A 129,705-nucleotide genomic window follows, 5' to 3' on the forward strand; every position below is an offset into this window, starting at 1 on the left:
GAAAACTATCAATAAACGCCGTAGAAAACAAGACCCCTATAAAATCAAGAGATTCATCTCCGGGATTTACTTCATCAAGTACAAATAGTAGAGGAGGATGTTTACAAAACTGCGTTTTCTACAACAGAATGTGGCTCTTATGAATATTTAAAAGTACGGTTTGGACTAAAATCTAGTTCAAGTGCATTGTTTAGACCCCTGCTTCATTTATTAAGAGGTCTAAATAACATAATTCATTTTGTTGACGACGTCATAGCAATGGACAAAGACACAGAAGACCATTTAGTAACCCTAGCAAAAGTATTTGAGAAATTCAGAGAAGGTAATTTAAAATCTAGACCAGAAAAAGTAAATGCTTTTCAAACAAAACTAAAATTTTTAGGAGTAGTTTTAACACAAGGACAAATTTCGCCAGACCCTGAAAAGATAAAATCCGTTGATAATATAACCCCCCCCCCCCAAACTATTAAACAATTACGAGGAATCTTAGGTTTAATGAGTTATTTTCGAAAATTTATCTGGAATGACGCACAGGTAGCGAAACCTCTAACGGACCTCACTAGAGGGAACCCACAAAAAATTACTTGGTCTAAAATAGCTCAGGATTCATTAGATCATTTAAAAAAGGCTTTAACCTCTTAACCTATTCTATCACTACCCGATTTCTAAACAGAACAATTCGTTGTTACAACGGATGCCTAAACCAAGGGAATTGGGGCGATTCTATCCCAAATAATAAATGGGGAAGAAAGAGTAATAGCGTACGCTTCTCGTACCCTCACACCCGGAGAAAGTAATTATTCTGCTACACAGCTTGAATTATTATCGATTATCCACCATTTGGACAAATTCAGACACTATTTGGTTGGCAGAAAACTTAAACTGCGTTCGGATCAAAAACCTCTGCAATACTTGCAAACTTTCAAAAAGCCAACGGGTGTACTCGCAAGGTGGATACTAAAAATCCAAGATTTGGATTATGAATTTGAACATGTTAAGGGAAAACAAAACGCCCATTGCGATTATCTTATTAGGTTTCCAGATATTACTCCCGCTGAAGATGAAAGCGAAGAAGTAAACACAATAAAAGCAAAATATGCTCCAAAGAATAAAAGTTTAAAAATAAAAACCAATAATTCGGTTGAGGAAGAATATAAAGACAGACCGCTTTCCTTAAATAATATAAAAACATATCAAAAGAAAGACAATACTTCCGCTGCTCTAATAAAATATTTCTTATATAATAAAGAGCTACCTGACAAAATGAAATCTTTCAAAAAAGAAATTGATAATTATTATTATGATTTTAATGAAAAATATTCTGTAGAATAATGACCGATAATAATAACAGAAATCAAATTTCCGTTGTACCAGTTTAACCCCAAATTTTAGAAAAACCCGCTTTTGAATTTTTTTATTCTGATGTGGGAGGTCACTTGGGATTAGATAAGACTTTCCATGGATTAAAATAATACTTTTTCGTCACTTCTGCCTTAACAAAGTTGAAGAATTATGTCAATACTTGTGAAACATGTAATTTAAGAAAGAATCCCCAAATCTACCCTAATCCTCCTACAGCCAGGTTTCCATTTGATATAGTTTCTTTTGATTTATATGGTACTAGCGGAGGATTACCCATATCTAACATAGGACACACCTGCGTATTTTCAGTAAATCGATCATTCTTCTGGTTTCACTTTTGCTAAACCTTTGAAAAACCAAAGTGCTTATACTGCCTCAAAAGCCCTTGCTAAAATATTCCTTAATTTCGGTATTCCTAATACATTATTAAGTAACGATGGTCCTAATTTTGTATCAAAAGTGACCAAGGATTTAATGTCTTTTCTTCAAATAAATAAATTGGTAACGACACCCTATCACCCCCAGGCCAATGGAAATATCGAGAACAGACACAAGCTATTCTCTAATATTTTAAGAATTTATACAATGGAAAATGGGAGGGATTGGCACGAAACCGTACCTTATTTAACAAATGTGATCAATACAGCTTACTCCCCAGTTATATGAGATAACCCGTTTTATATATTATTCGGACGAGATTTTCAAATCCCCCGTATAATGAAATTATAGAATCAAGGCAATACTATAATGACTCTGAAGATTATAAGCAAGAATTTATTAATAGAATGAGAAAAACATTTAATGCACCGCCTAAAAATGCGCCATATTGCGCTATGCTATGTCCCGTAAAAGGGAAAACTTAACTAAAACTAAAATGCGCCGATACGCGCTGCGCTATGTTTTGCATAAGACTATAATAGATGCGCTGCATTAAAAAGAAAAAAAAAAGATTTTTTAATAAATTTGTGTTTACCAAACTACACTATTCGCTGAATAATTGTGCATATAGTAATAAAGTAATTTCATTTCCTTTTAACCTAAACAAATTAATACCATTATGTTTCTCAATAATCTTCGACGGAGTAGATATTACCCCGTGATAGCAGACCTCATTAGCGAAAGTATTATTGAAGGAGACATGACTTGTAATTAGAAGTTAAACCGACGTGCAAATTTTTATGTGCCATAATTTAGCATAATTTATATGCTATTTCAAAAAATACATTTTTATCATTTAAAAATAAATAGCCGAAAGAACTTAATTCATGGTCAAGTAAATATTTCCCTCAATATTGTTAAATCAACACCAGTTTCCTGAGTCCCTAAAACAAAATTCTCCTTAAGTTTATAGGCCAAAATTGTTCATAGGAATCCAATTAATTATGGAATTTTTTTTCTTCAAAAAAATTCATTGATATAAAAACCATCCCCTTGGTATTAATGTTAATCCCTAAACCGACTCATTCTTAAAAAAGAAATTTAAACATAAATGCTATTATTTTTAAACTGTAAGCTATATATGCTTATTTATCTATATAAAATTTTTCTTCGCTTACAGAATTTTAGAAGCCAGGGTAGTTTAAATAGCTCTTTGTCTAAAACTTGGCATGGAAAGTGTAATTCATAACAAATATTTTTTTTAAAGCAAAAAGAAAAAAAAAGAAAAATTTCGAAATTTTTTATCTAATGCTTTAACTTTTCTTAAAAGATTATGATACAATCTCTTCTTAATTATGAGACAATATAAGCTTATATATACAAAGAGACTAATAACCTACGACTTATCATTTAAATTAGGCTAAAATTCGACTAAATTTAAATTATAGGTCAAAAGTTTTTTTTAGTTTTTTTTTATATTTTTTTTTTACCAATTAGGCTACTTAATTTTGAGCTGGAAGGAGTTCAAGCACAAAAGAACGCTAACTTGTCGGAAGTCAAACCCTTATACCTCAATATGACACCCTTAGCCAATTTGTGCCAATTTTGGCTTAGCTATAATTATTTCCCAAAGTGCATACCAAGAAAGCTGTGATCTTTGAGATATAGTTACTAGGCCTTATAATCTTATTATTTAATAACAATCCCTCTTCTTAAGCTCCAGACTATATTAACCAATCTATAACTGGATTTTAACCAAATTCAAATTTGAACCATAAATCAAAAATCTGATAATAAAATAGGTCAACCGTTCTATTACACTACATAATCAGTAATACAAGCCTTAGGCCATTACAAACAAATAAACTATTTCATAATTTTATAGATATGTGGTGTTAGAGGAATTTCCTCTTAATGTACAATATTTTAGTTAGTTTTCTTTCTTAATTGTTTAAAATGATGAATAAATTTAATGGCGATTCTCTCAGGATGCAAGTGCTATGATTTTTCTTCAATATCCAGGTATTTTTTATAAACAATACAATAACTTTAACGTAAATGTTGCAAATGTCTATCCATCTTCCCCTAAGCTCTCTTTTAGTAAAGCGTAATGAACACATAATAGGTCTTGAGTTAACCCCATCCTGGGCCTAAAACAAAAAATTTCAAGAAAGTCACCAATAAATCATTAGTAAACTCAAGTTGGTTCTTTAATTTGGTGACACTATACATATTAAAATACCTAGTACTACACCCTTAAAGTATTATTGTTTTATTTTATAAAACACGCACACGTGATTAGTCATCTGACAAAAAAAATTATGAAACTCCACATTTTTGTAGATAGGAGCTTGAAACTTTTGCTTTAAGGTTCTCTGATACGCCGAATGCCATGATGTGATTTTCGTTAAGATTCTATGACTTTTAGGGAATGTTTTCCCCTATTTTCCAAAATGAGCCACATTTGCTCAGACTAGTAACTTTTGATGACAAAGACTAAATTTAATGAAACTCATATATTTAGAATTAGCATGAAAATTCAATTCTTTTAATGTATCTTTTAGCTTCAAAATTCTGTTTTTTAGAGTTTCGTTACTATTGAACCGGGTCACTCATTATTACAGTTCATTACCGCGAACTGTTTGTTTTTTGATTGATTTTATGAAAAAATGATCACTTCCGTTATCAGCTCTAATTGATATTTGTTTGTTGATATTTTTAAATTAACTATTTTTACATTATTTGTTGGTAATTAAACTATAAGGTTATTAGCCCTTTAGATTAATCTATGCTCAGTAACGCAAATACTATTTAATCAATCTCATTTTCACGCAATTCATTTTTTTTTCTACCATATTTATTCAAAAAATAATTTATTAAACATTATTTACAGATAAGAAATGATGATCTTAACATTTTTTATGACCATGTGTATAAGTGCCCATACACAAGATGTTGTAAAACATGGGATAAAATTCAAATACGAAAATTCACTTATAACTAGTAACAACGCTTGGAAAATATTTATGAAGCTAGACCCTCAACCATTTGAAACGTTGTTCCAACAAGTTATAAGACTGGAAAAACTACATATGACCTGAAAGAATCAATTTTTCAATTCTTAAGATCAGACAAGGGACTACAAACAAGCAAAAGCAACCCAAAAGAAAAAAATATATACCGTCCCCTACCTATCCCAAAATCAAAACAAAGAAAATAGTTTCTGATTTCGATGCAAAAATGGCGGAAATCGATAAAGCTTTAGGACTTGGAAAAGCCATTGAAAAGAGAAAAAAAGATCAGTTCATGAAAACAACAACCCAGATACGAATAAAGAGACCCAAAATGTACTTAAACCAATTAAGACCCAACTTAGACAAAGAAAATTTTATGATGGACAATATGCATTGTCAAACGAATTGCCCACAGTGTGGAATTTCTTCAAAGAACTATGGAATAGACCAAAATCAGCTGACACGGCTGAGAAGAAACCAATACAAGAAAAGATGAATCTCTCTTAGATAAAGCCAACCGAAGTTGAAACGAAAGATGTAACAGAAATTTCCCCAAACACACAAGAAACCGCTCAAATTGAAGCCCAAACAACAAAGATTGTATCTGACCTTGTAACACGAACAAATAAAATACCAGAAACAATAAAGGGTACAGAAAACATTGAAGTAGCATCAAATTCCACTCATGATACCAGCAAACTGAATTACAAGTTTAAATGCCAATGCTTCTGTAGAATAATAAACGTTACAACGGAAGCTACCAAAATCAACACGACCTCCCATATTCCACATCTTACTACCAATACCGAAGAAAGCACATACAAATTAACGGAAACCTCAAAAAGCACCTCAAAGTAATATGAAACGACTACCTTCTGGAAATACAATGCTCAGAACGAGGAAACTATATCAGAAACTGAATTCACCCCAACAACAATCGAAACTGAATATACCCCAATTACAGAAGTGGAAGAAGCATTCCCCACGACTACTGACCCACAGCCGATTGAGTTAGACACCTTAATGTCAGAAATTACTACAGAAACTATCCCTAGTGTATTAATACCAAATAACAACGATGACATTTTAATAACAGTAAGGCAACCATTCGGATCCACTAGCTGGATATGGACTTCTACGAAGAAAGGAAGAATACAAGTCAGATGGGAAATCCCTTTTATCGACACCGACTATGGTAGAACACAATGTATGGATGGAGACAAAAATGGCAAGATGAAAATCAATGGAGAGAATGTTGGACTACAGACGGTAAAAGAATTTGCGCACGACTGTTCATGGCTGACAAGCCAGCAAAGAATGAACTAGAACCTCTCCCGGAATTAACCATGGAAAATGCTCATAAAATATCAACTCATCAGGCATTCCTCAAATTACATAGACAAAGGTTGGAAGCGTTATTTGAACTATTCAATACAGAAACACAAAAACTTAAACAAAGACCAACGCTTATATTTGAAGTATTTTGCCGAAGGAGTAAATATAAAAGATCAACAAGTTTAATCCCAATAGTAGGGGAGCTTGCTTCTCGTCTATTCGGTTTGTCCACCGAAGAATATTTAAATATATTAAGAGATAATGTTAAAAGGCTCGACACTGCCATGAATACAACACTACATGTACAAAAAATACAAGCAAGTATCGCCAACTATCACAAAGATAAAATTGAGGCCATATCCAAAAGAATCTCAAGAACAGTCAACACAAAAATCTATTAAAAAATGAAGTAGATAGAGTAATCTCTGATTCCAGCCTAACAATGGTGTCACTCGACATCGTTATTATATCTTTGTTGAACTTAGCTACTGATGTCAGTAAATTTGAATTCGCATTATTTGAATTAACACTTCGTCGTTGCCAAAAAATTATAACCGGTTAAAAAAGTTAGAAAATTCTTTTTTGGATTTAGAGAAAATTTTTGATGAAAAAATAAGTAATGAAGATGATTTGCCGTTATTTAGTGAAAGTAATTATCCTAGAAGTAAATATATTGATTTAATAGATTTAACCAAGCGGCACTCTGAATCTCAGTTCTCTGTGCTTCAACTTAACTGTCAAGGATTATGTTCGTCGTTTATGGAAATAACTTCAATGTGCCACCAACTGCAACCCAACATAATTGGATTATGTGAGACATTCCTTACAGGACAAACGGATAGCCTCCTAGATATCCCAAGCTATAAGTCAAATTTTCTACAGAAAAGAGGCTTGCAGAGGAGGATTGGCTATTTATGCGAGGAATGAGTATGCTGTGCATATTAACAATCAACTGAGCCGGAATGTTGAAGGCATTTTTGAATCACTTTTCCTTAAGCTATGTGGGCCTTCTAAGAAAAAGATATTGATTGGAGAAATATATCGCTCACCCTCTGGTTCTGTTTCTGCTTTTATGGATATACTAACTCAGATTTTACAGCTGATAGGAAACCAGAACCAAGATGTGGTCATCACGGGGGATTTTAACATTAATCTAGCCTTTCCTCTAAGAAATAGCTCAGTGGATCTTCTCACTATTATGTCTAATCTTTACCCTTCAATAACAATTCCAAACAGAGTAACAGAAAGTACACACTCACTGATTGACAACATTTTTTCTACATTATGTCCGGCGAAGTTATCAGTCATCACCAGCGACACATCTGATCATTTTCCTATACACACTGTCTTCAACACGGCGAGTATGCCAACTCCACTCGTAAGAACTAACCAGGGTCTACAAGTAATTAATCTTAAAGAGAAGAATCTTAAACTGTCAAACAATGAGTTAAAAAAGTTTCTTGGGACAGTGTCCTAGCAAATGAAGATGTGAACGAAGTTTTTGAAATTTTCCACGGTGCGTTTGTAGCTGCATATAAAGCATGCTGTTTTAAAGAGAAACCGAGAAACCGTGGAAGAAAAAATACCACAATATGTCCACGGGTTACCGAAAGCTTACTCATATGCATGAATAAGAAAAATAAGTTATGGGCAAATTACAGAAACCACCCAAACCGAGAAAACCTAGAGAGATATGAGACGTATAAGAAATGCCTTCATTCAGTTCTGGGGAAAGGAAAAAGAATTTATGTGAATAATAAAATATCTGAAAGTGGGAAGGATGGATGAAAAGTCTGGAAGGTCATTAATTCGGTTTTGCAACCAAGTGATAAGAAAGCAGAATTGCCTTCCAGACTTTTTGTCAACGGGAAGGCTGTTACGGAACCCACTCAGGTTGTAAATGAACTCAGTACATTCTTTGCAAGGATAGGAGGAATTACATCTAATTCTGCGAAAAGTCCCCACAAACCCTACAAGCATTACCTTGGCTCAGCATGCACCAAATCAATGGCTATAATTCCTGTGACATCAACTGAAGTAGAGCTAATTGTGAAGACCTTGAAAGTCACATCAGCGTCTGGATTTGACCGGATACACACGAAAACCCTGAAAGCAGTCCTCCCTTCTATCCTAGAGCCATTAACTTATTTGATAAACCTGTCTCTAAGAAGTGGTGTTTTTCCTTCGATATTAAAAAAAGCAAGAATAATCCCTCTGCATAAAGGTGGCTCTCAAGACGATCCATCAAACTTCCGACCCATATCCATATTATCTGTTTTTTCAAAAGTTTTTGAAAGACCCTTACAAAGACTACTTCACCAGTTTCTCGAAAAAAAAGGATTTTTTAATAGTCGTCAGTTTGGCTTCAGACCTGGTCATTCAACAGAAGATGCTCTGGCATCTTTAAGCTTATTCATCAACAGAGAACTTGACTCAGGTCTTCTGCCAGCTGCTATATTGATTGACATCACGAAAGCATTTGACAGCATGGATCATACAATCTTACCGGGAAAGCTACAACATATTGGAGTGAGAGGGATAGCCCTTCAATGGTTTGAATCTTACCTTCAAAATAGGTGCATCTACATTGGTTACGACCCAAGAAACGACACTACTGTGAAATTTGGTGTGCCCCAAGGATCAATCCTCGGTCCTCTTTTGTTTTTAATCCATGTAAATGACCTAACTCGTATCCTTAATCCGAATCATGACGACCAAAAATGCTGTAACCTATGCTTTGCTCAAACATCTGAGGACATTACTAACGAGCAAGATGAACTTATAGCATTCGCTGACGACACTACAATTACCTGCTGCGGACTTGATATGCCTTCACTCCAGCGGAAGCTTGAAAACATCATAGAAGAGACCTATCTGTGGATGGATGCCAACAAACTTGTCATCAATGTAGAAAAATCTTGCATCCTACTATTTTCTAGGGTAGGAACCCTTCACCCAGAAATAACAGGAATTGTGACGTCTCGTGGAAAGGTTCAACAACCAGTAAATAGATGTGCAAAATATTTAGGAGTAATAGTAGATGAAAACCTTTCTTTCCTTCCTCACATCCATGCTATAGAATTAAGGCTTTCATGGAATCTGGGTATCATGAAGAAACTGAAGCAAACATTCCCATTTAAAACCCTTACCCTTCTCTACAATGCACTCATTAGACCCCACTTACAATATTGCGCAATGGTATGGCAATCAACATTCCAATCCCATCTGAAAAAACTGGATTCCATCCACAAGAATGCTTTGAAGATCATCAAACACACAGAAGATTATCTCTCGCTGAAATTGCTGTTTGAGCTTTCCTGCTTGGTTTTTGCTTTCAGACTCCTCTCCGGCTTGCTTCCACCGCCTTTTAGGAATCTATTCAGTTTGGTATCTGAACAGCGTCTTCCAATTACAAGACTATCTGCACAGATCCATATTCGAAATACGCCAACAGTGAGGTCGGATTTTTCGCCTGACATCGTCTGTGCTAAGGCTTACAATACCCTACCGCTTGAACTGAGAGATAGGAGCTCCCTTGGTTCTTTCAAAAAGAGCGTAAAAAATTATTTTGTTTTGAATTAGTTTAATTTGAATAAAGAATCTAATTAGAAAAGTGATTTTTAGCTACTATTGAGTTTTTTCGTGGGGGTTTGAGTGGTTTGCTCCTGGATGAAGAGGTGGGGACTTGTAAGGATATTTTTTGGTAGGGGCCATGGTTGTATCGAGAAGTGGGGGGAGAGCCATAGTGCGTATTTATTTGTGAGGTGATGTTGGTGAGATGAGAGATTAAGTATGTTATGCCTGTTATAAATTTTTTTAATAAACCCGAATGAACTGAACTGAACTGAACTGAAGTAGATCCCTCGGACCTAAAGAACATTTTAAACGAGATAAAAACTCACTTAACATTTGGTCTCCACTTATCAGTAGAACCAGAAGTAGCAAACTTGTTCTTAAATTATACCAAACTAAAGGTGCATATCACCGAAATTGACGAACAACTCTTTGCGGTAGTCACAATTCCATTAATTAATCAACAATCCATATTTGATCTGTACAAAATATCTACTTCCCAATTAACATAGAAGGGACAAACTCCTTTATGAGCATCATCCCAGAAGCGGAATATATGGTAATAGATCAAGACAGGAGAAAATACGCACTATCAAATGCCCAAGAATTAAAGGAATGCGTGTCATTTTAAAATTTGGTCTTCCAACTAACACTACTTATATATAACGTAAAAATAGGATCATGCATGCTGGATCTGTTCCTAAAAGAATCACAGCAGCAAAATATTCCCGACTCTTGGGAAGCTCTAATAGTAAGTACCAAAAGAGAAACTTTCATTAATTTGCGGAACGATTTATGGTTATTTACAGTACCTAAAAAGACGGTAGGAACATTATCCTGCTGCAACAATACAGAAAAAAATTGATCCCAGTTATCCAACCGAAATATTGTTACAGGACGTTGGAACTATTACAATCAAACAGGGTTGCAGACTTGTAACTAAAGAAACAACTCTGCAAACACCTCTAGTCACAACCAGAACTAACGTCATGAGCCCAAAAATAATAAACTTTCAAGGAAGAAACTTGTTCACAATTCTGAATTTAAACAATGAGGAATCTAAAACATCCATATGACCAAAAATAGAAAGGATTAAAGGTACAATGCAATTAACAAAACTAAAGGAAGCATTAGATTTAGAAATACCCTTGTTCACTGACGAAGACCAAAGGTTGAAATACGTGGACAGTCAATACGGATTATTCTCACAAAACTCATGGTATAATATTATAATCACTATATTTATGGTATTTCTTATTTCACTAACAATAAGAGCGCTACTAACAATTAACTATGGAACACTCTTGAAGCGAAGAAGGATAAATAATGATATAATTGAGGCACAAGAGATGCATCAATTAAACCCTGCTGCTCCTGCTGATATTTAAGCCATTTTAACTGGGAGGATGTGAGGATACAGGAAAATTGAGAGGTCTTTTTCCGTACGCTCATATATCCTTTCCCTACTGTAGGAAATATTGTTGGCGAATAACAGCTAAAAGGCTATGATGCAATATACTGTATTTCGTTTTGGCGTATAAAAATACTCTTGGCAGAAAATTTTATGTAAATATAAATCTCCAACAAGTACGGAAAATTCATTTCTTTCTTTTCTTATGTGCAAGAGAATTAAGAGGTCGTCTCTTGTAATTTTTCTACTCTATTTCCAAATTAAGAATATTCCAAGGCATGGTGATTGAAAGGCTATGATGCAAAATTGTTTTACTCTCCAGGATGTCATGCATTGGAAGTTTAAAAAATTGAATAAAAGTATGATCCAGAGTAAGTTAAGACCTCTATGTAATCTTATATTTAACCACCCCCTTTTGTTCAGTGTTTTTATATTTACATGTCACCATAATGATATAGTATTAGTGTAATACACATTAGAATATTCTTAATTACTATATAACCTCATATACCTCATTTTACTTCAAATGTACCTCAAAATTATTATACATTCAATTTCCTTTTGAATTTTTAAATAATATCACTATTATGCAATTTTATGTTATAATAATGATTCTTAGTTACATATAGTTAGTATCATTTTATGAGTTATCAACATGATTCTGCTTGGAAATTTTTATTACAGAATTTGGCATACACTTGACATTGGCCGACGATACATCATGGTCAAAACTGAAAAACACCTATCATGATTTATCAATCGCCGAAAAATGCCCGAAAAACACATCTGGTTCAACCAGACAGCTATCACCCAAGTGACACCTCAAATAGTGCCATCTATCGTACTACAATCATTTTCATCTTTCTAACTGAACGCCGTAGACTAGAGAAGACGTAACATCCAGCCGGCGGGTACAAACCACCACATACCCACGAAGACACCATAGATGATAACCTATTTCAATATGGTAACCCAGCATCAGCAACGTCACAGACCTCGATGAAGATTTAGAACAGGACATCCTAAATCCTAATTTTATAAACTTATGAGTCAATTACCACGTAAGGCCTTAAATACTACCTCAGTCAATTGACTTATAAGACAATAAAAAATAACGCTTAAAACAATACAAATGCAGAAGAGAGCGGAAACGGGACGGAAGAGCCGTAGTACTGGCGGTATTTTTGTACTTAAACTGCTGGGGATAGGTGTTCCGGGTCCCGTGCTTTCCATTTTGTAGAAGCGTAAAAACAAAACAGACCTTACAATTGCTAAATTTTCAAGCAACAAAAACACTTAGAGGTGATAGATTAGAAAATGGCATTATATTAGTTCAATCAGTAAATAGGGCAAAGACACGAAAATTGTGAATGGTGTGAAAATAATATACCAAAATAATAAGTGATGAACAATTAAAGTGCCAAACAGTGAATTAGAAGTTTAAATTAAATAAAAGTACCAGTGGTGATTTTTATATAATTTTGTATATTTTTTCACTTTATTGTAAAATACCTGGGATCAATTGAGAATTCAATATAATAGGTAAAATTGTTTATAATTTAAATAAAATCGAACAATTGGAACCAGGTATTGATTTGTAAACACAGTTAATGTCAAGTGCTATCGTTATGTAATTTTATATAATTTTTATAAGTGTAAGGTGCAGGATAAATACAAGGTGTAGGAAAATATATCTATAAAATTTTGAGTTATCATTTTATGGTTATGGAATTATAATAAAATTCTTTTTTAGACAATAAGAATTAAAAGATGTATCATTTAAGGATAGGGATTAATCTAATTGATGAGGGCATCAATTTACAACGGATAAGGGGATATGTAACATATAGGCCAGCCCCCCTCCTCTATAGAATTCAAACCCCCTGAAAAATTCTTAAATTCAGGACTAAATTTCTCATTTCACACCCCTATGGTAAAATTCAAATTAGAAAAAGATTTAAAGTTAAGTCTTATAGAATCTGGAATTTAGCAGTTATTCAATACTTTATGGGCTACGTGCCTTTAAACACAAGTCAAACAAAGATTAAAAATGTTTCTTTTTGAATCAACCAATCAAAATCAAGTCTACTAATGATTGATATGAACCTTTGAACTCCAAGAGAAAATACTTATTTTTTTGTCTCATGGGAGTGGAAACTGGTTGCTTCACGATTGTGAATACCAGTCGTATTGCGACATCTGCAGTAGAGGTCAACTACACAGGTCGTCCCCCAAGTTCTTGTTTAGAAATCAAGTCTTGGACTTGAATTAGCGCGACACATGCAGCTAGTATTCGAGTTTTATAATAGTCAAGTTCAAGTGTTCATGTGCACCCTTTCATGCTATAAATTATTGGAGTTGTTTTATCCAAAGTTTTATGCTGTAAAAAAATAAAAATTATTGTCTTTAATCATCTTTTTTCTATGTACTAGGGCATCAGGTACAGTTTCTCTAGTCTTCAGGTACGGTCCCAAGGGAATCTATACTATTTAGGAGACCTTCATCACTGAGATACTTCTGTCTCCCAGGTTACTGGCGATTATCTACAGAGCCTTTTTATTCTGTTAGCAATTTAGCTCCCATATCTCATATCAACATTAAGATCAAGACTTAGAAAAGTCCCAAGTACCACTAGCAACAATTGCCCCGTAAGCAGACTTCCCATCAAACTCATTAATTTATCCAACCCCCCCGTAACACAGTCCTTGGGACATTCCTGATAGATTCTTTGAACAACATGCATGTACATAGTGTGTTTTGATTTAGCTCAACATTCCCTGAAGTTTTCACCCCAATACCTATTGTTTTAGCAGCAATATTAGTAGGAGCATGGAGATTTTGCCTGTTGGTTAGTTCAATATCCCAAAACAAGCACTGTAAGTTACAAGTTCATACTTTTAAGCTATACCTAAGATCTTGCCGATATGCATTTTGACAGTCTGGATGCAGATAGTGTGTATTAATTCAGTCCAAATTCCACCCCAATATTTCCTGAAATTTTCACCTTTATACCCTTAGTCTTAGTGGTAGCCTAGTCTCAGTAGAAGTAGTAGTTGTACTGGTAGTAGTAATAATTGCATTATTACTAATAGACTTTTGTGGAGGCTTTGCCCTTGACATATAGAACAGAATCATCAAAACCTGAGGTATGTTCTTTCAACTTAACTGCCATTTGTTGAACCAATGGGAGATCAGTTTGTAGACAAACATTAGTGTCTATAAAGTGGTAGTTAGGTCAGTTCTATTCTATGCAGTTGAGACCTGGCCATTGAAGACACTTAATTTGCATGATGTGTGATTTTTGACTACCACTGTTTACAAAAAATCCCAAGGATTTGATACTCCGACTGAATCTCAGATGCTGATGTGCATAACTATTGCTGTAACACCCAGCCCACAGCCACTATCGTCCCGCAGAGAACACTGCATTAGCTTGGCCATGTCCTGAGAAGACACAATGATTGAATCATCAGGCAAGTGCTTCTAGCTGTTTCTCTGTCAGATTGGCACAGATACCTGGGGCATCAATTGAAAAATTGTCTTGCAGCAAGTACAAGTAAAAAGATAGTGCTAGTAGTAGTACAAGCATTAGTAGGAATAACAGTAGTAGTATCAGTAGTAGTACCATTATGTACACATGCCCTTTTTTGGTCAATTAAACATCCCCCACATAATTCCTTGAAATTTCCAACCTAATACTCAATGATATTCCTGAGATAAGCCCCTTTGAATACCAGCATAGACAGAGTGTGTCTTGATTTAGTTCAATCTTCCCTCAATATTCCTTGGAATTTTCTTCTTGATCCCCATAGCCTTTGTGTAGTAGGAGTCATGATAGCGTTGCATTAGTAGCAGCAATAAGAGCGTTAGCAGTAGTATCATTAGCACTATGCACCTATTGCTTTTTGGTCATTTGAGCATCCCTCTCATCATGCCCTGAAAGTTTCAACTTGATACGCTAAGTCATTCCTCAGATATTTCTAAAGTGCCCTTTTGACAACCAGTATGCATATGATGTGTTTTTATTTAGTTCCACCTCCCCCTCAATATTCTCCCAAAATTTTCAACTCAATATCCTTAGCCATAGTAGAGGTCACAATAAAAGTGGTAGTTGTAGCAGTAGTAGTAGTAGGTGTAGCAGCAGTAGTAGTAGTTCTGGTGGTGATAGTAGTAGCAATAGTAGTAGTAATAGTAGTTGAGTCTATGGTGTGTTTAAGGGGGAGGGATATGGGGCCTGCTCCCCCCCCCGTTAGCAGTAGTATTATTAGCACTATGCACTTATTGCTTTTTGGTCATTTGAGCATCCTCTCATCATGCCCTGAAAGTTTCAACTTGATGCGCTAAGTCATTCCTTAGATATTTCTAAAGTGCCCTTTTGACAACCAGTATGCATGTGGTGTATTTTTATTTAGTTCCACCTCCCCCTCAATATTCCCACAGAATTTTCAACTCAATATCCTTATCCTTAGTAGAGGTCACAATGAAAGTGGTAGTTGTAGCAGTAGTAGTAGTAGTAGTTGTAGCAGCAGTAGTAGTAGTTCTGGTGGTGATAGTAGTAGCCGTAGTAGTAGTAATAGTAGTTGATTCTTTGGTGTGTTTAGGGGGGAGGGATATGGGGCCTGCCCCCCTAAAAGAATCCCAAAGAAATTCGTTTTAAGATTTTAATTTGTTGCTCTCAACATACTCCTTGGTTTTTCATTGTATTCTTTGGTAATATATTGGACAGTGCTACTCTTTTTTTCGATTTTATTCATCTCTCCTGATCCTTCTCACTCCCTAAGGTGAGAGTTGTCACCTCCCCTAGTCATTCCGTCACTTTGCTTGAGTCTCTTACAACTCTTATTCCATACTTATTGTGATTACATTTATCAGGTTGAAAGCTGTGCAAGCTTTGTTTGACGTGATTCTGTGATATTAAAAGAAGTCACTTAATGATATTTAAAGAAGAAAATACATTAACTGAACTCATAATGGCGAAACGAAACTGTCAACAGTCTCTTTTTGTCTCCTACTATTCCAGTTGTTGAGAAAAGGGTAGAAAGTACTCGTCAAACTGGTCTTTTTCCATAATATGAAACTCCTTAGAAAGGGGATGGCTGCTGAATGTCACGGGAAAGATGAATTGAAAGAAAGACAGACACACGAACTAGAGTTATGGTGACTGCCTTATCAACCTTTTAATCTTATAACTCAAACTAAAAAAAAAAAAAAAAAAAAAAAATCAAAAACAGCTCGTACTTCACCAACAATACATGACACAAATTTTATGTAGAATAAGGGAAGAGGATTGTTGGCAAGCCAAAGCACGTTAGAACAGGATGTTGGATAGCAATAGTTACTTTTTTATCCCCTATATTCTGAGGCCTTGGTTCGTTATACCGGTTTTTGAACAAAGTGTTTTCTCCTAAGGCCTGCAAAGAAAGGAACATGGCAACTTTTAGAACAGTTATCCTATCTGCTATTGGAAATTTGGCTGACAATGATGTAGCTATGAAGTTAAAAATTTATGGGAATGTTTTGAATCATCTGCTAAAAACATAGAATATATATCTTATTTACCGTAGAACAATATCATCAATAGTGTAGGCAATGTCAGTCAGGGACACAATTTTGTATAGAAAAAATGTGTGAAATGTTTTTTTTATATTTGCCAATGAGACGAGTGTTGTAACCTCAAAAGAAAAGCTCGTTCTTATCGTCTGCTTTTATGACGATCATCAAACATAAGATTTTTTGTGCTTTAACACTGCGAATTACTTAATGGACCTAGGTTTTCCTAACTATATCATTAGACTTCGCTTAGAGCTTAGATTAAACATGGACAAGTTAGTTGGAATCAGCTTTGATGGAGGTAGTATTGTGTCCAGTTTGAACAAGGGTGTTCAAGCAGGAATACGAAAGCAGTATCATTATCTGTGTCATTATCCGCTAAAAGCATAGACTAGATATCTTATCTAGTGGAGAACAATATCATCAATAGTGTAGGCAATGTCAGTCGGGGACACAATTTTTTATAGAAACAAGAGCTTAGAGCTCATATGGCACTTGTGACGAGGCAAGAAGAGCTAAGAGCCAAGAGCTCATATGGTATGAGCTCTAACAAAATTCTAAGAATCAATAGATTGATTTAAAAAGAAAATCAGAGGCCTAATGCCGGTCACGATTTAAAATAAGAGCTCCGAGTCACAATGTCCTTCTAAATATAAAAATTCATTAAGATCTGATCACGCACTCGTAAGTTATAAATACCTCATTTTTTCTAATTTTTCCTCTCCCATTAGCCCCCTAGATGGTCGAATCTGGGAAAACGACTTTATCAAGTCAATTTGTGCTGCTCCCTAACACGCCTACCAATTTTCATCGTCCTAGCACGTCTAGAAGCACCAAACTCGCCAAATCACTGAAACCCTCCTCCCAACTCCCCCAAAGAGAGCGAATCCGGTACGGTTACGTCAATCACGCATCAAGGACATTTGCTTATTCTATCCACCAAGCTTCATCCCGATTCCTCCACTCCATGTGTTTTCCAAGATTTCCCCCTGCAACTCTCCCCAATGTCAAAAGATCTGGTCGGGATTTGAAATAAGAGCTATGAGACATGAATTTTTTCTAAATATCAAATTGCAGTAAGATCCGTTTACCTATTCGTAAGATAAAAATACCCCAATTTTCACGTTTTCAAAAAATTCCGCTTTCCCCCTCCGTCTCCCCCAAATGTCACAGGATCTGTTCGGAAGTTAAAATTAGAGCTTTAAAGCACGAGATCCTTCTAAATATCAAATTTCATTAAGGTTTGGTCATCCTTTCGTAAGTTGTAAATACCTCATTTTTCCAAATTACCCCCCCCCCCAACTCCACCAATGAGAGCAGATCCGTTCCGGTTATGTCAGTCACGTATCTTAGACAGGTTTTTATTCTTCCCATCCAGTTTCATCCTGTCTCTCTGCTTTAAGTATTTTCTAAGATTTGCGGTCCCCCCCCCAACTACCCCCCTCCCAATGGCGCTGGATTCGGTTGAGATTTAAAATAAGAGATCTGAGTTACGATGTCCTTCTAAATATGAAGTTTCATGAAGATCCAATCACTGCTTCGTAAGTTAAAAATACGTCATTTTTCTAATTTTTCAGAATTACCCCCCCCCCAATAGAGCGGATCCGTTCCAATTCTGTAAATCACGTATCTAAGACTTCTGCTTATTTTTCCCAAAAAATAAAAATATTTTCCCAATATTTTTCCGTTTTCCAAGATTTCCCCCTCCAACTCCCCCCAATGTCAAAAGATCTGGCCGGGATTTGAAATAAGAGCTGTGAGACATGAACTCCTTCTAATTTTCAAATTTCACTAAGATCCGATCGCCTATTCGTAAGATAAAAATACCGCAATTTTCACGTTTTCCAAGAATTCCGCTTTCCCCCTCCGTGTCCACCCAATGTCACAGGATCTGGTCGGAAGTTAAAATTAGAGCTTTAAAGCACAAGATCCTACTAAATATCAAATTTTATTAAGATCTGGTCACCCTATCGTAAGTTACAAATACCTCATTTTTACAAATTACATCCCCCCCTAACTCCACCAAAGAGAGCAGATCCGGTCCGATTATTTCAGTCACGTATCTTAGATAGGTTTTTATTCTTCCCATCCACTTTCATCCTGATCTCTCCTTTTTATGTATTTTCTAAGATTTCCGGTCTTCCCCCAACTGCCCCCCCCCCAATGGCGCTGGTTCCCGTTGAGATTTAAAATAAGAGATCTGAGTTAACAGGTCCTTCTAAATATGAAGTTTCATGAAGATCAAATCACTCCTTCGTAAGTTAAAAATAGGTAATTTTTTCTAATTTTTCAGAATTACCCCCCACCCCAATAGAGCGGATCCGTTCCAATTATTTAAATCACGTATTTAAGACTTCTGCTTGTATTTCCCACCAGCTGTCATCCCGAACCCTCAAATCTAAGCGTTTTCCATCATTTTAGGTTCCTCCATCCCAAACTCCCCCAAATGTCACCAGATCCGGTCAGGATTTGAAATAAGAGCTTTGACACACGATATCCTTCTAAATATCAAATTTCATTGAGATCCGATCACTCGATTGTAATTTAAAAATACCTTATTTTTTCTAATTTTTCAGAATTACCCCCCCCCCCCCAACTACACCAAAAGGAGCAGATCCGTTCCGATTATGTCAATCATGTATCTAGGACTTGTGCTTATTTTTCCTACCAAGTTTCATCCCGATCCCTCCACTCTAAGTATTTTCCAATATTTTAGGTTTCCCCCTTCCACCCCCCCCCCCCCTGTTACCAGTTCCGGTCGGGATTTAAAATAACAGCTCTGAGACACGATATCTTTCCAAACATCAAATTTCATCAAGATCTGATCAACTGTTCGTAAGTTATAAATACTTTATTTTTTCTATTTTTTGAATTAACTGCCCCCCCCCCCAGATGGTCAAATCGGAAAACTACCGTTTCTAATATAATCTGGTCCGGTCGGGTCCCTGATACGCCTGCCAAATTTCATCGTCCTAGCTTACCTGGAAGTGCCTAAAGTAGCAAAACAAGGACCGACAGACAGACTGACAGAATTTCCAATTGCTATATGTCACTATATGTCACTATAATACCAAATGCCATAAAAAATATGTGAAATTTTTTTTTATATGTGCCAATGAGACGAGTGTTGTAACCTCAAAAGAACAGCTCGTTCATATCGTCTGCTTTTATGACGATCATCAAACAGATGATTTTTTGTGCTTCAACACTACAAATTACTTGATGAACCTAAGTTTTCCTAACTATATCATTAGACTTCGCTTAGAGCTTAGAATAAATATGGATAAGTTAGTTGGAATCAGCTTTGATGGAGGTAGTATTGTGTTCAGTTTGAACAAGGGTTTTCAAACAGTATCCACTTTTCATTTACATGCATTGTGCTTTGTGATGTCAAAACCATCCTTGGTGAAGGGTTCCAGACTGGACTTGGTGAAGGACTCAAATGCTATATGTATAATTGCAAGAATTTTGTTTTTTTCATACTTTCTCTGAGCGATCTGAATTATTGCCATCCTTTTTGCCGCGTTCCAAAGAAAAAGCAAAAGCTCCTTCACTTTTGCAACGCACATAAGGTTGAAAGACATAATAGTGCTGTTACGTTTCTGAAGTTTTTCTCTGCTGTTATTGGAGTACTGTAGAGCTTTGTTGACAACCAGTCTGATTTAGGTCTACCAAGACGCCATCATAGGTCATTCCAATCTTGAGACACTTTTCTTTTTTAGAAGGACTTGGTCTTTTTCCCATACCTCTTGCAGCTACATGAAGAACCCGAATGGGATTTTTTGAACCCTGAGCTACAGCATTTCATATCAAACTTCTGCTCTCTTGTTTTATTGTTGATACTACATTAATGGTTGTGACGAAGCTGCAAAACTAAAAGCAGCTCCATGTCTCTAAGACAAGTCCCCATGCTGAGCTGACTGTCTTGCACATCAAGTGGATGTCTATTGGCGAGTTTCATTGTCCTGATGAAGTTTCTAAGACTCTTGGTGTCTGCAACAGCTGGTTTTTTTCCTACTGTGTATTTACACTTGCTTGTGTTCTCCACCCTCCCTGTTACGACGGATTTTGCAGAGTGTTCATTCAGCACGCTATGAAGGCTTGAAATGCACTTTCAAAATCAGACGGTTGAATGGCAGGTGAAGCCATCGTGGATATTAATAATATTCTATGCAACAGTGGGAGACAATGAAGAAGGGTTAAAAAATTAGGAGTATCTGCAGTAATTATGTCATTTTGTATCTGATTGAAGGGTTATCAAGACTAGGCCTTTTAAATTTGGTTAATTGAGCTAATTATTTTATCTTTTTTTTGAGTAGAATAATGATAAGTAATCTCAAAAGGGGACTATGACAGTAATATACTTTGTACTAGAAATGTTTTGGATTTCTGGTAGTTTTTAGCTGGTACTCCCCTCCCCCGAATGGAAATCATAAATACGTCACTGGTAGTAGAAGTGTTGGCGTGCACATATCGCTTTCGATTAATTGATCATCCCTTTCATCATTCTCTGAAAGTTCCAACTCAATACCCTAAGTCATTTTTGAGGTACGCCCTTTTGACAACCCGTATTTACATGGTCTGTTTTTATTTAGTTCAACACCTCTTATCATTCCCAGCAACCTACATCTGAATGCCCTTGGCCTTATTGGACACGCCCCCCCTAACCTGCCAACGGTCTAACATGCCCCCTTTTCCGAATAACATATACTCGCTGTTAACAATGAGTTACAGCCCTGGCCTCAAGGGGTTTGTTGGGGGGGTCATCCCCATAGGTATAGTTATTGGGCCCTATAACTATGGTGAACAAGATGGCTATCCCAAAATTTTTATCAGATGTATTTTGGGAAAGAAGGTGTATGAGGGGGGGCTGGTTACCCTCAAAGAAGAGATGATAGAGTTTTCATTCCAAATGGCTATACTGCATTACATGCTTCTATTGGAGTTAGTGTAGGTCCTGGGCTCCTGGGGATATTCAAGTCTAAGCAGAGTACAGGCGGTCCTATAGCGCTTGAACCGCGGTCTGCGAAGCTAAGTGGCAGTGTAAGCGCATACCTGCATGTCACATAATCCTGAAAAATAAATTTTCTCTTTCCTTCAACTTGTCTATGCTTGATTTCTACTAGATTATAGACTTATTGACGACATGACTGCCTGTCCATGGATTATTCTTTATGGTTGATTGTGTGTGGTTATGCTGTTTGACCTATGTGATTGTATGGATGAGTAGGGTTAAGGCCTCATTCAAGTGCTGGTCTATATTAATCACTAATTTAGGAAAACAGTCTTCCTTTTCTCCTTCTATCTCTTTTTTTTTTTTTTTTTTTTGTGCTGTAGCATTGGTGATTTCTCTTTTCATGATATATATATATATATATATATATATATATATATATATATATATATATATATATATATATATATATTATATATATATATATATATATATATATATATATATATATATATATATATATATATATATATAGTTTTTCGACATAGGAATTGGCTTTGGGAAAGAAAGGAAATATTTTTTACACTATGCAGCGCTATTTTGCTGCCTAGTGTACACTGTAGGTTAAAGATCATAGTACGTATGACGTTTCTGTGTAAAGAAGAGACTTAAAGAGTGACTCTGGCTTCAGCAAAACACGTTTTTATGTTCCTTTATGCGTCTGCCTTTTTTCTTTTGAATTAAGGTACTGAGTATAGTAAAAATGGAGAGTAGTGACTCATCATACCTTTATAAATTTTTCTGCCATGTGAATGATGCTTTAGGAATAGTTTTATAGCTCAAACCAGAACCCGGGAAGGTATTTTCGACTTGCCACATTTAGTTCCTTTTTTCATGTAGGGTTCAAATTATTTTTTTTTAAATTGGTCAATTTAGTAATGATTTATCCGTCAAAAACCTGCGGGCCCTGTGGCATATACAGAAAATAAATATATTCTCCTAATGACATGAACGATAATCCTAAATAAGTAACACACTATAAATCTCTAAAAATATCTATAGAGTTAGTCCTAAGTTAGATATATATATATCTGTCAAAAAGTATACTAAGTAACATTTATGCCTTGGGAAAAAAATGGTTAAATTTAGCTAAATAAATTTTTTTTCAATAAGAAAGAGAACGCTTGGTTAGGGTCTATCTCAAGTCCTGTGAACCATCTTGCCAAGCCTCGCAGTTGGTGGGAAGCAGGCTGTAAGCCAAGCTTCAGCTTTTGTTTCATGATTTAGAGCAGTGAGATTCATGCATGTATGTATATAGAGTCGTTCAGGTCTCGCTTTATCACCAAGATATTCCCCATACTTGTATTTTTGGAAGATTTTGATGGACTTGCCTCCTCTGCAGAATGTGAAGCCTCCCAAAAAGATTTCTATCATGTATATACCTGCAAATTATAAGCCTGTTTTGAAAAAAAATTTTCAAGATATGCAAGTTTCATTTGTCTGGTACAAGAATTTTCCAAGCAAATGAACTGTGGCTATTCCGTGTTTTTACCCTATGGTAAGATAATATTCTGTTTTTATGCCACTCGGTATTAACCAAGTGACATATAGCAATCGCTAATTCTGTCGGTCTGTCTGTCCCGGTTTTACTAGTTTAGGCACTTCAAGATAAGTTAAGACGATAAAATTTGGCAGACATATCAGGGACAAGACAAGATTAAATTAGAAATAGGGGTTTTCCTGATTCAACCATGTCGAGGGGGAGTGGGGGGGGGGCGGTTAATTCGGAAAAAATTAAGTATTTTTAACTTACGAACGGGTGATCGGATTTTAATGAAGTGTGATATTTAGAAGAACATTATGTCTCAGAGCTCATATTTTAAATCCCGACCGGATCCGGTTACATTAGTGGGAGTTGAAGGGGGAAACCTAATATCTTGGAAAACGCTTAGATTGGAGGGATTGGAATGAAACTTAGTAGAAAAGTAAGCACAAGTCCTAGATATGTGATTGACATAACCGGAATGGATCCGCTCTCTTTGGGGGAGTTGGGGGGGTGGTTAATTCTGAAAAATTAGAAAAAATTAGGTATTTCTAACTTACGAAGGAGTTCTCGGATCTTAATGAAATTTCATATTTAGAAGGAACTCGCAACTCAGATATCTTATTTTAAATCCCAACCGGATCCATTGTGATTGGAGGGAGTTTGGGGGGGGGTGTGACCGGATATCTTGGAAAAGGCTTAGAGTGGAGGGATCAGGATGAAACTTGGTGGGAAAAATAAGCAGAAATCCTAAATACGTGATTGACAAAATCGGAACGGATCCGCTCTCAGTGCGGGAGTTCGGGGGAGGGTTAATCCTTAAAAACTAGAAAAATTAGGTATTTTTAACTTACAAAGGGGTGATCAGATCCTAATGAAATTTTATATTGAAGGATCTCGTAACTCAGATCTCTTATTTAATCTTGACCGGATCCAGTGTCAGTAGGGGGAGTTGGGGGGGACAGAAATCTTTGAGAATGCTTAGAGTGGAGAGATCAGGATGAAGCTTCGTGGGAAGAATAAGCACGAGTCCAAGAATCGTAACTGACACAAGCGGACTGGATCTGCACTCTTTGGAGGAGTTTGGGGGGGGGAATTGAGAAAGATTAGAAAATATGAGACATTTTTGACTTACGAACGGGTGATCAGATCTTAATGGAATTTGATATTTAGAAGGATCTTGTGCTTCATGGCCTTATTTTAAATCACGACCAGATCCGGTGGCGTTGGGGGGAGTTGCAGGGGGGAACTGGAAATCTAATAAAACGTGAAATGTGAGGTTTCTTTATCTTACTTGATATTTAGAAAGATCTTATGTCTCAGATGCTCCATTTTCATTTCGAATTGGATCCGGGGACATAGGGGGTTGGAGGGGGGAAACAGTAATCTTTGAAACCGAAAATCTTGGAAAACACTTGGGATATCGACATGAAACTTGATGGGAAGAATAAGTACAGGTTCTACATACGTGATTGACACAATTGGAACGGATCCGCTCTCTTTGGGGGATGTTAATTCAGAAAAATAGAAAAATTGAGGTATTTTTAACTTAAGAACGGTTGACCAGATCTTAATGAAATTTGACATTTAAAGAAACTCATGTCTCAGAGCTTTCATTTTAAATCCCGACCAGATTTGGTGACATTGGGGGGAGTTGGATTTTGAGAGGGAAACCAGAAATCTAGAAAAAGGCTGAGAGGGTAGAGATCAGGATGAAAGTTGGTGGGTAGAATAAGAAAATGTCGTAGATACGTGATTGATGTAACCGGACTGGATCTGCTCTTCTTGGGGGAGTTAAGGGGGTCCCGTGCTTTGGAGAGTTTGGTGCTTCTGGACGAGTTTGGTGCTTCTGGATGTGCTAGGACGATGAAAATTGGCAGGCATGTCAGAGACCTGCACAAATTAGATTGATAAAGTTGTTTTCCCCGATAAGGCCATCTGGAGGGGGGGGGGTGGAAGAAGAGGAAAAATTAGAAAATATGAGGTATATTTAACTTACGTGTGGGTGGTCGGATCTTAATTAATTTTCATATTTAGTTGAACCTTGTGTCTCAGAGCTCTTATTTTAAATTTCGACCGGCATTAAGCCTCTGACTTTCCTTTTAAATCAATTTATTGATTCTTAGAATTTTGCTAGAGCTCATGCCATATGAGCTCTTAGCTCTTGTTAAACAGGCTATCATAAGCTCTGTGAAGACCAGAATTACTTTACATTGTAACAATAATAAATAACTATAGATAGATAACTCTAGCATTTAGAAACTTGAATGAGTTCTAGTGAAGTAAGGCGTAAAATAAAATAGGAATAAATTACTTTGTATTTTCGTAGATTTTGCTTGTCACCCTTTTGAAAGGTACTGATGCTGTGGTAATTACTTGTTTAAGATGCACGTATAGATATCTGAAGGCTGGAATTAAAGGTGGGAGTCAACTATTTCCCTTTCTAGAAGGTGTACGCCAAGGAGCTCTGACTTCTACAGTTTTGTTTAATAATCGTGTTACTGGAGCTCGGAAAAGTTGAACTGAACATTTATCTTCAAAGGAGCTGATCTTTCGTTAGTTATGTTTGCAGATGATCTACTAAACCTTTCCTGCACTTTTCAAGATGCTCTTCAACCTTTGAGTTTCTCCAAGAATAGTATGAGCTCATTGGTTTGAGCTTTAATACTGATAAAACAGTTTTTCTACCATTCAACTATATAGGGAATAGAAACTCAAAGTCTATCTGGCTCTGAGGTTCTTTTTGCTGGCAGCCTTACTTACTTGGGCATGCCTATTGGGGCAAACCTGAAAGAAACTGTAAACCTGACAATTAAAATCATGCCAGTAATATCTGTGCTGCGAATGCCTCCCTGGCTTCAAACCTTTCGTATCTATGTAATGTTCACCATTCTCATTTATACAATAGCCTAATAGTTCCTCACATACTTGCCCTTGCTCCTCTGTGGTCTTTTCCTTATTGTGGCAAGAGAAAGCAAGCTCATCTACTTTACTTTAAATTTGCAAAGCATTTAATGGAACTTCCAACTTGGACAAGTAACTCTTTTCTGCAAAGGAAATATCAATTGGTAAACCCATATGGGGTCATTGAGAAGCGTATTTTTGATTTTTTTTTTACCAAATGCTAAAAAGTCTTTCCATCTTTGGTCGTTTGCGTTTACCCCTTGTTTGTACTTACCAAAGTGAGTTTTTATTTATGTTTTGTTGTGTTTTTATTTCTGTTTTTGTTTTTCTTGATTGTTACTCTGTCTTTTTCTGGGCTTTCTGTCCAGGTTTTTGTGATGGGTTATAAATAAAATGATTACGATGATTGTATCTTCTCTTTCAAAATGTTATCGGGATGGGGCCGTACCGTTGAAATTTTAGACATGTTCACTTATTAAGGAATTTAAGGATGTTGTAAGTCTAATGTTCTATGGTCAGTTGAAAAAGATCTTATCTTGTGAGTTGAGTTGAGAAATGCCTGCTCGGCTTCTGCCATCTGCATGTGATGGTCGTTGAGCTAGCACTGGTCCCCGTCCCAAGCTAAAGGGTTTTCTACATCACGACTCGTCCCAAAGGATATGCCATTTAAACTTCGACGTGCCATCCACTCTGCTAGGGTGGCCTTTTTTATAGTAATATACCGTAACCCTCCGTTTTTGTGTGCTTAGGTATTAGCTCTGCTTCTGAAAGGAACGATATCAAAACTAGATAAGGCATAACTGTGGCCACAAGGGAATTTGGCTGGTTTGTTTTTATCTTAGTAAAAGAGGACTTGTACAATTCCTAATGTCTCACTTTTCTAGTCTGAGAAGAAAATAGTCTAATGACTTTCTAGAAGACCAGTATACTAATGCATTGGTGTCCCATTCGGCTGACCATGAGTTTTTGTCATGTGTAATACAATATATTACAACCTTTGTAACCAAAAATAAGGACTACTATTAGAGCAAGCTGAATTCGTGATAAACTAGGATGATTTCCAGTTTTTGGAACTATGAGCCGATGAATAATATCACCCTATTTTTGATCAAGTTCTTTTCACATAGAATGTGATATACGCCCTTTGGTTTTGACACAACATTATTGTTTCATGGTGCTCAGTTATTAAGATTGAAATCCCTATAGCTTAGTGCCCCCTCTATGTTAGGTCTCCCGTATTCAGTTTTTCTTTAAAAGCTGGAAGCAGTAAACAAAATAGTTGTGGAGCCTGTAGTTCTCTGGAGCAATTTTTTTGCCAGGTCATAAATTAGCTCTTAGCACAGAGACGCAAGGGAATATGTTGACTTCTGATGATCTTCAGGGTTTGTTCTTTGAAAACCTCAAGAAACAAAGATTAGTAACAGAAATTTTAATGTCAAACCCTCAATTTATTCATTGTTTTAAGGAATGGATAAGCTTGACTTCATTCATGAAGAGTTGAAAAAAAATTAATAGGTAACAACTTGGAACAAATTAGCTCTTAGAATTGTGAAAATAATATAATAATTCAGTTATTTCAAAATTGTGATTGAAAGGAAAATATATCCTCAAAAACTGGAAAAGCTGGTTATGGTCCAGTTAGCATAATTTTAGGCGACTATGATGAGTTGTATTTTTCAGAATGCCTGTGCCTGCAAGTGACTTTACTGCTACTATTACTATTAACAGCTCACCGCAGGATCAAGCCACTTGAGTCAAACGCAGCCACATACACTTTTCTCTCTAATATCCTACTCAAAGCCTCCCTCTTTACGACCTCTCAGAAAGTTACTGTTTCTCTTAAGTCTTTCTTTACAACATCCTCCCACTTCATTTGGGGACGACCTGCTTTTCTTGTGGCCTTAGACAGTTGGCTGACAAAGACAGTCCTTGGAAATCTGCCATCCTTCATGCGCAGAATGTGCCCTAGCTATCTCAATCTTTCTCTCATTATAGCCATAGAATGCGGGATTAAATCACATTTTTCGTTCAGCTTACTGTTTGAGATTTGCTCAGTCAGTCAGGTGCTCAGAACAATCCGTAGACATTTTCTCTAGAAAACATCTAGCAAAATCATCACTCTAGCTTCTAATAATGTAATCCTAGTTTCCAGACTTATTTTCTTATTCTTCCAGACTTTTCTAAACTGTGAAAAAACACCCTGGGCCTTGGCTATTTGATCAGTACTTACATTTCAAATGGAAGAGCTTGTAATATTTTCTGTAATTAGCACTTTTCAAAATATTAGTTTTGATTTTAGATTTTTGAAATGAAAATTTTGAATTAAAAAAAACTTAAAACAAAACATAACTTGTTATGTAAATAGGAACGGACCTCTTTTTGTAGGATGGATGAATTTGGTTTTATTCTTGATACAGACGAAGAAGAGGTATAATACAATGAATCTAACAAGAAAATCTTGATGCCAGACCCTCAACTGACGCTGAAGTGGATAGTTTTTCTCGAGTTCCAAAACAATTCTGAAATTCAGTGGCTTCACATGACAGAAAGACTTCGACGTAGTGAGAAATTGAAAGCTATGCTTGAGGCTGGACTGCCTCACATTCTGAGATCATATGTTTGGATGAGACTATCAGGTATGCAGATATGCTTGAAAGACTTAACTAAAGGTTTTTAGTTTTCTAATTTGGTTACTGCTGATATATTTTCTCAGTTTTTTGTAATCTTAGTTTTGTCAATTCCGGAAATATGATCTAATAGTAGAGCACATAAATATCATGAAAACAGAGGTGCAAAAGTGGAGACTTTAGGGAGGATTAAGAATTTTTGAGGAGAATTAATTAAGAAAATATCTTTGATTTACTTCTTTCATTTCAATTTTTAGTAGTTTTCCTCAAAAATCTCGAGTAGTATATCAACTAGTTTCATGAAGACATATCCTCTTCTCTAATTATATCCCCCTCTCCCTTCTTGTGCATAGTTATTAGACGTGATAGCTTTATAAACAAAGTGAATATTGTTAACATTGGTATAGTTTATTTTTGTGTTAAGAACTTGCCTGTTAACGAGAAAAAGAGAAGAAAATTTTCACAGACACATCTTTTAGCCTTATCGTGCTTATTAGACAGGAAACACAAACAAAATGACGCAAAAAACTAAGCTAAAAAAATGGTTAGAATAAAAAAAAGGCAAGTAGAAAAACGTAGCATCCAAAAAACAAAAGAGGGATCAGAATCTTACCCTGGTCAAACGGTTTTGGTCATACCAGGATTACAACTTTCGCAGTTTGACTTGAATACCCTAAATTTCGAATTAGTCGCGCCACCTTGCGATACTTCCAAATGTCAGTCTGGAGGGGATAAATTTGCTTTCTGTTCAGACTCAGTTTTGAAATGTGCTTGCAGAAGGGGTAAGTTAACTTCTAAATGTAGTATAAATCTTCTTTTATACTTACATGAACCTAAGAAATATAATGTTTAGTTTGCTTAACTAATAAAAAAGTCCTAAATTGAGCTTTTATGGTGATTTAGAAGGATTTAAACGTTGTTATAGCACTACAAATATATATCTACGAAAATTGAATTGATATGCTTTATACCACGGAACAGAGTTATTATTTTGATTCCTCAAACCTTGCCAGGTCAGCTAGTTTAGTTTTTAAGGTAGAAACGTTAAATTTAAAATTCAATCTTATATTAAAAAGTATGTAAAACTATTAAATCTTAAAGTCAAAGACATCCTAGCAAGATAAATATCATTTTGAAATTTATTGTAATTTATTTTTCAATTATCATTAATTTTTTTTTTATTCAAGATTTGTTGCTAAAGAGGGAGTTTGTTTGGACATTGATGAATGTGAAGACTCAAATGCCTGTGGAACAGAATCTGCCTCCTGCATCAATCAGCCTGGATATTTTGAGTGTATTTGTCCTCTAGGTTTTCTTCCATACATTGGTGGATGCATTGGTAAGACTTATTGTTTCTCTAAAAAAAATTGAACAAGGTTTTTTTTAGATTGAAAAAAATAAAATCATAATATTTGTTTTTTGGTAATTACTTAGTTTAGGTAGAAAAATAGTATCTTTGGGTCCTAGTGGAGTTCTTAATCCTTTGTTTCATGAAATATGTCAAAAACTTAGTTTGCTAAGAACAAAAAAATACTAGCAATTGACCTATTCTGATGATTTTATTTTAATTTCATCAGAATTTTTTGTATATTAACTTGAATTAAAATCAACTTAATTTTAAATGGCTTTTTTCAGGTTAATAGATACAATTTTTTTTCCTTTTTCTCCTATTTCTATTTTTTTCAAATTGGAAAAGTTTTACCTTTTTTTTTGAACATAAATCAACAAAGGGGTTTTGGAAGTGGATTTATTGGAGTTCGATGGATATCGAAATGGTGAACACTACAATTAGTTTAAGAAAATAGAGCATATCCAGCCGATTTTAGGTTTACTAGGCTTGGCAAAAATGCTTAGAGACGGTCATCCAAAAATTATGCTTCTTAAAAAAATCCGCATCACTTTTTATATATTGACTCTAATTGCCCCATATTTTAACCGATAAAAATACATTACGTTTGTTATAATTATTTCAAGATATTTCTTTGTTAAAATATTTATTTTCTCTTAGTCCTTACTCTACAATTGGGTTTTTTCTTATTATTTTTTGGCTATTTGTTATTTTGGGTAAGAAAATAATGTTTTTAGATTCCAGGGGAAGTCATAACCTCCAGTTTTATGCGACAATTCAAAACCCTAGTCTTTTCAGAATGAAATACTACTAACAATTGATTTATTCTGGAGATTGTTTGTTTTTCTTTCCCAATTTCAAAAGTTTTATTTTTTTTTAACAAACAAAAGTTAACAAAGGGGAGTAGTGTTGAAAAGGGTTTACCACACTTCGGAAAATTGTGAAATGAAGAATGATAGAAAGATGTTTAAAACAATTGAGCGAAACTGTTAAGAGAAAAAATGGTTAAAAAATCGGTTAAACAAAAATGGTTTAGAGAAAGTCATTTACAAATTATGGTTTTAAAAAATACTTGGCATTTTTCATGTATTGAAAGTAATTGTCAAGTTTTTTAACTTATACAATTCTACTATCTTTTTCGAATTATTTCGAGATTTGTCTTTTTCCTAATTTATTTATTTATTTTACTATTTACCTGCCTTCTATTACCGACAGGATTTTTTGAACTTTTTAAACTTTTAATCAAATTTTCAATAATAAAAACTAAGCAAACAACAATGGATATTCCCGTTAATTTTGCGCTGCAACTAATTTTCTTAGTGTAAAAGTAAATAATAGCAATGAAATATAACGTTCATTTAAACGTAAACACTATATTGTACGATAAACTAGTCATGTTTTAGCCTTTCAGTAGTGAAAGTAAAGAATTTTTTCTTTTCTTTATCATTCGAATCTTATTACTTCTTCTGAAATCCATTTTTGTTTTCAAATATAAAGGCTACAGCCATAAAATCTTGCGCCAAAGAAGAAAATGCTGCCCAGTGTGTTCTTCTTGGTGCTACCTACAGTAAGGACTTGTCTTTTGGCTTTTTTAGCTTTAGATACCAGTTTTCAATGGTTACTTTCCCGAAGGTATGCGTCTCGATTTCAAACAGTTCGTGGTAACGAACTGTAGTAAGGAGCGACCCGGCTCAATAGTAACCAAAACACTAAAAAATTGAATTTTGATATCAATAGCTACATCAAACGAAACGCATTTTAATGCTGATTTTAAATATATAAGTTTCATCAAGTTTAGTCTTACCCATCAAAAGTTACGAGCCTGAGAAAATTTTCTTTATTTAGGAAAATAGGGGGAAACACCCCCTAAAAGTCGTAGGATCTTAACGAAAATGACACCATGAGATTCAGCGTATCAGAGAACCATACTGTAGAAGTTTCGAGCTCCTATCTACAAAAATGTGGAATTTTGTATTTTTTTTGCCAGAAGACAAATCAGGGGTGCGTGTTTATTTGTTTGTTTGTTTGTTTGTCTATTATGTCGCAAGAGGGCTCATTCTAACGGAAATGAAAAGTTCTAGTGCCCTTTTTAAGTGACCAAAAAAATGTGAGGGCATCTAGGCCCCCTCCCACGCTCATTTTTTTCCCAAAGTCAGCGGATCAAAATTTTGAGATAGCTATTTTATTCAGCATAGTCGAAAACCATAATAACTATGTCTTTGGGGATGACTTATTCCCCAACAATCCCTGGGGGTTGGGGCTGCAAGTTAATAACTTTGACCATTGTTTACATATAGTAATGGTTATTGAGAAGTGTACAGACGTTTTCAGGGGGATTTTATTTTGTTTGGGGGTGGGGCTGAGGAGAGGGGGCTATGTTGGAGGATCTTTCCTTGGAGGAATCTGTCATGGGGGAAGAAAAATTCAATGACAAGGGCGCAGGATTCCCTAGCAGTACTATAAAAAATAATGAAAAATAAACATGAAAACGTTTTTTTCAAATGAAAGGAAGAAGTAGCATTGAAACTTAAAACGAAGAGAGATTATTACGCATATGAGGGGTTCTAAAAATACTTTAACATAAAGAGCGAGGTATTTAGGAGGAGATAAATACCTTGCTCTTTATGCTAAAGTATTTTTAGTAATTTCAACTATTTATTCTACGGCCTTTCTAATTCAGGGGTCATTCTTAAAGAATTGGGATAAAACTTACGATTTAGTGTAAAGAGCGAGGTATTAACGAGGGTACAAACCCCCTCGTATACATAATAAAAATATAAGGTTATGAAAGTTTGTTACGTAAGTTAATTCTTAAGTTACGTATATTTTTTACTAATAAAACGTTCGTTAAAAATTAAAAGTTCTAGTTGCCTCTTTAAGTAACCGAAAAATTGGAGGGCAACTAGGCCTCCTTCTCCACCCCTTATTTCTCAAAATCTTCTGATCAAAACCTCCGCAATCCCTCGCTCTTTACGCTAAAGTTTAACTCTGCCACAATTCTACTTTTTAAAACAATTTAAAGTTTTATCGTAAAGAGCGAGGGATTGCGGAGGGGACAACTCATTTCATATACGGAGTAATTTTTGTTCGTTTTAAGTTTTAATGTCGCTCCTTACTTTCAGCTAAAAAAATTGTTTTTTTTTTCATTTAATCTAGAACAAGAACTACTCGCAACAAAAGATTACCAGCTGGAGATCAGTGGTGTTGGGTGGTCAGATTCCCTTCCAACTATCATCTCTATTGAATCGCTATTGTTGATTGAAAAAAATTACAACCTGGGTAATTCAATTTCTTCACTTAAATGTTTATTTTCAAGCCATCTCCATCAGTTTAAATTTAAGTATCAATACAAGCATGAAAAAAGGTGAGAGATACACCAAAGATAAGCAGAAATTAAGTCGAACTTAAAACAAGCAGAATCCACCAAAAAACAAATAATCTCCAAGCCTTCTAAATACAGAAATTTAGCATTAACTTCACTGAAAATAATATTTGTTTCGAGCTATGTGATTTTATTTTTTATAAGATTGAAATGTGGATTGAAGTTTTGATATAATCTGATATTCTTTTTGAACGTCTTAAAAATTTAGAAGCTAATAAATTTAAAAAAAATACACGATTAAAATGGGATTTGTTTTGAGTAAAGTTCAAGTTACATTCAATTTTCTTGAAGACCAAGGGGACATTATTTCTACTACCCTTTGTGTTTGAGGTCGTTATTTAGTGTTTTTGTACGGTAGTTTTTCGCATTCGAAAACTACTTTACTTTAGTTTTGCTCATATTGCATTTAATATTACTCGTTACTTTTCTTTGGAAAAGCTCTTGTCTGGGAAAATATTTCCAAATTTTATATTTCCAATAGTCTTTTTTGTTGGTCAAGAAAAGAAAATTTTAAATTATTTCGAATTTTCTCTGTAACAATCCACGTTATGGGCTGCTATTTATATGTTGGACAAAACATCCCTCGTACCATAAAGAGAAAGGAGGAAAATATTCAAATATGTGAAATTAAAATATGCATAGTCTTTAGGTATCTGGTAGGCTCATCAAATATAACCGACATCTTATACTAGCTTGATTATAGGCAAATATTGATTAACCCTTTTTTTTTACGTTCCCTTAATGTTTCAAAGTAATACCCTCGATCTTTCTCGTATTAAATAAAAAAAACAAGTTGTTTTAACTGAAAGTAAGGAGCGACATTAAAACTTAAAACGAACAGAAATTACTTCGTATATGAAAGAGGCTGCTTCCTCATGAACGCTCCACTCTTTACGCTAAAAATTGACTCTGTCTCTCAATTCTTCTTTTTAAAACAGTAAAAAACTTTAGCGTAAAGAGCGGGGCGTTGATGAGGAAGCAGCCTCTTTCATATACGAAGTAATTTCTGTTTGTTTTAAGTTTTAATGTCGCTCCTTACTTTCAGTTAAAAAAACTTGTTTTTTTCATTTAATTTCTGAACGTATTTGAATCAATGCATGATTTGATTTTGACTCTCCATCTCTCAATTCTTCTTTTTAAAACAGTAAAAAACTTTAGCGTAAAGAGCGGGGCGTTGATGAGGAAGCAGCCTCTTTCATATACGAAGTAATTTCAGTTCGTTTTAAGTTTTAATGTCGCTCCTTACTTTCAGTTAAAAAAACTTGTTTTTTTTTATTTAATTTCTGAACGTTTTTGAAATAATGCATGTTTTGATTTTGGCTCTCCGCACAGGAATAATTAAAATGAAATTTGCATTTTTTTTGGCTAAATGGCTTTCTCATAATTTTGATCGAATGATTTTGAGAAAAAAAAGAGCGGGGGAGGAAGCCTAGTTGCCCTCCGAATTTTTGGTCAATTAAAAATGCAACTAGAACTTTTAATTTTTACGAATATTTTTACTAGTAAAAGATTTACGGAACTTATAAACTAGCTTACGTAAAGAACTTTTGTATTCTCATATTTTTGTTACATATATGAGGGGGTTCGCCCCCTTGTCAGATCCTCGCTCTTTACACTAAAGCTTAAATTTTGTCCCGATTCATTAAGAATGACCCCAGAATCACAAAAGCCGTAGAATAAATAGTTGAAATTACTAAAAATACTTTAACGTAAAGAGCGTGGTATTAGGAGGAGGTGAGTCCCTCAAATGGGTAATAATTTCTGTTTGTTTTAAGTTTTAATGCTGTTCCTTACTTCCAGCTGAAAGAACTTTTTCATATTTATTTTTTCATTGTGTTTTTAAATAATGCTAATAAATCCTGCGCTCCCTTCATGGAGATTTTCTTCCCCCATGACAAATTATCGATGGAAAGCTCCCCCAGCATATCCCCCTCTTCTCAACCCCTCCCCACACCAAAAAAATCCTCCTGAAAACGCCTGTACACTTCCCAATAATTAGGAGGTATTAGGAGGAGGTGAGTCCCTCAAAAGGGTAATAATTTCTGTTTGTTTTAAATTTTAATGCTGCTCCTTATTTAAAGCTGAAAAAACTTTTTCATGTTTATTTTTTCATTTTTTTTTAGAAATGCTAGCAAATCCTGCGCGCCCGTCATGGAAATTGTCCTCCCCCATTACAAACTCCTCGATGGAAAGTTCCCTCAACATATCCCCCTCTTCTCAACCCCTCCCCCAACCGAAAATCCTCGTGAAAACGCCGGTACACTTCCCAATAACCATTGCTATATGTAAGCAATGACCAAAGTTTGTAACTTGTAGCCCCTCCCAAGGGGACTGTGGGGGAGTAAGTCGTCCCCAAAGACATAGTTATAAGGTTTTTCGACTACGCTGAATAAAATGGCTATCTCAGAATTTTGATCCGTTGACTTTGGTAAAATAATTAGCGTGGGAGGGGGCCTAGGTGCCCTCCAATTTTTTTGGTAACTTAAAAAGGGTACTAGAATTTTTCATTTCCGTTCGAATGAGCCCTCTTGCAACATTCTAGGACAAATGAGTCGATACGATCACCCCTGGGAAAAAAACAAAAACAAAAAAACAAATAAACACGCGTCCGTGATCTGCCTTCTGGCAAAAAATAGAAAATTCCACATTTTTTTAGATAGGAGCTTGAAACTAAAATAGGGTTCTCTGATACGCTGAATCTGATGGTGTGATTTTCGTTAAGATTTTATGACTTCTAGGGGGCGTTTCCCCCTATTTTCTAAAATAACGCAAATTTTTCTCAGGCTCGTAACTTTTGATGGGTAAGACTAAACTTGATTAAACTTCTATATTTAAAATTAGCATTAAAATGCGATTCTTTTGATGTAGGTATTGGTATCAAAATTCCATTTTTTAGAGTTTTGGTTACTATTGAGCCGGGTCGCTCCTTACTACAGTTCGTTACCACGAACTGTTTGATTATAGCTGATACCCCCTTTTGACAATTTTGAAGGCATGTAGTGACTTTGATATGTTCAAATATTCATTCAACATGCCATTCGAATTATGGGCTAGGAGCATCCCGGCTCAACAGTAACCGAGACTGTAAAAAACGGAATTTTGACACCAATACATATAATAAAAGAATTCGCTTATTATATTAATTGAAAATAAAGAAATTTAATAAGGTTAATTCTACATATCATGAGTCACGAGCCTGAGAAAATATGCCTCATTTTCGAAAAAAGGGGGAAATTAAATAAAAGTAATAGAATCAAGACCCAAAAGCTAAAGAATCTTAATGAAAATCACATCTTCTAATTCAGCGTATCAGACAAACCCACTGTAGAGATTTCAAGCTATTATCTTAAAAAATGTGGAATATGTATTCCTTGCCAGACGACGGATCACGGATGTTTATCGAAATAAATATTTTAATCAAAATAGCTTAAAGGCCAAAAAATATGCGTTTGGAGATAAGACGAACCCCCTCAACTGCTGGAGAAAGCTCAATAAATTTTAAAAGTTGTCCAATTTTCGTGTAGTATTTTTTTGATAGTCACGCATGGATTTTTTGGGTGGGTGAGTGAATCTTTAGCCGGAGCTAAAATAGCAATTAATTGAGGATTGGGTAACCACCCTAGTATAAGCAGTAGTAATAGTGTTAATAGTATTAGTCATATTCAAAAGCTATAGAATCTTAATGAAAATCACATCATCTCATTCAGCGTATCAGAGAACCCCACTGTATTGATTTCAAACTCTTATCTTAAAAATGTGGAATATATATATATTTTTTGCCAGACGAAAGATCACGGATGAGTGTCGAAATAGAGATTTTAATCAAAAGTTAACAAAGGGGAGTAGTATTGAAAAGGGTTTACTGCACTTCGGAGAATTGTGAAATGAGGAATGATAGAAAGACGTTTAAAACAATTGGGCCAAATTCTTAAAAAAAAAATGGTTATAAAATGGGTTAAACAAAAATGGTTTAGAGAGAGTCATTTACAAATTATGGTTTAAAAAAATACTTGGCGTTTTTCATGTATTGACTGTAATTTTCACGTTTTTTAACTGATACAATTCTACTATCTTTTTTCGAATTATTTCGAGATTTGTCTTTTTCCTAATCTATTGATTTATTTTACTATTTACCTGCCTTCTATTACCGACGGGATTGTTTTAACTTTCTTAAACTTTAAATTGAATTTTTCAATAATAAAAACTGAGCAAATACCAATGGATATTCCCAAATGTTAACTTTGCGCTGCAACTAATTTTCTTAGTGTAAAAGTAAAAAAAATAGAAACTATATCAAGCAGTTCATGGTAACGAACTGTAGTAAGGATTGACCCGGCTCAATAGTAACCAAAACTCAAAAAAATGGAATTTTATACCAATAACTACACCAAAAGTATTACATTTTAATGCTGATTTTAAATATGAAAGTTTCATCAAGTTTAGCCATACCCATCAAAAGTTACAAGCCTGAGAAAATTTGCGCTATTTTAGAAAATAGGGTGAAACACCCCCTAAAAGTCATAGAATCTTAAGGAAAATCACACCATCAGATTCAACGTAGTAGAGAACCCTCCTGTTCTAGAAAAGGAAAAAGAGATGAAAATCTATCTACAAAAATTTGGAGCCAGAAGGCAGATCACGGATGCGTGTTTATTTGTATTTTTGTTTTGTTTTTTTTTTCTTTTCCCCAAGGGTGATCCTATCGACCCAGTTGTGATAGAATGCTGCGTGAGGGCTCATTCTAACGAAAATGAAAAGTTCTAGTGCATTTTTTAAGTGACCAAAAAAATTGGAGGGCACCTAGGCCCCCTCCCACGCTAATAATTTTACCAAAGTCAACTGATCAATATTCTGAGATAGCCATTTTCCTCAACGTAGCCGAAAAACCTTATGACTATGTCTTTGGGGACGACTTACTCCCCCACAGTCCCCGTGGGAGGGGCTACAAGTTACAAACTTTGGTCATTGCTTACATATAGCAATGGTTATTGGGAAGTGTACCGGCGTTTTCACGAGGATTTTCGGTTGGGGGAGGGGTTGAGAAGAGGGGGATATGTTGAGGGAACTTTCCATCGAGGAGTTTGTAATGAGGGAGGACAATTTCCATGACGGGCGCGCAGGATTTGCTAGCATTTCTAAAAAAAATGAAAAAATAAACATGAAAAAGTTTTTTTCAGCTTTAAATAAGGAGCAGCATTAAAATTTAAAACGAACAGAAATTATTACCCATATGAGGGGCTCACCTCCTCCTAATACTTCGCTCTTTACGCTAAAGTATTTTTTAGTAATTTCAACTATTTACTCTATGGCTTTTGTGATCCAGGGGTCATTCTTAATGAATTGGGACAAAATCTAAGCTTTAGAGTAAAGAACGAGGTACTGACGAGGGGGCGAACCCCCTCATATATGGAATAAAAACATGAGAATACAAAATTTCTTTACGTAAACTAATTTATAAGTTACGTATATCTTTACTAATAAATAGATTTGTAAAAAATTAAAAGTTCTAGTTGCCTTTTTAATTAACCGAAAATCTGAGGGCAACTAGGCTTCCTCCTCCGCTCTTTTTTTCTCAAAATCATTCGATCAAAATTATGAGAAAGCCATTTAGCCAAATAAAAATGCAAATTTCGTTTTAATTATTCCTCTGCAGAGAGCCAAAATCAAAACATGCATTGATTCAAAAACTTTTAGAAATTAAATAATAAAAAAACAAGTTTTCTTTTAACTGAAAGTAAGAAGCGAGATTAAAACTTAAAACGAACAGAAATTACTTCGTATACAAAACGGGCTGCTTTCTCATCAATGTCCCGCTCTTTACGCTAAAGTTTTTTACTTAAAAAAAAAGAGTTGAGAGAAAGAATCAAACTTTAGCGTAAAGAGCGGGGCGTTGATGAGGAAGCAGCCCCTTTCGTATACGAAGTAATTTCTGGTCGTTTTAAGTTTTAATGTCGCTCCTTACTTTCAGTTAAAAAAAACTTGTTTTTTTTTATTTAATTATACGATAAACTAGTCATGTTCTAGCCTTTCAGTAGTGAAAGTAAAGAATTTTTTCTTTTCTTTGTCATTCGATTCTTATTACTTCTTCTGAAATCCATTTTTGTTTTCAGATATAAAGGCTACAGCCATAGAACCTTGCGCCAAAGAAGAAAATGCTGCCCAGTGTGTTCTTCTTGGTGCCAGCTGTAGATGCCAGTTTCCAATGGTTCCTTCCCCGAAGGGATGCGTCTCGATTCTAGAACAAGAACTACTCGCAACGAAAGATTACCAGCTGGAGATCAGTGGTGTTGAGTGGTCAGATTCCCTTTCAACTATCACCTCTATAGAATCTCTATTGTTGGTTGAAAAAATTACAACCTGGGTAATTTAATTTTTTTATTTAAATGTTTATTTTCAAGCTATCTCCATCAGTTTAAATTTAAGTATCAATGCACGTATGAAATGAGATGAGAGATACACCAAAGATGAGCAGAAATTAAGTCGAACTTAAAACAAGTATAATCTACCAAAAAACAAATAATCTCTAAGCCTTCTAAATACAGAAATTTAGTATTAACTTTACTGAAAATAATATTTGTTTCGAGCTATGTGATTTTATTTTTTATAAGATTGAAATGTGGATTGAAGTTTTGATACAATCTGATATTCTTTTCTGAACATCTTAAAAATTTAGAAGCTAATAAAGTATTTCCAAATATTCGAAAATATTTCCAAATTTTATATTTCCAATTCACTTAGTCTTTTTTCTTGGTCAAGAAAAGAAAATTTTAAATTATTTCGAATTTTCTCTATAACAATCCACGTTTTGGGCTGCTATTTATATGTTGGACAAAACGTCCCTCCTACCATAAAGAGAAAGGAGGAAAATATTCAAATATATGAAATTATAATCTGCATAGTCTTTAGGTATCTGGTAGGCTCATCAAATATAACCGACATCTTATACTTGCTTGATTATAGGCAAATATTGATTAATCCTTTTTTTTTATGTTCCCTTAATGTTTCAAAGTAATAACCTCGATCTTTCTCGTATTATTGCTGATACACTCTTTTGACAATTTTGAAGGCATGTAGTGAATTTGATATGTTCAAATATCCATTCAGCATGCCATTCGAATTATGAGTTAGGAGCATCCCGGCTCAACAGTAACCGAAACTCTAAAAAGCGGAATTTTGACACCAATAGATGTAATAAAAGAATTTGCTTATTATGTTAATTGAAAATATATAAATTTAATAAGGTTAATTTTACATATCATGAGTCACGAGCCTGAGAAAATATGCCTCATTTTCGAAAAAGGGGGAAATTAAATAAAAGTAATAGAATCAAGATTCAAAAGCTAAAGAATCTTAATGAAAATCACATCATCTGATTCAGCGTATCAGACAAACCCACTGTAGAGATTTCAAGCTATTATCTTAAAAAAATGTGAAATAAGTATTGTTTGCCAGACGACAGATCACGTATGCGTGTCGAAATAGTCATTTTAATCAAAATAGTTTAAAGGCCGAAAAAATATGCGTTTGGATATAACAAGAACCCCCTCGACGGCTGGAGAAAGCTTAAAATTGTAAAAGTTGTCCAATTTTCGTATAGTATTTTTTGGTAGTCACGCATGAATTTTTCGGGTGGGAGAGTAAATCTTTTGGTGGAGCTAAAATAGCAATTTATTGAGGATTGGTTAACCACCCTAGTATTAGCAGTAGTAATAGTAGTAGTAATAGTGTTAATAGTATGAGTCATATTCAAAAGCAATAGAATCTTAATGAAAATCACATCATCTTATTCAGCGTATCAGAGAACCCCACTGCATTGGTTTCAAGCTCTTATCTTAAAAAAATGTGGAATATATATATTTTTTGCCGGACGACAGATCTCGGATGAGTTTTGAAATAGAGATTTTAATCAAAATAGTTGAAAGGCTAAAAAAATATGCGTTTGGAGATAAAACGAACCCCAACAACTGCTGGAGAAAGCTCAATAAATTGTAAAATTTCCCCAGTTCTACGTATATTATTTTTTGGTAGGCACGCATACATTTTTCGAGTGGTAGAGTGAATTTTCTGCTGGAGCTAAAAGAGCAATTTATTGAGGATATGGTAACCACCCTAGTATTAGCACTAGTAATTGTAGTAGTAATAGTACTAAGAGTGTTAATAGTAGTTGTACTAGTAACAATAGGAGGAGTAGTGGTAGTAGCAGTATTAGTAGTAATGATGTTAGTAGGATTAGTAGCGTGCACATATCGCAAATTGGTCAAATAAACATGCCCCTCTCTTTCCCTGAACGTTCCAATTTAACACGTTCAGCCGTTTTTAATAAATCTCTTTTGACAAACGGCCTTAAATCAAGCATGCCATCGAATTGAAGTGTTTTTGTGAGAATATTTAACATGACTAATAAAAAGGGATTGATGCAAATTTGTTTTTTAGTTCAACACAATTTTGAAGGATCAGCTTATATCCAGTGTAACTGACCTAGATGTCAGTGTATGTCAGGTGATCTCCTTTATTCGAAGCAATAGTGTCGGTGTTGAAGCAAAAGTTTCCTTGACACTTAGTGATTTTTCTGTATTAGATTCGATTCTAGAGTTGATCGTCCCAGGAATAGACGTTTCAATAAAGACTGCAAGCTTGATTTCTGAAAAAGGTAAGATGGATCAATGTCGACTACTTCACTTGATGGCTGCTTATTCTCTGAGCAAAATTTTTGATTTTTTTGATAGGAAGTATTAAAGTACTGGCTATCAATTTAATCAAAGTAATACTTCATTAATCACCGCTCAATCATTGCGTTCAAATCAGCGCTCAAATCTTGGTTTCCACATGGGGTCAATTCTTCACGTTTCATGTCAATTTCTTAAATACAGTCTTGCCAGAAAATCTATGAACGCACATTGATTACTAGTTGTATTAAAGTTTAAATTTAACTGCCGTATCTTAGCTAGCATTAATAATGCAGTTGTGCCTCTGTATCTGCTCACCCTTGCATCATTTGGGTCTCTTCTTAAACATTAAGGATATACTGAAGTATTACTACAAGAATGCAAACTATTTGCAACGACTGCCTCTCTGGACTAACAATAGCTCCCTATTCTGGCAGTACGGAGTTTTTAGTCCAGCGTCCGTGAAGCGAAAAAGAAATAAGAGGTATTGGAGGTAGATTAATTGTGAAAGGATCTATGAAATTTTCATTCCTTGATCATGTTTTAGTTCTCACATTTATCTATTCTTAATTGTATTTTTCTCTTGTCAGTTCTTTTTTGTTTTGGTATTGTTTGTATTTGTCAATGATGGGCAATAAATTCATCTAAGTATATTATAATCGTTTTTAATAGTCGTCCTCATAATACTTCTGTTATTTTTATTTAGTCTAACATATACTTTGCCAATTTTTTTTTTGCACACATACACAGTCTTCTATGCTCTTACATTCTTGTTCTTCTTATTGCATATGATGCAAATCTTTTATATCAAAATGTAGTAAATCGATAAAAATGTTGTAACACGTTTCTTGTTTGTTTAACCCGTAATATAATAACCAACATAATTCAACTTGAAATAGATGTTATTCGATTGTATTTTAATTCGTTGTTTTTTAGTCGTAAAAATCGGTGCAAGCCTTTGTACTGATGATGATTTCTGTCTACCGGGACAAAGTTGTACTGTGATAGCCAGTGAAGTTGGATTCCAATGTATCTGTCCTTTCCCACAAACCTTGATCGAAGGAAGTTGTAAACTAGGTAATAACTTTTAATTGTTATCATTAGGAAATTTTTTGCACTATAGTCATAATTGATAACTTGAAAATATTTATTAGCAGCATATCTCAATTGTTTCACCATTAATTCAGCATTATTCTGGTCTTAATTTTGAATTGTGTAAATTATTTTCAAATATATAAATTGGAGAAACCAAAAGCTTGAAAAGTTTTCGGACGTCATCTGTATCCTATCAATGCTTGTAGCCCTGTATCAAAAGGTTTTTCTTGTTCTTCAACAAGAAAACTTTCGATGACGCTATGTTATCTAGGTTTCAAACCTCAAATTAATCGATAATCATGGCTTTATTGAAAACGATAAGAATAGCAGAAGACAAAGAAATTCATTCAGCTTCGGGGAAATTTACAGTATTCTATTCTTTGGAATGTAAAACAGAACGTACAGTAGGTAAAATAAGAGTTTGAATGACAATTTAGACTACAAACAATCAAAAACTAATATTTGACTTTCTCCATCCGTATTTTGTCTTCCTTGGAAAAATTGTAAGCGTTAAATAGTGTATCTACAATTTTAATTATTTTCCATTCATACAGTATTAAAAGTAACTCTCTGATCAATCGTTTTTCTAAACTGTCGTTAACACCGTCCCATTCAACAGCTTCAAAAATATCTTGGGATAATTTTCAGTGCTTCATAGTAAGTCCCCTCATTTAGGATAAAAAAAAGAAAACAAATATACAAACAGAACATCAGGGATGTTATTCTTATATTGTTTTTGATATCTTTTAAAGGAAAATGCCATTATTTAAACCAAATACTAAGAAATAAAATCATCTAGGCTCAACGCAGTGAAAAAAAAAGAAAATCTTTCTCATCCTCATAATAATGTTCCGTAAGAATATTCACTCTCAATGAAAAGGGAAAATTACCATAGTTTATGGGTTTAGGGATTCGTGCTGAGGCAACAGCAGCTATCAAATAATGGGGAATCAACTTGTGTGTCTCTCTGGCAGCATTTTTGTTTTTTTGTGTATATATGTGAGCCTTTGTTGTGCAAGGTGTCTTAAGAAAATATAATTATAGCGTAATAACTGTGCTAATAAGAATACATAAATATAAAAGATAAAACGGAAAATATATAGTGAAAATAGATTTTATTGTTTTCCATCTAACTGCTTTTAGATCACACTGTTTTGAAAAACTCTATTATAACCGTAGGATTACAAAATTCTCATAAAAAAAGATTGTGACTAGTATGTATTAAAAAGATAAGTTTTGAGTGTGTATGCAGGGCCTCTATTTGATTTATTAATTACGAACGATTTCTTACATTAGTTTCTTTTTTTAGATCCTTCTCTATCTCGATTTGTTGAGCAGAAAGTTTCAATTCAACTGAATTATCAATGGATCTCCGACTACGATAACCCCACATCGGCAAAATACATTGCCCTAATTACTGCAATAAATTTAGCTATAAGTATTTGCTTAAAAGTCAATTTTATACTCATTAAAACAAAAAAAGTTTATCCAAAACCGAAGGAAGCCAACTACTGTTTAATGGTCCTGCTTAAAAAACAAAATTGTTCTTTTCCACTCTCCCTCCCTTTCTCTCTCTCTCCCCCTCCCCAGTCCCTTTCTTTCTCTTTTCTTTTCCTTTTCTCTCATTTTTTTTTCACAAAAAAATCGTTAAAGTGGCTTTAATTTGTCCTCTTTACAAAGAAGCCAAATAAACGCACCTAATTTCAGAAAAGTACGAAATTTGAAAATCAGAGCATGATTTATATAAATATTGACCTTAATACGTGTCTATTCTCGGATGTCAATAAGAATGCAAGTTCAAGTTAAAAATGATTTGATAAATCAGGGGGTTGTAGGATCTAAACTTTATTTTCAAAATACATAAAAGAGCATTAAAATATAAGAAAGGATATTATATCACGAAAAAAAGTAGTAAAATATGAATATAAATAAAAAATAAAAATCATTAAATTTCCCCTTCATATTCATTTTCTTGTACAGTCTTTCAGCCAATGAATAGCAGAAACACTAATAAACTGTAAAAGACAAAAAATCTCTACTATTTATCGAGATTAAATTGCTAAGCAATAAAATAAAAGTAAATTCATTTAGAGACTTTTTGTTCATACGCGTTTGTTCTATTTACACGTAAGAAGTTTTGGTTGCGAACAATTTCAATATCTATAATGAAATTGAATTCACGTGTGCAACTACAGCTGAGAATCCTAAGCGACATATCACTTTCTGCTGCAGATAATCTCCAAATCGCATTAACAGTCCTTGGTCGATTGGTGGTCAAAAGGTATTAGTCCTACCAGGATTACAACTTCTGCGGTATGACTTGAACACACTAAATTTAGAATTAATCTCGCCAACTTGCGATACTTCCAAATGTCAGTCTGGAGGGGATGAATTTGGTTTCTGTTCAGACTCAGTTTCGAAATGTGCTTGCAGCAAGGGGTAAGTTAACTTCTAAATGTAGTATAAATCTTCTTATACACTTACATGAACCTAAGAAATATAATGGTTAGTTTGATTAACTAATAAAAAAGTCCTAAATTGAGCTTTTATGGTGATTTAGAAGGATTTAATCGTTACTATAGCACTACAAATATATTTCTACGAAAATTGAATTGATATGCTTTATACCAGGGAACCGAGTTATTAATTTGATTCCTCAGACATAGTTTCATAGGTTTTCCAGAAATATTTAACTATAATGTTCAGTTTCTATATCGTCTTGAGGGCAAGCTTATGCTTAATCCAGAGTTTTATATTCAATAAAAAAAAACCTTGCCAAGTCAGCTAGTTTAGTTTTTAAGGTAGAAATGTTAAATTTAAAATTCAATCTTATATTAAAAAAGTATGTAAAACTATTAAATCTTAAAATCAAAGCCACCCTAGCAATCTAAATATCATTTTGAAATTTATTGTACTTTATTTTTCAATTAACATTAATTTTTTTATTCAATATTTGTTTCTAAAGAGGGAGTTTTTTTTGGACATTGATGAATGTGAAGACTCAAATGCCTGTGGAACAGAATCTGCCTCCTGCATCAATCAGCCTGGATATTTTGAGTGTATTTGTCGTCTAGGTTTTCTTCCATACATTGATGGATGCATTGGTAAGACTTATTGTTTCTCAAAACAAAATTGAACAAGGTTGTTATGGCACTTGGTTGTTAACCAAGTGACATATAGCAATCGCTAATTCTGTCGGTCTGTCGGTCCCGGTTTTGCTACTTTAGGCACTTCCAGGTAAGCTAGGACGATGAAATTTGGCAAGCGTATCAGGGCCCGGACCAGGTTAAATTAGAAATAGTCGTTTTCCCGATTTGACCATCTGGGGAGAGTGGGGGGCCGGTTAATTCGCAAAAAATAGAAAAAATGAAGTATTTTTAACTTATGAGCGGGTGATTGGATCTTAATGAGATTTGATGTTTGGAATATTTTGTCTCAGAGCTCTTATTTTGAATCCCGACCGGATCTGATGACATTGGGGGGATTTGGAGGGGGGAAACCTAAAATCTTGGAAAACACTTAGAGTGGAGGGATCGGGATGAAACTTGATGGGAAAAATAAGCGCAAGTCCCAGATACATGATTGACATAATCAGAACTGATTCGCTCTCTTTGGATAGTTGGGGGGGGGAGTAATTCTTAAAAATTAGAAAAAATGAGGTATTTTCAACTTACGAACGGGTGATCGGATCTCAATGAAATTTGATGTTTAGAAGTATATCGTGTCTTAGAGCTCTTATTTTAAATCCCGACCGAATCTGGTGACGGGGGCGGGGAGTTCGGAGGGGGAAACCTAAAACTTGGAAAACACTTAGAGTGGAGGGATCGGCATGAAACATGGTGGGAAAAATAAACACAAGTCCTAGATAGATGATTGACATAAACGGAACGGATCCGCTCTCTTTGGGGTAGTTGGGGGGGGGGGGTTATTTCTGAAAAATAAAAAAAAACGAGGTATTTTTAACTTACGAACGGGTGATCGGATCTCAATGAAATTTGATATTTAGAAGGATATCGTGGCTCAGAGCTCTTATTTTAAACCCGACCAGATCTGGTGACATTGGGGGGGGAGTTGGGAGGGGGAAACCTCAAACTTGGAAAACACTTAGAGAGGAGGGATCGGGATGAAACTTGGTGGGAAAAAAACACGAGTCCTAGATACATGATTGACATAACCAGAACGGATCCGTTCTCTTTGGGGTAGTTGGGGGGGGGGGTTAATTCTGAAAAATTAGAAAAAATGAGGTATTTTTAATTTACGAACGGGTGACTGGATCTCCATGAAATTTGATATTTAGAAGGATATCGTGTCTCAAAACTCTTATTTTAAATCCTGACCGGATCTGGTGACATTGGGGAAGTTTGGGGTGGGGAAACCTAAAATGATGGAAAACGCTTAGATTGGTGGGATTGGGATGAAACTTGGTTGGAAAAATAAGCAGAAGTCTTGCATACGTGATTTACATAATTGGAACGGATCTGCTCAAATGGGGGGGGGGTAATTCTGAAAAATAAGAAGAAATGACGTATTTTTAACTTACGAAGAAGTGATGGGATCTTCATGACACTTCATATTTAGAAGGACCTCGTAACTCAGATATCTTATCTTAAATCTCAACCAGATAAAGCGTAATTGAGAAGGTGGCAGTTTGGGGGACTGGAAATCTTAGAAAATACTTAAAAAAAGGATATCAGGATGAAACTGGACGGGAAGAATAGAAACCTATCTAAGGTACGGACTAACATAACTGGACCGGATCTGCTCTCTTTGGTGGAATTGGGGGTGGGGGTAATTTTGAAAATTGAGGTATTTGTAACTCACGAAAGGGTGACCAGATCTTAATGAAATTTGATGTTTAGAAAAATCTTGTGCTTTAAAGTTGTAATTTCAAATTCCGACCAGATCCTGTGACATTCGGGGGAGTTGGAGGGGGAAACCGGAATTCTTGAAAAACATGAAAATTGGGGTATTTTTGTCTTACGAATAGATGATCGGATCGTAATGAAATTTGATTTTTAGAAGGAATTCATGTCTCAGAGCTCTTATCTCAAATCCCAAACAGATCTTTTGACATTGGGGGGAGTTGGAGGGAGAAATCTTGGAAAAACACTTGGAGTGGAGGAATCGGGATGAAGCTTGGTGGATAGAATAAACAAATGTCCTTGATACGTGATTGACAGATTTGTACTGGATTCACTCTCTTTGGGGGAGTTGGGTTCAGTGATTTGGCGAATTCGGTGCTTCTGGACATGCTAGGGCGATGAAAATTGGTAGGCGTGTCAGGGAGCTGCACAATTTGACTTGATAAAGTCGTTTTCCCAGAATCGACCATCTGGGGGGCAAAGGGAAGATGAAAAATTAGAAAAAATTAGGGATTTATAACTTAGGAGTGGGTGATCGGATCTTAATGAATTTTGATATTTAGAAGGACTTTGTGACAGAGCTCTTATTTTAAATCTTGACCCACATTAAGCCTCTTATTTTCCTTTTTAAATCAATCTATTGATTCATAGAATTTTCTTAGAGCTCATACCATATGATCTCTTGGCTCTTAGCTCTTCTCGCCTCGTCACAAGTGCCATATGAGCTCTTAGCTCTTGTTTTTAGATTGAAAAAAACAAAATCATAATATTTGTTTTTTGGTAATTACTTATTTTAGGTAGAAAAATAGTATCTTTGGGTCCTAGTGGAGGTCTTAATCCTTTGTTTCATGAATTATGTCAAAAACTTAGTTTGCTCAAAACAAAAAAATACCAGCAATTGACCTATTCTGATGATTTTATTTTAATTTTATCATAATTTTTTGTATATGAACTTGAATTCAAATCAACTTTATTTTAAATGGCTTTTTTCAGGTTAATAGATACAAAATTTTTCCCTTTTTCTCCTATTTCTATTAATTCAAATTGGAAAAGTTTTAACTTTTTCTGAACATAAATCAACAAAGGGGTTTTGGAAGTGGGTTTGTTGGAGTTCGATGGATATGGTGAACACTAGAATTAGTTTAAGAAAATAGAGCATATCCAGCCGCTTTTGGGTTTACTAGGCTTGGCAAAAATGCTTCGAGACAGTCATCAAAAATTATGTTTCTTAAACAAATAGGTATCACTTTTTATATATTGACTCTAATTGCCTAATATTTTAACCGACAAAAATACATTATGTTTGTTATAACTATTTCAAGATATGTCTTTGTTATAAATATTTATTTTGTCTTAGTCTTTACTTTACAATTAGGTATTTTCTTATTAGTTTATGGCTTTTTGTTACTTTGGGTAAGAAAATAATATATTTAGATTCCAGGGGAAGTCATAACCTTCAGTTTTATGCGACAATTTAAAACCCTAGTCTTTTCAGAATGAAATAACTACTAACAATTGATTTATTCTGAAGTTGTTTGGTTTTCTTTCCCGATTTCAAAAGTTTTATTTTTTTTTAACAAACATAAGTTAACAAATGAAAGTAGGGTTGAAAAGCGTTTACTGCACTTACTGAGAAAAAATGGGTTAAACAAAAATGGTTTAGAGAGAGTCATTTACAAATTATATTTTCAAAAAATACTTGGCATTTTTCATGTATTGACTGTAATTGTCACGTTTTTTAACTGATACAATTCTACTATCTTTTTTCGAATTATTTCGAGATTTGTCTTTTTCCTAATCGATTTATATATTTTAATATTTACCTGCCTTCTCTTACCGACGGGATTGTTTGAACTTTTTAAACTTTAAATTGAATTTTTCAAAAATGAAAACTGAGCAAATAACAATGGATATTCCTGTTAATTTTGCGCTGCAACTAATTTTCTTAGTGTAAAAGTAAAAAAATAGCAATGAAATATAATGTTCATTTAAAAGTAAACACTATATTAGACGATAAACTAGTCATGTTTTAGCCTTTCAGTAGTAAAAGTAAAGAATTTTTTCTTTTCTTTGTCATTCGAATCTTATTACTTCTTCTGAAATCCTGTTTTGTTTTCAGATATAAAGGCTACAGCCATAGAACCTTGCGCCAAAGCAGAAAATACTGCCCAGTGTGTTCTTCTTGGCGCCACCTGCAATAAGGACTTGTCTTTTGGCTTTTTTAGCTGTAGATGCCAGTTTCCAATGGTTCCTTCCCCGAAGGGATACGTCTCGATTCTAGAACAAGAACTACTCGCAACGAAAGATTACCAGCTGGAGATCAGTGGTGTTGAGTGGTCAGATTCCCTTTCAACTATCACCTCTATAGAATCGCCATTGTTAATTGAAGAATTACAACCTGGGTAAATCAATTTTTGTACTTAAATGTTTATTTTCAAGCCATCTTCATCAGTTTAAATTTAAGTATCAATACACGTACGAAAAGAGATGAGAGATACACCAAAGATGAGCAGAAATTAAGTCGAACTTAAAACAAGCAGAATCCACCAAAAAACAAATAATCTCTAAGCCTTCTAAATACAGAAATTTAGTATTAAATTTACTGAAAGTAATATTTGTTTCGAGCTATGTGATTTTATATTTATAAGATTGAAATGTGGATCGAACTTTTGATACAATCTGATATTCTTTCCTGAACGTCTTAAAAATTTAGAAGCTAATAAAGCTAAGAAAAATACACTCTTAAAATGGGATTTGTTTTGAGTAAATTTCAAGATACATTCAATTTTCTTGAAGACCCAGGAGACATTATTTCTACTACTCTTTGTGTTTGAGGTCGTTATTTAGTGTTTTTTACGGTAGTTTTTCGCATTGAAAACTATTTTACTTTATTTTTGCTTATATTGCATTTGATATTACTCGTTACTTTTCTTTGGAAAACCTCTTGTCTGGGAAAATATTTCCAAATTTTATATTTCCAATTCACTTAGTCTTTTTTGTTGGTCAAGAAAAGAAAATTTTAAATTATTTCGAATTTTCTCTATAACAATCCACGTTATGGGCTGCTATTTATATGTTGGACAAAACGTCCCTCGTAACATAAAGAGAAAGGAAGAAAAGATTCAAATATATGAAATCAAAATCTGCATAGTCTTTAGGTATCTGGTAGGTTCATCAAATATAACCGAGATCTTATACTAGCTTGATTATAGACAAATATTGATTAACCCTTTTTTACGTTCCCTTAATGTTTCAAAGTAATGCCCTCGATCTTTCTCGTATTATAGCTGATACCCCCTTTTGATAATTTTGAAGGCATGTAGTGAATTTGATATGTTCAAATATTCATTCAACATGCCATTCGAATTATGGGTTAGGAGCATCCCGCCTCAACAGTAACCGAAACTCTAAAAAACGGAATTTTGACACCAATAGATATTATAAAAGAATTCGCTTATTATGTTAATTGAAAATACATAAATTTAATAAGGTTAATTTTACATATCATGAGTCGCGAGCCTGAAAAATATGCCTCATTTTCGAAAAAAAGGGGAAAATTAAATAAAAGTAATAGAATCAAGATTCAAAAGCTAAAGAATCTTAATGAAAATCACATCATCTGATTCAGCGTATCAGACAAACCCACTGTATAGATTTCAAGCTATTATCTTAAAAAATGTGGAATATGTATTTTTTGCCAGACAACAGATCACGGATGCGTGTCAAAATAGACATTTTAATAAAAATAGTTTAAAGGCCGAAAAAATGTACGTTTGAAGATAACACGAACCCACTCAACTGCTGGAGAAAGCTCAATAAATTGTAAAAGTTGTCCAATTTTCGTATAGTGTTTTTTTTTGTAGTCACGCATGAATTTTTCGGGTGGGAGAGTGAATCTTTTGCTGGAGGTAAAATAGCAATTTATTGAGGATTGGGTAACCACCCTAGTATTAGCAGTAGTAATAGTAGTAGTAATAGTGTTAATAGCATGAGTCACCTTCAAAAGCTATAAAATCTTAATGAAAATCACATCATCTCATTCAGCGTATCAGAGAACCCCACTGTATTGATTTCAAGCTCGTATCTTAAAAAAATGTGGAATATATATATTTTTTGCCAGGCGACAGATCACGGATGAGTGTCGAAATAGAGATTTTAATCAAAATAGTTGAAAGGCTGAAAAAATCTGCGTTTGGAGATAACACGAACCCCGACAGCTGCTGGAGAAAGCTCAATAAATTGTAAAGTTTGCCCAATTTTACGTATGGTATTTTTTGCTAGGCACGCATACATTTTTCGAGTGGTAGAGTGAATTTTCTGCTGGAGCTAAAAGAGCAATTTATTGAGGATATGGTAACCACCCTAGTATTAGCAGTAGTAATTGCAGTAGTAATAGTGCTAAGAGTGTTAATAGTAGTAGTACTAGTAGCAATAGTAGTAGTAGTGGTAGTAGCAGTACTAGTAGTAATGATGTTAGTAGGATTAGTAGCGTGAACATATCACAAATTGGTCAAATAAACATGCCCCTCTCTTTCCCTGAACGTTCCAATTTAACACGTTTAGCCGTTTTTAATATATCCCCTTTTGACAAACAGCCTTAAATCAAGCATGCCATCGAATGAAAGTGTTTTTAACATGACTAATAAAAAGGGATTGATGCAAATTTGTTTTTTCAGTTCAACATATATCCAGTGTAACTGACCTAGATGTCAGTATATGTCAGGTGATCTCCTTTATTCGAAGCAATAGTGTCGGTGTTGAAGCAAAAGTTTCCTTGACACTTAGTGCTTTTTCTGTATTAGATTCGATTCTAGAGTTGATCGTCCCAGGAATAGACGTTTAAATAAAGACTGCTAGCTTGATTTCTGAAAAAGGTAAGATGGATCAATGTCAACTACTTCAATTGATGCCTGCTTATTCTCTGAGCATTACGTTCAAATCAGCGCTCAAATCTTGGTTTCCAAATGGGGTATTTTCTTCACGTCTCATGTCAATTTCTTAAATATAGTCTTGCCAGAAAATCTATGAACGCACATTGATTACTAGTTGTATTAAAGTTTAAATTTAACTGCCTTATCTTAGCTAGCATTAATAATGCAGTTGTACCTCTGTATCTGCTCACCCTTGCATCATTTGGGTCTCTTCTTAAACATTCAGGATATACTGAAGTATTACTACAAGAATGCAAACTATTTGCAACGACTGCCTCTCTGGACTAACAATAGCTCCCTATTCTGGCAGTACGGAATTTTTAGTCCAGCGTCCGTGAAGCAAAAAAGAAATAAGAGGTATTGGAGGTAGATTAATTGTGAAAGCACCTATGAAATTTTCTTTCCTTGATCATGTGTTAGTTCTCACCTTTAAATGTTCTTAATTGTATTTTTCTCTTGTCAGTTCTTCTTTGTTTTGGTATTGTTTGTATTTGTCAATTTTTTTCTTTTCATTTTCTTTCTTCATTACTCCACCAGCGTTGTATCTTACAGTTATGATGGGCAATAAATTCATCTAACTATATTATAATCTTTTTTATTAATGTTGTTCTCATAATACTTTTGTTATTATTCTTTAGTCTAACATATACTTTACCAATTTTTTTTGCACACTCTTACATACACAATCTTCTATGCTCTTACATTCTCGTTCTTCTTATTGCATATGATGCAAATCTTTTATATCAAAATATAGTAAATCGATATGAATGTTGTAACACATTTCTTGTCTTTTTAACCCGTAATATAATAACCAACATAATTCAACTTGCAATAGATGTTATTCGATTGTATTTTAATTCGTTGTTTTTTAATCGTACAAATCGATGCAAGCCTTTGCACTGATGATGCTTGTCTACCGGGACAAAGTTGTACAGTGATAGCAAGTGAAGTTGAATTCCAATGTACCTGTCCTTTCCCACAAACCTTGATCGAAGGAAGTTGTAAACTAGGTAATAACTTTTAATTGTGATCATTAGGAAGTATTTTGCACTATAGTCATAATAGATAACTTGAAAATATTTATTAGCAGCATCTCTCATTTGTTTCAACATTAATTCAGCATTATTCTGGTCTTAATTTGGAATTGTGTAAATTATTTTCAAATATATAAATTGGAGAAACCAAAAGCTTGAAAAGTTTTCGGACGTCATCTGTATCCTATCAATGCTTGTAGCCCTATATCAAAAGGTTTTTCTTGTTCTTCAACAAGAAAACTTTCAATTGACGCTATGTTATCTAGGTTTCAAATTTCTAATTAATCGATAATCATGGCTACATTGAAAATGATAAGAATAGCAGAAGGCAACGAAATTAATTCAGCTTCGGGGAAATTTACAGTATTCTATTCTTTGGAATGTAAAACAGAACGTACAGTAGGTAAAATCAAAGTTTGAATCACGATTTAGGCTACAAACAATCCATAACTAATATTTGACTTTCTCCATCCGTATTAAAAGTAACTCTCTGATCAATCGTTTTTCTAAACTGTCGTTAACACCGTGCCATTCAACAACTTCAAAAATATCTTGGGATAATTTTCAGTGCTTCATAGTAAGTCCCCTCATTTAGGATAAAAAAAAAGAAAACAAATACACAAACATAACATCAGGGATGCTGTTTTTATATTGTTTTTGATATCTTTTAAATGAAAAATGCCATTATTTAAACCAAATACTAAGAAATAAAATCCTCTAGTCTCGACGCAGTGAAAAAGAAAGAAAATCTTTCTCATCCTCCTAATAATGTTTCGTAAGAATATTCACTCTCAATGAAAAGGGAAAATTACCATAGTTTATGGGTTTTAAGGATTCCTGCTGGGGCAACACCAGCTATCAAATAATGGGGAATCGACTTGTGTGTCTCTCTGGCAGCATTTTTGGGTTTGTGTGTATATATGTGAGCCCTTGTTGTGCAAGGTGTCTTAAGAAAGTATAATTATAGTGTAATAACTGTGCTAATAAGAATACATAAATATAAAAGATAAAACGGAAAATATATAAAGAAAGTAGATTTTATTGTTTTCCATCTAACTACTTTTAGATCACACTGTTTTGTAAAACTCTATTATAACCGAAGGATTAAAAATATCTCGTAAAAAAAGATTGTGACTAGTATTTATTAAAAAGATGAGTTATGAGTGTGTATGCAGGACCTCTATTTTATTTATTAATTGCGAGCGATAATTTACATTAGCTTCTTTTTTTAGATCCTTCTCTATCTCGATTTGTTGAGCAGAAAGTTTCAATTCAACTGAATAATCAATGGATCTCCGACTACGATAACCCCACATCTGCAAAATACATTACCCTAATTACTGCAATAAATTTAGCTATAAGTATTTGCTTAAAAGTCAATTTTATACTCATTAAAACAAAAAAAGTTTATCCAAAACCGAAGGAAGCCAACTACCGTTTAATGGTCTTGCTTTTAAAAAAAACTATCCCTCCCTTTCTCTCTCTCTCTCTCTCTCTCTTTCCCTCTCTCTCTCTCTCTCTTTCCCTCTCTCTCTCTCTTTCCACCCCTCCCTCCTCAGTCTCTTTCTCTCTCTTTTCTTTTCTCTCATTTTTATTCACAAAAAATCGTTAAAGTGGCTTTAATTTGTCCTCTTTACAAAGAAGCCAAATACACGCACCTAATTTCAGAAAAGTACGAAATTTGAAAATCAGAGCATGATTTATATAAATATTGACCTTAATACGTGTCTATTCTCGGATGTCAATAAGAATGATTTGATTTGATAAATCAGATCATAAAAATGATTTGATTTGATAAATCAGGGGGTTTTAGGATAGGATCTAAAGTTTATTTTCAAAAGACATAAAAGAACATTAAAATATGAGAAAAGATATTATATCACAAAAAAAAAGTAGTAAAATGTGAATATAAATACAAAATAAAAATCATTAAATTTCCCTTTTGTTTTTGTTAATATACATTTTCTTTTACAGTCTTTCGCCCAATGAATAGCAGAAACACTAATAAACTGTAAAAGACAAAAATTCTCTACTATTTATCGAGATTTAATTGCTTAGCAATAAAATAAAAGTAAATTCATTTAGAGACTTTTTGTTTATGCGCGTTTGTTCCATTTACAGGTAAGAAGTTTTGGTTACGAACAATTTTCAATATCTATTATGAAATTGAATTCACGCGTGCAACTGGAGCTGAGAATCCTAAGCGACATATCACTTTCTGCTGCAGATAATCTCCAAATTACATTAACAGTCCTTGGTGGTCAAAAGGTTTTAGTCATACCAGGATTACAACATCTGCAATTTGATTTGAACACCCTAAATTTCGAATTAGTCTCGCCACCTTGCGATACTTCGAAATGTCAGTCTGGAGGGGATGAATTTGCTTTCTGTTCAGACTCAGTTTTGAAATGTGCTTGCAGCAAGGGGTAAGTTAACTTCTAAATGTAGTATAAACCTTCTTATATACTTACATGAACCTAAGAAGTATAATGTTTAGTTTGATTAACTAATAAAAAAAAGTCCTAAATAGAGCTTTTATGGTGATTTAGAAGGATTTAAACGTTGTTATAGCACTACAAATATATTTCAACGAAAATTGAATTGATATGCTTTATACAAGGGAATCGAGCTATTAATTTGATTCTTCAAACATAGTTTCATAGGTTTTCCAGAAATATTTAACTATAATGTTCAGTTCCTATATCGTCTTGAGGGCAAGCTTATGCTTAATCCAGAGTTTTATATTTAATAAAAAAAACCTTACCAAGTCAGCTAGTTTAGTTTTTAAGGTAGAAATGTTAAATTTAAAATTAAATCGTATATTAAAAAGTATGTAAATCTATTAATCCTAGCCATCATGCCATCCTAGCAAGCTAAATATCATTTTGAAATTTATTGTAATTTATTTTTCAGTTAACATTGATTTTCTTTTTTTATTCTAATTTGTCCTCTTTGCAAAGAAGCCAAATACACGCACCTAATTTCGGAGAAGTACTAAATTTGAAATCAGAGCACGTGATGTATATAAATATTGACCTTAATACGTGTCTATTCTCAGATGTCAATAAGAATGCAAATTCGAGTTAAAAATGATTTTATAACTTAGGGAGCTATAGGATAGGATCTAAAGTTTATTTTTAAAAGACATAAAAGAACATTAAAATATAAGAAAGGATATCATATCACGAAAAAGAATAGTAAAATATGAATATAAATACAAAATAAAAATCATTAAATTACCTCTTAATTTTTGTTAATACTCATTTTCTTGTACAGTTTTTCAACCAATGAATAGCAGAAACACTAATAAACTGTAAAAGACAAAAAATCTCTATTATTTATCGAGATTAAATTGCTTAGCAATAAAATAAAAGTAAATTCATTTATAGACATTTTGTTCATACGCATTTATTCCATTTACAGATAAGAAGTTTGGTTACGAACAATTTTCAATATCTATTATGAAATTGAATTCACGTGTGCAACTGGAGCTTAGAATCCTAGGGGACATATCACTTTCTGCTGCAGATAATCTCCAAATTGGATAAACAGCCCTCGGTGGTCAAACGGTTTTAGTCATACAAGGATTACAACATCTGCAATTTGACTTGAACACCCTAAATTCCGAATTAGTATCGCCACCTTGCGATACTTCCAAATGTCAGTCTGGAGGGGATGAATTTGGTTTCTGTTCAGACTCAGTTTTGAAATGTGCTTGCAGCAAGGGGTAAGTTAACTTCTATATGTAGTATAAATCTTCTTATATACTTACATGGATCTTAGAAATATAATTTTTAGTTTGATGAACTAATAAAAAAGTCCTAAATTGAGCTTTTATGGGGATTTAGAAGGATTTAAACGTTATTGCACTACAAATATATTTCTACGAAAATTGAATTTATATGCCTTATACAAGGGACCCGAGTTATTAATTTGATTCCTCAAACATAGTTTCATAGGTTTTCCAGAAAAATTTAACTACAATGTTCAGTTCCTATATCGTGTTGAGGGCAAGCTTATGCTGAATCCAGAGTTTTATATTTAATAAAAAAAAATTATTTGTCAAGTCAGCTAGTTTAGTTTTTCAGGTAGAAATGTTAAATTTAAAATTCAATCTTATATTAAAAATTATGTAAAACTATTAAATCTTAAAATCAAAGCCATCCTAGCAAGCTAAATATCATTTTGAAATCTATTGAAATTTATTTTTCAATTAATATTGATTTTCTTTTTTTATTCAAGATTTGTTGCTAAAGAGGGAGTTTGTTTGGACATTGATGAATGTGTCCTAGTGGAGGTCTTAATCCTCTGTTTCATGAAATATGTCAAAAACTTAGTTTGCTCAGAACAAAAAAATTCTAGCAATTGACTTATTCTGATGATTTTATTTTAATTTTATCAGAATTTTTTGTATATTAACTTGAATTAAAATTAATCTTATTGTAAATGCCTTCAGCTTACAAGATACAATCACGTTCAGGTCACTATATACAAATTTGTGCCCTTTTCTCCTATTTGTTTTTTTTTCAAACTTGAAGAGTTTTACCCTTTTTTTTGAACTTAAATCAGCAAAGAGGGTTGTGGAAGTGGATTTATTTTAGTTCAATAGATTTTGAAATTATGAATACTAGAATTAGTTTAAGAAATTAGAGTATATCCAGCCCGTTTTGGGTATACTAGATTTTGAAAAAATACTTAGAGACGGTCATCCAAGAATTATGCTTTAAAAAAAAATCCGTATCACTTTTCATATATTGAATATAATTGCCCCATATATTAACCGATAAAAATACATTATGTTTGTTCTAATTATTTCAAGGCATGTCTTTGTTAAATATACGTATTTTTTCTAACTCTTTACTTACAATTAGTTATTTTCTTACTATTTTTAGCGATCTGTGATTTTGGGTTATAAAATAATTTATTTAGGCTCCAGGGGAAGTAATAACCTACATTTTTATGCAACAATACAAAACCCTAGTCTTTTCAGAATGAAATAACTACTAACAATTGATTTATTCTGAAGATTGTTTGTTTTTCTTTCCCGATTTCAAATGTTTAATTTTTTTAACAAACATAAGTTAACAAAGCGGAGTAGTGTTGAAAAGGGTTTACTGCACTTCGGAGAATTGTGAAATGAGGAATGATAGAAAGGCGTTTAAAACAATTGAGCCAAATTGTTAAGAGAAAAAATGGTTAAAAAATGGGTTAAACAAAAATGGTTTAGAGAGAGTCATTTACAAATTATGGTTTAAAAAAATACTTGGCATTTTAAGATTGGATTTTGAAGATTCGAACAATGAAGATTGTTTGTTTTCCTTTTCCGATTTTGAAAGTTTTTTTTTCAGATACATAGGTCAACAAAGGGGAATAGCGTTGAAGAGGGTTTACCGCACGAATTGTGCAAGAGGGTGAATTGTGAAATGAGGAATAATAGAAAGACCTTTAAAACAATTGAGCCATTTCAGCATCTTTTGGGTCTCTTGGGTTTAAAAATGGTGAAAAGACACTGATTTATAAATTACGATTTAAAAAGAAATACTTGAAATTTTCCATATATTGACTGTACTTGTCACTTTTTTTAACTGATACAATTTTACGATCATTGTTCGAAATATTTAAGGATTTGTTTTTTTTTAATCTATTTATTTGTATTACTATTTACCTGACCTCTATTATCAACAGGATTGTTTGAACTTTTTTACACAATAAATTGAACTTTTGAATAATAAAACTGAGCAAATAACAATGGATATTCCCAAATATTAATTTTTCGCCGCAACTAATTTTCTTAGCGTAAACGTAAAAAAAATATTGTAAAGAACTATAATGATGATTTAAACGTAAACATTATATTATACGATCCGTATCACTTTTCATATATTGATTCTAATTGCCCCATATTTTAACCGATAAAAATACATTATGTTTGTTATAATTATTTCAAGATATGTCTTTGTTAAATATATTTATTTTGTCTTACTCTTAACTTTGCAATTAGGTATTTTCTTACTATTTTTTGGCTATTTGTTATTTTGGGTAAGAAAATAATATATTTAGATTCCAGGGGAAGTCATAACCTCCAGTTTTATGCGACAATACAAAACCCTAGTTTTTTCAGAATAAAATATTTACTAACACTTTATTTATTCTGATGATTGTTTGTTTTTCTTTCCCGATTTTAAAAGTTTTATTTTTTTAACATACATGAGTTAAAAAAGGGGAGTAGTGTTGAAGAGGGTTTACTGCTCTTGGATTAATTGTGGAATGAGGAATAGTAGAAAGACTTTTAAAACAATTGAGCCCAATTGTTAAGAGAAAAAATGGTTCAAAAGATAGGTTAAACCAAAAATGGCTAAGTGACAGTCATTTATAATTTAGTGTAAAAGTAAGTAAGTGTAAAAGTAAAAGAAATATCATAGAAATATAATGTTCATTTAAACGTAAACATTATATTATAAGATAAACTACTAATGTTTTAGCCTTTCAGTAGTGAAAGTAAAGACTATTTTTCTTTTCTTTGTCATTTGAATCTTATTACTTCTTCTGAAATCCATTTTTTTTAGATATAAAAGCTACAGCCATAGAACCTTGCGCCAAAGAAGAAAATGCTGCTCAGTGTGTTCTTCTCGGTGCCGCCTGCAGTAAAGACTTTTCTTTTGGCTTTTTTAGCTGTAGATGCCAGTTTCCAATGGTTCCTTCCTCGAAGGGCTGTGTCTCGATTCTAGAACAAGAACTAGTCGCAACGAAAGATTACCGGCTGGTGATCACTGGTGTTGAGTGGTCAGATTCCCTTTCACCTATCACTTCTATAGAATCACTATTGTTGATTGAAAAAATTACAACCTGGGTAATTCTATATTTGTATTTAAATCTTTATTTTCAAGCTATCTCCATCAGTTTAAATTTAAGTATGAATACACATATTAAAAGAGATGAGAGATGCACCAAAGATGAGCAGAAATTAAGTCGAACTTAAAAGAAGGCGGAATCCACCAAAAAAAACAAACAAATAATCTCTGTTCCTTCTAAATACAGAAATTTATTTTTAATTTTACTGAAAACAATTTTGTTTCAAGCTATGTGATTTTATGTATTATAAGATTGAAATGTGGATTGAAGTTTTGATACAATCTGATATTCTTTCCTGAACGTCTTAAAAATTTAGAAGCTAATAAAGTTAAAAAAAAATACACTATTGAAATGCGATTTGTTTTGAGTAAAGTTCAAGTTACATTAGATTTTTTTTAAGACCTAGGGGACAATATTTCTACTACCCTTTGTGTTTGAGGTCGTTATTAATGTTTTTTCTGTTTATCTTGGGCTACAATTGTTTATTGATTAAGATTTACGGTAGTTTTTCGCTTCGAAAACTATTTTACTTTATTTCTGCTCTCATTACATTTGATATTACTCGTTACTTTTCTTTGGAAAACTTATTGTGTCGGAAACTATTTCCAAATTTTACTTCTGTTCATTTCCAATCAATTAGTTTTTTTTGTTGGTCAAGAAAAGAATATTTTAAATTATCTCGAATTTTCTCTATAGCAATCCACGTTTTGGGCTGCTATTTATATTTTGGAAAAAAAGTCCCTCGTACCATAAAGAGAAAGCAGGAAAATATTCAACGATATGAAATTAAAATCTGCATATTCTTTAGGTCTCTGGTAGGCTCATCAAATATAACCGACATCTTATACCAGCTGGATTATAGGCAAATATTGATTAACCCTTTTTTTACGTTCCCTTAATGTTTCAAAGTAATACCCTCGATCTTTCTCGTATTATAGCTGATACCCCTTTTTGACAATTTTGAAGGCATGTAGTGAATTTGATATGCTCAAATATCCATTCAGCACGCCATTCGAATTATGAGTTACGAGCATCCCGGCTCAACAGTAACCGAAACTCTAAAAAACAGAAGTTTGACACTTATATATTAAAAGAATTTGCTTATCATACTAACTGAAAATATATAAATTTATTAATGTTAATTTTACATATCACGAGTCACGAGCCTTAGAAAATATTCTTAATTTTTTTAAAAAAGAGGGAAACTGATAAAAGTCATTGAATCATAATTCAAAAGCTACAGATCCTTTATGAAAATCACATCATCTGATTCAGCGTATCAGAGAACTCCACTGTAGTGATTTCAAGCTCTATCTTAAAAAATTTTGAACATGCATTTTTTGCCAGACGACAGATCACGGTTGCATGTCGAAATAGATATTTTGATTAAAATAGTTTAAACGCTGAAAAAAATATGTATTTGGAGATAAAAACGAACCCCCACAACTACTGGAGAAAGCTCAATAAATTGTAAAATTTGTCCAATTTCACGTATAGTATTTTTTTGCTAGGCACGCCAGCATTTTTCGCGTGGTAGAGTGAATTTTCTGCTGGAACTAAAAGAGCAATTTATTGAGGATATGGTAACCACCCTAGTATTAGCAGTAGTAATTGCAGTAGTAATAGTGCTAAGAGTGTTAATAGTAGTAGTACTAGTAGCAATAGTAGTAGTAATAGTAGTAAGTGTGTTAATAGTAGCAGTAGTAGTAGCAGTACTAGTAGTAAAGGTGTTAGTAAGATTAGTAGCGTGCGCATATCACAAATTTGTCAAATAAACATTTATCTTTCCCTGAACGTTCCAATTTAACACTTTTAGCCGTTTTTAATATACTCCCTTTTGAAAAACTGCCTTAAGTCAAGCATACCATCTAATCAAAGTGTTTTTGTGAGAATATTTAACATGACTAATAAAAAGGGATTGAAGCAAATTTGTTCTCTCAGTTCATCACAATTTTGAAGGACCAGCTTATATACAGTGTAAGTGAACTAGATGTCAGTGTATGTCAGGTGATCTCCTTTATTCGAAGCAATAGTGTCGGTGTTGAAGCAAAAGTTTCCTTGACACTTAGTGATTTTTCTGTATTAAATTCGATTCTAGAGTTGATCGTCCCAGGAATAAACGTTTCAATAAAGACTGCCAGCTTGATTTCTGAAAAAGGTAAGATGGATCAATGTCAACTACTTCAATTGATGGCTGCTTATTCTCTGAGCAAAATTTTTGATTTTTTTGATAGGAAGTATTAAAGTACTGGCTATCAATTTATTCAAAGTAATACTTCATTAATCACCGCTCAAGCATTGCGTTCAAATCAGCGCTCAAATCCTGGTTTCCCAATGGGGTCAATTCTTCACGTCTCATGTCAATTTCTTAAATACAGTCTTGCCAGAAAATCTATGAACGCACATTGATTACTAGTTGTATTAAAGTTTAAATTTAACTGCCGTATCTTAGCTAGCATTAATAATGCAGTTGTACCTCTGTATCTGCTCACCCTTGCATCATTTGGGTCTCTTAAACATTAAGGATATACTGAAGTATTACTACAAGAATGCAAACTATTTGCAACGACTCTCTCTCTGGACTAACAATAGCTCCCTATTCTGGCAGTACGGAATTTTTAGTCCAGTGTCCGCGAAGCAAAAAAGAAAATAAGAGGTATTGGAGGTAGATTAATTGTGAAAGCACCTATGAAATTTTTTTTTCCTTGATCATGTGTTAGTTCTCACATTTAATTGTTCTTAATTGTATTTTTCTCTTGTCAGTTCTTCTTTGTTTTGGTATTGTTTGTATTTGTCAATTTTGTTTTTGTTTCTTTTCCTTTTCTTTCTTCATTACTCCATCAGCGTTGTATCTTATAGTTATGATGGACAATAAATTCATCTAACTATATTATAATCTTTTTTAATAGTCGTTCTCATAATACTTCTATTATTATTCTTTAGTCTAACATATACTTTACCAATTATTTTTGCACACTCTTACAAACACAGTCTTCTGTGCTCTTACAGTCTTGTTCTTCTTACTGCATATGTTACAAATCTTCGATATCAAAATGGAGTGAATCGATAAAAATGTTGTAACACATTTCTAATTTGTTTAACCCGTAACATAAAAACCAACGTAGCATCAAACTGCAATAGATTTTATTCAACTGTATTTTATATCTTTGTTTTTTAGTCGTACAAATCGATACAAGCCTTTGTACTAATGATGCTTGTCTTCTGGGACAACTTTGTACAGTTGTAGCCAGTGAATTGGATTCCAATGTACCTGTCCTTTCCCACAAACCTTGATCGAAGGAAGTTGCAAATAAGGTAATAACTTTCATTTGTTATCATTCGGAAATTTTACGACTACGGTCATAATTGATAACTTGAAAATAGATTTATTAGCAGTATCTCTCATTTGTTTCAACATTAATTCAGCATTTGCCTGGTCGCAATTTGTAATTTCATAAATCATTTTCAAATATATAAATTGGAAAAAAAAGCTTAAAACATTTTTCGGCTGTTATCTGTATCCTATCAATGGGTGTACTGTATCCTGTATACTATCAAGAACAAAATGGTTGTTCTTTTTCTTCAACAAGAAAACTCTCCATTGACGCTATGTTATGAAGGTTTAAAACCTCTAATTATGCGATGGTCATAGCGATATCTAATTATGCAATATCTAGAAGGATAAGAATAACAGAACACAAAGGAGATATACTAATTCAGTTTCGGAGAAATTTACAGTATTCTATTCTTTGGAATGTAAAACAGTATGTACAGTAGATAAAATCGAAGTTTGAATCACAATTTAGAATACAAAATACAATTTTAAATATTTTGTATTCTTACAGTGTTACAGTTACAATTTTGTGTTCTCTTATCACCTGTCTTCCTAAAGTGACGTTAACACCGTTCCATTCAACAGCTTAAAAATATCTTTCTGTAAATTTCAGTGCTTTATAATGAGTCCCCTCTTTTAGGATAGAAAAGAAAACAAATACACAACAGATCATCCGATATTTTAATATTGTTTTTGGTATCTTTGAAACGAAAAATGCCATTATTTGAACCAAACACTAAGAAATAAAATCCTCCATTCTCAACGTAGTGAAAAAAAGAAAATCTGTCTCATCCACATAATGCTGTTCCTTTAAAGTATTCACTCTGAATGAACAGAGGACAATTACCGTAGTTTTTAGGTTTGAGGGATTCCTGCTGGAGAAACAACATTTATCAAATAATGGGGAATCGACTTTTGTGTCTCTCTGACAGCATTTTTGTGTTTTGTGTGTATACATGTGAATCCTTGTTTCGAAAGGTCTCTTAAGAAAGTTTAATTATGGTTTAATAATTGAGCTAATGAGAATATAAAAGAAAACGAAAAACATAAATCTGTCAATCTACTTTTAGACCACACTGTTTCGATAAAAGTCTATGGATTTTCTATCGGCGTTTCTTCTCATTCATGATGTTTTGTTGATTAGGGTTTGTGAAACATTTTTTAATGATAATCTTTCTTCTTCAGTCCAAATTCAAGGTTATAATTTCTTTGAAAAATCACGAGTATCAAAAATAAGGGATAAGTCGGGTGTTATGTACGTCATGATATTCTTTTGCGAAAAATAACATATTTTATTGACTTATATGAAAAAATTAAATTGAAATATTTAATTTTACAATTGAAAATACATAATGGGAATGTTGCATTTATAATAAGCCCCCTCATGTATCAATTTCTTCTTTTTCGTCGTCACTTATTACCTTCATGAAGCTAATATCATGCAATTTTAAAAGGATAATCTTAATGGGAGACTTTAACATCAATTTGATTTATGATTCACATCAGGCAAAAAGATAAAGAAATGAATGACTTAACAAAAATGCGATAGATTTTCTATCGAAGTGCCTGTCGTATGGTTTATTATCACTTCGAAGTATACTTGAAAGAATAACTGTAACGTCGGCTTCACTGATTGACAACATTTTTACGAATTTCGAGACAATATGGCAATTTGAGACAATTATTCTAATATGGATAATATTGGTGGACTCTTCCGCTCATTTCATTTTGTTTTCTTAATTAAAAAATGAGCTTAAACCGAGCAAAAAGTGTTTAAATAATCAATAAAAATACTCTACAACTATTAAAAGAAAAACTAAGTATTATGAATAATAATGAACCTTTCGAGTCTGAGGATTTGAACCACGTGATGGATTTATTTTTAAAGCAGGTTAAGGAAATACTAAATGAAAGATGTCCAGTGATAAAGATTAGGCTGAGACGTCATCAATCTTCTAATAGGCCATGGATAACCGAAGGTATACTACGATCTATAAAGTTTAAAAATCAATTATTCGGAAGGCAACTTAACTGTCCATCCGATGAAAATATTTCTGAATTTAAAAGGTATAAAAATCAACTGTAAAGAATTCTTCGATGGGAAAAAGGATTAATTATTAGCAATAGTTTTGAGAAAGTTCGTTTGACTGCGAAAAAGACTTGATTGCCTAAGTAAGATGAAGTATCAAAGTTTTCCAGATATAATGTGCATGCCTGAAAGTACCTCTTAATCATAAAAAGGAAATAGCAGATGCCCTGAACTGGTATTTTGCTAAAATAGGTGAAAAAACTTCAGAGTCTGCTGCCTCGTCAAAATCAAGGAGTCAAATTAAAAATGATTTTAGAACATTTTTTCCGCCATCACATGATAAGTCAATATTTTTAACACCGGCTTCTGAACAAGAATTAAAGAATATAATTACTCCTTTGAAAAACGGTTATTCTGAGCGTATTGATAGATCATCGACATTTCTGTCAAAATAAATATTCTCCCAAATCTTGCACATTTTATGTCATGTAATAAACGTGGCATTTAAAAACGGGACATTTTTTCGTCATTAAAAGATTCAAGAATATTGGCTCTTTACAAAGGAGGGGAGATCTTAACAGTGATAAAACAAAATTCGTGGTTTTCTCGTGATGTAACGCTGTAGTTCCTGAGCTTTAACTAATTGAATCAGCTGATTTTATAATAAAAGATTTCACGAACAGCAACTATGCAATACCTCAGAGTCTTCCTTGACTCTAATCTATAATGAAAGCCTCATCTAATCTGCGGATGAAATTTTGAAGAAATATTGAGATAATGTGAAGACTTAGGTTATCCCTTTCCTTTGAATCAATCTCATCACTTTATTATTCAATTATTCATTTTCATTTAATGTTTTCATCACTTGTTTACCTGAAGACATTTAGTTCTCATATTGTGCTAATTCAGAGACAATAGAACAAAGATTTGTGGATCCTTAAGAGTTACTCCCCTTCCCCTAAATTATATCCACTGAAGTCGTCAGCAGATTCTCTGTATTGCTTCCTTAATATTCTTCCTTTAAGACATTTTGTGACTGTTGAATCTACCCTCTTCAAACTGAAGCATGACCATGGTTTGCTTCCCTCATTTTTGTGCTTTTCGAACCATTTCCCACTTAAAAGTGTTGAGCAGGAACATCTAATTAGAAATTTTAATAAATTGTATCAGCCAAGAATAATAAATGAAAGGTTGAAACCTTCGCTTCGAAACTCAGTAATTCGGTATTGGAATAATTATACGTCTAAATTGAATGCTTCAGAACTAATTCAAAAATCAAACGAAAACTTACATATATGTTGATATATCGAAATTGTATTATGATAAATGAGTTGTTGTTAGTTAATTTGGATTACCCTTCGGATGTTAAGTTTGTTCCCATTTTACATGGTTTTTGATTATACTGGGTCAGAAATTAAATAGAAAAATATTTTTTTTCAATTGAAAGTAAATAGCAACATTGAAACTTAAAACGAACGGAAATTATTACGTATATGAAGGGGATTGCCCCTCCTCATCACCTCTCTCTTTATGCTTAAGTTTGAATTTGTTCCCAATTCTTTAAGAACGACCCCTGGACTGAAACACAACGGTTCGTTTAATTAGAAGAGTAAGAAGCTTTTTTAAAGTACTAAAAACTTTAGCAGAAGGAGCGAGGTGTTGAGGAGGGGGCAATCCCCTTCATATAAGTAATAATTTTTGTTCGTTTTACTTTTTAGTGTTGCTCCTTACTATAAGTTGAAAAAACTTGTTTTTATTATTTAATAAAAGACACAGAGACAGATTTGGATTTGACACGATATTAGTGCATTAATGACATTCCTATTATGAATATAAAAACTGTAACTGTATTAAAATGTTGCCGGAAAAAATTACTTGCCAGATTTCTGCATTTTTCAACTAAGAACAATAATTGTATTCGCTTGTTTTTTAGATCCATCTCAGTCTAGATTTGTTGAACAGAAAATTTCAATTCAACAGACTAATCAATGGATCTCGGACTATGACGACCCCACAACCGCCTAATATATCACCCTATTTACTGCAATTGATTTAGCTGTAAGTATTTAATCCAAAATCAATCAGTGGATATTGATAAGTGTTGATAAGTCTTTTCCCGAACCTATGGGAACCTCTTTCCATTGAAGGATTTTGATTTGAAGTTTGATTCTTTTTTCTCTCTTCCTATGATCCAAGGTTTCCTTATAAAGTTTGTCTGCTCTTTCTCTCTCTCTCTCTCTCTCTCTCTCTCTCTCTCTCTCTCTCTCTCTCTCTCTCTCTCTCTCTCTCTCTCTCTCTCTCTCTCTCTCTCTCTCTCTCTCTCTCTCTCTCTGTCTCTCTGTCTCTCTGTCTCTCACACTCTCCCTCTTTTTCTCTCTCCCCCTCCCTCTACTTCTCTCTCTTTTTCTTTCTCTCCCCTCTCCCTTTTCGACTTTCTCAGATGTACGGATAGGAGTGTCATAAATACTCAAAAGTTATTAACCTAAAGCGGTTTTAATAGAAAGAATTTTGAGTGAAATATATAATCAATTCTTTGTTTTTTTAAATTACTATCAATTATTATTGATAGTAATTTAATGAGCCCTCAAAAGGCTCCATGGCCAGGGATACAAGGGGGATGCAATATAAGCAACAACCCATGAAAAAAAAGCTTCATAATGGATCTAGGAAATATGTGTCCGAGTTTTTGAACGATACCCAAACTTCCTGAGACCTTAATCCTAATCGTGGTTATATGGTTTTTAAGCTAAAGCCTCTTATCAAATAAGATACCAAGAAACTAGACCACCCGATTCTCTGGTCTTCGCAAGGAGCCTTATGACAGCTGAAGGTGTGTAAATTGGCCAAGTAAGTTTTACCAAACCATGAAAGTAATCTCTCAAATATTGCTACCAATTTAAACCTGATATCACATTCTGTCTTTCCAAGGGTCCCAAGAGTGGTATCATCTGCAAAAGGACTGGAAAATCATTATTAAAAGTCGTATTGGATCACGAAAGAACATCAAGATGACACAGCATATTAGAGGCCTGGTGTTTTATCTGCCAAAAATAGATCATTAACATAAGTCAGAGCCAACAACAGATCCCCGAGGGATGCCGTAATCTACCACACACTGGCTCCGGAAAAACAAATCAATTGAAATAAGCCTACCAGAAAGATATGATTCAAACCAAGAGAAAGCATTTGATTTAATATCAATATACGATAGTTTCCAAATGAGAATCCGATGGGTCAAAGAATCAAAAGCCTTATGAATTTCCAAAAATGAAGCTGTCGGGATAAGATTGGTATATATTGCCGAATAAATGAAATTCAAGAGAGCTGCGCAATATTTCTGTAAAGTGATTGGCTCGGAATCCAAACCGGCTTTAATGTAATTTTTTTGCATCTAGAAAGCTAAGAAGCCTAGATAGCACCATAGCCTTCTCAAAAATTTTGTTGGAAACAGGGAGGAGAAAAATTGGCTTATAATTAGCAAAACCCTTTCAGAACCACCTTTATAGAGCACTCTAACCTTAGTTTGGATGAGAAATTAAGAGAAGATTCCAATCTCGAAAGACAGATTGACAAGCTCTGCCAATGGTGACAAAGTAGCGGAGAAAATGGCATAGATAACTCTTGTAGAAATTCTGTCTGGCCCTAAAAACGACGATTCTTAAAAGAATTCACAATACGAACTATCTCAGACTCATAAACAGAGGTCAATACCATTAACTTTAAACCTGAGGGTGCAAGAGAGGCTCCGAAATCTTAATGAGAAGTTGCAAAGCTTGTAGAAGAAGAAGTCGTCTTCCCTATACTATCAAAATAAGAGGTAAGTTCTCGCTGAACATCTTCTTCTTCTTGAGCAGTTTTACCATCGACTATCAGCGTTGTTGGAATGGAGGGTAGAGGGAGAATTGGTCTCAGAACCAAACTAATTATACACCATGTCTTCCTAACGTTCTCTCCACCCTGAGAGAATTTCCTATGATAATACTGAGACTTGGTTTTCCGACACAGATAATTAAATATGCTCCTATAGGCCTTGAACCGTTGAAGATAAGCTGCAGATGATGAAGCCTTGTTAAGTTTCCGCGAATAAATTTTCTTTTTCCAGTTTTTTTGGAGTCCATGGATTCATCAGTGCTATCCTTTTGAAAGTGTTAGGCGCTGGACTCTGATGGCAAACTTCTAGGTTACTTTCTTTCACTAAATCATAAAATAAATCAAAATAGACCTTAATATCAGATTCAGAAATCAAATAATCCCCCGACTGATCAGTCAGGTGAGAATTAAATACACTCAGTTCAGTATCACTAAAAGGGAAAAATTTGAGATTTAATATTGATCCTATACACTGTGCCTGATTAACACTTTTATGTTGGGAAATAGTAGGAAAATGATCAGAAATATCACTAACCAGCACCTAATTATCTAAGACATCTAGTGACAAACAAATTACAGCTAAATCCTTACACCGTGAATTAATCTCAATAAAAAGGGTTTCAAAGATTCCTTCATTCTTTCGTCTAAAATGATTTTGGGCATTGTATGTAAGACAATTGGTAATATGAAGGACAAGGCAACGTGTTGGCATCCATTTCCTGCTCAGCCTCTCCATCGTATATCCCGTAACATCTACAAGTATATCTGTAGTTATATCCAGGAAACTTTAAGATAATCCAGTACAATTAGGAGCTCCACAACTAACGGTTCGTTTCAACTCATCAAAAGGCGAGCAAAACCCCTGAATGTTAAGGTAAAACAATAAGAAATTACCATCTCGTTTAGAGGAGGCAGAACCATTTAATTGCAAAACATACTTACTTGTAATAGTAAGATCATTACTTAGGATCATCTCGCTTGTGATTTGTACTTCCAGTTGAATTATTAATTATAGTTTTAATATCTAAAGGATTAAAATAAGTTGTCATTTTACTTACGCTGGATGGTAAATCCAATCCGCGATAAACTCACCAGACCAAAGGTTGTCAACATCAAAAAAGAGCTATGGCATCTTTACAGAGGTAACGCTGAACTCATTTTTGCACACACACAAAACTGAAAAACAAAAAGTAAATGCCAAAACCGCTGAATAAGGAGTATTGGAGAGGAAAAAAGTAAGGAAAGAAAGCAAAAAGTAATATAACAGAGATAAGGATAAGTGAGAAAAGTAAGGAATGATAAGGAAAAAGAAATAAGGAAAAACTAAGAGATAAACACAAATAAGGAAAAGGAATTGTGGGGACTCATTCAAAAATCAACATAAACCCACGCAGGAGCATAATCATATTATAATAAATATAACAATGGAAAGGAAGGAACCAGATGAAACAATATAAGGAAAATAAGCAACAAAAATAAGTTTTCTTTAACAATTGAAGGGATGATCGCGTTAGACGCACTAAGAGAGATCTTTAATAAATCAAAGCAGGTATTCGTTACACGTGTCCAGTTTTTCTCTTTCGAATTTTTTTTTAGCTTTAAGCCAAATATTAACCCCTTACGAAATAACTCTGTTTTCTGCTACTTTCACAAACGGAGTAGCAGAATACATATACGCTAGAAGTTCTGTATGGTGCGGTGCTTGGTTTCACGGTGGATTGTAAATGATACTTTTACGACAGCCTTTTAGCTTTCCATAGTTCCGCACAACATTATATTTATCACTGATGCTGTCCAACGTGACTACCATTGGCTCAGACTTATTCCTAGCAGAAGACATAGTGGTATCCCCTGTCTGTCTATTACTCTTCAAGTCTTAGCACTTCACAAATGGAATAGCGTCAGCATTTGCCAACCCGATATCAGTCAAAAGCTCGCAACCAACAGTTTCTGGACTTTGCTCAGACAAAAGGGGAATCCCATGAAGTAGAAGATTCTGTCTTTTCGAGGCAAGCTCAGAATACAGGCACATTTTTTTGCACTAATCAATTCTGATTTCAAAACGCAATTTTGCTGTCAAAGGTGGGAATTTTCCTTAGAGAGAGCACCTATTCTTTGTTCCAGACTAGGCACCGACTGAACAAGTTCTTGATGCCTCTGGTCGAAGTAATCCTTCGGAATAGCCGTCATCTTGAATTCCTTTAATACTAACAATAAATTCCTGCAAATGTGTTAAATCTTCTCTAAAAAAACAATCGAACGAAAATTTACTCAAAATAAACAATAGCCAGCCAGCGCGTTGAAATGAAACAGTCTCTCTGATTAATGTAGCCTCTGATTACATTAATTGGTATTTTACTTTGCAAATATCCATAAACAGGTAACACATACACACAAAAAGCAAATCACCCGCAACAAATAAAGTCTAGATTAAGTCAACTTTAGGTCATTAGTTTCTGTCATAAATAAAATCCACTTCCCATGTTAATTCAATGCGAACATAATAGCTACTGAGAACAGAATGACTACTGAAATTACGATGCGTAACAATTAAATTTAGGGTTACGTATTTGTTAGATTTCTTATGATTTTTAATTTCGTTCTGAAGTTTTTCAACAAATGAATAGAACAAAAGTAGCAAACTTAACAAAATTTTGAAACGCTATTGCTTGGCTTGCCTGAAGTGCACAATGAGGGAATCGTAGTACACTCATTTAGACACTTCGTGTTAATAAGTGGTTATTTATTTATAGCTACGGGGCTATGGTATCGAACTTTTCTCAATATCTATTACGAATTCAAATTCACGGGTTCAATTGGAAGTAAGGATTTTAAGTGATGAGGCAATTTCACCTGAAGCTAATTTGGAAACTGCATCAATGGTCCTTGGTGGTCAAGACTTTGTAGGCTTACCAGGAATACAACTTCTGCAATTGGATTCGAACACGCTACAGTTCGAAATAGTCACGCGACCTTGTGATACTCCTAAACGTCAGCCTGGAGGGGATGAATTTGGTGTCTGTTCGGACTCAGTTTTAAAATGCGCATGCAGCAACGGGCAAGTTTCTTTCTTTTCGTAAAATGTCCACTAACATATTTTTTTTGTTTTTTTTTTAATATGAATTATGTACGCCTCAAAATCGGTTAGCTCCATAAAAAAGGTTCAGAAAAGATTCTATATAAATAGAAATTTCTACTCTTCGTTGTATTTTTTAAACAGACTTGTAAAAAAAAATCAGATGCTTTTCCTTTATTTTCGTATGTGTTTTTTGGATAATGAAATACATTCAATAACTTTTTAGTGGTTGAATTTGTTCTCCATGACTTCGGAAAAATGCTATATTTTTTTAACCTCTTAATCCTCCTCTAGCAGCAAATCAAATTCACAAGTTACTCGAACTATAGCTGCACAAAAAACCCTCATGAGTGACTTTCCAAATACAAATATTTACCTTCCTGGACTCCTTCTCATTCTTTTATTTTATTTCTCAAAATTACTTAACTACTGTTTAATCCATCTTTACTCTGCTCAACAATAATATATTTGTTTCAAATATATAACAAATAAGACTATGTATCGCTTTCAATGTTATTTATAACACATAGAAGATACAACTAGTGCAGTTAGACAAATTTATACCATTTGGCAGTCTATCAGTAGAAACCATTTTTTCGCCTTTTAACAGTTAATATTATTTCTATCTAGTTACGAGACTAATTTTTTGACCAACGACATTTGTTAAGACTTATCAACAGCATTAGTATTATCGCCATACGGCATTCTACGGGCCAGTATCCCTTCGAATCCCAATCCCAAGACTTTTTTCAGGCTTCTTCGGGACCCATGTGCATGTTACGTCATAGAGAATCTTTTCTACGGGATGCTCTTGTCAGTTACATATTAGCAGTCTAGTAAATGAATATTCTGGACTATTCATCAAATCAAATAAGTTTACCCCCTTTTCAATCAAATTTGCACTATTTTAAACGAACAGTTGAAACAATTTCATAATTTTCCATCTCTACATTCAAAATGAAAACAGGTCCTTGGAAATCAAATTGTCACAAAAATGGCACATTTGATCTCATTTTTATACTTTTTCACTATATAAACACGAGTCCTAGGCCCCAACTACATCAACCCATCAAATTACCCCCTGTTCAATCGAAATCCCACCATTTAAATTACAATTTCCAACATTCTTACGATTTGGCAACATTAGCTTTAATATCAAAACTGTAATGTGAAATGAGAATTAGATTGATTTATATTTCATTTTTCTTATACCACCAATAAAATACAACAATTTAATATTTAGTGAGAAGTTCAATATCAATATCTAACTAGTTTCTATTACCTTTATTTTTTCTATCAATGGCCTTTAAAATCATTAAATAAAAAAAAAACAAGTTTTTTAAATGAAAGTAAGGAGCGACATTAACTTAAAACGAACAGAAATTACTCCGTATATGAAAGAGGCTTTTCCTTCTCGACGCCCCACTCTTTACGCTAAAGTTTGACTCTTTCTCTTAACTCTACAATTTAAAACAGTAAAAAACTTTAGTGTAAAGAGCGGGGCGTTGAGACGGAAAGCCTCTTTCATATATGGGGTAACTTCTGGTTCGTATTAAGTTTTAATGTCGCTCCTTACTTTCATTTAAAAAACTTTTTTTTATTTAATTTCTGAACGTTTTTGAATCAATGCATGTTTTGATTTTGGCTGTCCGCAGAGGGACAATTAAAACGAAATTTGTATATTTATCTTTTTTTGGCTAAATGGCTTTCTCATAATTTTGATCGAATGATTTTAAGAAAAAAGAGCGGGGGAGGAAGCCCAGTTGCCCTCCGATTTTCGGTTAATTAAAAAGGCAACTAGAACTTTTAATTTCTTACGAATCTTTTTATAAGTAAAAGATATACTAAACTTATAAATTAGCTTACGTAAAGAACTTTTGTATTTTCATGTTTTTATTACATATATGAGGGGGTTCGTCCCCTCGTCAGTACCTCGCTCTTTACACTAAAGCTTAAATTTTGTCCCAATTCATTAAGACTGACCCCTGAATCACAAAATCCGCAGAATAAATAGTTGAAATTACTAAAAATATTTAGCTTAAAGAACGGGGTATTAGGAGGAGGTGAGCCCCTCATACGGGTAATAATTTATGTTCGTTTTAATTTTTAATGCTGCTGCTTACTTCCAGCTGAAAAAAACTTTTTCTTATTCATTTTTTCATTGTTTTTTAAGTAATACTAGTAAATCCTGCGCTCCCTTCATGTAAATTTTCTTCCCCCATGACAAATTCCTCGATGGAAAGTTCCCCCACCATATCCCCCTCTTCTCAACCCCTACTTCCAACCAAAAAATCCTCCTGAAAACGCCTGTACACTTCCCAATAACCATTACTATATGTAAGCACTGGTCAAAGTTTTGAACTTGCAACCCCTCCCACGGGGACTGTGGGGGAGTAAGTCTTCCCCAAAGACATAGTTATAAGGTTTTTCGACTACCCTCAATAAAATGGCTATCTCAGAAATTTGATCCCTTGACTTTGGGAAAATAATCAGCGTGGGAGGGGGCCTAGGTACCCTCCAAATTTTTTGGTTACTTTGAAAGGGCACTAGAACTTTTCATTTTCGTTAGAATGAGCCCTCTCGCAACATTCTAGGACAACTGGGTCGATACGATCACCCCTGGGAAAATAAACAAAAAAACAAACAAACAAATAAACACGCATCCGTGATCTGCCTTCTGGCAAAATATATAAAATTCCTAATTTTTGTAGATAGGAGCTTGAAACTTCTACAGTAGGGTTCTCTGACACGCTGAATCTGATGGTATGATTTTCGTTATGATTCTATGACTTTTAGGGAGTATTTTCCCATATTTTCTAAAATAATGCAAATTTTCTCAGGCTCGTAACTTTTGATGAGTAAGACTAAACTTGATGAAACTTGTCAAACAGTTCGTAGTAAAGAACTGTAGTAAGGAGCGACCCGGCTCAAAAGTAAACGAAACTCTAGAAAACGGAGTTTTGATACCAATAGTCCCATCAAAAGAATTGTATTTTAATGCTGATTTTCAATATATAAGTTCCATCAAATTTAGTCTGTGTCATTAAAAGTTACGAGCCTGGAAAAATTTGCCTCATTTTAGAAAATAGGGGAAAACACCCCCTAAAAGTAACAGAATCTTAACGAAAATCACACCATCACATTCGGCGTATCAGAGAATCCTATGGCAAAATAGCTCCTATCTACAAAAATGTGATGTGTGGTTGGGGGAAAATCATCCGATGATTCACTGGTTAGATCTTAGAAGGGAGATTTCTCATTTGATATTTGAAATCCAATCCCCTTCTTATTACTTTTTGTGCTACTAAGCCCCTCACTGCCCCCGAAAGATCTACTTAAAATTATGAAGTAACCCTTATCAGTTAAACTAGTCGAAATATTCAATCAGAGTTAGGCTTAAATTCTTACAGAATTCTTAAACGTTGAAAAATACTCATCTATCAACAGTAAAACAACTATTATAAACAAAACAAAATTCAATAAATTCAGAGATTAATAAAGATTACTGATACGTCAATATAACACATATCACTTTCCTAATATTTCTTGTATCGCACAAAAATTATAAGGAAGATGTCGAATTAAATGAATAAAAATGCAGATAGAAGATGGAAGTCAGCCTGAAAATGAAAACCATGATGACAGAGGAAATATACTTGGTCCTCTTTGTGCTTTACCAGAGTCAATGAAAAATGAGGCTGTTAAAACTTTGAACTACCTGTCCAGTGAAAATACGCTTAGGTTTTTATTTTTAACAATCCATTCTAGGCATAGGCCAAGGCTATCTGGAAATTTTCCCTCCGACTACTCAACAGTCTGACTTGATCAAAATCTATCATGATCTAAAAGCTGAATTAGGAAAGGTAAAAATGACGGTCAGTGAAACTAAGAGCTCTTATATGACATTTTCCTTCCTAAAGGGTAACAACCACTCTTCTCATAATTCCATACTGCCAACAAAAAAAACTGTTAAAATACTTGGGATTCTTTTGGACGATGATTTAAGATGGAATTCGCACGTTGACTATTTGACTAAAAAAGGCGCCTAGCTTTTACATTCATTTTCCAACCTAGATTTGGTACACCAACTGAGGTTTTAAAGTCTGTATACTGCAGCTATGTTAGAACTTCTCTTGAGTATGCAAGCCCTGCTTGGCATCCGGGATTGATAAAAGACCAAACAGATAGACTTGAGACGATACAAAAAAGAGCTGTAAAAATTATACTTGGACAAAACTACTCAACTTACGAAGATGCACTGAAACAACTCAATTTGGACTCACTTGATAGTCGTAGACATGGCTTAACATATAGATTTGGACTAAATTGTTTAAATTCCCCAGCTCATTGTCGTCTACTACCCAACTTTGCGAGCCGCCCAACTGGAGGACCAGTTACTAGACTTCGACAAATAAAAAACAATTGTCCACAGTTACTGACTTGCTCAGCCTATAGTACTGAGAGATATCGCAAATCATTTGTTACATATTTTACCCGTCACTTTAATAATATTGACGCGACTAATATTTAATGTTTGATTAATATGTGTTTGATTAATATAATGTTTGTTTATATTTTCCAGTGAGTGTTTTTGAAGGTATAAATTATTTTTGTCATGACATGCTAATGCTAGTTCCGGCTATTGTAGTATTCTATTCTATAAAATATTTCCTTATTATTTTAAAAATAAATTGATGGTAAAGGTTACAAAAGGGACACCTTTGAAGGAAAACTTCAAAACTTCTTCAAACTGCCTTGAAATAGTTCTAACTGCACAGCAGGGTAACTGGACTAGGCTATAAATGATTCCTTTGCTGACATAGGGACAAAGTGAATAAACTACTGTTTTTTTATGCTCTTTGTAAATATGTAATTGTTTCACTTACAAATACAAAAAGCCTAAATATTTACAAGATTTCATCTTAACTGTCATTCAGACAAGGAGAACACACCCTGATTACTTTTTCTAATGCCCTTTTCAAATGCGCTATTCAAATCACATGCATATGCAACTTCCCTCCTGAGGGCTCTATATACAGCTCTAATTAAATATTTCAGGTAAAATTCTAGTTAATTGACTTCTTGCTATCTCAGAAAGTGTTTAGGTTAGGAAAATAAAACTTTCAGGGATGGGTCTACAGGCTAAAATATGTCACAGGAAGGTATTTGAAAGTACCCGCCTCCACTCCTCCCTCTTAGGGCCCTGAAATTTGCCTACAATATACCTATTGCAATTTTGACAAAACAACATTTTACCTTAATTTTCAGTTACCAGTTGTGCTAAAATTCTGGTTAATTGACTTCTTGCTATCTTAGAAAGGGTTTAGGTTAGGAAAACAAAATTTTCAGGGATGAATCTACAGACTGGGAAGGTATTTAGAAGCAACTACCTCCCCTCCTTCTCCCTCTAGACGGCCCTGACCTTTGATCTCCTATAAAAATATGTGTATTATAAAAATGAAACCTTGTAAAATAGATCTTCTGCTTAATCAAACTACAACAAAATTGTTTTCAGCTTCATAACTTTGCTCAATTCCATTTTATAAGGTTTTCAAGATATGCAAATACATTTCCTAAATTTTGAAAAAAAAACACTGATATGGCTCAAAACTCTACTAAAATAACAGCAATTGCATTTTCAGATCTACGGGCAGAGAAAAAGCAACTGGGGTAAAATTCTAGTTTAGTGACTTCTTGATATCTTGGAAAGGGGTTAGGCTAGGAAAATGAAACTTCTGGGGATGGGTCTACAGGCTAAAGTATATCCTGGGAAGGTGTTTTAAAGTACCCACCTCTATTCCTTCTCCCTCTAGAGGGCCCTGAAATTTGTTTACCTGACAGGTCTATACCTATTGAAATTCTGACAAACCAACATTTTACCTTATTTTTCAGTTACCAGTTGCTTTTTCTCGGCCTTTAGTTCTGAAAATGCAATTCCTGATATTTGACTAGAATTCTGAGCCATATCAATGTTCTTTTTTCAAAATTTAGGAAATGTATTTGCATATCTTTAAAATCTTGTAAATTGGGCTGTAGCAAAGTTGTGAATCTGAATACAATTTTGTTGTACTTCATTTATGCAGAAGATCTATTTTGCAAGGTTCTACTTTTATAACACACATATTTTTACAGGTCAGGAACTTTGTATTTAATTAAAGTAATATTTTCCTTATCTCTTTTGTAAAATCTAGTACAAAATTAACCAAATGTGCCCTACACTCCTTATTGTTGCATATATAGCCCAACTATGTAGGTTTTTGTACAATGGCCTACTAAAGGAAAAAAAACTTTTAACAACAAATAAATTACTTTATAACATCTTAAATAGTTTAATTTGCACTTAAAAATAAAATAAGGTCCAATTTTGGATCTGTTTTGCCCTAGTGTTTAGATGTTAGATAAAATTCACATTATGTTTTTATGAATAACAATATCATTTTTGCTTTTCTTATTATTCTTACTCATAATTCATTTTTAACTAATAGGCTATTCAAAGTCCAGTAGATCTGAAATTCTTTTATTGTCAGATACAGTTCTAATTCTCTTACTACAATCACTAGCAACTCACTACAACACCAATCCACTTGAGACCAAACCAGCTATTCACACTTTGTTTATATTCAAAGCCTCCCTCTTTATAACTTGTCAAGAATATTAATTTTTGGTAAATATTGAGCAGTTCATATCATTAACCTGCACATTAAGTAATCATACCACATTTTTACTATTCAGTGGTAAACACACCACTTTTATACTATTTCTTATGTTCTATCTGAATATAATAATTGCTTTAATTACATATTCAGTTTTAAGCCTTTTTTTGACCAGTGAAATTGATAGTTTCTTTGTATTTTTTTTTTTTTGTTATAAGGTGTTTTTTATAAGGTGTTGGCTTGTGAGATTTTTCAAACAGGCTAAACTCAAACAGGCAACATTCTGAAAATGCAATTCCTGTTATTTGACTAGAATTCTGAGCCATATCAATGTTCTTTTTTCAAAATTTAGGAAATGAACTTGCATATCTTTGAAACTTTGTAAATTGGGGTGTAGCAAAGTTGTGAATGTGAAAACAATTTTGTTGTACTTCATTCAAACAGAAGATCTATTTTGCAAGGTTTCATTTTTATAACACACATGTTTTTACAGGTCAGGAACTTTGTATTTAATTAAAGTAATATTTTTCCTTATCTCTTTTGTAAAATCTAGTATAAACTTAACCAAATGTGCCATACACTCCTTATTGTTGCATATATAGCCCAACTATGTAGGTTTTTGTACAATGGCCTACTAAAGGAAAAAAAAACTTTTAACAACGAATAACTTACTTTATAACATCTTAAATAGTTTAATTTGCACTTATGTAACATATAGGCCAGCACCCCTCCCCTCTATGAAATTCAGGACCAAATCTCTCATTCATACCCCCTTAGCAATTCTTAAATACAGGACCAAATTTCTCATTCATACCCCTTTAGAGACTCTTACAGTCAGGAACAGATTTCTCATTCTTACCCCTTTAGTAAAGTTCAAATTAAGACTCTTCAAAGCATCTATAAGTTTTAAAGTTAAATTCAACACCCTTACAACAAGTCGAATATTTTCTGTGACAAACAAAAGCTGAAAAGCTTCTTTTTTGAAATAACCAGCCAAAAACAAGTCTCTATTAATGATTCATATGAACCCTTGACCTCAAAGAGAAAATACTTCTTTTTTTGTCTCTTAGGAGCAGAGGCGCCATTTGGACCAAAACTAGGGGTGGGCATAAACTCCATCTTGGCCCCCTCCCCCCGACTCACTTCGTGTCAGGTAATCATCTAGGAAATGGGCTTTTGACAGAATTCGAGAATTTTATTATGTAGCTTACCTACTTTCAAAGTTTACAATCATTAATAACAAATAGCGTAATTACCCCAAGGGCCGTCAAGTAATTACGCTCTTTGGTTAATAGGTGTGCAGTAATTTCAAATCAATTGGACAGAATGGATTATGTTGGACATAGCGGTTTATTATGGCCGGCAAAGGGCTCTTAGTGGTGGAAGCTTGGGCCCCCTGGAGAATCTTGGGTGGGCATTTGCCCACCCCAGACCCCCCCCCCCCCCCCAAATGGCCCCACTGCTTGGGAGTGGAGACTAGTTACTTCACGATTGGGAAATACGAGTCGTATTGCGACATCTGCAGTTGAGGTCACATGCCCATATTCTGCCAAGCTCTTGTTTTTAGAAATCCTGTCTGTGTTTATATTAGCGCAATGCACGTAGCGAAGTGATCAGTTGAGTACTGGCGTTCACTTGTACCATTTCATGCTTTACATTATACCATTTCTTGCAATAGATTATTGAAGTTGTCTTATCCAAAGTTGAATATAAGAACGAAATAAAAAGTATTGTCTTTAATCATCTTTTGTCTATGTACTAGGGTATCAGGTACAGTTCCTCTAGTCTTCAGGTACGGTCCCAAGGGAATCTATACTATTTAGGAGACCTCGAACATCACTGAGATGATTCTGTCTCACAGGTTACTGGGGATTATCTACAGAGCCTCTTTATTCTGTTAGCAGTTTAGCTCCCATATCTCATATCAACATTAAGCTACCAAGACCTAGAAAAGTCCCCAGTACCACTAGCGAAAATCCCCCTTAAGTAAAACTTACAACAACTCCCCACCAAACTGATAATTTAACCAACCCCCCCCCCCCCCCCCGTAACACTTAAGAACAATATAAGGTCCAATTTTGGATCTGTTTTGCCCTAGTGTTTAGATGTTTGTTAAAATTCACATTATGTTTTTATGAATCACATTATCATTTTTCTTTTCTTATTATTCTTACTCATAATTCATTTTTAACTAATAGGGTATTCAAAGTCCAGTATATCTAAAATTCTTTTATTGTCAGATACAGTTCTAATTCTTTTACTACTAATACTAGCAACTCACTACAACACCAAGCCACTTGAGACCAAACCAACTATTCACACTCCGTTTCTATTCAAAGCCTCCCTCTTAACTTGTCAAGAATTTTCAATTTTTGGTAAATATTGAGGAGTTCATATCATTAACCTGCACATAAGGTAGACATACCACATTTTTACTATTCAGTGGTAAACATACCACTTTTATACTGTTTCTTATGTTCAATCTGAATATAATAATTTCTTTAATTACAAATTCAGTTTTAAGCCTTTTTTGACCCATGAAATTGATAGTTTCTTTGTATTTTTTTTTGGGGGGGGAATATAACAAGGGTTAAAACATCATTTTCAAACACAATATTTTGTTATAAGATCCATTTTGTCAAAGTTATATAATCTATTAGCATTGATGTGTCACAAGTAAGATAAAAAATTCAACACATTTCCTCCATTTTTTCATCTGCCATGTTTCTTTTGTGGGCTGATATTTTTCAATACATAGGTAAAACAGCAGCTTTTAAGCTGCTTAGCAGAATAAAAAGAAAACAGGGTAGAAGTGCTTTGAATTTTTTTTATTGCTCATTGTTTTGATTTAGTTCAAAATACCTTAATTACATTAATTCACACTTCAGGGTAAATTAGTGGCAAGAACTGTGATGCTTTTTAGTTGATCATAGCATTAGATCTTGTTGTTGTGTTAAGGTCAAGCAACAAAACATCAGAACTGGAGAGTGATGGAGAGATACACTTTAAGCCCACTCAGTAATGCTTATCGCATGGTAGGTGTGGTTCAAGAACCATTCTCCAGCAATTTAGAGCTGGCACCACCACACAACAGCAGCTTCAGATTGAGTGTGCAAGGTGGTTGGGAATGACAAGCCACATCATTCTCCAAGCTTTTTCTCTATTTTCTTCCAAGAGTGTTCTGGTAGTGACGGCTTGGAGGGGTTTCCCCATCGAAATCTCCATGTTTTGGCCTCCCATTCCTTGTCAAGCCTTTTTGATTTTTTCAGGTGAGGTTGCAGATATTGTCTCTTGGCTTAGTTGGCTCTAATTGTTCACCAGTCATTGGCTGAAAAAATCTAGTTGGACATTTTGGTATTAATGGTGGATTTGAACAGCTTTTTGGAAAGTCCTCATGTTTGTCTTTTGTGGGGAGAGAAGTTGAACAGCTTCTGGTCTGCTTGCTAGAAGTACCTGTAGATGAGTATCATTTCATTAAGCTTTAGCCAAAAGACAAGTATTGGCAGGTTAGCAGATTGTAATGTATTGCAATAGGGCTGACTGTATTATCTGTTGATGCATATGGTTGCTCTCTTTTGGACACCGTCAATGAGCTGGATGTTGCTCTTGTGAAAAGGACCAGCAAGACTTGTTCTAAATTCCAGGATTGGCCTGACCAGAGCTATATAGTTTCAGAAAAATTGTGGAGGATTGACTGCTCATTGTTCTTTTCAGGAGCCCTAAATTTGTGTTTGTTTTCAAAACAACTTGGTCAGTGTGTTCATGGAATTTTAAACTGTCATTCAATGGGACTCCTAGGTCTCTGCCACTACTAAAAGTAGGAAGCAAGACTATCAATGATGTTTTGCTGCCATATATAGTGTACTGGTACTGCAGATTACCATGACCAAAATGAAGACTTATGCACTTTAAGATGTCAAAGGACAGAAGCCACTTATCTGCCCATGATTGAATTTGGTTAACATTGGCTTGTAGGCTACTGTTGTCTGCAGTACCAAATAGCTTGGAGTTGTCAGCATAAAGAGTCAGGGGTTTTTTGTTTTTAGCTACCAGGTCATTGATGTAGATGAGGAATAAGGTTGGTCCAAGGACAGCTCCTTGAGGGACATCACTCAGAACTTGGCAAGGTGTTGAATAGACCTTCTATGTCTGTGGTAAAGAGACAAACCTTATGCATTCTGTCACCAAGGAAATCCATTAGCCATTCAGCTAGCTGTTTGTTGATGCCCACAGCTGTAAGTTTGGAGTGCAAATAACTTTGAGGGACTTTGTTGAAGCCTTTGGCAATGTTTAGCAGAATTAGGTTGACAGGAAATCCTCTGCCAAGAACCTGAGTAATTAGCTCATAATTTTTTAGTAGGTCGGTTTCAAGTGACTTCCCAGGAAGAAAACCATGGTGTTTCTCTAAGATAATGTTGTTGGAAACAAGATGCTTGAGAAGTGCATTGTTAACAACTCTCTCTAAAACCTTAGCAACAGCAATTGTCCAATTATAGGTCTATAGTTTTCTGCTTTAGATTTGTTCCCCTTTCTGAGTATGGGTGTAATAAAAATAGTCTTCCATTGTGAGGGAACAACTCTGCCGTTGGGAGAAAACTGAAACAGATGGCAGAAAGCAGCGATACCTTGGAGGCTGTTTCCTTGAGCAATCTAGGGTGGATTCCATTGGAACTAGCTGCTTTTTTGGTATCAAGGTTTTTAAGCATCTTTTCCACCATAGGTACAGTAATAACACCCATGCTCATGGGAGAAAATATTTTGTATTTAGGAAGGGGTAGAGGCTCACTATCTGTTTCTGCTGTGAAGATGGAAGTGAAGTATTTGTTTAGTAAGGTTGTTAGTTTCTGGCTGTCAGTCAATCACTTCTCTTCCATCATTAATAGTGAGGTGTTTAACACAGCGCCTTGCATGGTATTTGCTGGGAAATCAATTTCAAAACTTATTTGGGTTACTCTTGCACTCACTGGCAAGCCCAAGGTCGAAATTTTGGTACTGTTATTTTGTTAAATTTTGTAGTCTGTTCCAAGCTTGGACATACCTTTCATAGTGACCAGACTTGTCCCTTTTCTTCCAGTGGTGCAGTTTCTGATTTCTTTTTCTTTTAAGACTGTAATGTCTTTGGTATGGGAACCAGTTTTTCTGTTGTGTTTCTACTCTGAATCTTGGTGATATCTGCCAGGAATTTCTCCCACTGGTCATTGACATTGCCCTGATGTAGTTCATCCTAGTTCATGAGTTTTAGCTCCCTTCTAATTGTCTTGTACTTTGCGTAAACCCGTCTTTTGCATTTACTTTTCACCGGACATCTATAGGTGGTAATTTCTATGGCAAGATGGTTGCTTTTTCTGACTGGTGAGAGATAGTTTACCTTGTGAATTGTATCATTTCGGTTTACAAACATCAGATCGAATACTGTGGATTGTTGGAATGGGCAAAACCAAGTGGGTTGGTCAATTAGTTGGTAGGCAGAAAGGTTGTGTAAAATCTCAATGAATGGTCTGGCTTTAATGGGGCAATTGGCAGTCGAGTAGTAAGGGTACCCATCCTCCCAGATCGGTTCAGGGTAATTAAAGTCACCTCCAATAATAAAATCGTCTGTAAAGTTTTCAATAGCTGGATGGGACATTAATGAAAGTGTTCTCAGTCTCAATGGCTGAGAGTGAAAACAGGCTTCAATAGGTACAAATCTGAGAGAGCATTGCACTGGTCTTCACCAGCAGACTCAAACCATATAGATTCAGCAGGGGCTGAATTTGTCTCACTGCTCAGCCCATATACTGCATGTGTATTTTTGATCAGAGCCAAAAATACTGCTTTTGTATCCTGTACAAGAAAGGTTAGAAACAACTTGGTAACCAGCCATATTAATATGAGGATCTTCTAGCCTTGTTCTTAGATTCATAGGACACACTTCTGCTAATAAAACCGGGTCATAGTCCTTTTGGTACAACAGGCTCCTAAGTTCCTGTAATTTGATTATTAGTTGGTCACCATTAGATAGGAAAATAGAAAAGTCTCGACTTAAATGTTGACTCCTCTTTGATCAGATCAAAGGGGGTAGCATCCAACTGAGATTTTTAGACATGGCACTAGGACTGGTGTTTGTGAATGTCAAGGATGTATCCATTGCAGTTGGGGATAACTCGTCATCACTTGAGAACACACAAGAACTTTGCAGTAGGTCTTGGACACTTTCACTTAGTCCTATACTATGCTCAGTGTAAGCAGACACTTTATTTATAACACTATATTCAAGTCCCCCATTATGCAGGTTTAGTGCTGCATGGGTACCAACTGGGATTGGGGTGCTTCCCTATGGCTTGGTTCTTTTTTGTCATAATATGAAAGCCATGAATGGCTAGATTTATCTCCCCTGCATCAGTTCTGGCTTTAAGCTCTTCTTCAAGTGTTTTCTGGCAGGCACAGTCTTCCCTTGACGCGTTGTTTCTAAATTTTATTTCACCTTTCTTCTCAAAAGATTTCTGCAGAATTTGCTTTTTCAATGCAAAGGAACTAACCGTGAATATGACTGGTGGTGGGCGGCTACCTGATTGCTGCACCATGGATCCCTCTGTGGTGTGAAGCAGAAGTCTTTGTACATTGGTTATTGAGTCACATTTTATACCAAAATCATTCTCTAGGATCAGAAGAATAGCTCTGCTATCATTCTGGGAGGATGGTATACCATAAGCAATGACATTGTTTTTCTTATTCTCTCTGGCTTTTTCAGCATGAACACCATACTCTAATTTTTGTCTTAAGTTCAGCTACAGAGAAGAAACTTTAATTTGCACAATTTGTCAAGCGTCATCAGTGCTACACCTACTTGCAAGAGATGATTCAACCACATTAACTTGTTCATGGATGGTTGTTTGCTAGGCTCTCAGACTTTCCTATGCAAGGGACTGGTTTATACTTTGTACGAGCGTTTTTTGTAGTCTCAGAAGCTGAAGCACCATGATGTGAAGCACTCTGGGGACTTACTTTGCATACTAGACACACCCACCTGATACTGATTTTCTCCACTATTTTATTCACTAGGTAATATTCAGAGTCAGTTAGTTTTGGGTAAGCTGGACAAACCCAATTTTCACAGTCATCACAGTTTGGTTTTGATGAACTCTCAGCTAAGTTTGCAGTGCACGTTACACACTTATCAACTCTTTTCTTAAGGCTTTGCTGTGTATGTTTCTGTTTTGGTGGCATTGACTTTTCTATTCACACTAGAAGTATGTTTTCATTCACTGTTACTTATTCTATTGTCCGATTTAGATACTTCCAAATTTAGTGGGTAGTGCCACAAGAAGCACTGTCACTTAGTCTGTGGTCCAGTTTAGGGATTTTTTCCCAGGAATCTGATTTTTTTTTTCCCTTTACTGTGAACATATGGGAATGTTATACTTGGTCACTCAGTCCTTGGGAAATTACTAATTTATGTCTATCACTCATAACAGTATGCATTAACATCTTCAACTGATGTCTATCAATAGTCTATCAGCAACAATAAAATCCAGAATTGTAGCATTAGTAATCATAACAATAGTGGTAACATGCACATAATACCTTTTAATTAGTTAAATCTTTCTGTTCAGATGCCCTCAAAGTTTCAACTTAACACTACAAGCTGTTTCTAAGATTTTGCTTATATTCCATTTTGAGAACCTTCATGCATATAGTGTTTTAATTTAGTTGAAGCTCCCCAAAACATTTTCGAAAGATTTCACTGTAACACAATTAGTGTCATTAATTGCTGTTATTGTGGTAGTACAGTGATTTTTGTTTAGCACAATCCCTGGGATATTCTTGATAGATTCTTTGAACAGCATGCATGTACATAGTGTGTTTTGATTTAGCTCAACATTCCCTGAAGTTTTCACCCCAATACCTATTGTTTTAGCAGCAATAGTAGTAGGAGCATGGAGATTTTGCCTGTTGGTTAGTTCAATATCCCAAAACAAGCCCTGTAAGTTACAAGTTCATACTTTAAAGCTATTCTTAAGATCTTTTTGACAGCCTGGATGCAGATAGTGTGTTTTAATTCAGATTTGCGTTTGATTCACATTCCAAGTTGACTGAAACCAGCATTTCGACGTTTTATTTGCGATTCCGAGTTAACTTTGAGCGTTCGATTTGTAAAAGTTGACTGAAAGTTAATGAAAAGTTGACTTTTAACAACTTTTGAATTTTGTACGTTCGTCTCAAGTTAACTCGGAAAGAAGGCAAAAGTTTCAATTATAGGTAATCATGGAGAATGTCTTCAGATGGATCCAGGATGAAGGCACCACTTTTGTGTACTAGTGTGGTGAGTTATTGAGCCAGATTTGTTGTTGTTGGGTAGGTTGCACTAAAATAGACATAAAAACTATGTTATTACCCTAGTTAAAACTGGCTTTTTTCTTGTGTGGGTAAGTGGGTTTTTTCTTTTACTGGGTGGGGGGGATAGGTAGATAATAAAATGGTTAAGAAAAATCTTATAAAGTTATTGCAATATTAGTTAAAAGTTACTACTAAGCTACTTGAGCAATTATTTCAGAGCTGGGTATCCTAATACAATATGTGTGGCCAGAAGTTTAATTGTTCGATTGCAAATTGTGATTTTCATTTGTCTTCTTTTAGTCATTCCATTCAAGATGCCTTGGATATTTTTTTTTTTATTGTGATGGATTGTCTTAATGCTCTGAAAAGGTAAAATATTTCAATTGCATAGGATAGGTAAATTTTAAATTACCTATTACCTAAATTAGCAAGGGAAGCGTTTAGTTCACTAAAAAATCACTTATATACAGTGATTTTTTTAAAATCACTGTATAATTTGAGTTCTTTGAAATTCCAATTATACAGCCCTGTTTTTGGCCCCCTTTAGCCTGTATCAAGTTCCTGATTGCCATTTAGTCCAAATTGCATTTTTTCTGTTACTCATTTCTTGTCAATATTACTAAGGGGTCATACTTAAGCACTAGAGAAGTATGCAGCTCTGCTTTACTTTAGCACCAACCCTCCTAATATGGAAATCTAAGGCTGAAATCACATATTTTCTATTGATTCCGCCAATCTATACCTCAACCCTAGTACCTGATAATTGAAGCAACTGTGGCAAAACAAGAACTGGAAAAATAAGTAGGCTAAAAGGTGGCAAAATACATTTAAAATATATAATTTGGGCTATATATTTGCAAATTCGGCAGGTCAGGAGTAAATTTTTTGTTTTTTCATATTTTGACTTAAAAATAAAGTGAATATACCACTTGATGCCTTTTTGTATGTTCTTTACAGATATAATAATTGCTTATATTACTACTTTAAATTTAAGCATTTTTTGACCTTAGCTAACTTAACAAATTTTGGCAGTGAAAAACATACATTATTTTGTCAAAAATGAACAAAACACATTCTTTAATTGAAAATTTGGCATCAAAGAAGAAGAAAACACTATAATATTGTAAAATTTATAAATCTAACTTAATTGTGGAAAATCAGTGCTTGTGAATTACATAACATTTAAAAAATAGATTAGTAATGAAACAGTGAGTTTCAGTAGGTTCATTAATTACAAGTCCTAAACTAGCCAGGGAAGTGTTTTTGTTTTTTTTTCACTAAAAAATCACCACGCTCTTTGAACTCCAATTATGTAGCCCTGTTTTTGGCCCCTTTGAGCCAGTATCCAGTTCCTGATTGTCATTTACACTAAATTTCACTTTTTCTGTTACCTATACATGTTTGCACCAGTTTTACCGTTGGTTAAAACTGGTACAAACAGTATTACTGGCTTTCATATAAAGTGAATATACCACTTGATGCCTTTTTTAAGTTTACAAATATAATAATCGCTTCTACCGCAAATTCAGATCTAAGCACTTTTTGACTTCTTAAAAATGACCTATATATGGGGTCATTACAAATCTGTAATAGTTTAGAAACAAATTTGGGCTATATATTTGCACATCAGGGGTGGGGGTAAAGTATAGCATATATTAAATATATAAACTAACCATTGCTGGAATTTTTTTATGTGTGTGGTGTTGCACTGGTGATTTCTCTTATTAAAATTTGATGTGCTTAAACACATTAAAAAAGAAACAGCAATGGTTAGTTTACATATATAATATATGCTATGCTTTACCCCCCCCCCCCCCTGTTGTGCAAATATATAGCCCAAATTTGTTTCTAAACAATTACAGATTTGTAATGACCCCATTTATAGGTCATATTTAAGAGGTCAAGAGGTGAAAAAGTGCTTAAATCTGAATTTGTAATAGAAGCGATTATGATATTTGTAAAGAGTATAAAAACAGGCATCAAGTGGTATATTCACTTTATATGAAAGCCAGTAATACTGTTCGCACCAGTTTCATCCTCATTTCTTGTTAAAATTACTAAGGGATCATAGTTAAGCACTAGAGAAGTCATTGTTAAATATCATGTGCTTATGTATATATAGCTTTTTGCTACTTAATCTTCTCTGGTTATATAATACTTGATGTGGTATAAGCCAAGAGAAGGACCTGTAGACCTATAGAAGAAAACCTGTTAAAAAAAAGATGATTCTTTGTAATTTACATGATAATTATAGCTTTCTACATACACATTCTACATGCAGCCCTGCTCTAATTTAGCCCCAACCCTCCTAATATGGATATCTGTAGCTGAAATTACATATTTTCTATTGATTCTGCCAATGTATCCCTCGACCCTAGTACCTGTTAATTGAGGCAACTGTGGCAAAACAAGAACTGGAAAAACAGGTAAAAGGTGGCAGAAAACATTGGAAATATATAATTTGGGCTATATATTTGCAAATGAGGCATGTTAGGGGTGAATTTCTTGTTGTTCATATTTTGATTTATAAATAAAGTGAATATACCACTTGATGCCTTTTTGTATGTTCTTTACAAATATAATAATTGCTTATTTTGCTAGTTCAAGTTTAAGCACTGTTTTACCTTACTTAACCTAACAAATTTTGGCAGTGAAAAACATACATTATTTTGTAAAAAATGACCAGAAACACATACCTTAATTGATAATTTGGCATCAAAAAAAAAGAAATACAGCATAATATTGTACAATTTATTAATCCAAATTAATTGTGGAAAATCAGTGCTCATAGATTATACAACATGTAAAAAATGGATTAATAATGAAACAGTAAGTTTGAGACCAATGTTTTAAGCTTTTTTATACCCAAAAACTATTTGAGTATACTTAGGTCATTTTCAAGAGCACAAAAACTTGTAGTTGAAGCACTTATTATGTTTGTAAAAAACATAATAAGGCATCTAGGAGTATGTTCACTTTATTTGTAAATCAAACATATGAACAACAAAAAATTTACCAATTATTAGTATAGCTGCACAATTTTCCGCTGGATATGTAGGCTTAGTGGAAGGTCAGTTATACCTGATCATGTCCCTTACTGTTTTTTATTGGTTGAAAAAAATCCAAAGAAAGTTCCTATTGAAAAGGAAAGAGATCAAAAGTGAGATTGAATTTGTCATAGCTTGGAAGTTTGCCCTTTCAGTCTGTTTAAAGAAAACAGATTCATAATTGAAGCTTTGTTCATTTCAATCTTAGGGATGATTTACATTTGTTATACTTAATTAAATGGTTGTAAAGGGATACTTATATTTATTTGTCTTGTTTGTTTTCTACATAATTTTTTAAATCTTTAAATTGATATACATTTCTTACAAATTAATTAGTCATATCATAGTTCCACTTGCAAGTTTTGACCTACTTCGTAACCCTGGTCTCAAAATTGCATATAAATTTATTGAAGGTAGGAAACATAGAACTCCTCTCTGTTTAAAAGAAAATGGATGGGCATAAGTAGGTTTTAATACACTAAAGTCCTAGGGCCATGGAAATTAAATCAAAACAATGAAGATTAACTTTAAAATTTTGGACATGACATAAATATAACATTCACAAAGAAAAACCTTTCACAAAATTTTTCTTTTGTGCTCAGTTGCCAACCTGAGCAATTGCCCTAAATTTTTGAACCTTGCGAAACATTCACCAGCCACCTCTTATGACCTACAGTCTTGTCTGTACATCAACAATTCATTGAAAAGGAAGAACCACCTTACTGGCTTTTCTTCCTTTGCCCTTATGTTTAATGGGTTTAAAAGAAAGCTTCTATGGCTAAGTCAGAAGCCCAGTAAAGGACCAAGTGATGCTTTAGCCAGGAAGTGCAATAGGAAGCTACAGGCCAGTCATCCTATGCTTTTACATGCCCTTCCTGCTTACTAACCCTAGATTTCTCTAGGTAACAAGTTAAGTTTGGGCCAATTCTGGCTGAACTTACAGAGTTACATCACTGACCTTTGTCTCAAACCAAATAAACTGTTAATGCCAGGAATTAAACCTGTGCCCTTTGGATAAAGTATTCTCAACCTAGAGTGCCAGCCACTTAGGAAGGAACACAAATGTCACCAGAGAACAAAAATTATTTGAAAAAAGAAAATATTAAAAAAAAATATTCAAGTCATATTTGCTGCCATTTTTCACTGCTGTCACATAAACAATATGTATTGTATTTACACAAATAAATTTTAAGACAGGTATCAACAAAACTCCATCAGGGATTGTATTTACTTAACCTACAATTAGCAATATGAATGCTTAGTTTTTGATATTCTAGTCTTGAAATAATAAAAAAAGAAAAATTGTATGTTCTATTTGTTTTCCACCAGCTCATTTGAGCAAAATCATTTGTGACAGCAATATACCCATGGTTGGCTTAGATTCTCTCTAAAGTGTTTTAAACAGAAGGAATTTTAAAAACAATTATACTGATCAGGAAGAAGAATATCAACAGAACTTTTTAAACTTGGCACTTTTGAAGACAATTTTTTCCCAAGATTTTCAGTTCCCTATACTCCTCCCCCCCCCCCTAATGACTCTGGATTCGGTTGGGATTTAAATTAAGAGATCTGAGTTACAAGATCCTTCTAAATATAAAATTTCATCAAGATCCGATCACTCCTTCATAAGTTAAAAATACCTCATTTTTTCTAATTTTTCAGAATTAACTATCCCTCCCCAAATATCCTCCAAACAGAGCAGATCCGTTCTGGTTGTTTCAGTCACATATCTAGGATTTCTGCTTATTTTTCCCACCAAGTTTCATCCAAATCCCTCCACTCTAAGCGTTTTCCAAGATTTTGGGTCCCCCAACTCCCCCATATGTCACCAAATCCAGAGCAGATTTGTTCTGGTTATGTCAGTCATGTATCTTGGACTTGTTTTTATTCTTACCACCAAGTTTCATCCTGATCTCTCTGCTTTAAGTGTTTACCAGGATTTGGGGTTTCCTCAACTCCTCCCCCACCACCAATGGCTCTGGATCCGGCTGGGATTTAAATTAAGAGATCTAAGTTACAAGGTCCTTCTAAATATAAAATTTCATTAAGATCCGATTGCTCCTTCATATGTTAAAAATACCTCATTTTTTCTAATTTTTCAAAATTAACTCCCCCAGACAGCACAGATCCGTTCCGTTTGTTTCAATCACATATCTAGGAATTCTGCTTATTTTTCCCACCAGGTTTCATTCCCTCCACTCTAAGCAATTTTCCAAGATTTTAGGTTCCCCCCTCCAACTCCCCCAATGTCACCAGATCTGGTTGGGATTCAAAATAAGAGCTCCGAGACACAACATTCTTCCAAACATCAAATTTCACTAAGATCCCATCACCCATTTGTAATTTAAAAATACCTCCTTTTATCTATTTTTTTCTGAATTAAGTCTAGTCCCTGATATGCCTGCCAAATTTTATTGTCCTGGCTTACCTGAAAGTGCTTAAAGTAGCGAAACCAGGACCAACAGAATTTGCAATTCCTATATGTCACTTGGTTAATAGCAAGTGCCATAAAAGCCATCAAAATGTGTCAGATGTATTTTGATATAAGATGCCTCAAAGACTTTTAGTTAAATCTATGAAATGAAGAGTCAGGCATTCCTTTACATCTTATACAACATGTAAAAAGAAAAATAATTCAATTTTTTCTCAAAGGAAGCTTGATTTTTTAAAATGTTTAACAGAAAGCAACTGACATCATATGAAATCCAATAAAAAAAAAATTCATGGAGAATAAATAATATCTGCCAAATATTTAACCTTTAGAAAGGTGGCATAAAAGATTATTTCTAAATTTGGAAAACCCAGTCTTATGGCAACAACAGTATGGCAAATAAACAGGAATTGTCTTTTCAGAACTAAAGCCAGAGAAAAAGAAACTGATAACCCAAAATTTCAGGACCATCTAGAGGGAAAAGAAATGGAGGTAGGTACTTCAAAATACTTTCCTGATTCAGCTTCAGACACATCCCTGAAAGTTTCATTTTCCTAACCTAACCTCTTTCAAAGATAGTCAAAAGTAGCCAAAGTAAAATTTTGCCCCTACTTTATGTTAAAAATCCAGTTTAAACAGCAATCTCAATGAATACAGACTATATAACTAGGGAAAAGGGTAAAATTGGTGCAAACAGTATTACTGGCTTTCATATAAAGTGAATATACCACTTGACGCCTGTTTTAATGCTGTTTACATATATAATAATCACTTCTACTGCAAATTCAGATTTAAACATTTTTTTTGTCTCTTAAAAATGACCTAAATATGGGGTATAAAAAATCTGTAATAGTTAAGAAACAAATTTGGGCTATATATTTGCACATCAGGGGGGTAGAAGTAAAGCATAGCATATATTAAATAAGTAAACTAACCTTTCCTGTATTTTTTTTTATGTGTTTGTTCACCTTGAATTTTAATGAGAAGAGAAATCACCAGTGCAACAGTACAAACACATAAAAAAAATACACCAATGGTTAGTTTATGTATTTAATATATGCTATGCTTTACCCCCACCCCCTGATGTACAAATATATAGCCCAAATTTGTTTCTAAACTATTACAGATTTGTAATGACCCCATATATAGGTCATTTTTATGAGGTCAAAAAGTGCTTAAATCTGAATTTGTGGTAGAAGCAATTATTATATTTGTAAAGAGGATAAAAAAGGGCATGGAGTGGTATATTCACTTTACATGAAAACCAGTAATACTGTTTGCACCAATTTTACTTGGAAAAGAAGCCAATAATTTTTAGTTTTTAACTAACCTATAATATAAAGTTACAAACCAACCTATAATTTTTAGTTTTTTCAACTAAAAATTATAGGTTGGCTTAGAAACTAGGCCTGTTAGATTTGGTAATATTTGAATAACTCACCAATGTGATAGCTGCCTTCCTGAGAATCAACGTTTTTAACAACATAAAAATTTTCTTCTCATTCCTTATTAAGCTTAGCCTATGCAAGATGGGCCTAGAATACCAAAAACCCTTTAAATCCTAAGGAATATGCATAAGATTACTTACAGGTCACTGAAAAGCTAAGATTATTTCCACTATTAACAATTTCCTTGTCTTTTCTTTAGATTAGAGGATTTCATATGTCTAAATTTTTTGCCATTGAAGCGCAGTGTTGCCACATTGTCAGCGTAAAAAACGCCCCGGGATTTTCAAAATAAGCCCGAACAAGCCCCAAAAAATTTTTTCGAAATAATCCACTTTTGAGACTTAACTTTATAGTGAGCGTGACCGAAAGCTTGTTCCACGGGGAATGCTACATCTGGATGCAACATTAATGCTGAATTTTTAGTCTGAAAGCTATTCTCGTCGTTTTTTCTTTAAACTTCAGGAAGAGTCGTAATTTTGTTTATCTCCCCGCAACATTCGTAGGGAAGAGGGATTAACCTATTCAGCAGACGGGAATACTTGACTTTTTTTCCCGCTTCTAAGTTTGAAATATAAAAGAATTACCTTAAGCATTATGGCAGCGTAATATTTTGAACTCAGATTTTTTTTTATTGAAGCTAAGCCTTTGCATTGAAAAACTTATGGTGCTAAAGTAGAACTGTCTACTTTGAAACAAATTCGTCCATGGAATTCTCAAACTCGAGGCTTTTGAAATCAAAGAACATGTGTTCAGACGTAGGATCAAAGTTGGACGATTTAATTGTAACTGCTGCTATTTTAGATGAAAGCAAAATAAAAAAGACAAAGGGGAAATTTCCCAGCCAAGCCCTCAAGGTATATCTGAATATGTTAGTATTCCTTATAGTTTTAGTTTTCCCTCCAAATCTACACCTTTCAACAGAGTTGCCGCCTCTCCATACCCTTGCAAAAGCTATAGCCCTATACCAGGGATCTCCAAACTTGTCAATGTAAGGGCCATATTATATATTTCCCATATTTACGCGGGCTGAAGGGATAAAAAATGAGAAAAAAAAATCAGTGCCAATAATTTAATTTCCTCAAATTTTACAGTATAAGCATAAAAAAAATTAAAACATATCTTGTTGGAAAAAATCAGTGTAAACCAAATAGACTCCTGCCTTTAGTTTTATGCAATAAAATTACTGTGACGAATGATACTGTCGTTTTGACTTTAAAATTTCATTAAAATCAGGTTATAGATTAGATGAGCCAATTGTAAGAATAGACTTCAAATGATCATCAGACAAATTTGCTTGATACTTCACATACTTCATTTTGGAAAATGTTTGTTCACACAGGTATGTTGTACCAAAAATGGACACAATACTACAAGCAAACTTTATCAAATTTGGAAACTGATCTGGCTGCAGATATTTATAAAACTCAATCAGATTTCCTTTTCTACACTTATCTTTTAGCCTGTCATCTGCTTGTAGATCAATTATTTCCATTTGAAATAGAGTTGGAAGATTTCCAGCATTGCAGTCAAATGGATAATGAAATAGCCTGATTACAATTTTTTTGGCATCAAGGTCAGCAAATCGCTCCTGAAACTTCTTTTTCAAATCTGAATTTATTTCATTTGCAAATGAAGAAAAAAATTCAACTTTACGTTCTGCATGAAATTTTTCACAACATGGAAAATGAGCTAAAATCTTAACTTTCACCTGGCTTTCAAGTAGCGCAAGTTTTGCTCTGAATACCATGACATGAACAAAGTAGTCACTGATCAAATTTGTTTTGCTTTGCAATTTCAGATTCAAGTGATTAATATGACCTGTCATATCAGTAAAAAAATACCAGTTTCCAAATTCATTCACAAACTGATAATAATGGCTGAAGTTTATTTTTCTCTGTGAGAAATAAATCGATTTTTGATATGAACTCCAAGAAATGCAGCAAAACCTTTCCACAACTAAGCCATCTAACTGCTGTATCAACAAACTCCGAATTGCAAGGCAAGTCAACAAACTCCGAATCAAATTGTTTCAAGAAATCATGGAACTGGCGATGGTCGAGTGCATGAGATCCAACCAGAGAAACAACAGGTTTAATGACACAAGACATATCAACATATTTTAGGCAAAATGCTTGCTGATGGATAAGGCAATGCAGACAAATGGGTTTTGAGAATCCTCCAACCTCGCAAGCAGTTGTAATTTGCCCAACCAAACCCCGTTTTGTCCCAGACATATTCTTTCCTCCATCAATCGTCACACACTGCATTTGTTTCCATTCCAGGTTATATTCTGTTATAGTTTTACTTACTTCAATGAAAAAGTCTTTTCCAGTTGTTGTGCTGTGCATGCTGTGAGCTGATGCTGATTCTTGGGTCACATTAAATTCACAATCAACACCACAAATGAATACTAAGAGCTGAGAGGTATCACACACATCAGTTGATTCATCCAAAGCAAGAGAATACCAGCAAAAGCTTTTTGTTTTTTCCTTTATTTGCCGAATTATGTCGCCTCCTAAATCTTCAATTCTACGAGCAATAGTATTTGACCCAAGACTTATCATTTTGAAGAGGTTTACTTTTTCTGGACATACCTGTCCTGCTGCTTCCACTATACACTCTTTTATGATACTACCATCTGTGAAAGGTTTTCCTTTTTTTGCCAACACAAAAGCATCTTTGTAACCGGCTCTAGTTGAAGTTTCATTTTCATATTTTTTCTTACTGAAAACAGCTTGTGAAGCCGTGAATATAGGAATAAAATATTTACTTTCTTAATAAAAATTAAAACTATGTTCAGGTCTTCAAAGGGAGTTTAAATTTGCATTTGCACTTAGAGTCACAAAGTTCATTAAAAATACAGCTAGTAAAAAAGATCAACAAAATAAAAAAAATTAAAGTAATTAATTTTGCAATTTATTTAGTATGTTATTAGACTCTTTTGATTCTGTTTTAATATAATATCGACGTTGTGCCACCTAAAGGTTGTAATTGACATTTTTTTCAAAAACGAGATGGCAACAGCTTCCTATCTGTTTTTTTTTTTCTTTTTCATATTCTGTGCCCAGAGTACGTAAATATGAAAGTGAAAGGTCCCAAGTAAGAACGTTGAAAAGACGTATGTGAAAACCTTGTCCCACCTAAAGGTCGGAAGTGGTAGTTACGACCTTTAGGTGGATCAGTTTTTGTCAGATCGTGTCAGTTATGTCTATTAGTAAGTTGCGACCTTTCCTTTACTGTCCACAGTCATGCTTGAAAAGGAGTTTTTTCAATAAATTCTGGGCTAGCAGAAAGAAATCTGAGGTAAGAGGTGCTATAGTATTTATTTTATCTTGAATAACCTAACTATGCAAACTCAGTTTTCTACAAGAAAAGGTTGGGTAACACCAGATAATGCCTGACTGGTAAACTCTGTTTTGTCCAATTATTTTGCATTTTATCCAAAAAATATGTGCAAATGCAAGATCAGGAGTACCTACAAATGTTTTCGAATGCGTGTTAGGTAACCTAGCAAAATCTCTATAGGCTGTGAGCAAAAATACCTTTGATTTTACCCTTGCTAAACTGGAACCTTATCTCTTGCTTAACAAGGTCTACTACCTACAGTAAGGGAGAGCTCCTGCCAGTAGTCTGAGTCAGTATTCAGAAAACTGGGCTGGCTTATGTGTGTACTCACATCAAGTAACAAAGGAAGAAGTGCCTGTCCCCCACTCACTTCATTATGCACAAAAGCCAACCCAGTTTTCAAAACATTGAGACTCTCCCTTAATTTATATTAAGTGAATGGAAACGAAGTATTAAATTTCCAGCGTTTCTTTTCAAATTGCCATTCCAGGGATTTTCCATGACTCGCCGAGCGTTATCAACCAAAGACATTTTGGACCATCTCGATGACATATCAGATGAAGACCTGTCAGGTGGCAGTGATGGTGATGATCATTGGCGTCCGAGCCTGAGCTCGAGCCTGAGCCTGAAAGCGATGATTCTAGTCAAGAAGAAGCTATAGAAATATCTGCTAGAGACCCAGATGCTCCTTCTGGATCAGTGGGAAATGAGACAGAAGCAGAGACTATCGCGGAAAGTATACGTATACCCCATGCAGTACTTGTAACATAAAATGCATTTTCAAGCCATGGTAGCTGTCCCTTAGTTTTTGACGCTGAAGAACAAGTGATTGAGGTCGTGGTGGTCTCTTCCAATTCAAAAGAAACTAACCTTACAAGGAAGAGGAAGAGGGCTGCAGGGGAAGATTACTCGTCACAGAAAACTAACAAAACTGTGGAAAAACGTCAGTGGAAGAAAATTACCTGCAAATGCAGGTTTTTTTCATGTAGAAGCATAAGCGAGGAAGAAATTCAGAAATCTTTCAGCGATTATTGGGAGCTTGGAAGACTACATGGGATTATGCATACACAAAAACAGTTCATACTGCAGCATGTTGTGAAACGCTCAACTAAGAGAAAGACGGGAGAGACAAATAGGCAAACAAGTACATTCGATTATTTTTTAGCAGTCACAGGTGAAAAGAAAAGGGTGTGCAAAGCCTTTTTTCTTGGTGCCCTAGGGCTCGGAGAAAAGTTTGTCAGAAACTGTGTTATGAATACCTCTGGGGCAGGCACTGCTTCTTCAGATAACAGGGCTGAGACAAGCCCCCAGAACTTCAAAAAAAGGGTAACTCACGAAAAAATTGATTTTATCAGAAAGCACATTGAAAGTTTCCCTGCAGTCGATTCCCATTACTGTCGAGCAAATTCAACCAGGCTGTATTTGGATGCGCAACTTAACTTGTCTAAGCTGTAAAGACTGTATCTCGAAAAGTGTGTCGAAGAAAGAAGAAGACCAGCATCAAGAAAAGTATACATTAAAGTGTTCAAAACAATGAACAGATCTTTTCATGTTCCCAAGAAAGATCAGTGTCCAGTTTGCACTAGGTGGAACTTTTTGCTGCCTGCAGAAAAAGAAGGTGAAAAAGCAAATTATGATGCACATCTTCTTAGGGCTAAAAGGGCAAGAGAATTGAAAAATGAAATAAAGGAAAAAATAAATCAGTGTGAAGAAGGCTTTTAGTCAGCAAAGCTTTACAATGTTGACTTGCAGAAAGTGCTTGAGACACCGAAGTCGGAGGCTGGACCAATTTTCTATAAGCGCAAACTGGCAATCTACAATCTAACTGCGTATGACCTCAACTCAAGGGAAGCTATTTTCAATTTGTGGGACCAGACCTATGGCAAGAGGGGTTTAAATGAAACTTGTACAGTTCTGTTCAACCTAATGAAAACAAATGGTGACGTGAGAAAGTTCTATTTTGTGACCTATTGTTGTGGGGGACAGTTTAGGAACCAGTTCATGGTCACTATGTATGTGTTTTCGATAATGACCCTGCCAAATGTCCAGGAAATAAACCATATTTTTCTAGAATCTGGGCATACGCAGCAAGAGGGAGATACAATGTACACTTGCTTTGAACGAGCTGCCAAGAACGTGCCAGTTTTTACCATCGAGGGTTGGCGGACCATCTGCCTTCTAGCACGGATCAACCCTTTTCCGTACATTGTGAATGTTATTGACGATCATAAGTACTGGTCGGACTTTCACCAGCTTGGAGAAGATCTGATAAAGAACAAGAAAAAGTCAACTGACCGTACTACTGTTCTTTGGAACAAGATCAAGTACATTCGTGTCTGCAAAGACGCTCCCAGCTTGGTTTATTTCAAGGATGATTTTAAATCGAACTTTAAGTCGTTTGATATTAGAATGGGAAGTGGAAACGCCTCTGAGTCCGAACTGCAGCTCAAAAAGCTTATCCAAAGCGTCTGCCTCTTGCTGCTGCCAAGTACAAGGATTTGTAGGGTCTTTGCAAGTCATTATTTATTCCTCGAATCCATCATGACCTCTACACAAATCTGCCATATTCCAAAGTGGTGAGAGATGCTCTAGAAGAGCCTGATGCTGAAAACGTGGATCAACAGGTTGTTGACGATGAAGCAGAGTACTAATTTGTGCACATTACAGCGTATTTTGATTAAAATTAGATATCCGATTGAGGGTCTTAAGTGACTATAGGCACATGTTCTTGTCCCACCTAAAGGTCGTAAATAGCAGTAGCCTATAAAGCGAGGGGGCTAGAGATTTTTTTTTACAATGGTGCTGTATAAGTTTGCTATTTTCTTTGAATGTACGAAAATATTAATCATATCAAGCAAGGTTGGAACTTTGAAGGTTAAAATTTCTGTCTCCTGTAAAATTATAATATTGTCAGTTACGACCTTTAGGTGGCACAACGTCGTTATATAAGAATAAATCTTTGAGCGTCAAGTATTATGGTTTGTGGTTCATTTTATAGGTTCGGTAAGGGACGTGTGATCCTCAAGGAGATCATCCTTACTCAATCTTTTGTAAATCTTTTTCGGATGGTACATCATCATTTAGAATAAGTGCAAAAGGTATATTAACAATAGATCACAAGAAAAAAAGTTGATACTTTATAGAAATTTGCATTCTTATAAATCATTTTTACAACCTATAGAGTAAAAACTAATAAAGAAAGCATAATAACCATTAAAACTGGTTTCTAAATAATGCAACAAAGAGGCAGAACTCAAGATATCACATTCATATCCAAAAATATATGTTACAAAACTGGTTTCTAAACTATAGTACAACTAGTCGAAAACTCTAGATATTACTTTTGTATCCATGTACGACAAAATACTGCTTTTTAACGAAGGACCAAAAAAGTATTGAAAGTAGCAAAGACAAGTTTATTTAAAAGCAAAGAAATATATAGAGATGGCATTGAAACAAAAACAGTCAGACAAAAAAAAGGTAGAAGGGTAGACAAGGGGGGGGGGGCTAAAAAATAGAAAAAGTAAAAGTTCAAATTTTAATATTACTGTTTTAAAGTAATTGAGTAAAACAACTTCTTGTAGATTATTAAGAAAAAATACAACTAAAATAATTGGTAATTCCAAGAAATATCGATGGAAGAATTAATCCTCAATAGATAAATCTCGTTGAGTCTCCTTTCTGGTAGATATTTTGTTTTATGAAAATTAAACTTGGGAGTACACTTGGCACCTTTCATTAGGTAAAAAAAGATCACTTGTTTTGAAGCATTAAAGCTGATCATCCCTGTATCAGGCCACTATTCAATTTTAAGAAATGTGTATTTCTAGGGAATGAGAGACTTGTTTTGAGTCTTCGTGCTTAAAGATGGCTGAATTTATTGTGCAATCTGTGGGAAAGTGATGCAGGGGGCTTGCAAAGTTATATCTCATGTTAATTTTCCCATTCATTGGTGGACTGTTTTTTTTGGGAAGGTTCTACAATAAAAGCGTAAAAGTAAAAATTATATATCTGTCTTTAGAAGGAATTGGGGTAAGTGCAAATCATGTTTATTGTTAAGAAGGCATGATGGTTGATGGCCCTAGCCTTGTTAGTTTCTGCTAGTTTTGAGTTTAACTCGATTATTTATTGTATTATTTGTTTGATTTAGATTTTTTTTTATTTATTATTATGACTTTTGGTAGTTTTACGCGTGGAAGATTAATTGACTTTATTGGGACAGCCGGTAGGACAGACATCGTAGAAAAACCTGATAAGGTGTACTATTTATTACTTTTTTAAATATAGTATTTGTTATTTTTAAACATGTGACAGATTTTCAAAAAGGATGAAGAGACTCCTTGGAATATATCAGGAACTATAAGAAATAAAATAAAATCTATTTGAAGGTAAAAATAACTTTTTAGATGGAATCGCCAAGAGAAAATTTTCTGTGAAGATGAAATGGTTCAGCACCTCTAAGGTAGAGCACCTAAAATTCACTATGATAAGTGTGAACGGTTGAATATACCTACCTGGGTATGGTATAGAAATACGCTATACGAACTTTTAGCTTATTTCTAAGAAATTAGAATAGTCATGGTTTAAAATTGTTTACGCTTCAATCGTTTGAATAATTAAAGAGTCAGGTTCTTACATCATCACTCTGAAGACAACGGCTATTATGATTATAAGCTAACTGATTTTTGGCTTTTATAGAAAATGTATATTTATTTCCTGATATTACAGTGAATAGCATATTGAAACATGTAAGTTTTGTATTTTACAGAATCCAACACTTAGTATTTTAAGGTATTACTTTAGCAGAGTAACAAAGGCATCCGAATAATATATCAGAAAATAGAAGGTTAATACTTTTTTTTTATAGGAATATTATATTATTGAAAACGACATTGCAGGGAGTGACTATTGAGTAAAACCTGCTATAGACTATACATTATGTCTAAAAAAAGGCTTATAAACTATAGAACAAAAAGGTAAGGACTCCTGATATCTTGTTCATATTCAAAAATACATATTGCAAAAAACAAGTTTCAAACAATATAGAATAAGTAGTAAAAATCCAATATGTCTCTTTTATTTCTGTGTTCGATGAAACAAAAGACGAGAAAATGTTGAAAAAACAATGAAGTAAAGTCATAAGTAATAAAGATGATAAAAACAGCAGGGAGAAAAAGAATTTTTGCTTTTTAAAGAGTTCCCAAGAACAATTTTTGGTGGGAATGATTCTTCTTCAGATGAAAATACAAATTTTACATTTTTACATAGGCGTTTAATTCCACTACAGCAAAGTTTTCTTATATCCTGAATAAGATGGATTATTTTTTTAGAATCAATTGATTTAATAGGAGTGTTATCTCTCTTTTTCAAAAATTGGGAAGAGTTTCTATTGGTAACAATAACCCATCCAACTTTTGATGGTAATTAATTTTCATACCCAACTTTTGAAAGAAAATATGAAAGTTTCTGAATTTCCTCTACTTGAATAAGAATCAACATTCAACTCTTTTGATGTAACTAATGATTTCAACACCCTGAGATTTCAATTAATATCTTATTCAGATTTTACGTTACTATTTAGTTGTATCACTATTTGCATACAGTTTGATGTAACTTATTGTTTGATAAATCAAAATGAATAGAATATTATTTACTTTTATTTACTGTCGTCTTAAAGATTATGTTAATTAGAAAAATAAAGAATTAACAGAAAGAAACTCTGGCTGCTTAAAAGAAATGCAAAGAGCTCTACTGAATCAAAGACGAGCAGAAAAAAAGTCATAAAATCTTCCGGGCGTAAAACTACCAAAAATCCCCAAAATAAATAAATAAAACCAAAAACAAAAAGACATTACATTAAAGAACCGAATTAAACTTAAAACAGGCAGAAATTTATATGATTAGGCCTAGCAACCTTCAAGCCATGTCAACAGCAGACATAAATTGGACTTACCCCGATTCCATCTTAAGACCAGAAAATAATTTATACTTTCCTGATAAAATTATAATAAGATGTTTCTGGATGGGATTCACTTTTGCTAAATCCCAACCAAGTGTGAGCTACCACTTCCATGTTGAAGATGTGGTACTTAGGAATATTATAACATCGTTACTTGTCTAATGATGCTTGAATATTATCATAATTATATAGAAAATATTATCATATATATATATATATATATATATATATATATATATATATATATATATATATATATATATATATATATATATATATATATTTAAAACTTAAAATTCAATTTTATTTGTTTACTTTTTGCTCTCCTACTGGGGTTTGTCAGGGATGTGCCATGGCTCCTGAACTATTTAATTATGTCCAGTAAATTATATGTTTTACTGCATGATGATGAAGACCGCTATTCAACAGAACATTTGCTTTATAATTTGTTACAGAATTTTACGGGATGTTGAATTGGATGAAGATTTGGCACTCATGACAAACACCCTCGAAGAACTTCGAGCAGTGCTGGCAGTTATGAGAGAACAAGCTTGAAAGGTTGGATTCAATATCAACATGAGTGAAACAAAAAGAAGTCATGAAGAATGTCAATTACATCCTTCCTGTACCTCGTCCTACAAAGATGTGGATATTTAAGGGATAGTTCGGCTCGGTCTTACTTTATGGCAGAGAACCTTGGCGAGTTACTACCAACTTTTTGAGCATGCTGGATTTATTTCAAATCAAAGGACCGAAAAACAGCATTAAAACCTAAAGCAATAAGAACCTATTTCATACTGGAGAGGTACTGCCGCTTCCTAAATGACTCGAAAGTTTTTTTAGTACTTTCATAAGAGCTGCTTATTCTAGTTAAACATCCTTTGTGATTCAGGGGTCATTCTTAAAGGATTAAAACAAATTTCGAAATTTAGCGTAGAGATCTAGCTATTAATGAAGGGGCAAACCCACCCATTAAAGTAATAATTTTTGTTTACTTTAAGTTTTAATGTTGCTATTACTTTCAGTTGAAAAACTAATTTTTATATATTTAATTAATATTAAATGTTCTATAGGTTAGGATCTATTTTTATTCAATCTATATTTTTGAATTTGAAAGTGATATCTTGAGTTTTTACCTTTTAGTTGTTTTATTCGGAAAATAGTTTATATAAATAAAATGTTTTATGTTTTCTGTATTATGTTTTACTATAAAGGTTCTAAGACATGATTTAAAAGAATGTAACTTCCTATAAAAAGTATTAACCCTCCATCTTTTGATCTATTATTCGGGTGTTTTGTTTACTTTTTTCAAAATAATTTCGTAAAATCCACAAAGATTAAAAAAAAAATTAGTAGAAATTACTCCTGCCAAAGAGGGCTCAGAGTGAGTTTTTGCTGCAAAAATCATCTTGCATTCGTCCCAATTATTCAACTTTAGAAGTCTTGTATCAGAGAAGATAAGAATATCTTCTATATGCTGAATTCCCTAAGACACTCACAGTACAACTCTAAAAGATTCAGAATAGGGAAAACAAGGTAAGCTGCACCTCTACACATGACTAACTCTACCCTCTAAATGAAAGGTTTGTAGTTGTGTCGATGACTTTTCTCTAATACTAAATTAATTCTCCTCCCTTAAACGTGCTCTCTCATATTTTCTCCCCTGCATTCAACCATCTTGGCAGACCTTAAGGTAAAGAGATTGATTCAATTATCTAAACGAGGAATGCCAAGAACCGAGCTATTGAGGAAGAGCTGCATCCGGCGTTGCAGTTCTATCTGGAACGATGTTAATGGGGGATGTTTTTCCAGAATATTCTTTTTGTGGCTACTTCAGAAGAATGTAGAACAGGCATTTAAAACCTCAAGTTGTCAATACCGGGAATAGAATACTGGTATATCAGATACCATTAAGTGCTTGAAACCGTTAATATAGGAATAAAATATTTACTTTCTTCATAAAAGTTTATATTATGTTCAGGTCTTCAAAGGGAGTTTAAATTTACATTTGCACTTAAAGAGTCACAAAGCTTATCAAAAATATAGCTAGTAAAAAAATTAACAAAATTAAAAACAATAACAGTAATCAATTTAGTAATTTACTTAAAATGTTATTAGACTCTTTTGATTCTGTTTTAATGTAAAATATAAGAATAAATCTTAGATCGTCAATTATTATGTCTTGTGGTTCATTTTATAGGTTCGGTAAGGGACATCTTTACTCATAATTTTTTAAATCTCCTCGGATGGTACAACATTATTTTAAATAAGTAAAAAAGGTACATTAACAATAGATCACAAGAAATAAAGTTGATACTTTAAAAGGAATTTACATTTTTATAAATCATTTTTTAGAACCTATATAGTAAAACTAATATAATAAGCATAATATACATTAAAACTGGTTTCTAAATAATACAACAAAGAGGCAGAACTCAAGATATCACACTTTTATCCAAAAATATATATATTACAAAACTGGTTTCTAAGCTATAGAACAACTAGTCAAAATATCTAGATATTACTTTTATATCCATGTACGACAAAATACTGCCTTTCAACGAAGGACAAAAAAGTATTGAAAGTTGCAAAGAAAAGTTTATTAAAAAGTAAAGAAATATATAGAGATGGCATTGAAACAAAAATAGTCAGACAAAAAAAAGAGGTGGCAAGTTAGACAAGGGGGGAGTCTAAAAAAGAGAAAAAGTAAAAGTTCAAATCTTAATATTACTGTTTTCAGGCAATAGAGTAAAATAACTTAGTGTACATTATTAAGAAAAAACACAACTAAAATAATTGGTAATTCCAAGTAAGATCGATGAAAGAATTAATCCCCAATGGACGAATCTCGTTGACTCTCCTTTCAGGTTCATATTTTGTTTTTGAAAATTAAACTTTGGTGTTGACTTGGCCCCTTTCACTCGGTTAAAAAATGATCACTTGTTTTGAAGCATTAAAGCCAATCATCCCTGTATCAGGCCACTATTCAATTTTACAAAGATGTATTTCTAGGGTATGAAAGACTTGCTTTGAGTCCTCGTTCTTAAAGATGGCTGAATTTGTTGTGCAATCTGTGAAAAAGTGATGCAAGGGGCTTACAAAGTTATCTCCCATATTATTTTTCCCATTGATTGGTGGACTGTTTTTTTGGGGAAGGTTCTGGAGTAAAAGTGTAAAAGTGCGAATTATATGCCTGTCTTTAGATGGAATTGGGGTAAGTGGAAATTATGTCTATTGTTAAGAAGGCATGAGGGTTGACGGCCCTAATCTTGTTAGTTTCTGCTAGTTTTGAGTTTAACTCGATTATTTATTGTCATATCCGTTTGATTTAGATATTATTTATTTTTTATGATGACTTGTGGTGGTTTTAAGCCTGGAAGATTATTTGCCTTTATTGGGACAGCTGTTAGGACAGTCTTCGTAGTACAACCTGATAAGGTGTACTATTTATTACTTTTTTAAATTTTGTTTTTGTTATTTCGAAATATATGACTCATTTTCAAGAAGGATGAAGACCCTCCTTGGAATATATCGGAAACTATAAGAAATAAAATAAAATCTATTTTAATGTAAACAAAACTTTTTAGTGGGAATAGTCAAGGGAAAATTTTCTGTGAAGATGAAATGCTTAAGACAAAACTTTAAGAGGGGAAGAGGAATTCGAGTTAGGACGAACTTTTTGTAGGGAAAACATTCAAGCAAAAGGAATTTTCAAGGGGAAGGGGAAGAACTTTCACAAAGAAGGAAGGCTGATGTCCTGGAATAATTATGAGATTAACAATTTTATATCAAGTTACAAACAGAGCTTTGATGTTTACCAGCTATAGAATATAAACAGCTTTATCAACTTATTAAGAATAAAAAATTTCAATTAAAAGCAAAAAGAAACGTAAAAATTAAAACGAACGAAAACTATTTTTCTATAGGAGGGGTAATGCCTCTTCCTAAATCATAGCTGTATGAAGGGGAATCCTTTATCAGAGATACAAGTATTTTTGTTCCTTTTAAATCTTAATGAGGCTCTTAAGACTCAATATTGCATGTTTTTCAGTTTACTTTTTTTACTAAATACTTTAGTAGAAGTGTTTTTACTCTATTGACTAAAAACGAAAATATTAAGATTTCAACTTTAATGTTTAAACTTTAATGCTAGACTTGTTTTATCTCTTTTAGATTTCCTCAGTTCTATCTGCCTCTGCCTTTGTCTCTCTGCTATCTGTAACTTTTTTATTACTTCTGACTAACCTAGTCTTTGTTATAGAATGTACTTTTTTGGATATGAAAGTGAAATATTGATTTTTGTATTTTTGTTCTATTGTTTACAAACCTGGTTTTATACATAATATGTTTTCTATAATAGTTTTTTTCTATAGATTCAAAAATTTTGTTCTTATGAATTTAAATTACTATACATAGCATTAACTTACCATCTCCTGATTAATGATTTGGATGCCTTCTTAACTTTTCTAAAACAATGTCGTTAAATTAATGAAAAGTTGAAAAAGTGTCCGAGGAACGACAAGCCATGTCGTTAACTAGGCCTTTTAAACTAGGATAATTGAGCTGAATGGAATAACATTCTTACAGCAAAAGTTGTTCTGAGCTCACCCCGGTTCAAATTGGTTATTCCAAGAAAAATTGGTGAAGGAATGAATCCCTAGTAGATGAAACTCGTCAGCTCTCCTTGCAGTTTCATTTTTGAAAATGAATTGAGGTGTGCAAATGGCAGATTTTTTTTATAATAAGCAGCTTATTTGTTTTCGATGCATTAAAGTTCATCATTCATGTATCAGACTACTTTCCAATTTTTTAAGGATATTGGAAGCATATTTAGGTTCATTCAGTTTAAGGATGGCTGAGTATGTCATGCTATGGTCGAAAAAGTGTTTCGAAGAGTATGCAAAGTGATCTCCCATGTAATTTATATGGATTAGGTGAAGTTTAGTTCCCAAAACACTGCCTTTGGGAGCCCTGCTTTCACTTAATTTTCATTGAAAATTAACCAGCTGCGGAAATCCCACAGTGAACGATCTGAAAGAAAGCTCATATTGAATTAAGAAAGTAAATAATAAATAAAAAGAGACAAATCAAATAGATGAAAAATGAGGATTTTGTCAGCCAGTAACAAAATACGAAGACGAGATTCAAGCAAATATTTTGACAAGGACCTCAACCAAGTCGTCCACAGTGCTCAAAAATAAGAAAGAGGAAAAAAACACACCAAAATAAAACCTTCTGAAGTGAACTCTGCAAGAGGAGGAAAGACAAAGTTCTTTATCACTCTTGCCGGTACTGAAACATACTAACCGGTCCTAGAACAAGTATAACATCAATAGATTTGCTGGTGAAATAAGTGGAACATTTTTGGGAAGATTCTGCAGCAAAAGTATATCCAGAAAACTAATGAGAATTTTCCAGCTAAATTTGGCGTGTTATCAAGATCTGATGCTCTGGTCAATTCAAGATGGCGCAATATACGCAGGATATTAAGAGCAGAAAAATGCACAAAATCCAGGACATAAACGGTTTGGTCGGAGAAATTTGGTACTTCCACACTGTGTTCATCCGGATTCTAGAATTCGGGAAATGCTTTAGCAAGAGCTTTTGTCTTTTCCTGTGGATCTTGTACCACAGTCCTGTTAATCGATAGAGGTGGAGCCGAGGGCCCTGGAAGATAGCAAAACCTCCTCTACAAATCTACACCGACTTCTTCCCAAGTATATTGAGCCTTGGGGGCAATTTTCTCCTCTTTCCAAGCCCGGGACATCGAATTTAAATTAACGGCATTCTTGTACATGTTAATGAATGTAATTTTCTCCTCTTCGCTCTTGATAAAAATTTAACGCTTGCTTACTTTTGGCTTTTCTAGCCGTCTTAAACTGGGGGGCTGATTCATGGTTTGTCCTTACTGAATGGCTGGATCAAGTTGGATTTATATATTTTTCAACATAGTCAAATATTACTTGCTAGTGCTTGTCAGCCACTTTCTCTGTGCCTTTAATGGGAAAGGCTCCCCACGGCTGAGAAAAAAAAGTGTTACTCAAACCGTCCCAATTAACCTTTTTTCCATAGACAAATTGTCTGCTGATGCTTTCTTAGAAGTGAAATAGAAATATTTCCAAATATGATTATGGACAGATGATCACCCATGAAAGCATGAGTTTCTATGTTAAAGGAGTCAACACAATCTGTAATGAAGAGGTCAAGAAAAGAGAACCCCTTTTGGCTATAATACTTTTCAAGATTGGCAAGTTTTCTATACCGTATGAAATAGATGGAACATTCAATTATGACCCCCCGTTGTCAGTATTTGCACGGCAAAACCAAACGTTACAATGGACGTTGAAGTTTCCATAGAGGATAATAGAAGACTTATCGTAAATGCCCCAAATGTGGTCAAGGCAGCCGGTAATATCGCTGGTATGAGGATTATACATTGTGCACTTAATCACAGACTTATTTGGGTGGATCACACTAACCCACAGAGCTTCTTTACCTACCGAATCAGGTATATTTTGTCATGAATGTGATATATGGCTCAATAGATAAACAGCTATACCTCCTCCTCAGTAATCAAAGCTGTCAGGATTCACCCGTGGAGCTTAATCCCACTGCTCTGTATTTCTAAGCTGAGACTGGTGTCAGTTATGCAAATAATAGATGTTTTGCCAGAGTTTACTTACTATAGGAACTGGTCAAACTTTTATTTGAAACCAGGTACAATGCAGTGAGCCGACGTAAACAGGTCTGTTTGGTTTGTCCGTAGACTTGGTAAAGTTCCTGTACAAAAGTCTGTTTTGTCCAAAGCTTTTAATTATTGTTTATCATTACCACATAAAAGAAGCGTTGGTGGTAGGTTATCCCCGAAAGACAAATGTATCTTTTTTCAAGCATAACTAGACAGGTAACGGTGTTATAATATTCTTAATTACCACACATTCAACATGGAAGTGGTAGCTCATAATTGGTCGGTATTCGGCAAAAGTGAATCCCATCCGGAAAACATATGAATAAAAATCATTATTAAGACTTTAAAGAACAAATATTATTATATATATATATACATATATATATATATATATATATATATATATATATATATATATATATATATATATATATATATATATATATATATATATATATATTTATATATATAACTTAAAATTCACCTTCATTTGTTTGATTATATTTTTATCAGTAAAGTACAAATTATTTTCTGGTCTTAAGATGGAATCGGGGTAAGTACAAATTACAAATTATGTCTATGGTTGAGATGGCTTGAACGTTGCCGGGCCTAATCATATTAATTTCTGCTTGTTTTTAGTTTAAGTCGGTTCTTTATTGTAATATCTTTTTTGTTTTTGTTTTTATTTATTAATTGACGGGATTTCTGGTAGTTTTACGCCTGGAAGATTATATGACCTTTTTCCTGCTCGTTTGACTCTTTGCCAGGATTCCACTTTTTAAAACAATAAAAAGCTTTAGCGTAGAGAGCGAGGGATTGCGGAGAGGACAACACATTTCATATACGGAGTAATATCTGTTCGTTTTAAGTTTTAATGTCGCTCCTTACTTTCAGTTGAGAAAACTAGTTTTTTTATTTAATACATCAAAAGAATTGAATGTTGATCCTTATTTAAAGTAGATGAAACTCAAAAACTTTCAAAAGACATAATGTATATTCTATAGCAGGTTTTACTCAATAGTCACTCCCTGCAATGTTGTTTTCAATGATGTAATATTTCTATACAAAAAAAGTATTAACCTTCTATTTTCTGATATATTATTCGGGTGCCTTTGTTACTTTGCTAAAATAATATCGTAAAATACTACGTGTTAGATTCTGTAAAATAAGAAATTTACATGTTTCAATATGCTATTCACTGTAATATCACGAAATAAATATTCATTTTCTATAAAAGCCAAAAATTAGTTAGCTTATAATCATAATAGCCATTGTCTTCATAGTGATGATGTAAGAACCTGACTCTCTAACTTTTCCAACGATTGAAGCGTAAAGAATTTTAAACCATGACTATTCTAATTTCTTAGAAATAAACTAAAAGTTCGTATAGCGTATTTCTATACCATACCCACGAAGGTATATTCAACCGTTCACACTTATCATAGTGACAGTTGCACCATAGAAATCCTCTAATTTGCTAGTCCTAAACTTTTTCAATATCATAATTAAAATTCTCAATTTGAACTGCTTATTCTCTTTATACCTTAAATGGATGGAACGATCAACAAGTTTGATTATAATTATCTAAAATAGTGCAGCTCTTACACACCATCAAAATTTAGACATTTTTGGCCCATTTCTTTACTATTGGCTCTTGTACTGATTGTTTCAAAGTAACATATATCTATAGATACATTCTTTTACTCTCGGTAACTCTTATGGAAATAGTCTATTGGTTCCCTTAGGAAACGTGGGAGTAATTGAAGCTCAAGAATTTCATCAAACCGAGCCTTTCTGCTTTCCTACCCGGGTTTGTCAGGGATGTACCGTGGCTACTGAACTATTTAATTATATCTAGTAAATTATGTGTTTTACTACGTGATGATGAAGACCGCTATTAAACAGAACATTTGCTTTATGTGTTGTGACAGAAATTTAAGCGATTGTGAATTCGCTGACGATTTGGCACTCATGACATACACCCCCGAAGAACTTCGAGCAGTGCTGGCTATTATGAGAGAATAAGATTGAAAGTATTGATTCAATATCAACATGAGCAAAACAAAAAGCAGTCATGAAAAATATCAATGACATCTTTTCTATAACTCTTCCTACAAAGATGTGGATATTTAAGGGATCGTTTGGCTCAGTCTTACTCTATGGCAGAGAACATTGGCAAGCTACCACCAACTTTTTGAGCATGCTGGATTTAGTTCAAATCAAAGGACCGAAAAAAAGCATTAATGCCTAAAACAATAAGAAACTATTTCATACAGAAGAGGTACTGCCGCTTCCTAAATCACGCTAAAGTTATTTAGTACTTTCAAAGGAGCTATTTATTCTAATTAAACAGCCTTTTTGATTCAGGGGTCATTCTTAAAGGATTAAAACAAATTTCGAAATTTAGCGTAGAGATCTAGGTATGGATGAAGGGCCAAACCCACTCATTAACGTAATAATTTACTTTGTTTACTTTAAATGTTTACTTTAAGTTTTAATGTTGCTTATTACTTTCAGTTGAAAAGCTAATTTTTACAAATTTAATTCATATTAAATGTTGGAGTGACTCATTTCACTCAATATTGTGTATTTTCGGTTGATACTTATTTATTTCTACATAAAATTTTACAAGATATATTTATACTCTATAGCTTGACAAGGCCAATATTAAGATTTCCAATTTATTTAAAAATACTAATCTCTTTTTCTCTCTATTTTTTCTTGGACACCTGCTCTTTCTCCAAATTTCTGTTTATCTTTACTCTCTTTACCATTTTTGTCACTTCTGAGTATAATCGTCTTTGCAACTTTTAATAATTTTCTGGTCCTCTATTTAAAAAAAAACAAACAGTATTTTACTATACGTGGATATAAAAAAATAGTATCATGAGTTTTTACCTACTTTTTCTGCAGTTAAGAAACCTGTTTTTATAAAATGCTTATTTTTGAGCACGAAAATTATGTTTTATGTCTTTACCTATTTATTCTACAGTTTAAGAACGGGTTTTTTTTTACATATTATACTTTCTATTGTATTTAATGCTCTATAAGATGTATAATATTATTTTAAAAATATAACTTGAAAAAAAACGTGTTAAGCTTCCATTTTCTGATCTATTATTTAGACTATCTTTTTTATTTTTCTAAAATTATGTAGTAAAATCTAGGAAGAGTTAAAAAACGGTGAGCAAAACTGAACTTCTTTAGGATCAGGCATTCTTTCTTCCAGCTACACGATGAACCTTAAGCCAAAATACATGGCACAAAAAGATTTATCTATGTATATTATATTATCAAAAATAAAGGGAATCTACTTATGTTGGGAATCATCCATGTATATTATATTATCTAAAATAAAGGGAATCTACTTATGTTGTTAAAATAACATAAAAATCAATTTTTATTTTATTTGATCTGTTTTATTAACTGTAATTTATATACACTTTAAGACAAAAAATATAATTTGCACTTTTCTGAAAAGAAAGTATATCTGAAACGTTTTCAATTTTGTGACTGTAATAAAAAAACAAATCGTTAAAATTTTAAGGAACAAATATTAGCATATGTGTAGGACAATTCAGGGGTTATTCTTAAAGAGTTGGAACAAATTTCGAACTTGGGTGTAAAGAGCGAGGTATTGAAGAGGAGACAAATGCCTCATATATACTATAATTCATGTTTGTTTTAAGTTTTATTGTTGCTCCTTACTTTTGTTGAAAAAAACAGTTTGTTTTGAAAATCAACATTTTTTATTTAATTGTTAATGTTACTCCTTTCATTCAATATTGATACTATATATATAATATGATACTCATAATACTTTAGAAGAAGTGTTTTTAATCTATAGCATGACAAATTCAATATTAAGATTTCAACTTTATTTAAAAACGCAAATTTCTTTCTCTCTCTATTTTTCCTAAGACCCGAGGCCTCTCTTCCTATTTCTTTTGTACTTCTATTATCTGTACCTTTTTTGTTACTTCGTGCTAACATTGTCTTTGCGACTTTCAATAATTTTCTGGTCTTTTGTTAAAAAAAATAATTTGTCTCAAGGGGATACTAAAATGAAACCTTCTGTTTTACCTACTTTTTCTATAGTTTGGAAACCTGTTTTAACACAATGTATAATTTTGAATTTGAAAGTGATATCTTGAGATCGACCCAACGGTCAGAAAATAATGCGAGAGGTTTTCTTCGAACGAAAATTAAAAGCTTTAGTTCCCTTTAAATGTGATAAAATTCTACATTTTAGGAATATGTTTTCTATAACATTTTTTACTCTTTACATTCTAAAATGTTATTTTTAAGAATATAGCTTCCAAAACAAAATGTTAACCTTTCATTATTGGATCTATTATTTGGATTCCTTTTTAAGTTTCTAAAATAACCTCGTAAAATCTAAGAAGAGTTCAAAAATGGTGGGTAAAAATGAACTTTTTTAGTATTAGGCATCCCCTACCTCAGCTAAACGATGAAAATCAAGACGTAGTACTTTACACAGAAAGATTCATTCCTGTATATTATGTTATCAAAAATCAATGGGGCCTACTTATATTGTTAATATAACTTAAAAACCAATTTTGTTGTTATTCGAGTTGCATTGTTAACTGTACTTCTTGTAAACTATATGACTCTTTAATTGCAAATTCAAATTTGTACCCTTTTTTGAAAAAAATAACATAATTTGAACTTTTCTAAAAAAAGCATATTTGAAATATTTTCACTTTTATGAGCTCATTTAATTGTAAATCATAAGTCCTAGTTCCCTTTTCAACTGATCAAATATATTGCAGAACAGCTAGACCCCCCCCAACCACGTCTCTATTTCCCAACCACCAAATATTATATTATAAAAATATTGGAATAGCCATTTTATTCAACATAGTCGAAAGGTCAATACACTATGTTTTTGAGGATTACTTGACCCCCAATAGTTCACTGGAAAAAGGTATTACCATTTGGGACTTTAGATATCTAGTGCCATCAAACTTACAGAAATATCTTTATGGAAATATATTTTTTTTGGGAGGGGGGGGGGCAAAGGTGTGTATCCTGGCAGGATTGGAGATTAACAATTTTATATCAAGTTACAATCTTAGCATTGATGTTTACAAGCTATAGAATAGAAACAAAAAATAAATTCTACTAAATGTGAAAAGCAGCATTGAAACTTATAACAAACAGAAACTATTTTATATAGGCGGAGGGGAGCTAAACCACTGGTTCAGCTAGTTTGGCTTTAAATACCAAAGTCTGAAATTTAGGTCCAAATCTTCAAAAAAACAAATCCTAAAACACATTAGCCATGCAAAAGGCGCTTAGCACATTTGCACATTGCACATTTGTGCTTAGCACAACAGATTAGTTGAGGCACTTAAGTACAAAAGCCTACAGATAGAAGGTGTGGGAAGGGGAAGTCCAAATCAGAGAGAAAATTCTTTGTCATTTTAAATATTGCTCCTTACACTCAGTGCTGCGTCTTTTTGGTTGATTTGAATTCTTATTCTGCCCCTTCTGTCTTTCTCTCTTTATTGTCTCTTTGCTATCTCTTTCTTTTTTGTTACTTCTGAATAATTTTGTTTTTGCGCTTTCCAATACCTTTTTTTCTTTGTTAAAAAACATTATTTGGTCATACGTGGATATAAAATTAATATATAGACTTTTTAACTATTTGTTTTATGGGTTGATCCAGTTTTATACAAAATATATTGTTGAATTTGAAAGTGATATCTTGGGTTTTTACCTATTAGTTGTTTTATTCGGAAGACAGTTTATATAAATAATATGTTTTCTATATTTCGTTTTACTATAAAGGTTCTAAGACATGATTTAAAAGAATGTAACTTCCTATAAAAAGTATTGAACTTCCATCGTTTGATGTATTATTCGACTGTTTTGTATACTTTTTTCAAAATAATTTCGTAAAATAATAAAGATTAAAAAAAAAAAAAATTAGTAGAAATTCCTCCTGCCAAAGAAGGCTCAGAGTGAGTTTTTGCTATAAAAATCATTTTCCATCCATCCCAATTATCCCACTTTAGAAGTTTTGTATTAGAGAAGATATGAATATCTTCTATACGCTGAATTCCCTAAAACACTCATAGTACAACTCTAAAAGATCCAGAATAGGGAAAACAAGGTGAGCTGCACCTCTACAAATGACTAACTCTACCCTCTAAGTGAAAGGTTTGTTGTAGTGTCGATGACTTTTTTCAAATAGTACATGAATTCTCCTCCCTCAAACGTGAGGGAGAAGGAACTCCTCCTTCCCTCCCTCTCATTTTCTCCCCTTCATTCAACCATCATGGCAGACCCTAAGGTAAAGAGATCGATTAAATTATATAAAGAAGGATTTCGAAGACCCGAGAAGTTGAGGAGGAGCTGCATCCGGCGTTGCACTTTTTTTCTGGAATGATGTTAATGGGGAGGTTTTTCCAGAATATTATTTTTGTGACTACCTCGGAAGACAGTAGAACAGGCATTTAAAACCTCAAGTTGTCAAAACATAGGAATAGAATACTGATATATCAAATAACTTGAAGTGCCCGAAGCCGTGAATATAGGAATAAAATATTTACTTTCTTCATAAAAGTTAAAATTATATTCAAGACTTCAAAGGGAGTTTAAATTTGCATTTGCACTTAAAGAGTCACAAAGTTTATTAAAAATATAGCTAGTAAAAAATATCAACAAAATTAAAAATAATTATAGTAATTAATTTAGTAATTTACTTACTATGTTGTTAGACTCTGTTGATTCTGTTATAATATAATATTAAATAAAAAAATCATTTTTTAGCTGAAAGTAAGGAGCGACATTAAAAATTTAAAACGAACAGATATTACTCCATATATGAAATGGGTTTCCCTCCGCAATCCCTCGCTCTTTGCGCTAAAGTTTTTAATTGTTTTAAGAAGTAGAATTGTGGCAAAGAGTCAAACTTTAGCGTAAAGAGCGAGGGACTGCGGAGGGGACAAGCCATTTCATATACGGAGTAATTTCTGTTCATTTTAAGTTGTAATGCCGCTCCTTACTTTCAGCTAAAAAATCAGTTTTCTTTTATTTAATTTCTGAACGTTTTTGAATTAATGCAAGTTTGGTTTTGGCTCTCCGCACATAAGTTATTAAAATGAAATTTGTATATTAATTCTTTTTTTGCTAAATGGCTTACTCTTAGTTTTGATAAGACGATTTTGATAAATAAGGCGTGGAGAAGGAGGTCTAGTTGCCCTCCAATTTTTCGGTTACTTAAAAAGGCAACTAGAACTTTTAATTTTTAACGAACGTTTTTATTAGTAAAAAATATACTTAACTTAAGAATTGACTTACGTAACAAACTTTCATAATCTTATATTTTTATTATGTATACGAAGGGGTTTGTACCCTCGTTACTACCTCGCTCTTTACACTAAATCGTAAGTTTTGTCCCAATTCTTTAAGAATGACCCCTGAATCGGAAAGGCCGTAGAATAAACAGTTGAAATTACTAAAAATACTTTAGCATAAAGAATAAGGTATTTATCTCCTCCTAAATACCTCGCTCTTTATGCTAAAGTACTTTTCGAACCCCTCATATGCGTAATTATCTCTGTTCGTTTTAAGTTTCAATGCTACTCCTTCCTTTCATTTGAAAAAACGTTTTCATGTTTATTTTTCATTGTTTTCTTATAGTAATGCTAGAAAATCCTGCGCCCTTTTCATTGAATTTTTTCCCCATGACAGATTTCTCAAAGGAAAGATCCTCCAACGTAGCCCCCTCCCCTCAGCCCCACCCCCAAACAAAATAAATCCCCCTGAAAACGTCTGTACACTCCCCAATAACCATTACTATATGTAAACACTGGTCAAAGTTTATAACTTGCAGCCCCTCCCCAGGGATTGTGGGAGAGTAAGTCATCCCCAAAGACATAGTTATTATGATTTTCGACTATGCTGAATGAAATGGCTATCTCATAATTTTAATTCGTTGACTTTGAAAAAAAATGAGCGTGGGAGGGGGCCTAGATGCCCTCCAAGTTTTTTGTTCACTGAAAAAGGGCACTAAAACCTTTCATTTCCATTAGAATGAGCCCTCCTGCGACATTCTAGGACCACTTGGTCGATACGATGACCCCTGGAAAAAAAAAAACAAAAAAAAAACAAACAAATAAACACGTACCAGTGATTCTGGCAAAAAATACAAAATTCCACATTTTTGTAGATAGGAGCTTGAAACTTCTACAGTAGGGTTCTCTGATACGCTGAATCTGCTGGTGTCATTTTCGTTAAGATTTTATGACTTTTAGGGGGTGTTTCTCCCTATTTTCTTAAATAATGCAAATTTTCTCAGGCTCATAACTTTTGATGGGTAAGACTAAATTTGATGAAACTTATATATTTAAAATCAGCATTAAAATGTGACTCTTTTGATGTAGCTATTGATATCAAAATTCTATTCTTTAGAGTTTTGGTTACTATTGAGCCGGGTCGCTCCTTACTACAGTTCGTTACCATGAACTGTTTGATACAAGAATAAATCTTTAAGCGTCAAGTATTATGGCGAGTGGTTCATTTTATAGTTTCGGTAAGGAACGAGTGATCCTCAGGGAGATCATCTTTACTCAATTTTTTCTTCATTTTTTCGACTGTACAATATCATTTTGAATAAGTAAAAAAGGTACATGAACAATAGATCACCAGAAGAAAAGTTGATACTTTTATAGGGCCTTACATTCTTTTAAATCATTTTTTAAAAACTATAGAGTAAAAACTAAAATAGAAAACATAATATGCATTAAAACTGGTTTCTAAATAATGCAACAAAGAGGCAAAACTCAAAATATCACATTAATATCCAAAAATATATATATTACAAAACTGGTTTCTGAACTATGGAACAACTAGTCAAAAACTCTTGATATCACTTTTATATCCATATACGACAAAATACTGCTTTTCAACAAAGGACAAAAAAGTATTTAAAGTCGCAAAGACAATTTTACTCAAAAGTAAAGAAATATATAGAGATGGCATTGAAACATAAAATAGTCAGAAAAAAATAGGTAGAAAGGTAGACAGGGTAGTCTAAAAAAGAGAAAAATTAAAAGTTCAAATCTTAATATTACTGTTTTCAGGCAATATAGTAAAACAAAATCTTGTACATTATTAAGAAAAAATTCAACTAAAATAATTGTTAATTTCAAGAAAGATCGATGGAAAAATTAATCCCCAATAGAAAAATCTCGTTGCCCCTCCTTTCAGGTTCATATTTCGTTTTTGAAAATTAAACTTGGGTGTTCACTTGGCACCTTTCATCGGTTTAAAAAAAGATCACTTGTTTTGAAGCTTTAAAGCTGATCATCTTTGTATCAGACCACTATTCAATTTTATAAATATGTATCTCTAGGGAATGAGTGACTTGTTTTCAGTCTTCGTGATTAAAGAAGGCTGAATTTGGTGTCCAATCAGCGGAAAAGTGATGCAGGGGGCTTGCAAAGTTATCTCCCATGTTATTTTTCCATTTCATTGGCGGACTGTTTTTTGGGAGTTTCTGGAGTAAAAGCGTAAAAGTGCCAATTATATACCTGTCTTTAGAAGGAATAGGGGTAAATGCAAATTATTTCTATTGTTAAGAAGGCTTGAGAGTTGACGGCCCTAACCTTGTTGTTGTCTGACAAATTTCATTTAAATAATTTATGTGCGGAGATCCAAAACCAAACATGCATTAATTCAAAACGTTCAGAAATTAAATATAAAAAAAAAATTTTAGCTGAAAGTAAGGAGCAACATTAAAACTTAAAACGAACAGAAATTACTCTGTGTATGAAATGGGTTGTCCCCTCCACAGTCCCTCGCTCTTTACGGTAAAGTTTGACTCTTTGCCACAATTCTACTTTTTAAAACAATGACAAACCTTAGCGCAAACAGCGAGGGATTGTGGAGGGGACAACCGATTTCATATACGGAGTAATTTCTGTTCGTTTTAAGTTTTAATGTTGCTCCTTACTTTCAGCTAAAGAAATTATTTTTTTATAATTTAATTAAACCTCAAGGTCTTAAATTTCTGCTCAACCATCTCTAAGAGGTGTAAACAGAGGGACTTCCTGGAATAAAGTAAGCATAAAGATTGTTCCTGATATAAGGACAACGCTGCATGATGTTTTTGCTCAAGCTTTCGGTTAAGGGTGTGTCGTCCCATAGATAATTTGATCGAATTTTGATCCTTCCTCATGCTGGTTCAAACACTGTACCTACGGCTAGATTAAGGGGATAAGTGCGATAGAGCTTGTTTGAGGGTGATGAATTCATTCATTTAAAAAAAAAAACAGTCATCGACAGTGCATCAAACCTTCCCTTAAATGGTGGACCGACTCGGTTTTTTTAACTGAAAGTAAGGAGTGACATTAAAACTTAAAACGAACAGAATTTATTCCGTATATGAAAAGGGTTGTCCCCTCCGCAATCCCTCGCTCTTTACGCTAAAGCATTTAATTGTTTTAAAAAGAAGAATTGTGGCAAAGAGTCAAACATTAGCGTAAAGAGCGAGGGATTGCGCAGGGGACAACCCATTTCATACACGGAGTAATTTCTGTTCGTTTTAAGTTTTAATGTCGCTCCTTACTTTCAGTTAAAAAAACAACTAGTTTTTCTTATGTAACTTCTGGACGTTTTTGAATTAATGCATGTTTGATTTTGGATCTCCACACATAAATTATTAAAATAAAACTTGCATATTAATTCCTTTTTTGGCTAATTGGCTTTCTCTTAGTTTTGATCACACCATTTTAAGAAATAAGGGGTGGGGAAAGCCTAGTTGCCCTGCAATTTTCGGTTACATAAAAAGGCAACTATAAAGTTTAATTTTTAACGAATGTTTTTATTAGTAAAAAATATACGTAACTTAAGAATTAGCTTACGTAACAAACTTTTATATTCTTAAATTTTTATTTTGTATATAAGGGGGTCTGTCCCCTCGTTAATACCTCGCTCTTTGCACTAAATCTTAAGTTTTATACCAATTCTTTAAGAATGACCACTGAATCCGAATGGCCGTAGAATAAATAGTTGAAATTACTAAAAAATACTATAGCATAAAGAGCGAGGTATTTATCTCCTCGTAAATACCTCTCTCTTTATGCTAAAATATTTTTAGAACCCCTCATATGTGTAATAATCCCTCTTCGTTTTAAGTTTCAATGCTACTCCTTACTTTCAATTGAAAAACTTTTCCATTTATTTTTTCATTGTGTTTTTTATATTAATTTTAGAAAATCCTGCGCCCTTTTTATTGAATTTTTTTTCCCCCATGACACATTTCTCCAAGGAAAGATCCTCCCACATAGCTCCCTCCCCTCAACCCCGCCCCAAAAACCAAAAAAAAAATCCTCTGAAAATGCTTTACACTTCCCAATAAGCATTATTACATGTAAACACTGGCCGAAGTTTGTAACTTGCAGCCCCTCCCCCAGAGACTGTGGGGAAGTAAGTCATTCCCAAAGAGATAGTTAATATGATTTTCGACTATGCGGAACAAAATTACCATCTCAAAATTTTGATTCGTTGACTTCGGAGAAAAAATGAGCGTGGGAGGGGGCCTAGGTGCCCTCCAATTTTTTTGGTCACTTAAAAAGGGCACTAAAACTTTTCATTTCCGTTAGAATTAGCCCACTTGTGACATTCTAGACCCACTTGGTCGATACGATCACCCCTGGGAAATAAAAACAAAAAACAAATAAACACACACCCATGATTTGTCTTCTGGCAAAAAATACGAAATTCCGCATTTTTGTAGATAGGAGCTTGAAACTTCTACAATAGTGTTCTATAGTACACTGAATCTGATGGTGTTATTTTCGTTAAGATTTTATGACTTGTAGGGGTTGTTTTTCCCTATTTTGTTAAATAAGGCAAATTTTCTCAAGCTCGTAAATTTTGATGCGGAAGACTAAACTTGATTAAAGTTATATATTTAAAATTAGCATTAAAATGCAATTCTTTTGGTGTAGCTATTGATATCAAAACCCCATTTTTCGGAGTTTTGGTTGCTATTGAGCCGGGTCGCTCCTTACTGCAGTTCGGTACCACGAACTGTTTGATGTACAGCTATTCCCGTTTACTCTTCTATGGATTTTTTGGTGGTGCTATCAGTGTTATAGGAGCAGCAGGAAATGTTGGTTATCCTGATTCAGCTGAGGATCTAATACACAACTTTAAAACTAGGATAATTCAGCTGAATGGAAAAAGATTCCTGCAGCAAAAGTTGTTCTGAGCTCCCCCTGGCTCAAAGTGGTTTTTCCAAGAAAGATTGGTGAAGAAATGAATCCCTAGTAGATGAAGCTCGTCAGCTTTCCTTTCAGTTTCATAGTTGAAAATGAATTGGGGTGTGCCAATGACACATTTTTTCGGATAATAAGTAGCTTCTTTATTTTTGATGCATTAAAGTTAATCATTCATGTATCAGACTACTTTCCAATTTTGTAAGGATATTAAAAGCATATTTAGGTTCATTTGGCTTAAGGATGGCTGAGTATATCATTCTATGGTTGGAAAAGTGTTTCGAAGAGTATGCAAGGTGGTCTCCCATGTTATTTTTATAGATAAGGTGAAGTTTATGTCCCAAAACACTGCCTTTGGGAGCCCCTGTTTTCACTTAATTTTCATGGAAAATTAAGTGCCTGAAGTCGTAAATATAGGAATAAAATAGATACTTTCTTCATAAAAGGGCAAATTGTGTTCTAATCTTCAAAGGGGTTTAAATTTGCATTTGTCCTGAAAGAGTTAAAAAATTTATTAGAAGTATAGCTGGTAAAACAGATGAATAAAATTAAAAATGATTACATAAATAATTATCTAAGTAATTGAGTGATTATGTAATTAATTATACTCTGATGATTTTGTTCTAATATAATATTTAGGAATAAATCATACAGCGTCAAGTAGTATGGCTTGTGGTTTATTGTATAGGTGGGGTAGGGGACGACTGATCCTCAAGGAGTTCACTTTTATTCAAAATTTTTAAATCATATTCGATTTCACGGCATTTAAAAAAAAAAAAGTAAAAAGGTACCCGATAGTGGATCCCTAGATGAAAATTTAATACTCTCATAGGATTTTACATTCTTTTCAATCATTTTCTAGAACCTATAGAGTAGAAACTAATATAGAAAACAGAACATTTATAAAAACTGGTTTCGAAATAATAAAACAAAGAGGCAAAAACTGAACATGTCACTTTCATATCCAAAAATATTTATTTTACAAAACTGGTTTCGAAACTATAGAACAACTAGTCAAAAACTTTAGATATCACTTTTATATCCACGCACGACAAAACCCTGTTTTTTATTTAACAAAGGACAAAAAAGCATCAAAAGTCGAAAAGACAAGTTAATTAAGAAGTAACGAAAAATATAGAGACAGAATAGAAAAAAAATATGCAGCAAAAAAGGCAGAGTGGTAGACAGGGGGGTTTAAAAAATAGATGAAGTGATTAGCACTTTTAAATAAAGTATAAATCTTAAATTTATTATTTTCAGGCAATAGTGTAAAACAACTTCTTGTACCTTATTAAGAAAAAAAATTTAACTAAGACAATTGGTAACTACAAGAAATATCGGTGGAGAAATTATTACCCGAATAATTATTCGGGGAATATTTTAAACAACGAAATTATTTCGTTGACTTTCTTTTCAGGTTCATATTTCATTTTCGAAAATTAAATTTGGGGTTATAAGAAACTCATTTGTTTTCAAACCATTAAAGCTGATCATCCTTGTATCAGATCACTATTCAATTTCCTAAAGATGTATATCTAGTTAATGGGAGGCTTGTTTTGGGTCTTCTTGCTTAAAGATGGCTGAATTTGTTGTGCTATCTTCGGGAAAGCGATGTTTGGGCCTTGCAAAGTTTTCTCCCATGTTATGTTTCCATTTCATTGGCGAAATGTTTTTTCGGAGAGACTCAGGAACAAAAGCTTGAGAAAGCAAAAGCATAAGAAGCAAAAACAACATATTTTTTGTTTTGTTTTTTCACTAAATTGTAAAGTCTTGACAAGATATTGGGGTAAGTGTAAATTATGTCTATTATTAAAAAGGCATGAGGGTTGATTTCCTTAACCTTGTTAGTTTCAGCTAGTTTTGAGATTAGCTCGATTATTTTTTTTTGTATTATCTGTTTGATATAGGAATTATTTATTTATTATGATGACTTGTGGTGGTTTTACGTATGGACGATTATATGACTTTATTGGGACAGCCGGTAGGACAGCCTTTGTAGTACAGCCTTATAAGGTGTGCTATTTATTACTTTTCTAAATATAGTGTTTGTTATTTTGAAATATATGACTAATTTTCAAATGGGGAGTTCTTATGGGGGATATTTACTCGGATAATTTCTTCAAGAAGGATGAAGAGATTCCTGGGAATATATCAGAAACTACAAGAAATAAATTAAAATCTATTTGGAAGTAAAGAGAATTTTTTAGAGGGAATCATCAAGTAGACATTTTCTTTGAAGATTAAATGGTTCAGATAAAACTATAAGAGGAGACGAAGAATTTGACCTAGGATGAACTTTTTATTAGAAAAACATTCAAGGAGAAGAAATTCTCAAGGGGAAGGGGGGAGGGAATTTCCACAAAGAAGGAAAGTTTACATTCCGGTATGATTTGAGATTAAACATTTTATATCAAGTTACAAACTGAGCTTTGATGTTTACAAGCTATAAAATATAAACATATCTATCAACTTATTAAAAAAAATTCTGCTGAAAGCGAAAAGCAACATTAAAATTCAAACGAACAAAATTTTTTTTTATATAGGAGGGGTAATGCCTCTTCCTCAGTCCTAGCTGTACGAAGGGGAATTCTATATCCGACATAAAGTTATTTTTGTTCCTTTTAAATCATCTGGATGTTCCTAAGACTCAATATTGCGTATTTTCAGTTCAATTTTTGTTTTACTAAATACTTTAGTAGAAGTGTTTTTACTCTGTTGACTAAAAAAAAAATATTGAGATTTCAACATTCAAATATTGAGATTCAACAAGTGCTAGTCTCTTTTTATCTCTTTTAGATCCCCCCAAATCTATCTGTTTTTTTCTTTGTCTCTATGCTATCTGTATTTTTTTGTTACTACTGACTAGCCTGATCTTTGTTAAATTAATAAAGAATATATTATTTGGGAATGAAAGTGATATATTGATTTTTATGTATTTGTTCTACTGTTTAAAAAGCTGTTTTTATACATAATATGTTTTGTATAACAGTTTTTACACTATAGGTTAAAAAATGTAGTTCTTATGAATTTAAATTACTATACAAAGTATTAACTTACTATCTCGTGATTTATAATTTGGGTGCCTTTTTTGCTTTTCTAAAACAATGTCGTTATATCCACAAGAAGTTAAAAAAGTGTCCGACGAAAGACAAGCCATAGGACTTGACGAACAAAGATTTATTCCTATACACTATAAAACCAAAATCAAGGGCATATATTTTTAAAGTCATTAAGACTTTTATTATAGCTGCTTCATTAACTGTATTTCTTATAAACCTTATCATTCTTTAAGAGCCAATGCAAATTTTTACCTTCTTTGGAGACCTGAACATAATTTACACTATTATGGAAAGAAAGTACATTTTTTTTCTTTAGCCACGGCTTAAGGTACATAAAGGTTTGTGATATTCTGCTATTCAATGCCCATGTTTTTAAACCACAAAATTTTAAATATCTTCTCAATCATCTCTGAAAAGAGTATACAGAGGGGTTTGAAGGAATAAAGATTTATTCCTATATATTATAAAACAAAAATAAAGAATATATTTTTAAAGTTATTAAGATTTTTATTATAGCTGATTTGTTATTAGTATTTCTGATAAACTTTATCATTCTTTAAGAGCCAGTGCAAATTTGTACCCTGTTTGGAGACCAAAACATAATTTTTACTCTATGGTAAGTAAGTACATTTTTTTCTTTAGTCACGGCTTAAGGTACTAAAAGGTTTTTGATATTCTGCTATTCAATTACCTCGTTTTTAAGCCTCAAGGTCTTAAATTTCTGCTCAACCATCTCTAAAAGGTGTAAACTGAAGGGCTTGCTGTATTAAAGTAAGCAGAAAGTTTTTTCCAGATAGAAGGGCAACGCTGCATGAAGTTTTTGCTCAAGTACGCTACGCCCGCTACGCCCGTACGCCGTTTTGCTCACGCTACGCCCGTAGCGTGTCCTCCCTTAGATAATTTGATTGAACTTTGATCCTTCTTCTTGTTGGTTTGAACACCGTACCTATGGCCAAATAAATAAGGATAAGCGCGATAGAGCTCATTTGAGGGGGATAAATTCATTCACTTTTAGAAAACAATCATCGACGGGGCATCAAGCCTTCCATTTGAATGGTGGACCAAGTCGTATGTAGAGGCAAATCTTTTCCTTTTTATCTTTCTATAGAATTTTCTAGTGGTGCTAACAGTGTTTTAAGAGCACCAGTATACAGTGGTCATTCTTATTCAGCTGAGTATCTGATACAGGACTTTTAAACTAGGATAATCGTGCTAGATGGAAAAAGATTCTTGCAGCAAAAGTTGCTAAGGCTCTCCCCCGTTCAAAGTGGTTATTAAAAGAAAGATTGGCAGACAAATAAATCCCCAATAGATGATGCTCTTCGACTTTCTTTTCAGTTTCATTGTTAAAAATGAATTGGGGTGTTCAAGTGGTATATTTTTTTTTGATTATAAGCAGTCTCTTTGTTTTTGATTCATTAAAATTAATCATTCATGTATCAGACAACATACCGAGTAAGATCTTTAGTAAAGATCTATCCATTGGATATTGTAAGCAAGTTTTGGGTTATTCTGTATAAGGTTGGCTGAGTATGTCATACTATCGAAATAAAAGTGTTTCAAAGAGCTTGAAATGTGGTCTCCCATGTAATTCATATGGATAAGGTGAAGTGAAGATCCCCAGACATTGCCTTGGGAGCCCCTGCTTTCACTTAATTTTCATGGAAAATAAACTCACTGAGGACATCCAGCAGTGAACGATCTGAAAGAATGATCTTTATGAAATCAAGAAAGGAAATGATAAATCAAAAGGGATAAGTCAAATAGGTAAGAAAACAAGGATTTTGTCAGCCAGTTGCAAAATATGATGACGAAAATAAAGCAAATATTTCGAAAAAGACCCCTGCCATTTCGTCCTCAGTGCTAAAAAAAGTGGAAAAAACAAAAAAAAAAACACAACAAAATCTAGCCTTCTGAATGAAACTCTGCAAGGGGAAAAAAGACAAAGCTCTTTATTACTCTAACAGACATATATAAACCGGCGTTAGAACAAGCATAACATTAATGGATTTGCTGGTGAAATGGGTGGAATGTTTTTAGGAAGATTCCGCAGCGTAAGTATATCCAGAAAGGTAATGACAATTGTCCTGCTAGTTTGTTGCTGAAGGATTTTAAGACAACATTTTGTGTGTTGTAAGGACCTATGGCTTTCGTCAAATCTAGACTCCACAATATACAAAGGATATTAAGAGCACGAAAATTCACAAAATCTAAGAAATTACAGGTTTGGTTCGAGAAATTTGGTACTTCTATACTGACTTCATCTAGACTCTAGAATTCGGGAAATGCCTTAGCAAGAGCTTCAACCTTTTCCTGTGGATCTTGTATCACATTCCTGTTAATCAGTACAGGAGGAACCGAAGTCCCTGGTAAACGGGGGAACCTGCTTTGAAATTCACCACCAACTTCTTCCCAAGTATGTTGAACATTGGGGGTAAATTTTTCTTTTTTCCAAGCTCGAGACATCCAATTCGCATTAACAGCATTCTTTCAAGTGTGAATGAACGTAATATTTTCCTCTTTGCTCTTGAAAGCAGCCATTGCTTGCATGCCTTTTACTTTTCTCAGATAGCCTCCGTACACTGGGGTTTGATTCATGGTTTGTCTTTTCTGGATGGCTTGATCAAGTTCGAGGAATATATTTTTTTACAGAGTCAACTGAGGCCTGCTGGTACTTGTCAGCAACTTTCTCTGGGCTCTTAAGGAGAAAATTTCCCCACCTCCCCATCGCTGAGGACATAGAGTGTTTCTCGAACTGTCCTAAATAACCTCTTTTTGTATAAACACATTGTCTGCTGATCCTCTCTTAGAGGTTGAATACGAGTGTTTCCACGTGCACTGACGGCAATATGATCACCTGTGATAGCACGAGCTTCTGTGTTAAAAGAGCCAACGCTATCCGTAATGAAGACGTCAAGAAAAGACATTCCTTTTGGCCATAATGCGTGTAAAGATTGATATTTTTTCCCGCCCATATGAGATAGATAAGTCATTCAATTATGACCCCTCCTTGTCGATATTTTTGTGGAAAACACAAACGTTACAATGGACGTTGAAGTTTCAATAAAGGAGAATAGTATTCTTAGTGTACATGCCTCAAATAAGGTCAAGGCAGTCAATAATATTGCAAGTATGTGTATTATACACTGTGCTCAAAATCACAGACTTATTTGGGAGGATCACATTAAGCCACAGAGCTTCTTTACCTACTGAATCTGGTAAATTTTTGCATGAATATGTTATATGGCTCAATAGATAAACAGCAATACCTCCTCCTCAATAACTAAAGCTGATTTCTTTCTGAGTTCTGTATTTAACAATAAAATTAATTAGCAAAAAATGACTTCAAGACAATCTCCCCCATAAAGCTCCATG

The 129,705-nt window shown here is 33.8% G+C and overlaps 2 protein-coding genes and 1 long non-coding RNA gene across 4 annotated transcripts; all 3 read right to left on the minus strand.

Moving 5' to 3' along the window:
* Nucleotides 1-43,458: 43,458 nt before the first annotated feature.
* LOC136035423 (uncharacterized) lies at nt 43,459-95,271 on the minus strand. Of its 2 annotated transcripts, XR_010619421.1 has the most exons (5): nt 95,166-95,271; nt 71,113-71,230; nt 57,210-57,280; nt 52,707-52,869; nt 43,459-45,632 (listed from the first exon to the last, which is right to left on the minus strand). It is a non-coding gene; the product is annotated as an uncharacterized LOC136035423 (long non-coding RNA). The 2 variants fall into 2 exon arrangements; XR_010619420.1 differs by lacking the exon at nt 52,707-52,869 and having other exon boundaries at nt 43,462-45,632.
* Nucleotides 95,272-96,259: 988 nt separating this feature from the next.
* On the minus strand, nt 96,260-96,850 carry LOC136035751 (general transcription factor II-I repeat domain-containing protein 2B-like). The gene has a single exon (XM_065717720.1). It carries the CDS (start codon nt 96,848-96,850, stop codon nt 96,260-96,262), a length of 591 nt encoding a protein of 196 aa, XP_065573792.1.
* Nucleotides 96,851-96,878: 28 nt separating this feature from the next.
* LOC136035752 (general transcription factor II-I repeat domain-containing protein 2-like) lies at nt 96,879-97,589 on the minus strand. The gene has a single exon (XM_065717721.1). The coding sequence runs from the start codon at nt 97,587-97,589 to the stop codon at nt 96,879-96,881; it is 711 nt and encodes a 236-aa protein (XP_065573793.1).
* Nucleotides 97,590-129,705: the final 32,116 nt, after the last annotated feature.

Source organism: Artemia franciscana, chromosome 14, assembly GCF_032884065.1.
Source record: "Artemia franciscana chromosome 14, ASM3288406v1, whole genome shotgun sequence".
Taxonomy (NCBI): Eukaryota; Metazoa; Arthropoda; class Branchiopoda; order Anostraca; family Artemiidae; genus Artemia; species Artemia franciscana.

Excerpts from the sequence above, each read along its gene's own strand:
- LOC136035751 (XM_065717720.1), bottom strand. The coding sequence starts at position 96,850 with ATGACAGGTCATATTAATCACTTGAATCTGAAATTGCAAAGCAAAACA.
- LOC136035752 (XM_065717721.1), bottom strand. The coding sequence starts at position 97,589 with ATGATAAGTCTTGGGTCAAATACTATTGCTCGTAGAATTGAAGATTTA.